The following is a 144179-nucleotide window of genomic DNA, read 5'->3' on the forward strand; positions in this document are numbered from 1 at the left end:
TGGGCTACCCCTTACTATTAAGGATGTCTCCAACTCCTTTTGGGTGGCTATCCTGGAAAGAATGCAGAAGAACCTGGCAGAGTGGAAAGGAAGATTCCTCTGTAGTGTTGGAAAGTTTCAGTTGTTGGCCTCATCTTTGCAAGGTATTATGGTCTACATCCTTTCCCTTTTTAAAATTTATGCCACCATGGCTGACAAACTGGAGAACATCCAAAGAACTTTCCTTTGGACTAGGATGGAAGAAAAGAAAAGGCTTGCCCTTGTTAGATGAGATAAAGCCTGCTACCTGAAATTGAAGGGGGGCTTGGGAATCTACAAAATCACCCACTTTAACAGGGCTCTCATGACTAAAATGGCCTAGAAGCTTCTCCATTAGGACTTAGACTGGGGTCACATTATGAGGGAAAAATACCTTGGCAATGGTAGTTTTCTCTTCGCTCTAAATGAAGAGGGACTCCCTAGTGGGTCCAAAATATGGACCAATATTATTAGTTGCAGGGATACCATTTCCCAGGGAATGAAGTGGCTCATTGGGAATGGCAGAAATATTCTTTTCCGGGAAGATTGATGGCTTGGGGTAAAACCTCTAATCGCTTCCCCCTCCCTCAAAAGGATCAAATATGTGACTAAAAGTTTCTTTGGTGAGAGGGTCTCAGATTACTTCTTCAATAGCACTTCGAAGGCTATTTCAGATAGATGTTTTGATTAGCCGCTCCTCCTGCCAATTGCTAGGGATCTTCAGAATCTACTTGTTGGGACATTTCTCCCACACTTTCCTAGGGAGGACAAATTTATTTTGAAATGGAACCCCACTGGGGATTTCTCTATTAAGACTGCTTACTATAGCCTTCTCTGGGACCATTTCTCTCTCGTCAAATGGAGTGAAGTTTGGAATCCTTAACTCATCCCTAAGATGAATTTCTTCTAGTGGACTACCATGCATAACAAAATCCTCACTTAGGATAATTTGGCTAAGCGAGGATTCCAGTTCCCTAATAGATGTGTCCTCTACAAAATGGATATGGAAAGCTCCTCCCATTTGTTCCTCCATTGTGTCTTTCCCAAATCCCTTTGGGGGATGGTCTATCATAAGCTTAACCTCAGTTGGACCATGAATGAGAATATGATACATTTGTTGCATGAGTGGAGGAGCCCCACCTCCAACCCTCTTATCTACCAACTTTGGAGACAAATTCCTCCTCACCTCTACTGGAGCATTTGGAAGGAGAGGAATAACAGGATCTTCAAAGATAAGGAGACCTATTTGGAAACTGTCTTTTCAAGCTTCCTTAAGCTCATTGTGGAAAACATATATGTGACTTCTGTTAGGAAGCCTCCTAACCCTCCCTCCAACAGGGATTGGGAGATTGTCCGCCCTCCTAATCCTCCCTCCAACAGGGATTGGGAGATTGCAAGCCACTGGAACCTACCTAGTTCCTTTGCTTACACTGATAACTCCAAGGATCTTCAAAGGCAAAATACTTTTTGGTCCCCCCCAACTTCTGATTGATACAAACTTAACTTTGATGGGGCTGCTAGACTTGGCCCTGGTTGATGCCTCTGTGGGGAACCTGAATGGTCACTCCAGCAATCAAGCTGAAGTTATGGCCTTGGCTTGGGGGGGGTCGTTTCGCTCTCTCCATGGGCATAAGGGTTATGGACATTGAAGGGGACTCCAAACTCATAATTTTTATGGTCAAAGGGCATAACAGACTCAACTGGACAATTGAAGTTATCAGCAGAGATATTCTCAGGCTCATCTTGGGGCTTGACTCCTTTCGCATCATGCATGTCTATAGAGAAGAAAATAGGTTTGTTGAAGCTCTTGCATCCCTTGGATTAACTAACACTGGCCTATTATGTTGGCGGAACCTCAACTATTTGCCTCCTCATATTAATTCCCTCCTGTAGGGAGAGGGTACTAAGCTTACTCCTCATGATTAAACTCTTATTTGGTCCCTTCTAGTTTTTCCTCTTGGCTTTTTGGGGTCTAGAGAAATTATTCTTCTTATTTGATTATGTGGAATCTGCTGATGACTAGCGCCAATGGTCCGATGAGATGGAGTGTCAGCATGGCTACCAAAGGTGAAGTGTATGCTACAATCATTCTTGGGTACACTTTTTTGGGATATTTCCTAATAATTAACTTAAAGTGTGATGGCATGCCTATTAACTGGCCTTGTTGGATAGTTTTCACTATTCATTGCATGCAAATTGAGCCACGTGCTCCTGGCATTATTGATAATCATTTTTGCTTCAATTTCATGATGATTTTCTACGTGCCCAAGGTCATATTGCAAGGGTTGATTTATCGCTTGCACAAACTTCCTACTTCTAAGGACATTGACAGAGTTTGGTTCACCGCTTTATGTTCAAATTATTTGTCCCTTGCGAAATAGTTGTTTCTATTTTCATTAAGGGCGGTACTCTTGTCATTCTCTGTGTTTTATTGCTTATGTCCACCATTGAACAAGTTCTCTCTGTCACAACTATGGGGGGCGATAGAGTGAGGTGTGAACTAGATAAACCGGATGACTTCAAAAAATATGCAGTGGTGTGGAATTACTGTGTGGAAGAGGGGGTTGTGGATTTCATGGAAATCCTTCGCGGCCATGACGAGCAGCTTTTGGCTCAATTCGCGGCCTCTTGGGCTAGTAAAAGGGTCATTGTTGGGGGCGTCTCATTTGAATTCTTTGAGAATACTATCACTCAGGCAACGGGCCTCTCTTTGGATGGAAGACGTTGGAAGAGGACCAGCCATGTGGCCAACAGGGAAGGGTTAAAAAGGTTATTCAAAGCAAAAGAGGAACCTATAAAATGCAAGGTGGGTTCGCCCGTGAAGAGTTGAAGCACCCCTGGAATCAAATGATTATAATGATAATAAGGTTTTTCACACTAGAAGGTTGGTTTAATGTATTTTATTACTACCACCTACCTTTGCTTAATCACTTTCACAACCATGATCTTTTGTGCTTGTCATTTTTCTTGCTTCATTCTTTGGAAGTTTTTATTAAGGAAGCCCTTAACCCCAAAAATGGGGATAGGCTACCCATCCCGCTTCACTAGGGCCTCATTTACAGACTTTACAGTTTCTATTTGTCCCCTTTACCCTTCGAGGAACCTTATTCTTTTTCAACCCCCTCTGACAGCCTCACACCCTATCACAACCTTCTCTTTTGGCATGGCTATCCCCAGATTTTTTCAAGTTTCTAATGAAGCCTTTGCGGCCTCTCAGTTTCCCTCCTATGTTTCCATCATGGAGATTATCCCTTACTCTATGCCCTCATCCTTGACTGGTAAAGAGAAATTTCATACTCCCCCCAAGGGCAAAGGGAAAACCCCTAGTAAATGCAAAACAATTGTTATTAATGACAATTCTTCCTCTGAGGATATGGAGGAGGAGAACCCGTCCCCGAACACTTAAGGTAGGAGGAGGTCTCACAGGCTCATGCCTAAGGGCCCCTCAGAGAAGAAAACTAAAACCCAATGTGTTCCCGATTCTGAGGAGGAACGTGCTTATGGCAAGGATGGGGAAGATTTTAAAGGTGCTATGCATGGGACTAATTTGGGCATTTTTGGGCCCCCTATTGATACTGTGACTGGTAAGTCGGAGGAGGAACCTGTGGATGAAATTAATTTGGTGGACCTGATGAGGTCATGAATATGGTGGACCCGGATGCTATGAGAGCCCAGACTGTCACTATCCCTGGTGATGATGTGGCAAAGGCGATGGCGACTACAAAGGATAAAAAAGTGAACCTAGATGATGATATTGTTAACAATCAGGTGTAGAACAAGGAGGACAACAGGGAGGGGGATGATATCCCCAAGGGGATCCCCACTTTGGAGCAACATCAGAGTATTAGCAATGAGGTCACGGAGATTCTGAAGCATATTGAAAGCTTGGGCCTGCTTCTGGATGTGTTCTCGATGTGAAAGCTATCAATGATGAGGTCAAGGTGATTAAACATAGGATGGATGTTCGGGACAACCAGCTTTTTAGTATTAACAAGTTTTGTCTGCAAGTCCTTCATAGTTACGTGTTGACTCTCTCCCTCCTGAGAGAGTGCACTAATGTTGATGATGCTAACAAGGAGGAGGCTAGGGAGTTGTATAAATTTATGTTTAATGACTGGAAAAGACTCATTGAAATGATAGGGGTTCGCAAGTCAACCCCTTATTTTCTTGATGGTCTTTGTTTTGGTTGGGTTTCCTTGTTTTGTTGTTCTGAACTTTGCATATGTTTTTGGGTTTTGAATGATTGTTTTATCTAGTGTTGTTAAAGTGATGTTCTAGTGTTGTTATGGTGCTTCTTATAGTTCTTTCTATGTAAAGGGTCAGCGCCCTAGTTCTCATTACTTTCTAAATCAAAAACATCATATCACATTCTACTGACTCCTTACTTGACTTCTACACTCACTAGCTTGGTGTCCATATTTATTGCAAGTGAAACAATTAGCCTTAAAGGTGAACTTGTTAGAAACTAGAGGAGACTTCCGGACATTCAGAACTAGAGGATCATTGATCTTCTCTTTCCCTTTAGAACGTTCTCCTTCTTCATATCTCAAGCCTTCTTTGTCTTTGCTTTGTTTTTAGCGTTAATCATAGCATCAAGAGCTTTCCTTCCTCCTTTTAGCTTTATCCCTTTTTCAATGTGTTCCTTTTCTTCTTTCAACTCTTTTCTCAGCTGATGCACCTCTTTCTCAAGCTCAGTACAAACCTCTATTTTACTATTCATCTTAGTGTCAAGATGATCCATATGCTTTCTTCCCTCATCCAGTAGCTTTCTCAAGTGAGCAACCTTATCTTTAGCTTTCTTCATCTTAAATTTCATTTTATCTAGATTTGCAAGAGCGAATCTTAATTCTCCTTCCGTGTCAATTATCCCTTCCCTTTCATAGTCGCTATGATCCATGGCATCCATATCATTCAGTTCATCTTCAAACGTAGTGTTCAATACTTTGAATCTACCTCAAGTGATTAATCTTACTAAAGAGGAACTAACTTTGATACCAATTGTTGAACACACACTAGATGCTGAGAGGGGGGTGAATCAACATAAATTAGAATTCTAGAGAGCAAACTTATATTAATTAGATTCACAAAATAAGAACACATTTCAACCACACAAGTACACCAGAATTTTATACGTGGAAAACCTAAATTGGGAAAAAGTGTGGTGGGTGTCTAACCCACAATATAGTCCACTATATGAAAATGATTACAAAAAGTAGAGCTAACTGCTTCGGTCTTGCACACCAAGGCTAACTACTCATGGGGCAAGATATAAAAAGGGACTTGCAAACCTAAAACTAATTGTACTTAGGGCAAGATACAGAATTACAATATCAAAGAAAACTATATGAACAAAAGCATCTCTATATGCATATTACAGTTACTATTTAAAGCACAAACTATGCTCTCACTGAAATATCCAGACCACCAAATCTTCACTCTTACTTCTGCACTAAAATATCTCTATTCCTTGCATCAAGTCACACTCACATTCATATTCACATCTTCATCATATATTTATTGCACACAACTATTATTTTCAACAAAACATCATATATATATATATATATATATATATATATATATATAGACACACACACACACACACACACACACACACACACACACACACACATGTATGTATATAACATACATACATATGTGCACACACATATATATGCATACGCATGTATATATACCAAGCCAGAACAATCATCTTCTCACAGTCGGTCATAAGAAGACTATAACGTTTATATATGCTTTTGGCCCAAAATATACAACGAGACCCAAAAATATGAAACGTATTGCACTTAACCCAAACCCAAAAAGCTCTTAACCAAAAGTAAATAGTTAGACGGATGGCCGGTACATGAAAAAGTCTTCCAGTAAACTCTGATGTTGAATCAAAACATAAAAATACTTTTGGAACAACACACGAACATTTTGGTCACAGCTTCCGGACCCACAATACTGCTTCACTCAAAACACTGCTTCTAGTAAACTTCCAGATTCTAGACTACTTCCAAAACAAAGGGATTAGCATCAATGAGAAGACAAAGATATATGTGCAACGCTACTCTATCCCAATATGAATCTTACTTGGGCATTCCACCAAACTAACCCTCCTACTATCAACCATCCCCACAACAAACTTTCTTCCAACCTCAACAATACAACTACCAACAACCCCGACACAATTCCTATGTGTCATTTTCAAGCTCCAATGTGACGGGAATATAAATACCACAACCTCCAATTAACCAAGAATGGGAAAACATGAAAAATTCACTCAAGGACTTACAAGTAGGCAATAAAAAAAATAGTTTAAGTTTGAAGAAATTTGTCCCTAACCATTTGATAAGTCGATAAAAATGGTCCCCTTTCCACAACACTTTGAGAGGCCAAATTTGACAAATACAAAGAAATGGTTGTTGGAAGTATGTGTTGTTGTGGTTGTCATTGATGTCAAACTTGTCGTTCTAAATTGGTCTAAAATGTCTATGGTACAGAGTTATCTTGTTATGTTGATGTTGCAGTTGTTCTATTTGATGTTTTGAAAGTGTTTGGGTTCGAAAAGTGTTGTTGATGTTGTTTATTATGGTTATCTTTGTTGGATAGTTTTGGTATCATGGATATGATAGTTTTGTGCTCCAGAAATATCTGTGTTCTCCAAGTGTTGTGGCATTGTTTCTTGTTGGATACTTTCTATGTTAGACTTATCCTTTGGTGCGGATATGATTTGTGGGAGATTGTTTGATGTATTATGGGTCTCACTGTAGCGTGTGGAGATCCGGATTTAAGTTATTTGCATTGGAGAGTATGTTTTGATCGTTAATTTCTTTATGGATACATAGCATGTGGATATTTTGTTGGTTATGTTCTGGTGATTGTGGATCGGTGTTCATGTGTTGAATGTGTGTTGTTGTTTAATTGTTTGTGTTGTATTAATTTTTGTTTTGGACTGATTCACCACCCCCCCCCCCTCTCAGTCATGCCTTGGGTTCAAAAATTGGTATCAAAGCAAGGTTCCTCTTGAGTAGGCTTAACTGCTTGACGTAGATCCGGTATGGTGTAGGATGTGCATTACAAAGTGTCAATCTTTGATGGTATTTTTTGTACTAGAAGGTGAGAATGGAGTTGCATTTGGAGACACTGCAAAATGGAATTTGGAAAATCATTTAAACCAGATATACACCTTCGCAGGGTGGTGCTCAGACTTCAGATGAGATAAAGTTGAAGGAGACTAATGCAAAGACTGAAGCTATAATATTCAATTGTATAAGTGATTCATTGTTTGGAAGGGTAAAAGGATTGAAGGAAGCTAAAGCTATGTGAAACAAGTTGTTTTTGGCATATGAAGGAAATCCAAAGACAAAGCATGCGAGGTTGGTAAATTTAAAGAAAAGGTATAAGTATCTAAGAATGTTGGAAGATGAAAGTGTTGAGAACTGTATTCATAGAGTGACTGATCTTGTTGATGGCATTATAGTTGTCAACGGACGTTTGGAAGAATGTGATATTGTGCATAAGATCTTACTAACTTTGCCTAGATCCTACAAACCACAAAGATGTGTTATACAAGAGTAATGATATTGGGTAATTATACCATTGATCGGCTTATTTGTACTTTAGCAGCTTTTGAGATTTCAAAAATGGAGGAAGAGAAAAGAGAAAAGAGAAAACAAAGAAGCAGCATTTAATGTTTCAAGATATGATGATCCGAAATGCAATGGAGATCTAAATGAAGTTGAAGCAAATTTTGTGAGAAGATTACAGAAAAGCACTAGAAAATACAAAGGTATGTTGCCTCTAAAATATTTTTCTTGTGGTAGAATTGGGCATTATGGTCCTAATTGGACTTACAAAGAAGAATATAAGAGACCCGATGATGATGAGAGGAACAATAAGTTTATTATGTTGAAGGATTAAGACATAGTTTGTTAAGTTTTAGTCAAATGTGTAGAAAAGACTGAAATTTTGTTTAGTAGCACTAAATGTGTGGTCAGAAAAGAGAAGATCAGTAAAAAAGTTGCAGGAGTTAGAATAGGTGGAAATGTATATTACATTAAGGATAAAAAGGAGAGTAAATGTTTTTAAATATAGAGTAATGAATGTTGGTTGTGGCACAAAAGAATGGGATATGTCAATTTTGATAATACGAGCAAGATTTGCATATATGAAGCAATTAGAGATTTACCAATTGTGTATGAAGATGGGCTCTAAACACGAGCTCTAATGCCATATGTAAAAACCACCAAAAATATATGCAACTTCAAGAAGTGACTCAAAACTCGGACAAGCTTTGAAAGACAACTTAGATGAATTTTACTTAATTTGAAAAAGATAAGGCGAGACTAAAATTGAATAGTGGTTGAAATTTAGGTAACCCTGAGGCAATATAACACAACTTCATTTCTTAAGCAAGCTATGAATCTTGGAAAATAGTTTGTATGATCATTTTTTTCCAAGGTACTAATTTTGCATGATCTATGAATAGGTTCAAATAAGTTTAAAATAGGACCTTTGGGCCTTTTATAATTATCCTCACTTGTATACATTTAATAAATCATTTAATTTCTTGATCCTCAAACAATTGCTCTACATTTACCCACCTTTATGAGAATGTGGATCAAAACAAAAATGACTCCCATATTAGAACCTACTTGAGTTTATTACTTTCAAAAACACATTAAACTCAAGCAACACATATTATGTCTTATTTTAAGGTGGGAGGAACAATGTCCATAAATTGATGCAATTGGCAAAACATAATATATCTTAATTTTAGGTGGGAGGAAGAATGTCCATGAATTGATGTAATTTGTTTAAATCAAAGAACTAACAAATAAAATGGTATGTTTAAACCTATTAGATGGGGAAATCAATGAACAAAGAAACCAAAGGTCATGGAACAAAAGGCAAAGGGATCTAATCAGCTATACAATTTTCTAATTAATAATGAAATCTTAGACAAACAAAATTATACTTCAAAATTTTCTATTTTTACGAATGTTGAAGATAAAAAATTACGTTGTGTTGAAGATGAAGATGAAAATTATGTGTTGAAGACAATATTGTTGCATTTGTACCATAGAATTGTATAATAGGCTTATCAAAGATTTCTTCAAAACAAAAAATAAAAATAATGTATATCATGAATACCTTCAAGCATCCTCTACTTTCAAGTCCGTAACCATTTTTTTGGAAATCTTAATCTCCAGTTCTTTTCTTAAGACTTGTAACTTTTAATTTTGAACGAAATGTTATCTTATTTGCAATACATTTAGAAAGAAAGTAAACTAAATGCTAACTTAAAAAATGTACGCATTTAACAATCATTGAATTATAAAGACCATCCGTTATTTATACCTACATAAGGGTCTTATATTTGTTAATCAAATGATATCCACATACGCCTTCAAAAATGTATATGCATATAACAATTAATGTATTATAAAGACCATTTATCATTTTTTACAATACCTACATAAAGGTATTATATTTGTAAATCAAATACTATCGAGAAGTATGTGGATGACAAATTTATGCATCTTTGATTGCAATTGCTTGGTTGCCCTTTGTCATCATGCTATAGAAAGTTTGTATTTTCTTATAACATAATATCTTAAATTAACCTCACGCATTATTATTAATGATAATTCATGTCGCACAAACACAAATTAGTGTCTTATGCGACACTTGTAATTTTCTTAATCGCCATGGAATCTGTATGACACCCTTCCTTCGTGGTTTTCTTAGATGCAATTCTTCACGTCCATGTTTCATTTCTAAGAATATACCTGACTAGAAGTTGTTTAACGAATGAGCTCAAACTCCCTTACTCTTATAAGAAATCTGTTTACCGTGAAAAAGTTGGGCTTTCATCTCAATACAAAGATATATAGATAATATATATGCAATGACCATTATTTCCACATTGACTGAAAGTAGATAATTTATATGCAATGATCATTATTTCCACATTGACTGAAAGTAGGTCCTGGTGTATGTAATTAAACTTGTTCTATCAAGAATTGACATAATTTAAATTTTAATCAAAGTCAACATTTATGGCGAACGTTTCCCTGTTTTAAACTCTAAACCCTCATTATTTTCTATAATATTTTGTTCATATGTTTTTTGTTCGGATATTTTATCAATATATTAAGACATTGATAATAAAGTACATTTTTATTTGCTTGAGCTACCGTGTAAAGACACACACACACAGTTCACTACCATACCTAAGAGTGGATTTGCATTATTGGCGTAATGGTCACCCACCTTTAGCTACTCACGGAACAACATTGCAGAAGCAGTATGGTTCATTACTATCCAAGTACCTATAGAACAATTTAGTTTTCATTATATGCCACCCAATTTTTCTCACGTGGCTCTGGTTACAATCAAAGTACATATGAAATGCTTCTGTATACAATTAGTATTAATCACAGGTGACAACCAAGGTAAAAGCCTCCTCTGCATGAGTATTTCATAATAGCGAATCATCAAAATTTCAATGCACACACTAGCATGCAAAGATTCTTGTCTTTTGACAAACTTCAGGGCTCTCAATGTCTCTACTAATTTCTCCATCTTCAACAATTGTCACAAGGATCGTCACGATTCCACATCTGTATCCATGCCCTAGATCACAAAACCAAAGGATAAGTGTAGTGCGCATAAATCAAAAACAAATATATACAGACGAATAAAGTGAACAAAGATGAATTCTTATGACTATGTTTGATTCCTTACAATTCCAAGAATCAGTTCTCATGAAAATAAAAATAAAAATTCATGTTACTTTGTCTTTACTCTTTCCCAACCTCGTGAATCGTCAAGACATAAAAAGGGCTGGCTGGCTAGCATACAGAAATGTTAAATTTGGATTATGATCAATGCTTCTCTTAGTTATTCTTATGAGCCCAGTAAAGAGATGCTGATATGGATTATTATATATGTAGTGCAACAAACTTTAAATTACGATCGATGCTTCTCTTAGTTATCCTTATGAGCCCAGTAAAGAGCTGCTGATATGGATTATTATACATGTAATGCAACAAACTTTAAATTACGATCAATGCTTCTCTTAGTTATCCTTATGAGCCCAGTAAAAAGCTGCTGATATGGATTATTATACATGTAATGCAACAAACTTTCCATGCACGTTCATGCCTTCTATCATATTGGAATATATGTTTCGGATCAAGCTTAACCTGGGTTTAGAACTCAATGAATGGATATATGCTTTTGTCATTTAACAAAACAATTCCTTTACAGCGAAAGGTTGATGGTGACCTAAGTACTTTCAAGGAGAAGGTTCATGGAAGCCATTCTGATCCAAGGATGAACAAATATGGCTTTGTGGAAGGTCCTCTCGTACAACAGTTATTATTGAATACCATTCATACAATGACTTCCCTCAAATAATTTCCAGTCTATAAAATCAACTTGTACTAATCACGAATCATATGGTTTTGAATTTAGGTTTCAACCAAAACTTCCACTTATAAATTGTATCTTTTTGTATGCAAAAGTGTGCATTGCAGATGCAAGCTTCGAAGGGCAAAATGGAGTTTACAATATTTTGTCTTTGATCTGGAGAAACAGCAAGGTAGGAAATATAATGGAACTTCAAGACTAAACTTCCCGTTATGCTACGAAATAGTTATGGAACTTAAAACCAAGAAGAAAATTTTCAATGACAAAACAGGAAAGAAACAGAAGCCCCTTACCTTAGTGTTGGAGGAATTTTAGTCTTATTCTTTAGCCATCTACCATAAGAACAAATGTTATGCACTGATGGTCCAAGTGACCTCTCATCTTAGCCAAACATTAGAGACCCTATAGTACAGACCCCCCAGTAATGATTTTGTGGTTTAACAAAAAAAGCTATAGAAAACAGTTAATGCTCATTAATATATGTTTATAACAGCATTTTAATTTTACCTGAATTCCATACGAATTGACAAAAACAATAATTTGAGAATAGATTAAATGGGAAATAACCTTGATGGTGTGTTAATCTTGTTTTTGAGAGCAGGTCTTATATTTTGATGAGAAGATTGGAGGAAATTTGTAAAGAAACTTTTAATGTGGACCTATATGGGGAATATGTCCTCAGCCCTTCTATTAGGTTGCAGCATTCTGTTAATTTTGTAACGTCGGTCGTACTATTTCATGCTTCCGATATATATATATTAATTTGATTACATATACTAATATGTTAACGTTAACTAATGATAAATAAAACCAAAGTTAACTTATCGCATTTGACCAACGGTTACAACGTTCATGGTATCAGGTGGTAAAGCGATTCTCAAACAAGTCGCACTCCTTCTGATCGGGTTAAGTAAACAGTGACTAGTTTATATACTGTGGTGAGAGGTACGTAGGGAAGAGATGTGTCTTCCCACGTGGGAAGACATATCTCTTCACTACGTAACCCCTCATCCACTTATATAGCATGCTTACATTGAGGAGGATGTACACACCGAAATTGATTAGTGTGGTGCATCTTTAAAACACGCTATAGCAGATAAAATACAACTTTCAGATCATATCTCCATCTCTTCTATTTTCATCACAGAATTTTGAAAGAACTTAACATGGTGGTATCAGAGCGAAGTTAAGGAAGATCATATTAAAATTCTGTAACGATCTCATAAACTTTCACTAGGCTCTTACTAAGATCACATTCCCATAATCCTAATGGCAACCGGAGTTAGGTTTGAAGATAGATTAGATGGAGCATCAAATTTTGTATCTTGGAAATTCAGGATCATGCTTGTTTTGAAAGAAAAATAAAACTGACTCCCATGTCAAAAGTGAAATTCCTAAACCCTCTGATGATACAGAGAAAATTCAGTGGAGCAAGGGCAGTGAGAAGGCCCTTAAGATAATTGTGGATTCGGTAAGAGACCACATTGTACCAGTTATTTCTAAATATGAGACAGCCTTTCAGATGTTCAAAGCACTAGCTGACATTTATGAAATCAACAACACTAGCAAGGCTCTCACCCTAAAGAATCAACTACACCATATAAAGATGAATGAAGGAGAAACAGTTACATCCTATTTCTTGAGGATCACTGAGCTTAGGGATCAACTATCCACTATTGGACATCTAGTAGACAACAAAGAACTTGCTATGATGTCCCTAAATGGACTTCCTACCTCGTGGGAATCGTTCATTCAAGGAATCAATGCTCGTTCTAAATTTCCTAAGTTTGATAGATTGAAAACCGATTGCATTCAAGAGGAATCTCGGCTTGTCACAAGAGGAATAAAACAAAACAATGGTAATGAAGACATTCAAGTTCTAAACTCTAATTCCCACAAGAAAGAAAAGAAGAATATCTTTAAGAGAAAGAGGGACAACAGCTCAAATGGGAAGAGGTCTTCAAAGAAGAAGAGAGACATTTCTGAAGTACAATGTTTCAGATGTGACCAATATGGGCACTATGCGATGAAGTGTCCAGACAGGATCAAACAACAAGCTTCAATGGCAAAAATTAAGAAAGGGAGTAATTCCGAGAAGCTAGCCTTCTACTCAGCCCTCTCTAGTCAAGTCACATCCAATTTCAACACATGGGTGATTGACAGCAGAGCATCTCGACACATCACTGGATTTCGTGAGCACCTAGATACACTTGTGGAAAGTTCAAATGAAGAAGTGACAATTAGTGATGACTCAAATTATTCAATTATGGGAATAGGAACCTGCAATATCAACCTAAAGTCAAGCATATCCCTACAGCTGACTGGAGTTCTATTTGTACCTGGTATAAAGAGAAACCTTGTCTCAGTTTCTGCACTTGAAGATAAGGGTTACAGATTAACCTTTATGGAAGGAAAGGTACTTGCTTGGCCAAAGAACTCCACCATCAAGAAAGCCCACACCACTGGAGTAAGACAAGAGAGCCTCTACAGACTTTGCACCACTCCACCTCTAGCCTTGATTCATGAGACTCCAGATTTGAATGAACTTTGGCACAGAAGATTAGGGCACCTTCATTTCCATGCCCTACCTAAGATAGAGAAGATGGTGATTGGCTTACCCAAGCTAAGTCAAAAATCTGAAGGAGCCTGCAAAGGGTGTGCCTTGGGAAAGAATGCTAAAGGGTCTTTTAATTCTAGCAACAGTAAATCCAAAAATGTATTAGAATTAGTTCATTCTGATTTATGTGAACCCATGTTTGTACCCTCATTAGGGGGATTTTTATATTATGTAATTTTTGTAGATGATTATTCTAGGAAGACCTGGATATATTTTCTGAGGTACAAAGAGTTTGAAGAAATCCTTTCTAAATTTAAGGAATTCAAAGCTCTTGCAGAAAATATGACAGGTAAGAAAATCATAACCTTAAGAACAGAAAATGGGGGGAATACACTTCTGATATTTTTAAAGATTATTGTATAAATGTTGGGATTAAGAGGGAGTTAACAGTACCTTATAACCCACAACAAAATGAGGTAGCTGAAAGAAAGAATAGGACTATAGTAGAAGCTGCTAGGGCTATGTTGTTTGACCAAAATATAGAAACCTCATTTTGGGCTAAAGCACCTAGGACAGTTGTGTACATTCAAAATAGATGTCCTCATTCTCTTCTTGACAATAAAACCCCTGAAGAAGCCTTTACTGGCAACAAACCTGACATAAGTCATTTCCGGATCTTTGGGTGTCCAGTCTATATTCATGTCCCCAAAGAAAAGAGGTCAAAGTTAGAACCTTCTAGAAAGAAAGGAGTATTTGTTGGGTACAGTGAAACCTGTAAAGCCTACAAAATATACATACCTAGTCAAAGACAAATTGAACTAAGCAGAGATGTCATCTTTGAGGAAGACATAGCATTCAGGAGGTCCAAAAGCTCTAATGAATTAGAACACCAAGATCCTCCTACAAGCTTGGATGAGGATTCCACCCCTGAGATTCAGAGGGAGACCCCTGAAGATGTTGGGCATGAAGTTCAAGGCTTACCTTTAGAAGAAAATTATCCCGAAACTAGGAAGAGACCACTTTGGGCTAAAAAGATGCTTCAAGATGCTGAAAATTATGTTGCTCCAAAGGGGACCTTTAGAGAAAGTAAGAGACCTAACCTATTTTCCAGTTATATTGCCTTGATGAGTGGGATCATTGATGCAGAACCTTCCTGTGTTGGAGATGCGCTCAAGCATCAAGTTTGGAAAGATGCTATGTCAGAAGAGTATCAGTCAATTCTGAAAAATGATGTCTGGGATATTGTGCCTAGGCCTAAAGGCAAATTTGTGGTATCTTCTAAATGGCTCTTCAAAATCAAACATGCAGCAGATGGCAGCATTGAGAAGCACAAAGCAAGGTTTGTTGCCAGAGGTTTCTCACAGAAAGAAGGTATTGACTATGAAGAGACATTTGCTCATGTTGCCAGATACACTTCTATCCGAGCAGTTTTGGCTATTGCAACATCTAAAGGATGGAAAGTCCATCAAATGGATGTCAAGACTGCTTTTCTGAATGGTAAGATTGAAGAAGTTTATTTGGAGCAACCTGAAGGTTTTGTGATTCATAAGGCTGAATCACATGTCTGCAGGTTAAAGAAAGCTCTTTATGGACTGAAACAGGCCCCCAGAGCATGGTATGAAAGAATTGATCACTATCTCTTGGAATTAGGGTTTTTCAAGAATGAAGCAGATCCAAATCTCTACTACAAGGTAATAAATGGTGAATTATTAATTCTTATTCTTTATGTTGATGATCTACTAATCACAAGAGAGGATAATTGTATTTCTCGATGTAAGAAAGAATTAGCCTCTGAGTTTGATATGAAAGATTTAGGAATTCTTCACTACTTCCTTGGATTGGAAGTTTGGCAGCAGGCAGATGGTATAATCCTTAATCAAGGAAAATACACCATTGATATACTCAAGAGATTTAAAATGTTGGATTGTAGATCCATGACCACACTTATGGAGACAAATCTGCACAAGCTAAAGGAAACAGCTGCAGAATCAAAGTTTGCAGATCCTACACTCTACAGACAGATTATTGGATCTCAGATGTATTGGGTAAACACAAGACTTGATATATGTTATGCTGTAAATGCACTAAGTCAGTTCATGTGTGAACCCAAGGAAATACATCTTGTTGTTGCAAAGCATATTCTGAGATATCTTCGAGGAACTATTGGTTTTGGTTTGAAATATAAACATGTAGAACTTGACCTACATGGATTCACTGATTTTGATTGGGCTGGAAGCATAGTTGACAGGAAAAGCACATCAAGATGTTGCTTCAGTTTAGGATCAAGAATACGATCTCATGGATATGTAGAAAACAATCTTCAGTTGCTCAGAGTTCTACAGAAGTTGAATACATTGCAGCCTCCATGGGAGCAAGAGAAGTTGTATGGCTCCGGAAATTGCTTGTAGGACTGTTTGGTCAGCCCTTAAATCCTATTGTCATCTACTGTGACAATCAGAGTTGCATCAAGCTTTCAATGAATCCAGTATTTCATGACAGGTCTAAACACATTGAGATTCCTTATCACTATGTTCGAGATATGGTGGAAAGGAATGTGATCCGACTGAATTATATTAGTACAAGTGATCAGATTGCAGACATTCTTACAAAGCCTCTCTCCAGGATCAAGATTGAACACTTTAGAGATAAACTTGGTATGGTTGAAAATGTTATTTAATTTTGAGATAGAGTCTCATTTATTCTGATATACTAATATATTTAAAGATGTTTAGTGTGTAAACTCTTTTATTTGTCATGTGTGTGACTCCATGACTGCATGGGCCTTCTGTGAACATTATTGAAGGGTGACGACTTTTCAATAATGAACACTTGTTTCAAATTGATATTGTAAGGTGACGATTTTACAATTATCAATTTAACTATCTTGATGGATATCATGTGACTTGATATCTGTGGGCATGTCATGATAGCATATATATCTCTGAGACATTATGGTAGATATTTGTTGGTTGATATCATTAAATAAACCATAATTATGATAGAGATCTTCATGGTGAATATTATGAACATAATATTCGTGGACATGCCATGAAATCATTATCAGTATGGTAGGCATCATGTGACTTGATGTCAGTGCACATACCTTACTTGATAACTATGAGTTATGGTGAGTATCATGAGACTTGATATTCATTGTTGAACCATATCTCTGAATATCACTATGGTGTGATATCTCCTCTCTTCACAATCAATGGATGAATTGTGATGTTTTCTCTAACATGAAATGTGTCCTCCCTAGTTAAGAGGGAGTGTTAATTTTGTAACATCGGTCGTACTATTTCATGCTTCCGATATATATATATATATATATATATATATATATATATATATATATATATATTTGATTACATATACTAATATGTTAATGTTAACTAATGATAAATAAAACCAAAGTTAACTTATCGCGTTTGACCAACGATTACACAGTTCATGGTATCGGGTGGTAAAGTGATTCTCAAACAAGTTGCACTCCTTCCGATTGGGTAAGTAAACAGTGACTAGTTTATATACTATGGTGAGAGGTACGTAGGGAAGAGATGTCTTCCCACTAAGTAAACAGTGACTAGTTTATATACTGTGGTGAGAGGTACGTAGGGAAGAGATGTGTCTTCCCACGTGGGAAGACATATCTCTTCACTATGTAACCCCTCATCCACTTATATAGCATGCTTACATTGAGGAGGATGTACACACCGAAATTGATAAGTGTGGTGCATCTTTAAAACACGCTATAGCAGATAAAATACAACTTTCAGATCATATCTCCATCTCTTCTATTTTGATCACAGAATTTTGAAAGAACTTAACAATGTTGGTGTTGGAAATAAGCCACACCCGGACCGACGATGGACTGGTCCAAGAGGGGCCAATAGCTCAGTGGTAGATTCTGCTTGATTTTCCATCAAAAATCAGGGAGTGTTGTTTTACCACGTGATGTCTGCTATTTTGCCGCGTGAGGTTTGTTGTTTTACCAAGTGATGTCTGGTATTTTACCACGTGATGTTGTCTGGTGTTTTCCTGCATGCTGTTTGATGTTTTACCGCGTGATGTTTGGTGTCTTACCACGTGGTGTTTTGGGTCTTGCCATGCAAAGTTTCAAGGTTTTGTTCGATTTTTTCCACAAAAATCATTTCAAGGGTTTTTTACCATTTTTTTCCACAAAAAATGATGATTTGTATCTTCAGTTTTGGAGGGTTTGCCGATTTTTCCTCAAAATCATGGTTTCGGGTTTCTATTTGGTTACCCAACGTCAAGTTGGATAGATTTTGGTATTCTTGGTCAATAACACTTTTCAGATCCAGGGAGGGTCTCCACCAGAGCAGAGTGTTCTTTTCATTTGTGATCAAAAGACCTGCAGTGTCTTCTGTGTTGGTTGTAATTAGGGCCAACGGATTCCTATTGCCTTAGGCAACATTGGAATCCGCCCCCCCTTTATATAGGGCTAGGCCCATCACCACTCGGCACTTAAAGTTGCTCACCACACACTAATATAAAACGCCTGCTTGATGGGGCCGACCCCATTAAGGCAAATTAATGGAAAGCAATAAAATAGTTTAAAGGTTAAAGGAGGCCGACATGATTAGGGATCTATTTGTCACCTATAAATGCATCACCTTCCTCTCATTCAAATTAATCAAGTTTCATGCAAGTAAAACAATCCTTGGTGAACAGCGAACTTTATCAAAGTCTTTTATAAAGGCAACGAACTTCCATAGAGGCAGCGAACTTCCATATAGAGGCAGCGAACTTCATAAGGATTGAAACCAGCAAATAGCGAACCTCACATGTTGTAGCAGATCCAAATAGGAGGGTGCGAACTTGATCTAACAGCAGCAGATCTTACCTTGAAGCCAGCGAACTCTCTTAGAGACAGCAGATCATCATACAAAATTGAAGACTCCAATAAAAGGGTTGTAATCATATAAGGAGGACTATAACCTAATTATTCCTCCCTCATGGTGACTGTAAAAGCAGATAAGTGTATAACTTCCTATTGAATTCTAAATCATAAATCAGATCTGAAGATCCTTTGGCTGGGTTTTTCCTCCTAGGAGGTTTTCCCAGGGTAACTGTGCATTGTCTTTAGTTTTTCATTTCCTTTATTATGCCTAAAGTCTGAAAACTAATTAGTTAATTAATCTAAATCTAATTTTCTGAGTTTTATGCAATCTGAAAGTACTAAAATTAACATGGTATCAGAGCTAATTGGTTAGATTAATCTTCAGATTTAAAATTCAATTCACCTTTATTTCAGTTTGCTGTAGTTTTTGCAAATCAGGTCAATGGGGCTGAAAGTTGAAGATAGGCTTGATGGGAATCTAAATTTTACTGCATGGAAGGTTCGAATCAAGTTGGCTCTCGAGGAAGAAGACCTCCTCCAATTCATAGAAGAAAAAGAGCTAATTGTGCCATCGGATGCTGCTGAGTTAAAACAATTCAAAAAGGATGCTATCAAGGCCAGGAAGATCCTCATTGATTCAGTCAAAGATCACCTCGTCACCTCTATTGCCTCATTCACCACTGCAAGGGAAATGTTCAGCCATCTTCAAGGTACATATGAAGTTAACAATTTTAGTAGGGCAATTACGTTAAGACAACAACTACTTAATATCAAAATGGCTAAAAAAGACTCTATTATTTCCTACTTCATGAGAATTTCTGAACTTAAGAATCAGCTAGGATTAATTGGTCATATCATGGAAGACAAAGACCTTGTCATGATTGCTCTTAATGGCCTACCCTTCTCTTGGGAATCATTTATCCAAACCATAAGTGGCCGGTCTGAGCTACCTTTCCTTGATCGTCTTAAGAATAACTGCATCCAAGAAGAGTCTCGCCTCTTCACTAGAGGTCAATCCAAGAGCCCTAATGTAGATGAGCATCACATGCTCACTGCCCAATGCAAGAAAAAGGGTAATTGGAAGCAACCTTATCCTAAAAGAAATATTGAATCAAGACCTTTTAGTTCCCAACACCCTTGGAAGAAACCAAGAGATACTTCGCATGTGCGATGCTTTAGATGTGACAAATTCGGTCACTATTCTAAGGAATGCCAGTTTAACCCTAACCAAAGTGAAGCTAATCTAAATGAAGTTTTTGAACACAATGATGACTTCCTATTCATTTTTGCCCTATCTAGGAGTATTCCCTCAGATAGCAATACATGGTTGATTGACAGTGGTGCCTCTAGACACATCATAGGTTACTGTGACCACCTTTCAGGTCTTGTAGAAAAGGATACCAGCCTTCACGTGGTAATTGGTGATGACGCTCGTTATTCGGTAAGAGGTTCTGGTTCTACTTCTCTAAATTTAGATTCTGGTATTTCATTACATCTAAGTGATATACTGTTTGTTCCTGGAATTAAAAGAAATCTAATTTCCATTTCTGCCTTAGAAGATAAAGGTTATCAAATTGCATTTTCTGAAGGAAAAGTTCTTGCTTGGTCTAAGAAAGCTAGTTTCAAATCTGCTCGTATAATTGGTCATAGATATGATAGTCTTTATAAGCTCTCTACTAACCCTATTCAAGCCCTCATTAATGAGGTCCCGGAATCCTGTGAGTTATGGCATAGAAGACTTGGACATCTACATTATCAAGCCCTTCCATCTCTTGAAAGGATAGTTAAAGGTATGCCTAAACTCAGTCAAATTCATGATAACACTTGTAAAGGTTGTGCTACTGGTAAGAATGTTAAAAGTCCATTTCATAAAAGTGAAAATAGAGCTAAAGATAAACTAGAACTTGTTCACTCTGATTTATGTGGTCCTATGTCTGTAGCATCTCCTAGTGGATTCCTTTATTATGTTATCTTCATAGATGATTTCTCTAGGAAAACTTGGATCTACTTCTTGAAATCTAAAGAATCTGATGAAGTCTTAAGTAAATTTAAGGAGTTTAAAGCATTAACTGAAAACTTCTCTGGTAAAAGAATCAAATGTTTAAGATCTGACAATGGAGGTGAGTACACCTCCGGTAGCTTTCATGATTTTTGTGTTGAGTCAGGAATTAAGAGAGAGTTTTGTGTTCCATACAATCCTCAACAAAATGGTGTTGCTGAAAGAAAGAATAGGACCATTGTGGAGGCTGCAAAGGCTATGATCCACGATCAAGACTTGCAGACCTTCCTATGGGCTGAGGCTTATAGAACAGCAGTATACATCCAGAACGGATGTCCTCATCGTGCTCTAAAGAACATGACCCCGGAAGAAGCCTTCACAGGATCCAAACCAGACATTAGTCACCTCAGAATCTTTGGAAGTCCCGTCTATGTTCATGTGCCCAAGGAAAAACGATCAAAGTTGGAACCCTTCGGAAAGAAAGGCATGCTAGTCGGATACAGTGAATCCTCCAAGGCATTCAGGATTTACATCCCAGGTCAAAGGTACGTTGAGGTAAGTAGGGATGTTAAATTTGAAGAAGACATTGCTTTTAAGAAATCGAAAGGTTCTTGTGTTATTGATGAATCTAATGATAATCAAAATATAGACGTTGATACTAACCCTGAGATTCAGAGGGAGCAAGTTGAACCTCCACCTCAAGACAATCATGATGATCCTCCAGAACCCATGAATCCCACTAATATTCCTAGTGACATTGTCGTTACCAAAAAGAGGCCTCTCTGGGTAAGAAACACCATTCAAGAAGCTGAGAGATTTGCTGCTCCAAGTGGCACCTTCCGTGAAACTAAGAGACCTCAGGTATTTTCCAACTACGTTTCTTTAATGTGTGATCTCATTGAAACTGAACCTTGCAATGTTGAAGAAGCCTTAAGTCATCATGCCTGAAAACTTGCTATGGATGAAGAATATCAGTCAATCATCAAGAATGATGTGTGGGACCTTGTGCCCAGACCCAAAGGTAAATCTGTTGTTTCATCTAAATGGTTATTTAAAATTAAACATAATGTTGATGGTAGTATTGAAAAATATAAGGCTAGATTTGTAGCGCATGGCTTTTCCCAAAAGGAAGGCATAGACTATGAAGAAACATTTGCTCCTGTTGCTAGATATACTTCCATTAGAACAATAATTGCTATTGCTGCCTCTAAGGGTTGGAAACTACATCAGATGGATGTTAAGACTGTCTTTCTCAATGGTGTCATTGAGGAAGAAGTCTATATTGAGCAACCTGAGGGATATGAGATTCAGGATAAATTAACCCATGTGTGCAGGTTAAAGAAAGCGTTGTATGGTCTTAAACAAGCTCCTCGTGCTTGGTATGAAAGAATTGATAAATACTTGCTAAGTCTAGGTTTTTGTAAAAATGATGTTGACCCTAACATTTACTTTAAAGTAGGCAATGATGAAATGCTAATTCTAGTTCTTTATGTGGATGACTTATTTCTTACTGGTAAAGATGGACTTATTATTAAATGCAAGAAAGAACTAGCTTCAGAATTTGAAATGAAAGATTTAGGTCTAATGCATTATTTCCTAGGTCTAGAAGTATGGCAAAGATCTAACGAAATCTTTCTAAGTCAAGGGAAGTATACTATTGACATTTTGAAAAGATTTAGAATGATGGATTGTAAACCAATGTCTACTCCTATGGAATCTAACTTAAAGAAGTTAAGTATTTCTGCAGCTAACTCTAATTTTGCAGATCCATCCGAGTACCGACAGTTGATTGGATCTCTGATGTATCTAGTCAAGACTAGACCAGACATATGTTTTGTTGTGAATGCTCTCAGTCAGTTCATGAGCCTACCCAAGCATGTTCACCTGGTTGCTGCCAAGCATATCCTAAGATATTTGCGAGGCACTATTGGTTTTGGGCTGAAGTACCCACTTAACACTCCAATAACCTTGGAAGGTTATTCTGATGCAGACTGGGCTGGAAGCGTCAAAGACAAGAAAAGTACCTCTGGTATTTGCTTTAGCTTGGGTTCTGCTGTGATCTCTTGGGCTTGCAGAAAACAATCCTCAGTGGCATTGAGCACTGCTGAAGCTGAGTATATTGCTGCAAGTGTAGCTTCCAGAGAAGCAGTATGGCTTCGTAAGCTTCTTGCTGGACTGTTTGGTCAGCCATGGGATCCCACGGTCATTCGCTGTGATAACCAGAGTTGTATTAAAATGTCTAACAATCTAGTGTTTCATGACAGGTCAAAACATGTGGAAACTCATTTTCATTATATTCGGGACATGGTACAAAGAGGTGCCATTCAGCTAAAGTATGTCAGCACTGATGAGCAAGTTGCGGATATTCTTACCAAGCCTCTAGCAAAAGTGAAGTTTGTGTACTTCAGGGATAGACTTGGTATTGTGGAAAATGAATCTCCAATTGAGAGGGAGTCTCTAGTGCAGTGATACCTTGTATTGTATAAATCCACCCTCTGCGGGAAATGTAAGGTGGTAATGTAAACTTCTCACGGAGAAGCATAAACCATCCTCTGCGGGCAATGTAAGATGGTGTTGTAAATGTTAACCACCCTCTGCGGGCAATGTAAGGTGGTATTGTAAACTTCTCAGGGAGAAGTGTGATTATTAACCATCCTCTGCGGGCAATGTAAGATGGTATTGTAAATGTTAACCACCCTCTGCGAGCAATGTAAGGTGGTATTGTAAACTTCTCAAGGAGAAGTATAAACTTAAAAACCATCCTCTGCGAGCAATGTAAGATGGTATTGTAACCTATGACCATCCTCTGCAGGCAATGTAAGATGGTAAGCAAAGGATCCTCTCCACCCTCTGTGAGCAATGCAAGGTGGATCCAGTCTATGCTTGTGTGCAAGCTGGAAGATTATGATTATGATTCTATTCCCTAATTAAGAGGGAGTGTTGGTTGTAATTAGGGCCAGCGGATTCCTATTGCCTTAGGCAACATTGGAATCCGCCCCCCCTTTATATAGGGCTAGGCCCATCACCACTCGGCACTTAAAGTTGCTCACCACACACTAATATAAAACGCCTCCTTGATAGGGCCGACCCCATTAAGGCAAATTAATGGAAAGCAATAAAATAGTTTAAAGGTTAAAGGAGGCCGACATGATTAGGGATCTATTTGTCACCTATAAATGCATCACCTTCCTCTCATTCAAATTAATCAAGTTTCATGCAAGTAAAACAATCCTTGGTGAACAGCGAACTTTATCAAAGTCTTTTATAGAGGCAGCGAACTTCATAAGGATTGAAACCAGCAAATAGCGAACCTCACATGTTGTAGAAGATCCAAATAGGAGGGTGCGAACTTGATCTAACAGCAGCAGATCTTACCTTGAAGCCAGCGAACTCTCTTAGAGACAGCAGATCATCATACAAAATTGAAGACTCCAATAAAAGGGCTGTAATCATATAAGGAGGACTATAACCTAATTATTCCTCCCTCATGGTGACTGTAAAAGCAGATAAGTGTATAACTTCCTATTGAATTCTAAATCATAAATCAGATCTGAGGATCCTTTGGCTGGGTTTTTCCTCCTAGGAGGTTTTCCCAAGGTAACTGTGCATTGTCTTTAGTTTTTCATTTCCTTTATTATGCCTAAAGTCTGAAAACTAATTAGTTAATTAATCTAAATCTAATTTTCTGAGTTTTATGCAATCTGAAAGTACTAAAATTAACATTCTGTAGGGTAGTTGGTAGATAGAATGACCATTAAGGGAGGGTATGAATATTTAATTATATTTTAGTCACCTATATTTAGTTCCTTGTTTAATGGTCATTTAGTTTTTTAGTTAATTAGCTTTTAAGCTTTATTTAGCATTTAGCTTTTTCTTTCTAGTTAATTAGCTTTTAAGCTTTATTTAGCGTTTAGCTTTTTGGTAGTTCACTTTCAACGACTTGTTCTTAATTTAGAACGTCGTCTTGTAATCTCTATATATACGCTTGTATATTGTTGAATAGATCATCCGATTATTGAATCATTCATTCAATTTATTTTTCAGTATCACCATTGCAAGAAAACTGTCTCAACAAAAATAAATACTATAAGAAAGGATTTAGATGTCAACAAAATAAACAAATACCTAGAATCTTGTATTTGCAAAGAAGTTTCAAACATGAATTATCAAACAGAATGGTATTTTCTCCCAGTCGATAATATGAGGACTATTATTATGCTACACAGTTCAAAAACTCAAACATCACAAGAACTTGACAGGTCTCAAAATTAACTTGGACACAGGACTCGAGAAAAACTTGACAAAGTTTCCGAACATCAAAAAACATAGAAATCTGTATAAATTAATAATAAAAAAAATATGCAATATTTAAATAAGGGACCTCTCCCTTTTTCACCCATCTGAAATGCCTGTTGTGAAACTTCCAACCCTTCAACAGCAACTTTTTGAGGAGTAAGATCAGCAAAGGTCGGTTTAACACCTGCTAACTTAGAAGCAATAATGGGAGTCCAAGAGCCACAACTTGGAATTCCATATATATATATATATATATAGTTAATTTTAAATATTTTTAATCTCTAATTGTATTATATCAAAGTTTTAAAACTCGGACTCAGCAGCTCAAAATAGGACTCGGACTTGAGACTTAGCAAAAAAATCTGCAGTTTTACCAAAAAAAAAAAAAAAAAAAAAAAATGAATGCATTTAGAGAACGTAAAAGTCTAATTTGATTTTCAATTTGTCATAATTCAAACATTGCACGTGTCATACGATCTTCAAACACTCTATTAGAAATTTCATAATTCATACTCCATAACTAGTGGAGGTTTGGGAGTGACTATAAAATTCCCTACTAGGTTTATCCAAGTTTTCACATTTTTCTCTATCCCCTCTCTCTACCTATTGTTGAAAAATTGTCATTGATGTAAAAAGGATTTGTTCTTGTCATTAATGTCAAAAAGTATGGACAAGATTGTTAGAGCAAATTGTCATTGATATCAAAGATGTTTAATTGAGATTATTGGATTACATGTCATCAATGTCAAAGGAAAAATGAGGTATATCTGATTAAAAGACTACATACCATCAGGAGAAGATACTTTAAAGAAAGCAATCAAGATAAGGAACCAAAACCATATAAGACGAAGTAGCACACGAGAATAAGACAAAACAAAACAAAAAAGAGAAAAGAGAAAAGAGAAATGTTAAAAAAAAAGATATGACAATATTTATAGGGCCCACCTCCTTATGCTAGAGCCCCCACTAAAAGACAAATGTCATCCTACGTAAAAGAATAATAAGGAAGTGACTTGTATGGTCACAAGAAGGCAATGATTTATATCTACAGCCCGGATTATTATATGCAGTGATTACTGTTGATGTGTTTTTATGGACATGTGAACGCAGAATAAAATACCCAAAAGTATCTTATCCTCTCTTGAACAAAGTTACTCAAATGCTGAAGATTAGCTTAAGGATCACTTGAGATAACTCCAAGGTTCTAGTATGTCGGGTCACAACGTATGGATAAGCTCAATGGTTTGATGTGATTATGCTGGAATCACGAGGGGACTTGCGTTAAATTGTTGAATGCTTGAATTGTTGGAACTTGATCATCTGATGTTGCAATCTTGTGATGCTTTTTTATCCTAAACTATGAAGAGTTGAGAGAGTCTATTCTAAGACCTAGAATGCAAGAAGATAGGTGAATGATTCAATGGAATCCTACTAAGCGAGGTCTCACCATCGAATTGAACAATTTGACACAAGCTCAGTGCAATCTTCTAAGGGCATTTCAATGATGTTCAAATCATTATCATCAAACATTGATCACCATTCAAGTCAAAGAATAAACAATGGACGCATAATAATTTGAAGTTAAGCTCATATCACTCAAGTTGTCCACGCAAGGCGCACTTACAATCAGCAAGAGGCTAGTGGTATGGACTAAACGGATTCCACATAAACGCATTCAACAATTTCCTCCAACCAATCTAATCAACATGAAAATAAATTGAGGTCCATGGGGTTGAGCTTAACTGCTTAAAACACTGGGTTCTCACTGTGGAGGCCCAAGATCAATTCCCAATAGGGACATCTAAAGTGGAATTCTAAGTTGTGACTCTTGGCCTTCCATAATGGGGAAGGTCTTGGGTCAATCTAATCAAAAACATAATAATAATAATAAAAATAATAATTCAAAATATTGCGGCTACGCCTATTACCTACCAAAAAAAAAAAAAAAAAAATGAAAATAAATTGAGTAGTAAAGACTATGCAAGTTGTTGAAGCAACAAATCAAATTCACCATAACTTCAATGAAATCAATTGTTCTTTACAACAAGATTTGGCTACAATCTTTGCCTTCTCCTAATCTAACTTCAACTCTAATCTAGCTACCATCTTAGCTCTATTCACTATTCACTACTCTATTTGCTAATTCACCTGCTACTAACTATTAACCTTTACAAATGAAGAGCTTGAGCCTTTTATAATGCTCCCAATACAATTCAATGGCTCAAATCAGTTTGGGATCAATGGCCAAGATTTTACAAAGAAAACCCTAATTAGGGTTTGTTACAACAAAATCAATTTAGGGTTTGTTACAACAAAATCAATTTAGGGTTTGTTACAACAAAATCAATTTTGGCCAATGAAATAATTACAACATTTTGACATGACCAATAGATAATAAGAATAGGTGCCTCGAAGTTTGCGCCTTCATATGATGACCATGGTTCATTGAATCAAGACATGCTGATGTGGAACTTCTTTGATTGGAGTGGCGACTGGGATGACAACTACGACACCACTTCAACTTGCACTTGTAAACTTAGTTCATCAAGATGAAGGGATGTTGAGAAATGTCTCTTGATATTCAACCGTTCAAGCTTGCTCAAAGTAGTGGTGATGGGAAACATTGAGGTAGATGAGTCCTTCCTTCATCCTCGCTCGCTTGCCTTGTGCTAACTGTATAACTTCTCCTTCGCACTCCTTTGATCTCTTCATGTCTCCATAGCGTGGTGAGAGTTGAGATTCTACCTTCCTTGATACCCTTGTGCTTGCTAATGAAGTTTTCTTCTTGAACTTACATGGCGACGAAGTCTTGCAATCTTCCCTGTCTAATTTTTTCAAGGTGCTTCTTTGCAATTTGCATCATCTTCCTTTCATATCTGCAAAACAAAACAAGTATGGCATCAAATACACATAATATATCATTGATAGTTCTTTTAACTTGATATATTCTTTGATTTTATGTGTTGTGCAGGTTTGGTAAGAGGATTTAGAGAAAATCCGCTCTCATGAAAAAAAACTTGAAGTTGTTTTTCGCTCCTAGAGAGGAGCACTTGAAGTTCGCTCCAACCCTGATGCTCATGAAGTTACCCTTAAACTTGTCTTTGAACTCGCTTTCATTCATTTCTCTTCACTCTATGGGTTCTAACATTGAGTCTTTCACCATTTATTGATGCAATCATGATAAACTGTCCTTAGGGAAGGCCTCTAGAGGAAATTCGCTCCAAATGGTGTGCATATAAAGTTTACTCCAATCACCTTGCTCATGAAGTAACCTTCTATCTTGCCTATTCATCTTTTTAACTCAAACTCACTCCTTCCAAGCATAAAATTGGTTGAAAGCAATGTTCTCATAAACAATCTTGCAAATTCACTCCCCTTGGCCTGAACATGAAGTTCGCTCTCCCTGTCTCGAACATGAAGTTTGCTCTCCCTCCCTTGAACATGAAGTTTTCTCCTCTATGTTGGAAGATGAAGTTCGCTCCTCTATGCTTAAACATGAAGTTCGCTTTCAACTCACAATTATATCAGCTCAAGGTAAATATTCTCACATCATCTCTTGGGCAAATGAAGGAAATTCGCTCTCATTTAGGAATGCATGAAGTAAAAATTCGCTCCATTACCTTTGCATATGAAGTTCGTTCTTGGAGGTCGCCACATGAAATTTGCTCCCAAACTCATTCTCATGAAGTTCACTCTCCATCCACAAGACATGAAGTTCGCTCTCCTAGGCTTGAACCTAAAGTCCGCTCCCCTATGTTGGAAGATGAAGTTCGCTCCTGTAGGCTTGAACATGAAGTTCGCTCCCCTACCTCAATTCCTGAAGTTCCCTCCTCCAGCTCAATTCATGAAGTTCGCTCCAATATGGGAGCACATGAAGTAACCTTCAAAATCACTCCTTCCAAGCATTAAATCGGTTGAAAGTTGTGTTCTCATAAACAATCTTGCAATTTCGCTCTTGATCACATGCACATGAAGTTCGCTTACTTAGCTTCCACATGAAGTTTGCTCCCCTATGGTTAAACATGAAGTTAAAACCAGAATGAACTCTCCCTTCATTACTTCATTGTTTCATCAATTCAATCCTTAGGTTTCTCAAACTTTCATACAAAAACATTTCAAATTTACCTCATGAAGGCCTAAAAGGGAAATTTGCTCCTATTAAAGAGCACATGAAGTGGAGTTCGCTCCAAACAAGGAGCACTTGAAGTGAATTTCAATTTCATTTTCCCAACTTCACTATGTCATAGCATGCTCAACATGAGGTTTTAGGCTGAATATTTGCTTTGTGAGAGAGACTCATGAAGTTAATTGAAATTTGACACTTAGTGTTTGCTCATTCTCCTTCATTCCATTCATTCAAGCTTGTTGAAACTAGGCTCATGGTACGTTCTAGGAACAATTTTGCTCTCAATTAGGGGCGTTTGAAGTGAATTTCACTCCTCAAGAGGGGCACTCAAAGTGGCCCTTACTAGCAATCTTTCTTCACTCCTTAGTTGAACTCATGATGGGCTTTACTTCTCATGTGATCTAGATGTTGCTGAAGGTTAACAAACTCGCTCACTTCACCTCTCACACAAGGCTATCCACCTGACTCCTGGCTTCTTGACCATCTATACCTCTTCAATGCAAAGGTTAATAGCTAAGGACTCTAACACTACCCTAAAAAGCAGGAAAAAAAGGGGGTCCCCATTTGCGATGGGGCAATGTGTGAATACCTCACAACATTTATAGGGCCCACCTCCTTGTGCTAGAGCCCCCACTAAAAGACAAATGTCATCCTACATAAAAGAATAACAAGGAAGTGACTTGTATGGTCACAAGAAGGCAGCGATTTATTTCTACAGCCTGGATTATTATATGCACCATTTACAATGATTTATATTGTTAATATATGTGCAGCAATCCTTGTATGAAATGCTGGGCATGATCGATCAAGGAATTCTTGCAGTGTGGTGATTTGTTTTGAACAAAAGTAGAGACTTAATAATCAATTCACATATATTAACATATGGCAGCTCCTCCTCATAAACAATTATGGTGCTTTAATAATTAGTTAGCCATTCATCAAGACAAATTATTGTCGAAGGCAATGAACTTCTAAAATGCAAGTCGGCGATTTAAAACAAGATAAAAATGGTATTAATTAATGTGTCAATGTGGCGATTTAAAAAAGGCAAGTGATTCAATAAAAGGAAAAGGTGTGTTTCAAACATAATAGCCAATCTGCAAGAGTTACCACCCAGCAATACATTAAGGAGTTAATACCTTATGCTTTAGTGGCAGCTTAGTTAATAAAAAGTTGCAGTTTACAGAAGAGTATATGAATTAAAGTGAAGGGGTGTAATTAATGTCCCCTCAAAGAAACATCTATTTCAAAATGTGTGACCTTTAGGAGTTAAAGTTATATAAAAAGATAGTATGAAGTGAATGTAGAGAAGAGTGGTGAGTGAAATGGTAATATCAATCAGACATATAGATTTGCATATGAAGACAGAAGAGAGATCAATGATGATAGAAGAGAAGTATATGCAGATATAGGAGGAGGACTATGCAGTGTTAATGCCAAGATAAAGAAGATTATCTTGCAGTCATAGATAAAGAGGTTGGGCAGATATGATAGAGTTATCTATTCTGATATTAAAAGGTCTTACAGATATAGAAGAAAAGATCGTACAGATAAGGAAGAAAGAATCATGACAGATTTTGAAAAGGAATATATGCAAATTTGTTATAGAAGGTATATGCAGTGGTGAAAAGAAATATATAGAGATTTGAAAGAAAGCATATGCAATTGTGAAAAGGGAGATATGCAGATTTGAGAAGATCGTAATGTCCATCGTCCGTTGAAGGAGCAACATTGAAGGTGATACTTTGTTGTGGAAGCTGGTGCTTCCTAAAGGAGAGGTTGGTGTCTCTTGCTAAGTTGGTGCTCAGTATTGGGGGTTGGTGCCTCTTGTAGATTGGTGTCTACATATTGTGGGAGTCGGTGCTTCCAGTGGGTTAGGGCCTACAAATTCAGAAGTGGGAGTTAGTGTTTCCAGTGGATTGGTGCTCACAAAGAAATTTAGGGGTTGGTGCCTACAAACATTGTAAAAGAAGAATTCTATAAAAATCATTAATTTATCGTGGTTTTTCCCATTAGGGTTTAAACATAAACATTGTGTTATTTTGTTCTTCTTATATGCATGATTGTTGAAAGTTAGTGAATAATGCTATTGTGATTGATAAGTTTAAATTGGTAAAATTTGTTGTTATTCTGATTCACCCCCATCCCCTCTCAGTATAACCTTGTGCTCTTCACCTCTTTCTATCTCAGTCTCTTCTCTCTCCCCCCAAATCCTATCTCTCTACATCTCTCTTCCTCAGCCCCTGACTCCCACAAGGGGTGCCACCCTCAACCTCGTTTTGGTGTTGCCCCCAAACCCCCATGAAACTACAAATCTAAGCAAGTAATAGGCCAATGGTGATTCATGATCATAAAAATCTACATAATACATATCCCTTTAGTTGCAAATATTTGCATGTTTCATTTACAGTGTTAGACGTGAGAAGCGAGATGTGGGGGTTTAGGGCTATGCCCCGGTTAAAAAAAAAAAAAAAAAATTGGATGATTGAAAATGGACGAGTTTGAACCAAAAGGAATTAGTTTTCTGTGTTTTAAGCTCCCAATCACACTCAGGTAGACCTGAGAGTCCTCCAAAAGTCTCCGAGTCCTTGCCCCAAACTCTCACAAGTACTTGCCAAAACTTGGATAACTCAACCACCTTTAGGACTCGCGAATCCCATGAAATTTTGCTGCAATATATGTACTATATGATTATTGATATATAATTTATCAAACAATACACACACATGCGTGTGTGTGCGTGTGTATATATATTAAAAAAATAAATGTAAATATATACCTCAAATATAGTTTTGGAATTTAAAATATTTTTAATTTAGAATTATATTATACAATTATTAATATAGTATATAACAGTTCAAATATTAAATTATATATTATATATATAATAAATACAAATGAAACTATATTCTTATTCCAACACACTTATTCTGATTCCTGTCAGAGTTTTTGATAAATATAAAATAAATATAAATGAAATGCTATGAGACAGTTAAAGTATTATTTTTCAATTCATAGTTTTCGTCTGAAACAAAGCAAGGTTCTTATTTGTAGTGCACACTGAGGTTACATTTAGGGTTTTTTATTTTCAGGAATAAAGAACGTTGTTTAGGGTTTTTCAAAGGGTCAAAAAGTCAGTGAAAATTGGGGACAATATTTCCAACCCTCATCAATTCTGCACCAGTTCTATGGAGACTGATAAAAATGACTCTTGTTGAAGAACAATCATCCAATGAAATCCTTATTGATGCTTCACCTTTTGCCTCCACATGTACTACTACATCTGTTGCTCATTCTGTTGCTTCTCTCTCAAAATCATCCAATTAAGGCCTTATTGATGCCTCACCTTTTGCCTCTGCATGTACCACTACATCTGTTGCTCATTATATTGCTTCCCTCTCAAATCTGCAATCTCATCTGCAGAAAACATAGATAGCAGTAACCGCAGCAGGGTTGAAGGGCAGTGCCCCACCTTATGCATCTCCTGTTGTAATATAGGATGGGGTCAAGGGGTAAAGCACCTACCACCAAGGCCAAATTAAGTCATAAATGAGACATTCAAAAAATTTGCATGTTTTCTGCCTGCTGCCTTTTTCTGCCAGCACGCATGTTTTCTGCATAAAGTCACCAGAGCTCATGACTTTTGCAGTAGGTTACTCAGCTGCAACTCACCCACAAGTTTTTAAGTGAGTGACTAGCTCACCAGTTTTCCCTCATAAGCTCTCATGAGTAAGTAACTTGCCAAGTTTTAGAATTATTATATCATGGAACGTATCTCAAAATAAATAATGTTTACTTAGCAAAATTGTATAGCAAATGCTCAGTCTACATGTTTGACTTTGAATTTGTAATATATAAATAGTTGTACATTCTTAACTCTTAAGGAGAATGATATAAATTCAGATTACCACAACCAACAAATATATGTTTAGGAAATCCCAGGAGAATCTGTTCAAGCAAATATATGCATGCCTGATTGATGCCAACCTTAGAAAATCCTTCAAAACAATTTGATATTAAGGGGAAAAAACTGCCACTATACAAAATGGTATCTACTAACCTGCAACCAGCAGCTTGAACTTCAAACTAATGCATTTCCCTTCTGCTAAAAATCTCATGCTCCTTCATCTTCTGCTGAAACCTTGCAAGACAGGCTTGTAGGTTAACCAACCCAGTTGCTTTGCGTGAGAGAACTGAACTTAGTTGGGACACGTATCGATCTATACGGCTTCCAGGCTGATCCACTTCTGTGATAAGTTTCATTTCCTGATAAATGAACAAAGGAAAGGAACTCTTCAGTTCAACCAATACATTCAAAAATTCTTACAATCTCATTTGTCTTCTTGATGCAACTGTCTTCCAAAACAAGATGTAAATATATCATTGATCCTTGTATAAAGAAATATAGAGCACGTGTAAGCAAAATAGATCTAGAAAATACTGTTATGTAATGGTCAACAAGCAAGATTATTAAAATTAAGTGAATAATAGAAAACGAATATGATCAATAAAAAGCTTAAACAAAATTGCATCTACATCAATAAAGATCTTTCAAACAAAATGAAGAAAAAAAATGACGAGTAAATGAGTGGCAAGAGGAGAATTTTACAACAAAGTTACAAAGGAAAATGTTGACTAAACATTGTATTCATAAAGAGACATGTCTTATCTTTATTTACAATTAACAAAAGCATGATAATGAGCTCTCAAATTTCAGGCGAACAATACAGTATATCGATATTACATATGGATGCCAGAAGCTCACCTCCCGCACTAATTCCATTGTGTCTTCAATCTCCTTCCTGTGGGCAGCTACTAAAGCCTCCTCTTGCTTCAGTAAAATCATGATACAATATTAGTCTAGGCTTAGCGATGTCCAAATATTAATAATAGTCATCTTTCAATAGTATCATGCAGTATATCCATAATATTATCAAATATAGAATATTAAAACATAAAACAATAGACTAATGTCTCACAGTACAAGCACTGAAAGAAGATGCAATAAACTATCATATGTAAACATCAATTCTCATTACAAAAAATACCATAAGAGCAGATTTTGCATACCTCTAGTATTGCATTTATGTGCCCATCATATTCTGTTTCCTTTGGTCTTAGTGAAGCAGCATTTGATGCAGATTCATCAGTATATGATTGTTGTCGGCTATAAACCACATATGATGCATCAGGTTTGACATCCTCTTTTGATTGCCAGTACATCTGTTTCTCAGGTTTCTGTTCTCTAGATATCTTCCTACTAGTTGGAGAAAGCACATCATGCATATCATTGGATTTCACACCTACCAAGGATAATTTCTGACTGCCAGAAAACTTTTCTCTCAAGTTGGTTTTATCCTTTTCTAAAGAATTTGAAGTCATTCCAGTTTCAGTTCTGGTGTTAAGAGAGTAATTTGAAACTAAATTAGAGGAATGTGCATCAAGGTCTCCATTGTGACCATAAAATGATGGAATTTCAACTGTCTTTCTAATATTATATGCAGCTGATGACTCCTGATTATAATCAGAAGACTCCACAGAAGCCACAGGAGCAGACGGTGGTGAATCCTTTTGTGGAGGAGCTAAATTGCTTACAGTTTGATCTTTTTTATTGTTGCTCTTTGAAAGTCCTTTAACCCTGCAATACTCCAGACGGAGTCAGACATACAGAAGAACAAGAAATCTCAGCAAAGCGGCATAGAATCAAATTTCTATGAAATGACAGACTATGAACCTAGATGACAAGGTACCAAAAGACTGAACTCTCACCTGTCTGCATATCTTAGAGTATTGAGTGTATGTTCACAAGAACCTGCATTAGGAGAAATACATGAGATCATAACAGTCCGTGAGTCACCAACAAATGAATCGCGAAGAACCTCTGTTAGCTTGCTTCCACGAAAAGGAATGTGAATTTGATCATTATCAAGAGCCCGTATGCACTCTTTCAAAGCCAACAGGCTCTTATTAATCTCAGCTCCCTCCATCCTGCACAAACAAAAACAATTAATTGACAAATAATTGGTTTCAGAATTAAGTTATACCATGGAGATATATCAGACTAGGAAAGATAACTAAATAATGCTTGCCTTGTTTGCCTGTCATTGTCTGTAGTGTCAGCACCACGTTCACTTCCAGCAAGGTCAATAAAAGACATCTTCCCAACTGTTTTGGCCCCTTTCATCTCATTGCCACTACTGTGTTTTTTAATAACCAGTTGTAGTATGGCATGAGACCTAGAAGATTCCTCATTGGCACCAGTTGATCCAGTGCTTCGAGATGCATTTCCCTTTTCAATATAGTCCCTCACAACTTGTACATCTGAGACTTCAAATTCTTGCAAGCCAACAATACAGACTTGTTGCCGACCATCCTCCCTCATGCATAGTTTCCTTAAAAATTCAAACATTACATTAATTATCCCTCGTACTATTCCATAAAAATTTCAAAATATATACAGTTAAAATACAAATATTTCAATACTCTTAAAATAATTAAATTATTTAGGATAATACATTAAGTACTTGTTAAGTAAATAATAGAAAAGGTACATATTTATTCAATGCATTGTTACTTGAGTTACTAACTTTATTGGAACAAGAACCCCAAAAAAAATTGTTCTTATCGTCAAACATCTATGTGGGTGTTATTTGCTTGTATGTGAACAAACATCTATTTGGATGTTATTTGCTTGTATATCATAATTCATTTTACAATTAAAAAGGTGATGTAAAGAGGAAAAAAAAAATTCTTTCAAAGATTGTTGTCTTCTATTTGAATTCTTATCATTTGCCATCCAAAATGGATCGATTATAACTTAAAAACACTTCACATGTTCATATATGTCCATGTAAAATTTAAACCAGTTAAGTGGTTTATCTGACCCTTAAACCACTTAAATACGTGTACTGAACCTCTAACACAAGAAGACTATATATCCATATTGCAAGTAACCATACTGCATTGAAAAACTATGTTGCCAATTTGGGTTCGGGTTCGAGTTCGTGGATCTGGTTCACCAGTTCAGCTAAATTCTTTTGGGGAGTTTGGGTTCATTAGTACAAAAAACATGTAAAAATCATATATATCATATTAGAATATAAATATATTAAAAATTAATATAAATACTAAAATATATTCAATTTAGTAGAATCTAAATTAAATATTTTAAAATATTAGACTTTAGCATAATAAAATTAAAACCCGACTGCATACTCCACATTTCATCCACCCAACTCGTACTCCGCGACAGGCGATATTTTCTATCAATTTGTCTTTCCCATCTCAGTGAATACCTTGCAGAGATTTTCTATGAATATTTGCAAAACCTGCAGGCGAAGTTGACCCAGATCTTGATGAAATAGTAATACATGTATTTCAAATGGCTGCTACAATGCTACTTCTGAATTAATGACTTCCATTCCTTGATGGATTGCTGTTGAATGATTGATATTTGTATAATTGATCGATTCAATAAGTTCCTCTGACTGAATGATTTTAGGTATTGGTGAGTGATGATTAAGTGATTGTTGATTAGATGATGCAATGAATGATGATGCAATGAATGCTAGTTTGGTATACTGGCGAATGGTGATTGAATGAATACTGATTTGATAGAGTAACGATTTGCTGTTTGCTTGCTTGCTTGATTTGATAATTGACGATGATAGCTTGATGGATTCATTACTGATGACTTATAAGCAATCCCTGAATGCTTGGAATTATTTCTCCTTTATACTTCATTAGTGAAAGAGTCACCACCTTTCATAAAAATTGAGTCACCAGTCTTCACAGCTGCCCTTGAGAATAATAAATTATTTTCCAAATTGATCTCCATTGGATGTCCTCCTCAAATGAAACCTTCTTCCCTTCATATCTTCCAATGTGAGGGAGATGTCAGAACTCTTCGTCATGTCTGCCCTTTGCAAGGTCACAACCTTTCACAATTGCCACCCTTTGAAAGAGTACAACCTTTCATAATATCTGCCCTTTCAAATAGTCACTTCCTTATTTTCTTCTCATTCCTTTCTTCTTTCATTAATCCTTCCTTTATAAATATCCTCCATTCTTTCTTCCATGATTGCTCAATTTATGACTCAATGTTGATGATCCATAGATGTACTTCTCAAATTAAATAATATCCCTTTTACATCCCATGTTGGAGTGAGTCACAACTCTTCATTTATGCCTTTTGACCATTCATTAAACTTTAATAAATTTTAATTACATTATATTATTATCTGTTATTAAATCCCATTTCCGAAAAGGGGGCATTACAAAGAAAATAGCACATTTCCCTATCAGACAGTTTGAAGAGGCATAAGAACATTCACTTGATTATTTGTCCAAATTTCAGTCATTACTGCATCATTACTGCGCCATTCCTGCACCATATGAAAGATTTCCTAGCCCTTTGTTCATTAATTTTTAGGGGAGATTTGAAAGGAAGATGATGAAAGTCTGATTTCTTCACAAATAAATCATTCTTCCTTGTTACAAAAAATGCAATGGCCCAGGGCTGTTGCAGGTTTGAACAGCCTGCAAGCCATTCACAATACAAATGACCATATGATCAGCCACAGAGAGTTGTTTGACCTATTCCTACAATGTTTTCTGTGACTACATGTCACATTTTTTTCCAATCTCATTTTTTCACCCTTCCACAGAACTGCTACTATCGTACAACCATCCCATAGCATCACAGCAACTAAGCACCTATGATACCATTAGCCACATGTTGACAGGGGTGCTGCAATGCATGGAAAACCGACCATTTATTCTCCATCAACTAATGTGGAAAAGCTAACAGCAGCTCCAATATAGAGTGCCCTAGCGTCTCTTTTGAGTGCACAGTTTTCCATGTGGTATGTGGGCACAGTAGTTGTGGTCAAAGACCAAGTTGTAGCAATGATTGACGCTTCTGAAGCTCAATTTGTTTCGATTCTCCTACTCGCTCCATTCATTGGACTAGCTGTATTCACATTTTTTAGAACAAAATATATTTTTTGATTAAATTTTCAATTTTAAAACAGTTTTGGCAAAAACCTAACTTGCTGGTTCAGGTTTGGGTTTGGGTGCAGGTCTGGGTTTGAAGTTTGGGTTCACAATACAGCAGATTTTTTTCCCTGGTTTGGTCTCAGATATGGGTTCAAAGTTATAATACTAAGGATATATTATATCATGACATAAATATATAATATTAATAATAAATAAAAAGTTAAAACATAATATAATAAATAACATTAAAAAGTTAAAAATATACTAAAAAAATAATAGAGTACTTAAGTATAGATTCACTTTAAAGGGCAAATAAAAAGTTAAAACATAATATAGTAAATAGCATTATAAAGTTTAAAATATACTAAAAAAATAATAGAGTACTTAAGTAAAGATTCACTTCAAAGGGCTTCAAGGGCATTTACAGGCGCACAAATAAACTTAAAAAAGAATCATTCGATGGCTGCAAAGTTTTTCTATTTTTTCTATTTTATTTTAGTGGACCAAAGAACAAACCATAGGAGTGTTTAATTTTTTTGTTGACCAAACCCTATGTGTTTTTGTAAAAAAAAATTGTTTTATAATATCCATTTGTTATTTCTGGGTTTGATTGTGTATGAGATTTTTACATTAAATCCTCAAATAACAAATGAATATTTGCATGGATTGTGGAAGTCTACTAGCATTAATTGTTTTATAATTGCAAACCCTACATTTTTTTATATCAGTTTAATTACAGACTGTAAATACTAAATTTATAAATTGTCTTTATCACAATGTCTGGAACCCCAACTAGAAGGGACACTTGTTTTCATTGCAAACAAACTATGCTTGGGGATGGTATTATCAAATTAAAATACCATCTTAAACACTACCATGCTGAGATGCTATACCATGTCCATATGTGCATGATGATTTTATGAGTGAAGTACAAGTTCAATTTAAAACCATTGAGCAGCAAAAAGAACTAAAAAATAGGCAAAGAGAGGAGATGACAACCATTGGTGGAACTAGATAGTCTTCTTCCATTCCTCCATTTCATCCATCTTTCGGTACAAGTAGTTGTAGTGGCAATGTTAGCATTGGACCTAGAGCTCGTGCATCCAGATTAGATTCATACATTTTGCCACGCAGTACTTTGGGTTCTCAACTGTCACTTGAGAGCATGGGTCTGAACAAAGACAATCATGATACAACTAAAATTACAATTGGAAACATTCAGTTCTATAGCACCGTTGAAGTGTTCCACGGGGATGCATCCCTGCCCCCAAAAAAGCCCTGCATCCCCTATAGGGAGACGTTTCCGACCACTTCCGCCACCTCTGTCAGGGATGTCGCTAGGCCACTTCCTATATGGCATATCCCATTACATACTAATTGCAACCTTTAACTTCATGAAAGCTAGTTGGCCTTTCATGGGAGACTCACAGAGATGTTATATTGCAGATTTTGCCTTAAAAGATTTCAATTCCTTTGTGAAGCTTTGGAGGGAATCTTGTCTGAGGTGGGTGGGGAGACTGAGGTGCAAGTAGTTACAGATAAAGCAGCAAATTATGTTGCTGCAGGTAGAATACCCATGGATAGGCACCCATCATTATTATGAACTCTGTGCTACTCATTGCCTTGACCTCATATTGGAGGATCTTGGCAAGATTCCATAATCAAAAGCGTGTGTGGAGACAGCCAAAAATAGGCATCCATCATTATTTTGGACTCCTTGTGCTGCTCAGTCTTCTTGTAATGATATTTGTCAATTGCTCAATCTGTATTTTGCTCTTTGATTTTGAGCTGGTTCTTGGCTCCTATTCTTTCCTGAGATTTGTTTCAATGTTAATTGTTTTGAAATTTTAGATGGTATTTATGTTTTTTAAATATATAATTATTTTAATAGTATTGTAGGCCATGGCATGTTCTTTTTTTGGTTTGTAGACCAAGGGGTTTCTGTAAACACAAACCATTACAACCCCCTTGCTACTACTGTAGTTAAGCCTCCTAGCATAGCTATGATGTGGGCAAAAGAACAAGATATGATTCCGAGCAAGGACATTTTCCAAGAGAAGTTAATAACAGTTTAGCTACTTTATATATAGTGGCAAACAGGGCAGGCTTGTTGCCATATTTATTTTGGGAATCCAAATTGACTTGACCTGCTACCTACTGATTGTGTAGGTAGGTTGATGTGTGAACCATTTTCCTCATAGGGAGAGGATGAAAAGGGGGAACTCATAAGCACCACTTTTCCTATGGCACATAAGCACCCTGATTGATTTGCTTAGGTGCCAATTTCCTCAAACGGTGAAGAGGAAAAGGAGGGAGAACTTGTAAGCACCACTTTTCCCATGGCACATAAGAACCAACAACAATTGATCAACTTCAGATCAATTATGTGTGCTTCTAACAATAGTTGTGAGAGGATAGTGAGATATTTTCTTTCATACTAAGAAAGAAATCTGTTTCTCCTGTGGAATCTCACAAACAATGTATCTCGTCACATAAACATTGCAAGCTGTCCTTTCTCATTTCTGGTCACTACATATGTCCTCCAGGATTTCATGCTGCTTCACTACCAAGGACATCATCTTCATCAAGCCCTCCTTTCAGATTGACTGGTCAATAGATTCCATATAAGCTATCTAAGAGAATGGAAAATGAAGAGCATGAGCATCATTCTAATGGTGACCACACACATCATGTTATGTTATCTTCAAGTGAATGAAATCACTAAATCGTATTTGTGAATTCTCTTCTAGGGCCTCCTACCTTTATCTACAGTTTGAACAGAATTGTTCTCATAAACTAACATAAAGCCAATGATGTGTGCACCCAAAACTTATAGACCAAATATTTGGCTTATACATCAAACCTGTATTACAGCATTGATGTCATCTGACATCTTATAGTTTTTGTGATTATTTATAGTTTATACTCATTGCCCTCTTTAACCCCTCCATTATTTATACTTTTTGGAATGTACGAGAGTTTTTATTTCTTTACTCAGAATTGGTCATGTCCCCTACACTTCAGCGCTATGATGTCATTTGTTTTAAATAATAAAAGTGTATTTAAACACTATTATAATAATAATAATAATAATTTAAATATATTAATGAAGTAATAATATTAATAATTTTAAATAACAATAACGTTTGCTTTGGTGCCAAAGGAAATTCCATTTCACATAAGGTTGGCTCGTTTTGAATATATTCAAAAAAAGTATATAAGCAGCACTGAAGTTTCATTTTTTCTATCATGATATATTGCTCACATCTTGATGATTCATACCTGTCACACTTGGGACAAAACCCTCAAGAGGTGATCAACACCAGGTTGGATGAAAACCCAACTCTAGTGTTTGCTGTGAGCTATTTCCATGCAGGGGATAGCTTTGAATCTAATACTGAGTTTTGGCATATCTACACGTCTGGATAGCGGCATGGAGGAAGAAGGGAGAACACAATCATTTTCACCTCACCATCCAGGTCAAAATATTATATATTTTTCAGTAAGAGTTGTGATCTTAAGTGGTATACTCCTCTAGATGCTGAGAGGGGTCATATTAGGGCATCAACCTCCATCTGGTCTGAGCACAAGCTGCTGCCAGTACATATCCTTCACTAGGTGCTCAGGAGTCCACAACAGTGATAAGGGTTACTGGGTGTCTTTGACACCATCAATCACCCGCATAACCTGAGCCACCTGGGAGTACCATGTTTGCATTCAACACACAAGATACAAGGGACCTGGGCTGCCACATACAGATCAAACTAATTTCCAGGCCAAGAGCATTATCCACATCCATGCAAGTGTTCATTATTATCTTGTGATTGTCATTGTGTTTCAAGGGTTAACTAACAGACACCAGTCCTGAATCAAACAGCAAGAATTACTTGTGATCTGGGTAAAGATTAAGACTATCATACTGCAAATTCAATTTGAGCAATTGAGATCGTTGGGCAAACTGTAATGTACTGTTTTGGGATTACCCTAGAATTTGCCCTAAAATCACAAGTTCAATTAAAAAAGAGGGGCGATATAGTTAGAATTTTAACTTTACCAATGAATATGTCTTTAGCAATATAAAACCCTTTGAATAGGTCTTGCAATCATGATAGGTAACTTATAATTCTTTCTATATTTCAATAAGGATTTGGGTAACATATAAATGCATATATATTATTAATTATTTCAATCTATTTGAATGAATCATTTAAGAAGACAAAATCAATAGTTTCATTCCCATAATCCATATTAATAGGGGTTGGAGAAGAACCATGTTAGGGTGCCCTAACTTCACCATGACTAAGCCCAACAGCGCGGAGTATCCATACTCAACCCAATTGGCAGGATCTCTTGTCCATCCAGCATGAGGTGGGTTACTTTATAGGGGAAGATGCACCTGCTCCCCTAATCATTACTCCTCAATAAGACAGCCTAACTTCACCATGACTAAGCCCAAGAGCACAAATTATCCATACGCGACCTCTTGGCCCCAAGTGGCAGGAACTCTTGTCCATCCAGCATGAGGTGGGATACTGTTGACGTGTATTTTATACACAATCATACACAGAATAAAATACCAATAGGCATCTTATCCTCTCTTGAGAAAATAGTCTCTAACTGCTGAAGATCTGCAAAAAGGATCAGTTAGGTGGACTCCAAGGTTCTTTTAGTGGTATGATGTGATTTGCTGTTTCCTCCAAGGGGTCTTACGCATTCTAAAGCTCGAAGATTTTACTAAACTAAAGGAACTTTCAAAAAAAGCAAAAGGATAGGGTTTAAGAGGTCTAATCTAGCCTAACCCTATGAATGACTTAGCATGGACGAGATTTGGCAAGACTCAACCAACTTCAATTTTGCCATAAGATAACAACTCAATTGAAATTAGTGCGATCTTCTAAGGTAATATAATGATGTTCAATGCATCAAAGACCAAGGACACTACTACGAAGGTACATATCCAAGACACAATGATAATTGAAGATTAAGGACTCAAAGTGTTCTCCAGTCGACCACGCAAGGCGTTCCTACAATCAGCAAGAAGCTAGTGGTTTGGATTGCGAATCCTACCAAATATCAAATCTCACACTTAGTCTTTCAAATTAACAACTACCTCGATTGAGCACGATTCAAGTGTATCAAACAACCATGAAGATAACTCAAGAAATTTGCAACAAAACACCATAACTTCAATATTTTATTGATTTCCAAGTCATCATGTACAACAATTGCTTGAATTTCTCTCTTCAAGACTCAATCTTGCTACAAAATAAAATTGCTTCTAGCTTTTATCTCTCTTCTCTATTACATCAACTATTACTATTTTCTGACTATTACTCTATTATCTATTACCCAATGAAATGAAAAATGGGGGTATAAATAGCATCCCCAGTTACAATGAAAGGTCCAGATTGAAAGTAAATCAACAGACAAGATCATGACACCTAAACCCTAATTAGGGTTTGTTACAAATGACCTCCTTTTTACTAAACAATATTAAATGCATAGCCAAATATTAAATTCAGCACAAAAACCTAGGAGGTATCAACCAATGAGAAATAAGATGTCATGTCATCTGTAACAACCTTTCATCTAGAATCTTATTCCCTTTCCAATTCTCTTTCTTAGCATATGCAATGAATTTTGTCACGATTCCTTCGATTTCTGTGATTGGAATCTCGGGAAGATTCTTGATACTCTCTTCTAAGTGGATGACCTGATCGAATGCATCTAGAAGAGTTGCGTCCCAAGTAGATTCAAGTTCCTTCGTTCTATCAATCAGGGGCATGGTGGCATACATCTGATCATACTGCTCATCTATAACATCTGCGTCCTTGCGAAAGATGATCTTGATTCTATCCTCAAATTCCTGCATATCCACATCTGTCTTGACCTCGATCCTTCTACCAAGAATGGTACGAAGTACCTCAAATACTCTGTCCTGGATCGGATTGATCACCTCCTCAACTTGACCACATCTAACACTGATGTCCTCGAAGAGAACACTCTTTATATGGAGTAAGGTTGACCACTGGAACAAACTGTGAGAATCACCTTCCAAGATCCTCTCCTGCGCTAAAATTCTTTTGGATGTATGTCTTATTACTTTCAAGACAGGGATGACAACGTCCTTGGTATGGGCAAATGCAGCTACTGTTGCCATCAATCTATGGATTATCTCAAGAACTTGGATAGCCTGATGAATAATCTTCGTCATCCTTGTAACAAACTCTATGGCCACTGTATGAGATCTATCCATCCAACTACATGTACGCTGGACCAGGTTCCTGAATCTTTCTGCTTCATTGATCGATTGAAGGGGCAATGCCTGCACTGGTGATCTAACTGGATCCTGACGTCCCAAAGGTTCATTGATGTGACTGAAATATGTCCTCCATGCACCGACCTCTCTCTCAAGCTTTCTATTCTTTTCCACTTCTTCTCTAAGCTTGTCCTTCAATGCCTCAAATGTGTCGGTGGCATCATCTAAAGTCTGCTCTGTTGTGGATGGTCCTAACTCAATAGTCTGTATATCATAATCCTCTGCTAGGATCTCACCCTCATATTTATCTGCTGCCGGTGTAGCTATCTGCAATTTCCTAGATCCAGTCTCATCTCGAATCATCTTGGACATCTTTGTAGCCGCCTTCTTCTCTGTTATCACATGTGAACGTCCAACAAGGCTCTCTAAATCAATTGCATTGTCCTCGTCCTCAACTACGATCACCTTAGTCAATCTTTCCTTCAACCAATCTGGGATATTCGATCTTGTCTCTTGAACTTGAATTTCTTTATGTACTATTTCTTCTTGTCTGGGAGGAGATGTTATTTCATTATCTTCTTCTAAATCATAGTCTTGGAGAGATCCATCTGATGAAACATGCTGTGCCTGTCCTTCCTCCTGCCTGTCATTCTGTACCATCGACTCCATGGACTCTTCCACTCGAATTGTTCTATCCTCAGGTCTGGAAGAAGTATCTGGTGTTTGATCTTTGTTGGCACCTTGCTTTTTCTTGGAAGGCTCTTTCTTTTCTGATCTTTCCTTTCTCTTCGAACCTCTCGAATGGAGATTGCCCTCACTGGCACATCGAAGGTTACCTTCACCTGAATTCCTAGGATTAGGATTGCCTTCACTCACACTTGCTCCACCTTCGGCTGGTTTCTCTTCCAAAGTAAAAGACATAGCTATGCCTTGTTCTCTCAACTTCTGATGCTGAACGTCTACCCATCTGCGAGTACAAGACAAGACTGGTGCCATCAAATCATCTAAATCCACGACCTCGGGCTCATTCCAATCCAACCTTATTGTTTTGCTTTCTCTATCATAGGAAGACTGGATGTGCCTGCCATTGTCCTGAGCTTGGTCGGCCACTCTGTAAATCCTGCATTTCCTGATGAAATCCAAAGGCAATCTAGAATGTATCTTTCGTTTCACTTCAAGATCATCTAGGAGGTTCATCATAAAATCTTCAATTTGGTGCTCATGTTTAAATCTTCTACCGACTGTCTCCTCTAAATGTCCATGTGGATCAAAACTATTTCTCCAAGCAAAAGATGAAAAAGAATACAAGGCTAACTCCTTCTCTGCGTCATCCATGGCTAAGACATTAGGACATACCTCAACTGAATTACCCAAAATAATAGGTACCTGAACTCCATTCTGATGTCTGTGTCTGAATGCCTTCACATACGCTGCCAACTGCCTTGTTACTTCAAGTAACACAATTCTGTCTGTCGGATACCTCGGCAACATGTATGGAGGTAAAGGACATCCATGCACTCTAATGTAAGTGAACTTGGGAAACTGAATGAACCAAGCACCGTACCTCTTGATGAATTCCTGGGCATCCTAAGATAACCTGTTGTGAATCCCACCTTGCAACGTCCTTGTGATGTTCATCGTGAAAGTATCATCAACTAACTTGTAGTTTTTCCCTGGCGGATGATGCAAGTAGGCATAGGAATCACAAGCTCTGACCTCGCCGGGTCCTCTTCCAATCATTCCTCTGTGAGGTAGTCCTGCATACTCAACACTCCTGATCAAAGCATAGATGACGTATGAACTCATGTGGAAGGACTTAGTAGCCCTGAGTCTCCTCAACTGTACGTCTAAGCAATGGCTAATTATCCTAGCCCAATGTATCGTACCCTTTCCTTGAACAATCACCTGGATGAAGTAAAACATCCACTTCTCAAAATAGAAGGCATGAGGTGCTCCTGTAACTCGGTTGAGCATAGTAATCAAATCTCTGTACTCCTCCTGGAAATCAATCCGGTGCGGTGTGTTCGGTACATTGCTTAGACGGGGACGACTCTTGAGTAGCCAGTTCTTGTTGATTATGCTTAAGCAAGCATCTGGATCATCATCGTATACTGATCTGGCTCCTTCAATGCTCTTGTATATCATATCCCTGTGCTCTGGAAGATGGAAAGCTTCACTTATAGCTTCCTCTGAAAGGTACGCCAAAGTGTTTCCCTCATTGGACACAATTGTCCTGGACTGTGGATTGTAGTGACGGGCACACTCGATCATCAACTCGTGGCACTGAATAGCTGGAGAAAAACCGGCCGCCTTAATGATGCCACTCTCTATTATTCTCTGGGCGACAGGTGATGGCTTGCCAATGTAGGGGACCTCTCGAAACTTCTTCGTGCTAAAGTTCCCCAAGTTTGTATCTCCAATGTTGCTCCACTTCGACACGATCTTGGTCTCCACTTCTTCGGTCTTCTGATCTTCTTTCATGAGAGCTGAGCGGCTGGTGGATGCTCCCGCCTTCGAGGTCGCCATACCTACACAACATTTCAATATAAGGACTAGATTTTGCAATGAATAACGTTGATTAGAGAGAGAATTTTTTTAGGAAACGTCATGATAAGTCTCTAGAGTTATCATTTCCTAAAAAACAACGATTGAGCTTAGAAATTCAAAAATTCAAAATTCCAAAACTTAAAATATGACGATGAATGAATAAAACAATAAAATCAAATCGCCATACCTCAATAGAGAGCTAACTCTAGAATGCAAAAAGACAAAATATCGCCTAGGCAAAATTGGGGTATAAATGATCTTCAATGTTATCTCCTCAAGAAAATCCACTTCGCCACCCTTGGATTAAACGCGATCCTCAATTGCACCTCTGACAATTCGCTCGAATGGACCTTCAAGTTCGCCCAAACAAATCTTCCAAGTCTCGCCCCTTTGACGTGGTCTTCGATCCTTGGCAAATTCGCTCCAATGAAGTCTTCAAATATCACACCACCCTTTGATAGACTAGCGCCACCTTTGGATTAAATTCGCACCACACATGAAATACTTCGCACTATCTTCGCTTCTCCTTAATTCGCATGAAGGATAAAAATAATGATATGACAATAATAGTTCTCACCCTCCATATATAGCGCTTGCATTGCATTCATCCCTTAGGCCGACTTGAGGATATAAAACAATTTTTTAATGATTTTAAATGAAATAACAAGGCCGACCTCCCTTAAATGAGCGCTCCATGCGATTTTTATTAATTAATTAATTAATTATTAAATGCCTTACGTTTTTTAATTTGCAAATTTCGATTCTAATAAAGGCAAAAATAATTAATAAATGTTCAACGCCGTATTAAATGCCAAATTAAATAGGATTTTCAATTTTTTATCGATTTTAGCATTTAAGGAAATTCGAATTGTCTATTTGGCGCCAAAATTATGCAAATGAAAGGGACGTACCTCATCGCCCTGGTCCCTTGGAGAGGGACAAGAGCGATCCATGATTTGGTCGTGATTTTTGCATTTTTTACGTTCAACTCCTTCATCTCCACGTTCAATATCGATCATTTTAATGGGTCCTCCGAATTAGATCATCTTGCATGCGTTCATGGGTGCCTTTTGGATGTTTATCGCCCTGGTCCCTTGGAGAGGGACAGGAGCGATCTTCATATTTTCACGCTCACTATGCATCTTCGACCTTTGATCTTTCATTGTAGAGTGAATAACATCCTTGCTCGTTCCTTCTAAGCTTGTTCCATTTGTTTGCATGTGGTGTTTGGACATTTAGAGGGATCATCGCCCTTGTCCCTTGGAGAGGGACAGGAGCGATCCATGATTTCTCCTTGACCTTGGCAACTTCTAACTTCGATCTTCGTTGTGATGTCTTCCAAACGCCGTCCTTTGCCTTGCTTATCCTCGCCTTGCCTCGTTTTGAAGGAACATGAGTGTTTTTGATGGGATCGCCCTGGTCCTTGTCCAAAGGACAGGAGCGATGTGAGTCTTAACTTAGTTTGAACTTGAAGCAAAATAAAGAGTCCAAAGCAAATCGCCCTGGTCCCTTGGAGAGGGACAGGAGCGATATGGTCTCCATGTTCAAAATGATGATCATTTTACGTTCAAAATCTCCATATACCATCTTCAAAAGGCACCATGGACCTTCTAAGACCCTGCAAAATCTTGTCCTTACGTAAAACTTGCACGAAGTGGCCAATATATCCAACATCGCTCTGGTCCCTTCCTGAGGGACAGGAGCGATATAGGTCTTAGAGTGCAAATCTCTCCATTATAACGACCTTCGAGTGCCTGTGCTTGATGAAGACGCCTTGAAATGTCCTTTGCCACCTTGTCTTGACTTGGATCGGCTTCAAACTTGAGTGAAAAGCAATATATTCACTATATCGCCCTTGTCCCTTGGAGAGGGACAGGAGCGATCCTCCTTTTGTGGCTCTTATTTCACTTTGTCAGGTTCTAAATTTATATTCAACGGACTCGTCATACTCCACTCCATTCGTCCATGCCTTAACATTGCTTGTAACTTAGCCAGAAAATCATTTATACCAAAAATCGCTCTGGTCCCTTCCTGAGGGACAGGAGCGAACTAGGCCTTTTGGGACCCCTGTGGACGTTTCAAAATATTCAATTTGCATTCAATGAGTTCATCTCACGCTCTTCCTTGCCTTTGGACGTAAACTTGTCTTTATTTTTGCCTAGATTTTGCCCAATGAAGGACATCGCTCTGGTCCCTGGGAGAGGGACGGGAGCTATAAGGTACTTCGCTCTGGTCCCTTGGAGAGGGACAGGAGCGAACTTTGCATTCTGGACCATTCTCCTTCATTTTTTGCATCTCAAATTATATTCATTTGGTAAAGCATCTCCCTTTGGACGTCTTCAAATCATCAAATCGTCGAAATCTTGCAAGGACAAGGCAAAATTTGATTTGTAGCTCCGGTCCTTCACTGAGGGACAGGAGCGATTTTCCTCCTGGAGGCATTTCTGTGCTCATGAAAATCTTCAATTTATATTCAATGGAAAGATCTCGCCGTTCTCCATCACTTCCAATTTGAAATTCGTCTGGACCCTGCAGGAATAATGAGATATTTGAAAATGAGCTCCCGTCCTTCACTGAGGGACAGGAGCGATTTTGCTCCTACAGGCCAAAATAACATGATTTTTCACATTTTAACACTTCACAAGGCGAAAACAAAACATTTCCAATGCCCAGGATCAAAAATCAAAAAAGTCAAAATTTGGTCAAAATATTCAATCGGACAAAAATTCACATTTCACTTTAATACTTAGACAAATTTAAGCTCTGCATCAACATTCCAATTGAACATTAGACCATTCTGGCGAATTTATTGCATTCAAAATTTGCATCCTAGAAAAGGAGGCTCAAAAGCTCTCAAAAACGACTGGATTTTGGCCTGAAAAGACAAAAATAAAAACCCTAAGGCTTGACCCTAAATCCAGACAACTAACTAACAAACAAAATCCTAAAAACGAAGGCGAAAAACGAGGGAAAAATGAGCAAAAAGAGGGGGTCCCCATTTGCGATGGGGCGATGTGTGAAATGGTCACAACATCTGGCGACACCACTGAGAAATGTTGCAAAACATTTGGGAATCAATCCTTCTAAAAGAAGACTCAGAAAACTTCCCTCAACAAAACCAGGAGTTAAGAAACATTTACAAGAAGAGACCATCATATTGAGACAAAGTATCAAGTCCACAGTTACCTATGTGTGTGCAAATGCGTTAATTCCCCTCAACAAGACAATCATGGTCTTCAGGTTCCCCTGTGATAAGCTACGTAGTTCGTCTAAACTCCAAAAGCATCCTGGATAGAGCCTCGCTGCCAGTCGGACGTCCATAGTCCCGACGAGGTTATCGCCGCAAGCTCACGAACATTGCTCCATTGCCAGTCAGGCGTCTATAGCCCCGATGGAGTTACTCGTAAATTCCCTTTAGCCAATTTTGATATTTCTTTTAGCTCATCTCTTTTCTTTTGAATTTCTCATTTTTTCATCTTTTCTTTTGATACTGCTTTTCAGTTCCGTCAATTCTTTGGCTCGTGAGTATTGAAAACTCACTAGGGTTTGAGGATTGCGGTGGCGCTGAAGCTAGACTTTAGATTTTTCACTGATCACAGCTTCGCCTGTAAATCATAATGACTCGGAGATTATAAGTGTGTGAAAATATAATAACTGAAGGACAAAATACGTGAGTTCAATAAGCTAATCTACTTCAATGCAAATACGTCCCGACTCAAAGCTTCATTAAAAGAAACTCCCTTTGTTGTTCCAAAAGACCTCGTGATTTTCCAAATGCAACCAACAATCTAGCGGGAAGTCAGAGCGTTACATAACAAAATCACCCAATGTCAAATGGATACCCCTCAGGACAAAACAACTAACCTAAAAAAAAAAAAACCTAAACTAAGAACGAAAACAAAAGGCAAACCAAAGCGAGAAAAACAAACAAACGGAAAACAACGAAAGCAAACTAAACTAACTATGTACAAGGGAAGGCCTTGGCACTTTAGGATTGGAAATAATGTTTGAGATATCTCCCATTGACAGGCAGCGGGATGTCTTCTCCAGTTAAAGTCTACAATCTAAATGCGTTTTCTCCCAACATCTCTGAAATTTGATAAGGGCCTTTCCAAAGCTTATCAAACTTATCATGTTCTCCTCTTTTCTCATGTGCTTTGTCCCAATACAGGACGAGGTCTGAAATTCGGAACGCCTTGACTCTTGCTTGTCGATCAAACCATCTCTTCACCACTCCTTGGTGTTTAGCAAAGTTCTCTAGTGCTTGATCTCTCTTTTCTTCTAGGTTCATCAACTGTGTCAATCTGGCCTGCACTGCATCAGTGTCTTCCATGTACTCCTGAATGAATCTCAAGGTCGGAATCCTGAGTTGCATGGGGAAGACTGGGTCTTGGCCATAAACTAGAAAATAAGGCGAAATGCCTAATGCGTTCTTCATTCTGATTCTGTCTGCCCATAAAGCAAATCTTAACTGGGTATGCCATTCTCTTGTACTTCTCTCTAATAATTTCTTGATGACGCTGAGCAAATTTTTGTTTGTGGATTCTGCTAACCCATTACCCTGAGGATAATAATTTGATGAAAACTTGAGGGTTATTCCGTACTCAAAAGCCCAATTTGAGAATCTCAATGATGTGAACGCCGATCCATTGTCGCAAACCAACGCATAGGGACATCCGAACCTTGTGATTATGTTCTCCTCCAGAAACTTGATTACAACTTCAGTAGAACAAACCTTAAGTGCTTGTGCCTCTGACCATCTGGTACAATAATCTGTAGCTGTAATGATGTACTTGTGTTGTGCTGAGGATGCGGGGTTGATGACACCAATAAAGTCCATTCCCCATTTAGCAAATGGTCTGGCTTCAATTACTGGATTCAGTGGCATGGCAGGATTTCTTTCTCTAAAAGCTGCGACTTGACATGTGTGGCAAGTCCTGATGTGATTGAATGTATCTTTGAAAAGCGTAGGCCACTAATATCCTGCTCTTAGGATCTGGTGTGCTGTAGCAAGGTTGGCTCCATGTCCGGTTCCAAACTTGGAATGGAAATGTTCAATTATCTGCTTTGCTTCATCTCTGTCAACACATCTCAGGTATACTCCTTCATAGTTTTTGCGGTATAAAACAGATCCTTGAAGCATGTAATGTTGATACTTTAATCTTAATGCTCTTTTCTGTGTAGGTGTCATATGAGCAGGACATCTCTGATTAAGCAAATATGTCACAATATCTTTGTACCATTCATCATGAGTGACATCCTCTAATTCATAAACTTGTTGAACTAATCCTGGCCCATCTATTGCCAATGTCTGCGCCAAAGCTTGTCCTCGGACAAGTTTCATGGGCTGGATCTCAATATCAAATTCTTGGATAATGGCGACCCACTTTCCTCTTCTTTCTCCTAATTCATTTTGCATGAGAAGAGTCTTGACGGCTGCATCGGGCACTATTGCATAAATTTTGGCTCTCAGGAGGTAATGTCTGAATTTCTTCACTGCCTTTACTAATGCGTATGCTTGCTTTTCAACATTTGGATATCTCAGTTCTGCATCTTTCAATGGAGTGCTCATGAAAGCAATTGGGTTTTCGTCCCTCTCTTCATTTCTTTGAGTGAGAATGGCAGCACAAGTGTAATCGGAGGCGAAAGAATATAAATAGAATGGCTTCAGATAATCTGGACTGATCAAGACTGGTGCCTCTGAGATGGCGGTCTTTATCTCTTCAAATGCCCTTCTGGCTTGTGGAGTCCATTCAACCTTTGCATCTTTCTTTAACATCTCATTCAATGGTCTGACAATCTCGGCAAATCCGGTAATGAACTTTCGGACGAAGTTGATCTTGCCGAAAAATGACTTGAGCTCTTTCTTGCTTGCTGGCAAATTGATAGTAGATATGGCCTTCACTCTTTCAGGATCAATAGATATTCCTTTTTCTGAAATGACATGTCCTAAAAGCTTTCCTTCTGTGACTCCAAATATGCATTTCTTCGGATTGAGGGAGACACCGTATCTTCTGCATCTTTGGAAGACTGTTCTCAAGTCGTCCACATGATCTTCTCTCTGTCTGGAGAAAACTGTGATGTCATCCATATATATAATAATGCATTTACCAATTAAATCTCTGAAGGCGATATCCATAGCTCTCTGGAATGTGGCCCCGGCATTTATGAGTCCAAAAGGCATTCTTTTATAGGCAAATGTTCCCCATTTGGTGGTGAAAGCAGTCTTCAGTCGATCTTCAGGTTCGACTAGGACTTGATTGTATCCTGAATATCCATCCAGAAAGGACATCATCTGCGATCCATTGACGATCTGCAATACTTCATCTAATGATGGGAGCGGATAATTATCTTTCTCTGACGCTCTGTTGAGATTTCTGAAATCAACACACAATCTGATCTCTCCATTTTTCTTTCTAACAGGTACCAGGTTGGCGACCCACGTCGAATGTCTTACTGGGAAAATGATTTTAGCTGTGAGTAACTTCTTCACTTCTTGGTATATCAGTGGTTCCAACAAAGGATTAACTGGTCTTTGTCTTTGCCTGAATGGCTTGCTTCCTGGCTTCAACGGGATTGTGTGAGTGATAATTGCAGTGTCGTAGGTCTTGAGATCTTCATAGCTCCATGCGATGACATCTGGGAAGTCCCTCATGTTTTTCAGGATTCCATCTCTTTCAGTCGCTGTGCAGGACTTTCCAATGAAGACATTTTTAACGTGTGTCTCATCACCTAGATTAACTGTATCACACATATTGCCTCCTATGCTGTGATTTTTCTTTTCTTTTAACTTGTCAGGATCAAAAATCCTTTCCAATTCTACCATTCCTTTTGGAATAGTGTTTGTCTTTAAGTTCAGGACTCCTTCAGCATCGAACTCAGCTTCACCCACTTCATCTTCAACTATGATCTGTGTTAAGAAGACGTCCGTGTTGGTTAGGAAGTCTAGAATGTGCTTGTCGTCTTCGAACACTTGGAAATTGGTAATGTTATCTGGGACTGAAGGAACTGATACTAATTCGACTGTAAACTTCTTCAATCCTTCCATTGCTAATGGAATCAATGAGCTTGCGGCCTGTGCAAGTGAATTGGCCACTTGATTCTGATGTCTATAAATTGAATTGATATTGAAAGCATCAAAACTTTCAATTAGATCCCAGACTCGATTCCTGTACTTGGTTAATCTTTTGTCATGGCAAACATATTGCTTTCTAATTTGCCTTATTGCGATTTTTGAGTCTCCATATACTTGCAGTATCTTCGCCCCCTTTTGGATGGCTAACAATAATCCATGAACCAAAGATTCATATTCTGCTACGTTGTTGGTACAAGGGAACTGCAATCTGTGAGCGGCAAGGTATGTTTCTCCTTTTGGACTAATCAATTCATAACCAGCTCCAGATCCTTGTTTGGATTTAGATCCGTCGAACCTTAATGTCCATATTTGATTTTCTTGATTTTCTATTTCTGGACTTTCTTGACTTTCAGATGATGTATCGGATAAGACTTCATTTTCTGTAGAGATCTCATCTTCTGAATCTCGAATTTCTTCCATAAGTAGTGTCTGTGGGACTCTTTTGTTTACTTGCTCTAATGCGGTCTGGCATAAAGCACAAGATAATTCTGAGTGGACGGCATTGTGAATTCTACACCAATTCGGAAGAAGCAAATCTCGGACGGATGCTAGGTTGCCCAGTTGCACACTTTGCTGGATGTTTCTTTGTACGAACCTTCTGAAGTTTTCAAACATGCCTTCGTCCTCTTGATCGGATCCTTGATCACTTTCAATGACGATCTCTGTTGATTCCATGACTTCTTGCTGGGTATCTTTATCTTGCATATCTTGTATCATCAAGATTTCCTCCACTTTGGGCTTGTACATTCCTAGATCGGACTCTAAAAATAGGACTTCATTGTCTTCCCCATATTCAGTTATCATCAACCTCAACCTTGGGGTGCTATCAATCTTAATCTGGTTCGGGACTCCTCTCCATGGTAGCCACATGTGTGCGAAATCGGTCGATACATATCCATTCAATTTTCGTGACCAATCTCGACTTAGGAGCATCCCATATGAATCTGGAATATCCACTACTGATATATCTATGAAATTCTGGACTCTTGGATCTGCGGCCAATTGCATGTGAATGTTGTTCAATTCTCCCATGACTGGAACTTCTGTCTTGTCAAGCTGAGTGACCTTCCTCTTGGTGGGTGCGGGAGTTATTCCCAGTCTTTGACAAACGGCTAGGGGCATGACGTTGCTTGAGGCTCCGGAATCATAAAGGCAATTGTGTAATAATTTTCCAAATATCCTAACTGATAACAGGAATGGTGCCGGTTCGTCCTTTCCTTGAGAAGGGACTGAAGTTTCCTCACTTAATTCTTGATGTTTGACTTGATTAATCTTTGAATGATCATCCTTTGCTGGGCTCTCCTCTTTCGAGTGACTGGCTTTGCTTGTAGATTTTCCTTTTTTAACCACATCTTTCTTGATTGCGACTTCCTTTTCGGGAAGAACCAAGTTAGTAGTGAGGTTCTCTTTGACTGTAGGCTGAGCTTTCCTGGTCTCACCCCTTTTGAGTAATACTTTTCCTTCCAACATATCTTCCTTTTTAGCTGGGAAGGTTATAGTTTGAACCATGCACTCATTTTGTTCGGATTGTTCTTGGGAGTCGGCTTCCTCTTGAGTCACATTGATAGTGGCTTGGACATTTGACCTTGTTGTACTAGGTTCACTCAAACTATTAATCACTGCATCTTTGATTTCTGACACTTTGAGCAACTCGTAGAGTGGTAGACTTACTTTGACTTTCTTGAGTTCATCCAATACCAAGGCGGCCAATCTTTTCATTTCATTTCCTGCGGGAGGTGTAATATTTCTTTGTCTGTATTCTTGAGTGTTTTGCGGATACTCAGGAACGTTACTAGCTTGGGGATCCGACAGAGTTGAGAAATTGTTTGGAGGGATCGACGTTGTTAAAGGTTCAGGATTCCTCTGATTCCTGTGATAAACTCTTTGGTTCACTCCTCCTGATGATTGGTGAAACACTTCCTTTATTCCTTCTACTAGGACACTGTCGTTCAATGGTGGGAAGTAGTATTCTGAATCCTCTACAGGTCCATTTGCAGATGCTGGCGGAAACTGAGATCCTGGTGGTACCATCGGTCCATTGGCTGACTCTGGAGGAAATCTCCCATTTTGCACTTGACTAATTTCTTCTTGTGAATATCTGCAGGTTTCAACGATCATGGCTTGACCATATTGCGTGGTTGGAACAATTTCATATCCTGTGGTGGGAGGATTTTCAGGTGGATTAGTGGTACGCATCTCCTGTTGAAAAATGTCGGCTGCAATTTTGAATTCAGGACACTGCAACTCAGAATGTTGGTTTGTGTTGTGGAGTCTGCACCAACTGGACAAGGCTGCTTCGGCTAAAAACACTTTGCTTGAAGAGGGGTTCTCTTGACTTTGCACATTTGGTGGATTGTCCAAAGGCGTCACCACATTTCCATTGTTCGGAGCTGTGTTCCAAGGTCTTCTCTGGAAGCCTTGGCTGTTATTTCCTTGATAATTGTTTCTAAATCCTTGATTATTATTCCCTTGGAAATTTTGGTTGTGATTGATTCTTTGCATGCTTTGGAGTTGATCATTCTGGTTCCTTAGGTGAGTGACCTCAGTTGATAGCTTCTTGACTTGTTCGATCAACTCTTTCATTTCATCTTTTTCTTCTTGTGTCCTTGACGAATTTGTGGCATTTTGCAGGTACACAGGTTGAGCAGGTGGGGCTTGAGAAATTGGAGCTCCTGGGTGAAGGACCAATCTATTCTTCGATTGCTCGATGCCTTCCTCAAATGATGTCTCCTCAATTTTATACCCTTCTTGGTAAAGGGGTCGTAACTTTTGGTTATTAAAAGATACAACTGCTTTTATTGAAATGATACACCCCTTTTTGGAAAGTGCTGCCCTTTCATTTTACAACTGCTGCCTCTTCATGATTGTGACTATTTAAGGGAAGATAAAAGATAGTTTATGTTAGTCCAGGTGAATAGCCATCCAGCAACTATTTATATATTTTGATTTTCATATTCTTTGGATTGGCCTCTCCTAGGATTTGGTATCCTATAACTATTTTATATTTAACTAGGTCGGCCTTTTTCTGAATTAGAATCTTAGCAATATTTTAATGGTGACTCTAGTTGGCCTCCTATGCTTTGTTGCCTCAGCTTGCTGAGATATGATCCCAGGCAGGGGTATGACACCTGGTTGGCCCTTCCTTGTGCCCTAGTTGACCCTTTTCTTTGCAAATCACTGCCATCAATATTTATAGAGGCTATGATCTAAGTTAGGGACGTGAAATGCGTAGGATTAGTGCCAGTGCAGAAGGACACAGTTCTATGCCTCAGGCTTTGCCACAGAACTTAACCAAATTCTCCTAAAATCTGCTCCGGTTCACTAAAATTTCCAGTAAGGCAGACTTCATTTGTATTTGTCTAAAGACCGGGCCACAAAATTGAATTCTAATTTGAATTTCATCGCAACTTAAATCTGTTAATATATTCAAGGATTTCTGAACTTGCTTATCTGAGTAGGGTTTGTGTGCTGGACAGTAAGTTGTTTACAGAGATTATTCAGTGTTATTTTTAATTATTACAATCTGATGCAGTTGTTTCTTTTACACTAAGTTGTGGGGTTCGGCTATGCAAGGGCCTAGTACCAGTCCAGATCTGGATCCTGGTACGGTTCACCTGCGGGTCACACCAGTGTCCATGGTCGGGCGGTCCAGTTCAGCCTAGGCGAACCTTGACAGTTGGGCGCCCCAAAAGTGAATTTTTTTTGCAAAATTTAATAAATTTTTGAAATCTGTCTCTTGCAAATGAAAAGTAAAACCCTAAAAGTGACATTCGAAACACACACTTGGTTCATTTTCCTCATTTGTTTTGCAAACATCAGTTTTTTCATTTCACATTGAGCAAAGTTTGGGTTCCAACATCAAATAGGAGTTGAAAATCGATTTTTGAAGCTTGAAAGAGGTAGCCTTTTGTACATTTTTTTCAACCATTTTTGTTTCACAAATATGAAACATTATTTGTTTGGTTTACCTTTTTTTTTCATTCTTTTGTTTTTGTTTTTGAATGTGTTCATATAATTTCTTGCCATAGAAACAAGAACGGCATCTACCTATTCCTCCATAGACACAAATGAACAACAAAAACAGAAATCAGATCAAAATTCTCCCCTATGGAAATATATTGACATTATACAACTGCTTCTAGGAGGTGGGGGATACCATTGGAAATGCCAAGGATGTGATAAAGAATGTAATAGTTCATATTATCAGGTGGTAGGCCATTTGTGTGGAATACCGGGAAGAGGCATCAAAAAATGCCCTGGAAAAAATGGTCTGCCTATACCACAACAAACAGTGTTAAAATATTAATGAGCATGAAGAAGCAAAAGAGAGAGAAGCTCGTAGATTAAATCAAACCGTTTCAAAAAAAACAAAGGGAATAGAACCCCCATCTAATCCCAATATTGTAGTAGAAAACCACCCATTTTTTTCCACAACTAAGCCTGAAAATGAAGCACCCATTGCACACAAAAGATCAAAGGGGCCTTTAGAATCTGCATTTCAAAATGAGAGTTGAGACATTGCCAACTAAGATGTGGCACGATGCATATATGCAAATGGGTTGGCTTTCAATGTTGTTCACTCCCCATATTGGAAAAACAAGAGGGTATAAGGGCCCAAGTTATGAAAAGGTACCCCTTGTTGGAAGGAGAGGTGAAGAGAGTTGAAGATGCATTGAAGCCCCTGAGATACATGTATCCTTTGTTTCAAATGGGTGGAAACATTCCAAAAATCGTCCCTTGATCAATGTCATAGCGCTGTCCCCTAAAGGGGCAATGTTTTTGAAAGTTGTGGATTATGAGGGCCAAGTAAAAGATGGGCAATTTATTGCAGATATTTTCATCTCTACCATTGAGACAGTGGAACCCCATAATGTTGTTCAAGTCATAATGGACAACACAAAGAATTGTAGAGCTACTAGGTTGTTGGTTGAGGAACGCTATCACCATATCTTTTGGACACCTTGTGTTGTCCATTCACCCAAACTAATGCTACAAAATATTGGGAATAAAATTGATTGGATCAAACAAGTGTATGCAGAGGTCGAGGACATCTAGATGTTCATCACAAACCATCACATGTCTCAAGGGATTTTTAGATCTTTTTCAAGTTTTGAGCTATCGAACGTAAGTGAAATAGTAATTTAATTTTACATTTTCAATTTTTTTTATTTTCAATGTTCATAATTTGATTGTGTAAACTATAATGTGTATTCTTCTTTAAAGTGTGTCTTTATTTTTTAATCCAATGGCTTTAATTTCTGTTATATGTTGCTGAAACCGGTTTTGCATCTAACTTGAGGCGACTTGTGAAAGTTTTGGTGGCACTTTGTAATATGGTGATCAGCCAAAATTGAGCTATGTGGAAGCAAACGTAACACTGAGAAGGCAACAAGAATTAGGCAAATGATATTAGACGACTCATTCTGGGATCTTGTGAAATATCTCCTTAGTTTCACAGAGCCCATTATGAGCATGATTCACTACACTAACATGGATAGGCCTTGCATTGGAGAGGTTTATGATGGCATTGACTCAATGCTTGAGTAGATGAACTGCATCATAAATGCAAAAGAGCAAGACCTCGAGGAGACTTTCTTCAAACAATTGCAAGCAATTTTTGTAGAAAGGTGGAATAAGATGACCACTCCTTTACATTTTATTGCCTATGCCTTGACACCAAAGTACCATAGCAATCAATAACTTGATGAACCCGGAAGGCTTGCACCATGGAGAGATTTAGAAGTGTCTGATGAGTACAAGGCAGCATTCCTTAAACTCTACCTTGAAGATGATGGGCAAAATGTGATTACAAATGAGTTCACAGATATTGTGAATGCAAATGATCTAAGTGTTGACGCTCTTCGTCATAGATTCAAGAAAGTTGCTCAAAGTTGGCGGTACTCCCATGGCACATGCTTTCAAAACCTACAACCCTTCGCAATCAAAATATTATCACAAGTTTTATTTACAGTTTATTTTGTCTTCATAGGTTGCTAGTAATTTTATAAACTTATAACTTCAATTGTTTACATTAATTTTATTTACAGTTCAGCTGCATCAGAAAGAAATCGGAGCACATATTTTTTCATCCACTTAGTAAATCGCAATAGATTGCAATCAAAAAGAGTGCAAAGAAGTTAGTATATGTGCATTCCAACTTGCATCTTTTTTCACACAAGCAACATGACTACAAGCAAGGGGAGTCGAAGATGTGGGCTATAGAGATAGAGCATACTGACTTGGATGCTTCCACTTCTCAGCTTGTTGCATTTGATGACTCAGAAAGCGAGCACACTAATAGTGCAAGGGGAAGTGGCATTGGCATTGGTTCATCTAATGTCGATGTCAATGATGAGGAGGATGAGAATGATGAGAATAATGATGTTGATGATTTAGAGAATCGATTTGATGATTAAACTTTAAAAATTAAAACTATAGTTCCAATTATTGAAACAATGATACTTGAACAAGATAAAATCATTTTGTCATTTTGATATTGAACTTGATGTATATGATGCTATGATTCCAAGTTTGTGTTGGTTTTGTTGTTTACATGATGCTATGTAACATTATAATTTTTACATTGTTTTTGTACTAACGAACCCAAACCCGTTTTCAAAATTTTGTCGTACCAGCATACCGGGTTCTCGAACCCAAACCGGTGCCCGAACCCAAATCAACAACTTAGCTTTTACACAGACATTTTCTGTGAAATCTAACAAATAACTGGCAGAAAGTGGAGGTGTAAGCAACCTTAGGGTTTGACAACCAAACCAGGGGAATTTCAGAATTGGCTAATATCCTCCAACTCCTTTTTGTCCCTCCTATCTCATTTATCTTACTTTTTACATATTCAAAATAACTTAGTTTACCAAATTTTTTTTATCAATTCTCTATTTTGATTGTTTAATCCCCCAACCTACTTGAATTAATTCAAATCTCTCTTACTGATTTTGTTTTAACAACTGACAGCTTAAGCATACCTATAAGAAATCTTCCCATTTCCAACAATCGAAAACAAGTAATCTGCAGGAAACCAAAAATAAAAAATACAATTTTCAATTTGAGAAACCTACAATTATCTTAGCATTCAAACAATATACTCCTGATTACAATACCGATGTGATGATCTTAACTGAAAAGTGGCTAGCCCAATGTAATCATCAACCTACTTGAATTAATTTAAATCTCTCTTACTGATTTTGTTTTAACGACTAGCAGCTTAAGCATGCCTATAAGAAATCTTCCCATTTCCAATAATCGAAAACAAGTATTCTGGAGGAAACTAAAAATAAAAAATACAATTTTCAATTTGAGCAGCCTACAATTATGTTAGACTTCAAAAAAAAATGCTCCTGATTATAATACCAATATGATGATCTTAACTGACCAAGTGGCTAGCCCAGTGTAATCATCAAGCTCAAATTCATGTCATTCTCGATCACACAAGAAGTGGACACAAATGCTTTTGAGGATGCTTTGCCCATATAGTTTTCAATATTTGAAACTGTCAAACAGATCTCAAATAATATTAATTTTTAAATCATACTTGTAGAAAACTTGCCATAGGAAACAAACTGTAAAAAGTGGCATTAATGACCAACCTAAAACCGGTACCATAATGTTAGACTTAAGCATCCATTCATAGAAGCTTAACTTAAAATGAAGTTTGCAAGATGAAAGCAAATTTTCTGATAAATTTTACAAACATTTGAATATTTCAGGAGAAACTGACCCTGTTTTCATTTTTCAAACTTAATGCCAAATTTTGATGAGACATTTTTGTGTTACCAAATTTCTTTCACAAATTTTGTGGTCGATAAATTTAAAGCTGAATTTAAATCAGACAACATAGATTGCTACATGTGAGAAATTTTAAAATTTGTTCACTATTGGCAGTATAGTTCTTAACTAATGTGCCATCACCTTCTATGAAATATTTAAGGAGGGCTGGAAGTGCATCATACCTCCTATCACTGAGAAGATCGAAGAGTTTGCCCCCATAAATTTCAAAAAAGCTAAGCCACAGGTGGAATCCTTGATTTCGGTATACAGGTTGATTCATACGACCTAGTATATCCTCTGATGCCTTAAGAGGTAATGGCTGCATTGTGTAGGTTTTTCCACTACCTGGTTACAAAAAGAAATTGAAGAAAGAAGTGACAGAGGATCAAGATAAACAAGCATTTCTAATCTCTATATTTCAGTATTACAGACAAGTGATAAATGATGCTCAGCAGTGAAAACTCAAGCTACTGCACAACAAGACAATAAATTCATATGAAAGACAATATCTCAATGTTTCCATCTAAACAACCAGCCTATTCAATATGGCAGGGGACAGAGATCAAACAATGATACTTGTCCACCAAAACTGAACTGGCTGCACAATTACACATTTACTCGAGTACCAACTACCACCAGCAAGTTCATTTTGTCACAGGAGAACAAAACTAATGAAAGCTGCGGACTAACCTGTCTGACCATATGCAAAACATGTTGCTTTTGTGCGATGAAAGAGAATGGGAATAATGGGTTCCACAGTACATCGATAAACCTGCAAATTCAATTAATATTTAAGCCTAAAATAAATTTGAACAATGTAAGATAACTATATAAAAACCACAGTGCCTGCCCAGAACATCCTAGAATCCTTACATCAATGAATGGTACAGATTTGCACATATAACACTGGAGAAGTATATAGAAATAAAAGCTTTTTACCCTTCTTTGTCTATTCAAGCGACTTGTTTCTGGAGATATATATTCAAACAATGTATATTCAAAGTCCACAGTAGCAAAAATCGTTTGGGGAAAAAATCGGCAAACAAAAAGTAAAAGATTTTTTGAAAAAAATCAGGGAAAAAAAATCGGCAAAAAATCGTGAAAAAATAGGATATAAAAAAAAAACATAAAAAATTGTAGAAAAAGAGACAACTATTTTTTAAAATAACTTAAGGGCATTTCCATAGCATAGAGATATAAAGAGCAAATAAAATAGAGTTTAACCCATGAATTATAGAAAATAATTTTTTGTTGTTTATATTCATATTACTAATTACATAGGCAAATATTCAGTTAACTTTTTACGAGGGCGGTCACCAAATACACCAAATAGTTGTTTAAGTCTGAGATCAAATATCAACTAAGTCTATGAAGTAACTGAGATCAAAAGTTAATAGACAAATAGTCAAAGTGGAAGCCATCTTGAAGTGATCCAAGAATTTCATTGTGATTGAGGCAAGGAGTTTTGTAGGGTTAAGTCGATATTTTAGAAAGCTTATCAAATCATATTCCACAATTGCAATGTTTTATATCATAGTAACAAAAATCGTTTGGGGAAAAAATCAGCAAACCAAAAATATAATGTTTTTTGAAAAAAAAGGGTAAAAACTTTGATTTTAAAAAATCGTAAAAATTTGTAGAAAAATAGACACAAACTACTTTTTTTTTAAAGTTAAGGGCATTTCCATTGCATAGAGATATAGAGAGTAAATAAAATAGAGTTTAAACTTTAACCCATGAATTGTAGAAAATATATTTTTGTTGTTTATATTCATATTGCTGATTACATAGGCAAATAATCATTTAACTTTTTAAAAGGGCAGCCACCAATTACACCAATTAGGTTGTCTAAGTCTGAGATAAAAGATTAGCTAAGTCTATGAAGTAGCTGAGATAAAAATTTATCAGACAGAGATCCAGCTATTGTTAGCAATTTAGTAAAAGTGGAAGCCATTTTGAAGTGATCCAAGACTTTCATTGTGATTGAGGCGAGGAGTTTTCTAGGAGTAGTTTAATATTTGGGAAAGCTTGTCAAATCATATTCCACAGTTGCAATACTTTATATTCCCTGATGGCAATTGGTAAGTCTTTTATATGGGGTAGAATTCAACAAAAGGCATTTATTTAGCTGAAGTAAAAGATTAGCAAGCCACTATCAATCAACAAAAAAGATTAGCAAACCACTGGTTTTGGCAATATCTAGCTTGCAACTACTATTTTAGATAGAGACCAATTTTAATGATTGTGTATTGGAGGCCCTTTTATTACAACTATGTAAGCTTGTTTATTGTCATCCATATTTATTTCGTGGAGCACTTTAGATATATTGCTCACATAATGAATTGTATGTCTTTGTTTGTGCAAATATTAACTATATCAATTATAAATTATAAATCATATATCTATATCTATATATATATTAAATGTCTTCGGACATTTAGTGTTGTGGTGGAAACACTCCATTGGTGAGGCAGCCACCAAGGTTCAAAGCCTTGATGGGCCATTGAGCTTGCAGGCTTTCTGCCTTTGTTGGGTCGTTGAGCTTGTGGGTTTGAACAAGTGAAGTGTGGGGAATGATGAACCCCCCGAAAGTGGACAAAATAACAAACTTTTTCAACGTTGATTCCACATTGACTCTGATTTCGTATCAGATCAACCCTAATTCTAAGCAATTCAATAATTTCATGTGTTTTCCTAGGGTTTTGCAATTTTTTTCAATGAATTTTTTCACTTTTTTTGCCATTTTTGGGGATTTTTAACATGATTTAATGTGATTTAAATACAAAAAATCATTGAAATTGGGTCAACGATTTTTTCATGAATTGGGATTTTTTGGGGGAATAAATCAGCTAGCTCCAGGAATCAGGATTAACCGGGTATAATCGCATTTTTTTGCAGCTTCTATGATTCAAACTATATCTTCATATTCCAACAATGTATATTCAAATTTGAAATAAACGTCTACACAAAAATTGAAGACAAAGAAAATCTCTTTGTGACTAAAGCAAAGCTATAGTCAGCATTCTGAAGGCTAGTAAATTATATTGTAACTTCCTCTAAATTCCTAGCTAATGACAAGTATGTCTATCATTACAGTAAAAGTATAGGCATAGGCATAGATAGACTTTACATTCTTTTTGATGCAAAAGCAGTGATACACCAAGCATATAGTAATAACTAATAAACTATCATTGATAGAATAATAAGATTGTAATAAACTAGCACTGATAGTAATAAACTATCAGTAATAGAATAATAAGATTGTAATAAACTATGTTCCACCAAATTTCCAAGATGGGGGGGACATCGAGACGGGGGGACACGTTTTCAGGACGGAATTTCTTGAAGCCATTCTTGGGGACTGCAAGGAATGGCTATATTAAAAATCGGGAGAGTTTCTAAAATATAGGTAAATTTCAAATATTCATATTCTCGATCATTTCCATTATGGAAAGATCATCTTGTAATTTTTTATAGGAGTATTCCTCTCCTGAATTAATTTCAACATCGAATTATCATTTCATTGTATCAAATGCTTAGGTTCTATTTTGGCGAATTTTAGTAAAAAAATTTGTGGGTTTTCTGATTTTTTTCCACAAAAAAACATCGAAGGATTTTGCTTGATTTTTCCACAAAAAAACATGGAAGGGTTTTGCTTACTTTTTCAAAAAAATCAGGGAGTTTTTATTTTTGATTACTACGCGTGATGGCCAAGAGTAAAATTTTTGAACAAATTGGGGGTTTTGTATGATTTTCTTCTCAAAAATCATGGATGGGTTTTCTAATTTTCCTCCACAAAAAATCATGGAGGGTTTTGCACAGTTTACTCTTCAAAAATCACAGCTTCTCTGTTCATTTTTTGCAAAAAAAAATTCACACAAAAATCATGGGTTCTTTCTCTACTAGAGGGTTTTCTGATTTTTTCCACAAAAAAAATAATTAAAGATGTTGTCGTCATCTGGGTTTTCTGATTTTTTTCCAAAAAAAATCATGTGAGTTTTTTGCACGATTTTTAAGAAGCTAATCTCAGTGTCTCTAAATAAAGAGAGGGATGGCTTTGCTACCCAACATCATGTTGGAAGAATTGTGGTACAAGGATTATGGTAAAGTTGGTCATATGCAAAAGTTTTGTAGAACTAGGAATGGTCTCAACAATAGGCTCATGTCACAGAGCATTCTAAGGAGACAAGGGCATCCTTCTATGCATTTCCGGCCAAATGACCTACAGATTATGTCACATCTTATGTAGGGTAGTTAGTGGAATGACCATTACAAGAGGGTATTAAAATAATATACTAGTATTGATATAATGGTCATCTTAGTCCTTTAGTTAGTATTTAGAAACTTTCATTTATGTCTTTCATCTTTAGTTAATTTTAGGAAGTTTCCTTTCTATCTTTCGTGTTTCTATTCTCGATCATTTCCATTATGGAAAGATCATCTTGTAATTTTCTATATAAGGAGTATTCCGCTCCTTAGTTAATTATTGTAGCGTCATAAATTGTATTCACATACAATTTCATCCTCACTTAGACCTCACCTTGGCACTTCGGCTTTCGATGCCCAATGCCTATTTTGATTCTGCTCACACCACCTGGAATCCTACATTTTCACCTTCTTCCTCGTCTTCCCTCCAAGTCTGACAACTAATTGTTAGGACCAAGGAGCTAGCGCCCAGCACCCTGGTCCTCTCAATTAGCACCCATTTTTGGTCCTCATAACGATTATCTTAGATGAGCAAAAAATTTGATCCAGTGTCAACCTACTCCAGAAATTCAATTAATTTTCAAGCAATCAAGTATGAAAGGAGGTCAACCCCTCTCATTTGAAACCTAGTTTCTAACAAGCAATCTCCTAAGTGAAATCAAGATCCTAATTCAATTCAAGTGAGCAAGCAATCAAGCATTCATCAAGCATTCGAGAAGTAAAGTCAAGTTCAAGCATTCAATATGGCATACATGATCAACCTTTTATAAAGACATTCTATAAGACATCCTAAACCCTTGCATGAGGACCCAAACAAATCTTCATCAAGGTATACATTTTAATTACAAGCATTTTACTTCAAATTTGGCCTTTCCCTCAAAAGGAAAGCATCTTGCAATAAATTACTATCTCAATTTCAAAGTTAATTCCTAAACTGGAGTTTGACCTAAAGCAAACCCCTATCCACAACATTTTCCCTCTCTTTCTGTGTGCAGGAATTAGCTCGAGAGTTGTACTCAGGGATGCCAACAAAGTTGACAACAACGAACAGGTTCAGCTTTCGATGAAGCGAAATTAGGAGGATCAGGGCAAATTTGTACTACTTGATCCCAAAAATCAGCCCAAACTTCTAGGAATGGGTTTTGACTATATAATTTTGCCCAAATCTTTGATTGTGGCTCTATTGGATATTTGTAGCAAACTATTTTCATTAGTTTGCTTCAAATTCTCAACTTTTTGCCCTAAACTAAAACAATACAATTACAATTACATTTTCAACTCAAACAAAAGGAGAATAAGGACTACAATAAGCATTCAATGCTCTTCCTAACAAAATTGAGGTTGGGTCTATTATCTTTACCCCTCCCCCCCCCTTTAATGTAATGAAGGTGAAAGATAGGTTATTTCCTAGTTTACAAAGCATAACTTGTGAAACCCTAATCTAATTTTCCCACTATAGCAATTACAACATCAAATTATCATTTCAGTTACTTGGGCACAACCTTGGGCAAACCCAAGATACTCTCATTGCAAGACATGTTTCTGCACCCATTTGTTCTGGTATCAAGAGCCCAGGGGGCATATTGGAAACTTAGATTTTTGGTCATTCATGGGCATTACTATAACTTCTTTCTTTCTTAAGGAACAAAGAATATAAGATGACAAAAGCAAATGAAAATTCAACAACAATGGTTACAATGGTTGTGTGCATTAGCTAATCACAAAAATCTTATGTCCAAAACAAAAAGAAAATCATAAGCATGCTTACTAAATTCTCCAATTGTAACTGAATCATATGAAATTACAGACAATAAGTACAACTTACCATGACTCATTTTCCCCAAATTATTGTATGGTACTAGAAAATAAAGAATAGTCAACATCATAGTTGAAAGAATTGTCTATAACACACTAGACGCACAAGTACTCGTGCACCATAACTCATGATGAGTTACTCGCACAAATACTCCATGTCGCATTTTCTTCTAGACTCGCCATAATTCATATGAAAAACTCATCAAAAATCAAAAAAATAGGTCTCAAAACTCGTCATTTTTTATATGAATAGGGCAATTTGTGAAAATATTAACCTTTTAAAAAAGATTAACAGTATTTTTGGATAAAATAGAAATGATTTTCGCAACTCACAACTTAGGGCACGACATAGCAATGCACGAGGAAGTAACATGTTTTCATGTTTTATAATATGCAATTTAGATAATACAATATAGTTAAATAACATAATTATACATTTAGAATAATATATTATATACAACAGTATATATTTATTTATTATTCTTAATTCAATAATATATTTAGGATAATAAATAATATACAACAATATACATTTTTAATAATATATAAAATACAAAAGTACTTATTTATAATATACAACAATATATAATATGCATTTAGAAATTAGAATAATACGATATAATTATATAATATACATTTAGAATATATAATGTAATTATATTAATGTTAATATTTTCTAATTTTTTTTAAATGTAGATTTAGTTTGATATGTATGTATTTATGATTTATAATTTTCATTGATACCTGTTGTGATGTATTCACACATCGCCCCATTGCAAATGGGGACCCCTACTTTTTTTTGCTTTCTAGGGTTTGTTTTCTAGGTCTTTTAGGGTTTTGTCTATTAGCCTTTGCATGATGAGTGTTGTCAAGGGGATCGCTGGATAGCAGGCTCTGCTTGAGCTAGGTTGAGTCAATAGATGCTCCAGGTTAGGGTTTCTTTGAAAGTTTTCCTTAGGGCCTGGTTTTGCTCTTGTTGCTAATTGTGTCTTGCTTGGTGAGTTTGTATCATCCTTGAAGGTCCGAGCTAGGTCAAGTTGGTGAGTGATGAAGTCTGGAATGTCATCCTGATCTTCAAATGCCCTGAAATTTGGCTACATCTGGAATGTCCTAATCCTGAAATTTGACTAAGTCTGGAAAACTAAAGAATCCTCCAAAAACTAGAATTTGCATTATAACTCCTGGAGGTCCGAAACCACTCTCAAACATCCTAACAGTATATATGGAATATAACTTAAAGTATAAGAATACTTAAATGTTATATTCCATAAAATGATCCTAACGGAGAGGCTAAAATGTCAAATTTCGCTCCTGACCCTTCCAAAGGGTCCAGAGCGAAAATTCACCAAGGACTCAAGATCTCACCTAAGTCAAAGAGTGGTTGAGCGAACGGGCAAGGATATAGAAGGAAATGGATCTAGGATCAAGTCTAAGACAGGGCAGTTTGAAGGTGAATTGAGCCTAGAATAGGAATTTCGCTCCTAACCCTTCCAAAGGGTGCAGAGTGAATTCCTCTACAAGACACTCCACCTTGACCCAAACTATAAGCTAACCCATTCCTAGGTTTGAATGAAGGAAAAGGCACTTGTTTGAATGAAGAAATGTGAAAATGAAGCCAGGACTTGAGCTCAAAGAGGAATTTCACTCCTGACCCTTCCAGAGGGTCCAAAGCGAAATTCTTAGAAGAACCCTTTTTCTTCCTTGTTTGCACTGAAAATCTTGTTCCTTGATCATAGTGGGGGTAGACGGGTATGTTCTTGCCTTAGGGAGTGACTAAAAGAGATGAAGTTAAGGATTTTGGCCTAAAATAGGAATTTCGCTCCTAACCCTTCCAAAGGGTCCAAAGCGAAATTCTTCATAAGCCTCATTTGCGTCCTTGCTTAGACTACCAACCTAGGTCCTTGGGCATAGTTGGAAGGAGAATGATATGTCTTTACCTTTTGAGGTGATAGAATGTGGAAGAATGGAGGATTTTGACCAAAACATGAATTTCGCTCCTGACCCTTCCAAAGGGTCCAGAGCGAAATTCACCTTTTCCTCTATTTTGCTCTTTCATATGGCCAAGTTTTAGATTTTTGAGGCATAGTTGAGGAGACTTGGATACATGTTTGCCTTGGAGAGAAGGTTTAAGACTACAAAATGATGGAAATTAGCCTAAATCAAGATTTTCACTCCTGCCCCTTCCAAAGGGTCCAGAGTGAAAATCCTTATAAACCTCAAATTCTCACTTGTCAAGACTAATTTCCTAGTTTCTAAGGCATGTATGGAAGTTTTAGACATATTTTTGCCTAAGGAAATGACTAGAGGTAGAGGAAATGGAGGATTTTAGCCTAAAACAAGATTTTCGCTCCTGACCCTTCCAAAAGGTCCAGAGCGAAATTCTTGAAAACACTCATTTTCCCTTTAGCTAAAGTCAGGACCAAGATGGAGATGCAAGGAGAATGGTCTATGTTTGCCTCCTAGAAGAAATTGGAGTTGAAAAGATGAGCAATCAAGCCTAAAACAAGATTTTCACTCCTGACCCTTCCAAAGGGTCCAGAGCGAAAATCTACCTAGACCTCATTTCCTTCCTTGTTTGATCAAATTTTTAGTATCCAAAGCATGCTAGCAGGAAGATGGACATGTTTTTTGCCTTTGGGAATGTTTGAAACCAATGAAAGGTGGAGATTTTATCCTAGAAACTTGAATTTCGCTCCTGACCCTTCCAAAGGGTCCAGAGCGAAAAACACTAAAACCATCCTTTTCTCCAAATTTTGAGTGAAGTCAGGCATAGACTAGGGTGAGATAAGCTATTTGGAATGCCTTGGAAAGATTTTTGACCATCTTAATGCAAATTTTGAGCTAAAAGGTGAATTTCGCTCCTAACCCTTCCAAAGGGTCCAGAGCGAAATTCTTCAATCTACCTATTTCCTCCTTGTGTCAAGTCAAGGCTTTGAGTCCTAAGGCGTGGTTGAGTTTGAAATGATGTTGCTTTGCCCTGCAAGATAAATTGAAGTGAAGGAAATGAAGAGTTGAGACCTAAAACTTGAATTTCGCTCCTGACCCTTCCAAAGGGTCCAAAGCAAAATTCTAAATTTCACCTAAATTGCTCATAATGAAGATCAAGAGATGGATTCCTAGGCCTTAGTGGAGAGAAGGCTAGTGTATGCTTGCCTTGGAAGGCATTTTGGAGTAGAGGCATGATAGATTTTGTCCTAAAATGTAAATTTCGCTCCTGACCCTTCCAAAGGGTCCAGAGCGAAATCCTTAAAACCTCTCTATTGCCCCAAATTTACATCAAACTTGGTATTGGTTGAGAATATAGGGATCCTTAGGCATGCATCTAAGCAAGCGTAGTCGCAAAGTGAGGTCTAAAGGAGCCAAGAATGCAAAATTCGCTCTTGACCCTTCCAAAGGGTCCAGGGCGAAATTCTTATGGAGCCTATCCCTGGAAAGAATCTTGAGCAAACTTCATATTGATGTCTTCTTGTTGATGATTTAAGGTAGAAAATGCTATGTTAGAATAAATATATTATGTGTCCTTAATCATCTTATGGTTTGTTTTGCAGATAAAAGAAGACCAGGCTAGGGCAAGGACGACCTCTTCCAGTCCAACATCATCAAGGACGACCTCTTCCAATCCAACATTTCAAGGAAAGGTACACCATCCATCCTACACATCAAAGACAAAGGAGGTTAAAGCAAGGGTCTGTTAAGGAAGCAGATAGTTTCAAAAGAGTTAATTAAAATTATCTTCTCAGCATCATCAAATTGAACATCTACCAAGTTACAAATGTCAGACAAGGTGGCATCCCAATCATCACTCCTCCAGTCAGATTGGTCCACCTCAACATGTCCAGATTCATTGTACCTGACTCATCAAAGATGACACAAACTTCGATGTACCTGCCCCGGTTATCCATTGGTCGAATATTCCGGAGAAGACGTGTCCAAATAATGCAATTATTTCATTGGCTAGAATTGAGTTTGTTGTAACAAACCCTAATTAGGGTTTTCATTGTAAAATCTTGGCCATTGATCTCAAATTGATCTGAGCCATTGAATTGTATTGAGAGTATTATAAAAGGCTCAAGCTCTTCATTTTGTAGGGGTTAATAGAGAATAGCAAGCTAATAGCTAGGGGTTAATAGTTAGTTCATAGAGGTTAGAATAGCTAATGATCGATAGCAAATAAAATAGAAATTAGAGTAAAGTAGGAAGAGAAGGCAAGAAATTGTTGCCTTGATTGTAAATGAACCCTTTTTTCATTGAAGATATGGTGAAATGTGTCGTTTCTTTACAATACGCATGGTCTCTTGTTGAATCTTCATTGTAGATAGTAAATGATTAGATTGAATGAAGAAAATTGTTGAATGCGCCTGTGTGGAATCCGTCTAGTCCATACCACTAGCCTCTTACTAGTTGTAAGTGTGCCCTGCGTGGTCAACTGGCATAAAATGAGCTTAATCTTAAGTCGTTACACTTCTATTGTTCATGCATTATCTTGAATGGTGATCATTGTCTGATGATGTACGATTTAAATGTATTGGAAGCATCCCTTAGAAGATCGCACTGAGTTGGTGTCGGATTGTTCAAGCCTGATGGTGAGACCCAGCCTAGTAGGGCTCCAACTAGTCATTCATCCATCTTCTCGCATTCTAGGTAGTAGAGTAGACTTCCTGGACCCTGCATCTTTTACCATTTGTTTGTCTTCCGGTTAGTAAATAGGACTTGTGATTCCAGCAAATCAAACGTTCAGGTCATCGAGTGTAAGTCCCCTTGTGATTCCAGCAAAATCACATCGTAACACGAAGAGCTTATCCACGAGTAGAAATCCTACATAACAGAACCTTGAAGCTTCTCCGATTGATCCTTTTGCGATATCTTCAACATTCGGGAGCTTTATTCAAGAGAGGATAAGGTACCTTTAGGTATTTTATTCTATGTTTGGTCGTGTACAAAAGACACATCAACAATACCAAAACTTGAAATTAATATGTATTTAGAGGTTGTTTTTGTTTTGTGGTTTATATGTATTAAACTTATATTTTTTAATTATAATAATGGAAATCAATAATGTGTTCTACAAATTCAATATATGTGTGTTTTTAAAGAATATTTTAAGAAATTACAAATTTTCATATGTTGATAAATTTGATGAGTTTATTCTCAAGTCCAAAATTTAAAAAATTGGGGCTTGTCGAGCCATTGCCGAGTCCATGTTTTTTAACTATTGTTAACATTACCTATATATACAATCCATGGAATAAAATGGCCCAAGCCAAAAATCATTGATCACCATTACAAGAGAAATCCCCAAAGCCTAAAAATTTGCTTACAAGAAGTCAAACAACTAGGAATAGAAGTTGTAAATGATGTCAATCAAAAAAAATTAGGATTAAAATACAACGCATCACCCAAAATGCCATGAAGACATATCATAATATGTTGGATTTGGCTATATAAAGCAAAAGAAACACTAGCTGAATTTGGCTATATTTTAAGCAAGCATCAAACATGTTCCATAGCACAAATTTTCTAAGAAAATACTGTGCATCAAAGATTTCACATTCCTGACAGAGCATGGCTACAATTCTATCAAAATGTATATAAATTTCTAACAATAAGTTGACATAGGGAAAAGCAATTATAAATTTCTAAAGCACACAACGTTCACTAAAAATATGAGCAGTTATCACTTCAGACAACAAGAAAGATTTCTCATTCAAAAGACATGCCCAAGTTATGATGAATTTTTTTAAAAAGATTGCTTTTAGTAAGTCTTTGATGCTCAAAACTCGAAATTATGGGTGATTTTAAAAGGAAACGTTATTGGCTGTGGCATTATAGGCATGTACCTCCTCGTTGGTGACATACGAGTCTAAAACAGAGTCAAAAGTAAATTCACTTTTCTCCACATATGCTGTCAAATCCACCTACAAGACAAGAATAGTTGGTAAACACTGTATTTCAAAATATTTAGCATTTATAAACTCATTATGGGCCATGCCAATTTAAAAACTCTTTATTTTTCTTCCTGACAATAAGATTCACATCCTGAAATTTGCTTATTGAATTGAGACCTAACTAGCCATAAAATAAAATTAAAGTCTAAAAAAGTGAATGCCAGATAATCTTGCCAGCAACTGCTTAGAAATAAGAAAACCCTTACTTAGAACACATCTAAATCCATCTATTTCATAATAAACCAAGTGTCCTCTGCACAAAAAACGTGCAAGTTCCAATCATAATCTATGCATGAGATAATCCCAACTTGAGGGTTCTTTGGTCAGTTGTAGCCTGTAGGTATCATTCACTGACCATCACCAGTATGAGATGTTTGACTGTTCACTTTAACATTGTCCTAAAAGCACTTTAACTTATAAAATGATATCAAAAACAAATAGACAAATAACAAATTCCAATAATTTTAAAACAATCCTTTTTGAGTAAGAAAACCATACCTTTAACTTAGTCTCATGAACAGTTAATGAACATGCCTTTGAATCAATTGTCACTATGTCATCTTCCTTTCGAGCCAACTCCTTTTTGTTTAAAGGCCTTTTTCGTACCTGAATACATGTCAAAGAAATTGAGTCATGATCCCAGTAATTTAAAAGCATAAAAAATACCTCACAGAGTAAAACACCTTAAACTGTGACTCGGCAGACTTTGGTATCAAATTTATGTGTGGTAGGGCAACGCAGCAAAGCAGACACTAGATGACCAAACCTTGAAATAAACCCACTTTAGATTTGACCATTTGACATATTCAACATTACATCTCCCATTTTACATGCAATGGTACTGTTTGGCAATAGAAACCCAAATCCATAAGTTCATAGTCCTTCAGTCACATTATGTTTCTTCAAATTCATAATTAGTTTCTTTACAACAAAATCACATCTTCAGTTCATAACACTCCTATTTTATCAATATGTGCCAGTAATATAACCCCCTCTTGTGTAGACAACATTAGCAGTCAGTCTCTTTGTCAAATTATAATGTAACTCTTGTCCTGATAAAAAACAAAACAATATGCAATATCTTCCTTCATTACTGTCAATTCTGTTTAAAAAACACAGGAAATGAGCGGATTCGCATTAACATTATCTACACATCAAAGTGAATAATTATTTTCCACACATTTATACATAGGAATGATCAAAAAATCAGAGAATGTGATTTACCCTCTAAAGTTCTTAGTATGATTTTGTCCAAACCTCAACAATATTCTTGACATGACATTGAAAGTTCAATTCACAATTAGTGGGGCATGGAAGCAACTATCACTTATAAAAGAGATACAACCCTATGATTGGTAATAAAATGAGAGTTCAAAATTGATAAGGTGATATATTAAAGTGCCCAAAATGACAAGATAATTTGTTTAAAAGCAGAACTGAAATGCAAGCTTAATAACTGTATAATTTACATTTCATGTATTTGTGGCATAGCTACCAGGTTTAGAAAATTTAATTTGTTCAGGTAATAACAAAAAATTCAAAACTGTGAAATCACAAATATAAAGCTATGACAAGAAAATGTCAAGAAAATCCATTTACTATAATATACAAATTTCAAAAAAAAAGGCAGTCTGGCGAAAATCCATGACTGGTTAACTCTTCCTTGAAAATGTCTAGTTAAATAGGGCTTTGTTATATGTTTTTGTGCAAATTCCTGGTAACCTATAGAACCCCACTAAATAGGGATGCCCTGCTCAAGGGTGGTCTATGAATCTGGGATTAGGGCCTTCATGGCGATCAAACCATAGTCTCCAAATTTCAATCCTCTATCTAAATCTTTCCATATTCCTCCAGTTTGGGTGAGAATCTTTAGTTTGGATCTGTTGAATGTCTCTCCTCCATTGCTGATTTCCTGGGGAGACTAATATTTACCTAACATCAATCAGATGTTGAAACATTTTACTTTTGCTATAATCTTGGTCAGCAATGGGATTGTGTTTGTGCACAAGGACCTTAAAATCCTGCCATACCAAAACAATTTGTGCAAGTGAGGAGCAAGACTGCGCCTAAGTGTGAATTGGGAAACAAAGATGACAATTAGCAAAGTTGTGCGCATGAATCTTAGAATGCCGACTTGGCAATTAATTTGTGCATGTAAAGCCTAAAATGCCGACATAATGAAGACTTTGTACATGCAAGCCTAAAAATGCCAATTTGCCGACATGTTTGTGCATGGAGGAGGCAAAATGCCAACATGCTTGTGCATGAAGGAGCTAGAATGCCAACATACTAAGTTGTGCAATCCTACCTAAAAATGTTGCCAAGAGGATGAACCACTCAAGGGAAAGTTGGCCAATAAGAACATAATGATCATGTACATCAAGTAAGAGATAAAATGTTTCATTGCAAGGGTCAAGTCGACTATCCATGAAGAGACACACTTCCACACATTAGTGCCTATAAGAGATAGTATCCTATGTCAATCAAACATCATTCAATGCAAGTTGCTAAGCAAATCTGATTGAGAACCTACAGCAGTGTGGAGTCCATTAAGGAAGAAGATTTTTTATCATTTCATTGATCACATTCCACATCAAAGAGGTGCGATCTTGATTAAGAAGGTTTGAGCTTGAGAAAGAGGTTTGTTTCATCCATTTGTTGAGGGCAACAGCAGCAGGTTTGAGCAGATTTCCACAATCAGACCTATCGCAAACATAAAAACAGACATGAAGTATGCAGAATCAGACCTTCAGACATCATTTAATCAGACCTTCAGACATCATTTAATCAGACAAAATCAGAGCACAGAGAGATGCAAGGTAAGTAAAATAAAGTGTATGTTATATGTGTTTGATGCCCTCTTGTTTGTTTTGAAGGTGACAAAGGAGGAAATCGAAGGGCCAGGCCTAATTGTAGGGAGATCAGATTGGCACTCCAATGATGGTGTTTCAACATCGACACCTTTGAGCCAAGTCAACAAGGAGATCCACACAAGGGTTGCAATGAGTTCGCTAGGGAATCGAATCATAATCAAGAACTCCAATGATCCACCAAGTTGATAAGGCAAGAAAGGAAGTTATAACTTCAATATCACAAGAGGATGATAGGTCAAGGCTACATCAAGAGAGAGATTTCACAACCCAAAGGATAGGTTCAAGGGAGCATCACATGGTCTACATCGATATATCATCAAGAAGACAACTAGCAGCAAGGCGAGGTTAATCAAGTCAAGTTAATCAAGGCAAGATAAGCAAGCAAAGATAAAGGATCAACTTGATCATGATGAGACCGATCATCATCACACCAAGTTAGGTAATGTTGAGTATCAACTATCAAGAGATATTGCCCGAGGCATCAACACTTGCTAGTGATGAGGTATCAAGTCTACCAAGCAAACTGAGGTGGCATCCTTGTCATCACTGACCAATCAAAGGGCTCTGCATCGGCATGTGACTCACCCATGGAGACACAAAGTTCGAGATACCTAACCTCATTTTTTGTTGGTTCACACTCAATGTGTAACATGTGCCAAATTAAATGTAATTTTCTCATTGGCCAAAGGGAGTTATTGTAACAAACCCTAATTAGGGTTTCTATCATGTAATCTCAGCCATTGATTGTGAATCAATCTAAGCCATTCATTGTAAGAGCTATCTATATAAGGCTCAGATTTCTCATTTGTAAAGGGTTAATAGCAAGCGAATAGAGAATAGATAACAGTTAGATCATTAGAGTAGAGTAGCAAAAAAGGATATCGTTGCCAAGATCTTGTTGTAAGAGACATTTTGTTTTCATTGTAGTTATGGTGATTTCTATATGTTAATTCAACATGTTGCATGGTCTCTACTTCTCATTTGAAGATATCATTGTTGATGAATGGTGTACTTAATGTTCATACTATTTGTAATTTGTTGATTGAAATTGCAATGCGTAGTCAACTGAACTTGTGTGAAATTTTAACTTCTATTGCTTCAAGCTCATTGTTCGTGTGTGCATTGGTGATATGAAAATCATTCGTTTATTCTTACGAGATTGCACCAGTTTTGTGTAGTTGTTCCTTGATGGCGAATAAAAGCTTGCTTTGGTTGCACCTAATCAACAACTAGATCCAACATTCTTAGAATTAGATTAGTTTCCCAACCCTTAATTCCTTTTGCTATTTGTTTTCCAAGTTAAGGAAGTCTTCATGTTTCAACATTCAAGCATTCAAGTTTCAATGTGAGTCCACCTTGTGATTCCAGCAATATCACATCAAACATTGAGCTATCTACACATCAAGACCTGACAATAGAAACCATGGAGTCATCTTGGTTGATCATATAATTTAGCATCCGAGGAGATTTTGATAAAGAGAGAATAGAATGCCTTAAGTATTTTATTTTGTGTTGAATAGTTCATAACAACACCATCAACATACCCCTTTTCAGGATCTGGTGCAAAATTCTTCCTCAGAAATTCCCCTTCTGGTATCTCTGATGATCCCCCTCTTTTGTAAACTCGCCTGCAAAAAATTCTAAAACTCAAGCCACGATGGAAATAAAAAGGAAGAGGATTCCCTTGGCCACAAGCATCAAAGTTGAAATCAAAATGATCCTTCATTCTCATTCTAAATAGAGTTCATCATAGTTCTGAAAATATCACTTCCATCCCATGTGTTTACAAAAAGAGTTTCTGAACAGTTTTCTCGTGAATGGACTTTTACACAAAGGGCAAGGGTCCCATGGCCCTCAATTCATACAACCAAAACAAATGGCCAATAGGTAACTGCTTTTCAATAATACTTCACAAAGAATAATGACAGGCAACAGCAAAAATTCTTACTCAATGTATCAATATACAAGGATTCACCACTGTGAAGCACGGTACACTTAATGAGACAATGTGTCTTGATATAGTAAACTCAACAGAGTGTTTTAGTAAAACTACTTATACTGACACAATTGACTGCAAATTTCCTAGATATTAATAATTGTTTAGAAAGGGATGGTCCATGGAAATATTATACAAAATGAGAAAACTCAACTATTTACTTTTGAAAAGATCTCAAAAAGATCAGTAGCAACAAAGAAATGTTCAAAAGATATTGACCACACCAAGGCATAATAATAGTTTGCCTTATCAAAACCTTCTATCTAATCACAGGCATATAGAACAAAAGGCCTTTTCCTTACCATCAACATTTTAGATGACAATAATCACCATTCATACAAATTTCACAACAGATGATAAGGTAGCAAATACACGGTTCAAATGAAAGGAATATCAATACACAATGAATGAACCAATAAAAATGCACATCACATAAGAAATTTAAATTGTTATGAGAAATGATTGCATTAAAGTTGATTAGACAGATCAAAAATAAACATCTACTATCATTGCCCTACAGCACCTCTACTATATGGCTAAGAAATGTGGCATACCACAACTCTAATTTTTGCCAGGTTGCCTTCTTTCCCATTGACTTCTCTATCCGTTGCAGATGATCTTAAAGAGTTTATGTCCATCTGACCCATTAGCTGTTTTCCTGAACTGCTGCCAGCATCAAAACTGTTCTCAAAACCTCTTTCATTGATAGGCATGAACGGTGATGTTTCAAAAGATTCTGCCAATGTATGCTGCCAAAGCAAAGAAACGTAAAAGCTGTCACTTGTTAACTCCTTTAAAAAAGTTACACAAGACAGTTGAAAGATGAACTTGCATGGAAAAGATAAAATATGCAGAAAACCTATTGCAAAATATATTTAGTTGAGGGTTAGGTCAACTTGAAGTGTACCAAAATGGAGAAGTCATACTAATTGTCTTCCAACCAAATTTAATAATATAATATCAAATCTTGAGACAGAGTATAGATCAGTGCTATTAAATACACAAAAACTCAGTCTTTGAAAATAACAACTTGTACTTTGCAGCTGTTGAAAGTATCCCATATACAAGACAATCAGTTTCTAACAACAGATCAAACACAAGATCCTTCGTAGACTGCATAATAGCCCTTGCAGGCTGTGTGAAAACTACAAAGACACAAAACCTTATGACCAAAATTAAAGAGTGAAACATCAACTTCATGATTTTAAAGATCGCTTACATGCTTGCAGAAATTGGACTAATAGTCACCAACTAAAGCAATACAACAGTTTCCAAACAAGAATCATTAAGAACAAAGTCGACTTCCTGTCAAACTTTGTAAGAATACTAAGAAAGGCATTGCTTATTTCTTATTACAAGGAACATGTTGCCATCCAGATGACCAATTTCAGGGATCCTCATTGTGTTTTTGGCTCAAAGCACGTTCTTTTTATGAAATATGTTAAGTCGCAGTGTCCCAATGCACAAACTCAATAGATTACAAACAAACTACAAAATGCCCATATTCTCTCATTCGTCATAACATACATTTTCACTACTATTTCTGATCCTAAGTACAGCAAGCGACTGCATTTTTTTTTTTGAACTGGTGAAGCTTGGTGAATGAAATGCTAGTCCCTGCTTATAATGTCATAAGTTGGCTTTCTTTATATTGTTGTAGTTTGTGGAAGCCTCCAAAGACAAGAATGCGCTTATGATATGCCGGCTTCGATTGGCAAACAGATAATATTCTTCAGTTGAAGAGGAAAGAACAGTTCTTTATTCTTTAATTTTTCTTTTAAGCCGTGAGGCTCAAACCTCAAATGCAACCCACACTTATCAGCCACCCAAGTTCAAGATTGACTATTGCATAAGCTCACACACAGGACAACACACTAGTCACCATCAGCAGGAAATGAAATGACCCTGGAGTACAGTTCAGGAATGAATTACCTATCATGATCGGATGATAATCTTTTGTTAAATGCAGTAACCTTGTAGTTTGTATATAACAACAAACAATGAGCTTCTACAATATTTTCCTCAACATTCTTTGTGATTTAAGTTTATCACATTCACAAACTAAATCAATCTATTAGCAAAACATCAGAAACAGATCATAGCTTCCTAACATAGGCCATGAACTCTGTAGAATAATAGTTACTGTGTTACACTGTACTGGTCACAGAACTTCAGATTAATAGCTACAGTACTGGTAATAGCAAGTAGCATCAAGTACCACTAACAAACATTGAGCTCTCAAAAATTTAAAATACCTCAATATCTAGCATCTAAACAATGAGGAACTCAAGCTATCATTACTCACCTCAGAAAGCAGTTCATTGTCATCTACGGCATGCAAATCCAAAAGCCCAGCTCCAAAGTCACCTCTCATTTCAGGGGACAAGAACCCGTCCGTGTTAGCCAATGGTGGAGTTAGAGTGTCCAGCCCATTTTCATTACCCATGTTCATGCTCCTTAACATCCTAAACACCTTCTGCTTCTCCTCCAAGGATTGTGCACCATATCCCTATCCAGATGCCCAATTAAGATTAACAACAATTTCCAACTCTCAAAATATGCCGAGTCCTAGAAATGTCTCTAAATCACTCAACTAATAGATTACTCCTGAAATAAATCCATTTAAAACTAGCTATAAAACAAAAAGCTTTTTCGTGATGAAATTTTGTATTTTTAGCAAACAAACTCTCAAACAAAGTTCCCTACTAGGTTATATGGTATCAGGGCAAGTTTTTTACTGCTTACATCTATGGCAGCATAGCTACAATTTCAATATATCAATTTTATAAAGATTCACGGCTGAAAGCTATCACAACATGACTTAATTTTCATATTATCCAACCCTAGGACATGGGTTCACTGCTGAAAATTGTGGCAGCAGAATCATATTCAATATAAACCAAATCTACTACTGAAATATATGGCAACATACACAACTGCATTCCCAATAAACCAAGTATGAGGCAGTAGTGGCTAGCAAGTTACTGCTAAAGTTTGGGACAAAATAACCGCATTTCTTCAAATCATTTCTAAAACAAGAACTTACTGCCGAAATTTATGCCAAAACAATAGCATTATCTACAAATAAACAATATAGAGAGGGTTTACTTCTCAAACTTATGTAAACACAACTGCAATTTATATCAAATGATTCTAAATAAAGGCTTTACCAAAAAAATTAATACTGTGACATGACTAAAATTATGTTAACCTCAATTGCACAAAGGTTAACCTCAACCTAAAGGTTGTCCTCTAGAGAATCATCTGGACAAATGTACATTTTTAACAAATTAACTCCACAATGAAGTTATATCAATGAAGTTATAGCAACATAAACACCTGCCTATAAACCAGCTGCAAAAGAGGGCTTTTCTATTTAAAGTTATGGCAACATAACTACATTATCTACATCAACACTAAGGTAAGGATTTACTGCTAAAGTTTATAGTTATAGAAGTGTCATGAATTCAATTTTGGAACTGACCCTAGCATTGCTCAAATTTACCGCTCCTTGCAAAATCATACATTGGCACAGAAATATAAATAATATCAATCTAACATACTGACTGCCGACTACTTACAAGCTAACTAGAAAAATTAAATCAAAAGATGACAATTAAAACTTACAGAATAACTGCATTTTCTAGAAATTCATACCCCACACATTGTCCACAAGCATTTAACACTGGAATTTACAGAACCAAAAAAATAATGCATTTTCTGTAAAGCATCTCTTGTACAATCATCTAATGTAGAAATGTATTTGAATACAACTAATTTTGTTAAAAATCAACTCTTAGAGTGACAGAACCTTCACATCCTAACACAAAGGTTTGCCACTAAAATTTGCCCTTAAACTGCTGAAAATTAACTTCTCCCAAAATTAAACATAAAGTTTTCATCCTTCCAGTCATCCAGATTCCAGACATAACTATGCTTTCTATAAATTAACTTCAGTTACTTCACAACAGCAATTTACTGCTGATATTTCTAGCCAAATAGCTACATTATCTCTATTCAACTTCAAGGCAAATGTTTACTGATGAAATTTATGGCAGCATTAGTGTATGCTCTATTACTTGACTCAAACTGATTTTTTCCTGAAATTTATTGCAGACTAACTGTCTTTCGTATAAACCAAAGTAATACCAAAACACTACCCAAAAAAACTGCACTCTCTTTAAATAACCTCTGAAACAAGAATTAATTGCTAAATTTCATGGTAATAAAACTGCATTTTCTACAAACAAGGTTTTGTAGAATTTACACATGACTACATCACATAGTAAATAACTCCAAGAGATAGTTTATTGCCAAAAAAAAGATCTAATTTGTTGCTGAAAATAAAATAACAGGAATGCAAATGAATTCTAAAACAAATGTTGGCGGATGAAATTTTTGACTACCTAATGACATTTTTAAACAAAACTATAAAGGTCACTGTTTAATGCTGCAGTTCTCGTAAAATAATTGTCATAGCAGTTAACGTAACGAAGAAATTTTCTAAATCATGGATAATGGTGATTGTGATGTGAATAGAGTATTTTTGGTATAGGTTCATATTTTCCTTCTATTCGGGTTTATTTATTTTTCCTGAACATGTATTACCTTGCTTAGGTTATTATAAATGATATTTATGAGCGTAGATGTTATCTTCTACTAGAGACATGAAATACTCCAAACTATTATTCGCTGTTGGAGTTAATTGTTCTCTTGAACGTATGTGCCACCTCTCCTAACAGTATGCTTGTCTTTTACCAAGTAGGTGTAACAGTTTGTTTGGCAAATTCCTAGTAGGTGTAACTCCTATATATTTATAACAATTGGAAGCACTCCTATTGGTTGAATTTGCCTCAGTTCTATCTCGATATACTCCACTCATCACTTATTTCCTATGTTACTGGTTTTTTGTACTTGTCCATTCGAGTGTGGTTCAGACTAGATACCAATCCAAGTTTGGTCTGCCTTGGGGGCTGTCCAAGGCCTGGCTCCAGACCAGTGAGTCTATCTAGGACACACTTGGGTGAAACTACAATATATTAAATGAGTTTCACACCCAAGCGATGAATTTGCAATTTAAAACAAATATTATAAATATATTTTGACTTCCCATTTTGACTAAAAATCCCCCAAACCCTAAAATGTGGATTCGAATGCATTTTAAAGACAGACAAATTTATTTCTCTGATTGTGAGTGAATGCAAAATGATGTGCATTGCCCCTCAACACTGCAAGGGGCACTGCCCTTGACCCTGTCCGGTTTGAGTCCACCTTGGGGGCTGTCCAAGGTCCTGCTCTCGACCTATGAGTTGATCTAGGACACACTTGGGTAAAACTACGACGTATTAAATGAGTTCGATTTCTCTGATTGTGAGTGAATGCTAAATAATGTGCATTGCCCCTCAACCTTGCAAGGGGCACTACCCCTAGACTGCATTCAAGTTTGATCCGCCTTGGGGGTTGTCCAAGGTCCTGCTCCAAACCTGCGAGTCCGTCTAGGACGCACTTGGGTGAAACAAATTCATTTCACTAATTGTGAGTGAATGCAAAATGATGTGCATTGCCCCTCAACATCGCACTGCTTCTAGACCTCGTCCAAGTTTGGCCCATTGTCGAGGCTGTCCAAGGTCTTGCTCCAGACCTGTGAGTTCATCTAGGACACACTTGGGTGAAACTGCACATATTAAATAAGTTTCATGCCCAAGCGACGAATTTGCAATTGTAAATATATTTTGATTTCCCAATTTGCCTAAAAATCCCCCAAACCCTAAAATATGCATTCCAATGCACTTTAAAGACAAAAAAATTCATTTCTTTAATTGTGAGTGAAAGCAAAATGACATGCATTTCCCCTCAACCTCATAGGGGGTACTGCCTCTAGACTCCGTGAAGGGTATAGCACTTGACCTCATTGGAGGCACTACCGCTCGATACATTGCCCCTATTCCCCCACCGAACTTATTTGATTTACCGAGTACTCTCCAAGTCCATGTTTAGGAATTATGCTTCCAAGTTTGCCTATGTGTCCTCACCTACAAAATCATCATCAAATTGAACAATCTTCCCTAACGTTACTTGATGCTTAATTGTTTTCCTTGTTGTCTAGAAGAAGACTTTTTCATTTGGGGGGACGATGTAGTTAGTGTACAATGACTATTATTTAGTTCTAATAGTATGGTTTATCTAACTATCTCTATTTGCTAGGGCTAGTACCAATGGCACTGTTTGTGGTTCTTCTAATTTACCAGTAACAACATCATCTAACATGGATGGTGATTATATTTTTGAAAACCCATATGATGATGCTTGGTCAATGATGGCTGATCGTTGATGCTTGACATTGTTATTTTTTAATTATAATATATATCATGACATTCAAGTTTGACTAATTGACATTATAATATTTATCTTTATATTGGTTTTGTTTTGTACCCCAACTTTAGTAGCCCATAACTTGTTCCTTCAAATTTTTTTTTTCAAGTATTTTTTTCTGAAATAGGGTAGAATATCACCCTTTTCACAATGATGTAATTGCTTCTCAGATTTGACGACTTAATTTTCCAAAATTTAAATTTTCTTAGGTATATTGTTGTCCAGTTGTGCTTTTAGAACTTAAAAACACCCGCAACTTTCATAATTAATTTCAACATTAGAGGTGGAGTTTTTTTGTTCCTACTCTGCAAACACATATTAATTTCAACATTTTGGCCAATTTTGGGCCCCTATATAAGTTGTATTAATCTACTATTTTGCATTGTAACACACATTAAAATAAAGTTTTGAACATTGTAATCTTCGTGGAGCTCATTTTACATTTAGTGCCATGGGTGTTGTATGTGTGCCTTGTCTTGATGCCAATCTTTTACTTTTCCACATTATTGATTATTCAACTTCAATTTTAATTCCAATTCTTACATTATACAACTATTTTGAATGGACGTCTAAAATATTGATTTTTCTAAAAAGTAAAGGATATCAAATATGCAATCAGAACAGCTCTTGAACCTAATTATGCAACAAAAACTACTGAGATAAAACATGATGAGGTTGTTAGATTTTTTATGTCTTGTTGTGTCTCTGAATTTACTATTTCATGTTGTTTCCTAAACAAGATGTTATGTGAGGTCATCTCTTAGAGAATGAACTCAGAAGTTCTTAATCCTACCATTCCAACACAATTAAAGATTTCTTTACTAAGCTCCAAATCCTCAAGACCCAATTGAAGCAATATCGGTAGAGAAGGAAGAGAGACAAATGATTATTGTCATTCAACTAAATTGGAATCTGATTGTTATATCTTCATCTCTACTTATCACACTACAATAAGTGCTCTAAGAGCATCATTTCGCATGCCTACCTTTGATGAGTTTTGTCTCTCATGATGGAGCAAGAGAAGCTCATTCAAATCAAAGCCTAGAAATCTTCCAAGTCACATGTCTCGGTGAATCATGAAAGCACAAGAGAACAAAAGACAATTTGTAGTAAGAAGAAGAAACAGAAGAACAAGGGCAAGAAAGATGGTACTACGGATTAGAAACAAAAATCTTCCTGATGCAAGAACATCCTGGTGAATCTTACTGCATTCTACTACAACAGCAAATTTCTCTTTGTGAATTGGAACGGAGACAGAATGGTGACTCTACTACAACATATCCAAATGGCAGCAGCTATGGATTTATTTTCCATAAGTTCTCTTCATGAGAAATTTGCCCCATCAAGCAACCTAAACCCAGGCCTATGAAAGGTAGCATGAAAAACTCCTCTATACCATGTGGAATCTTCACAGCTCATCACACAATAGCTATGGGTCACGTCAACCCCCAGACAGATTTGCACCCCTCTGCATCAACCGTTGGCGCTTCATCTACTTTAGGCCAACATACATGTTTCGCTAGGGCTTGGGCTTAGGGCCTAACTAAGGCTGACATAGATCACTTCTAAGGCTTGGAGCCAATATATAATTATTCTCTAAATTCAGGGGAAGGTAGGTAGAGTATTAGTGAGTTAGGAGTTAGGGAATCTCCGAAACTGATTCCGCATGTGAGTTGGTAATAAGCCTATGGCAGCCTATGAGCTTGCAAATGTGGCCAATGGGGGCTATTGTAACTTGCATATGAGAGGGCCTGCAGGCATGTATTATTTTTGTTTTGGATTAATAAAGTTGCATATTTCTTTCAACTGCTTGCATTGTGTTGGATTCTGCTCAAGGCTAGATAATCCATTCTGAACCCTCCATCCTTGACTGCATCACTTCCAATAGTCCTAAAACGGATACATATCTTCTTGAAAAGAACATTGGGGTGCTTGATTTGATCAAATAGAGTTCATCAAAGAAAGATTCCTCTAAGAAGAAAAACAATAAGGGGAAAGAAAATGGCAAGGCCCTTGTTTCTATCACATCTCCACCTTCCACATAGATTGTTGACTTAGGTGCTTCACTCCATATGGCTTCAAAACAGGTTGAGTTCACTTCCTTGGAGCCAAATCCCATGCCACATATTCCAATGGGTGATGGCATTATAGTTGAGGTTAACAAGAGAGGGTTTGTTAACATATCTACATTTCAAGCTTTTCAATTTGTGCCTTCTTTGTCAACTAATCTCTTGTCAATCTACTAGGTCACATACACAAGTTCAAACAAACAAGTTGAGTTAACTCTAGACAATGTCATTAGCGCATGCAAAATGGATGTAGAGAACCACTTGGGAGGACAAATAATCAATCTCAACTATATGCTTTTTAACACTTTATTGGCAATTCTCCTTCCAAAAAACTACTTACTCATTCTAATGAAGTTAGTAAGTTGTGGCATGAATTATTTGGTCTTTGAACTACACTGCTTACAATAACTCAGCTAGAAAGGCATAGTTATAGTTTGCCTCTTGTTCACTATTTCTAATGGGGTCTACCAAGCTTGTGTTCTTGGTAAACCTCTAGAAGAGAAGTTTTGCAAAGGCAAAGCATGGAGGGCTACTCAAACCCTAGGGCTAGTTCCCAATAATTTGCATGGTCCATTATGGAAGCCTTCTTTTAGTAGGGCCAAATATGTTCTTACCTTCATTGATGACTTCTTTTGATTTACTTGTGTATAATTTCTTCAACACAAAGCACAGGTATTTAAACACCTTCAAAGCACTCCTAAAGAAATAACATGAGAAAGCAAATTACTTCAAAGAGGGTTGACTTGCAATATACAATTCCATACGATTCTCAATAGAACAAAGTCATCAAAAAAATCTTGATTCTACGTCCCTTGCACAACAATTCTAAATAGCAAACCATGCAAACTATATCCAAAACCAAGTTCCACATAAAGTCTTGAAATGAGTTGCAAAAAAACAAAAGGATGTGGATCCTTGAACTAGGCCTAGTATTTTGTGAGTTCTCTAGATACAGTAAAGGTAGACAGTAAAGGTAGTTACCCATGAGTCATTCATAGAAAGGAGCATTCTCTTTGAGAAGGGCCCTTATGTCCAACTTTTGACACTTCTCCTTCTTCATCCACTTGGGGTACATTTGAGACAAATGATAACTCCTTATATGAGGCAAATCCACTTGGACACATTTTTAATCACAAAGATTCTTCTACTACTATTTCAAAAGACAAGAGAGATGATGAAGATCATTCTTCCTCCTCTCCTAGACATCATTTTGAGGCTGCACAATCTCTTCTTGACTCTCCTATCTCTAGTCCAAAGTGGACTAGACAAACTTTGCATTTTGCTAGTGACTGGATAAAGGGTCCTTAGACACCAAACAAACTTAGTCATAGTTCTAGGCACCACCGCATGTTTTCATCACCTCCATTTCCAATCCATAATCTTTTATGAAGATATACGAAATTTCTAAAAGGGATGCAGATATGCAGGGGTATGGTTCTTTGATTAGGAACACTTGGGATTTAATCCCCTTTCCTAAATTAAGAAAACTTGTTTGATGTAATTAGATCAATGGTACTAAATTTGCTACAAATGGGTCAATTTATAAGTTCAAAGCTCACCTAGTTGTTAAGGGACTTTCAAAAGTTCCCACTATCAATAAGACTAAGACCTTTGCACCTATTGCAAAGATGAACTCCATCTAACTCGCACTTGGTATTACAATTGGTTGTTACAAGCATCTTTCTACACAAGTATTTTGAGGAAGAAATATACATGATAAGGTTTTCAAGAAGACTCTTCATTGGTTTGCAAACTTAAGAAATCCATCAATAAGCTCAAAAAGACCCCTAGGGCTTGCTATGCCAAGGTGAATTCCTTTCTTCTCTTCTTTGGATTCACTTGATGCCACTCTAATCCAAATATTTACAACTTGTGGCACAACAAGTCTCTCTTCTAGCTTTGTATATTGATGACTCACTAATCACAAGGAGTTCCTCATCATAAATTGCAAAAATGAGAACTGCCCAACATGAAAGATTTTTGATGATTGACTTGAGTTTGCTACACTAATTTCTTAGGGTTGAACTCCATTAATTTGCTTTCAAGATTAGCATTGCAAAATCCAGGTTTGCCCATGATTTGCTCTCATAGATCCATATGACTGACCACAAACCTGCTCCAACTCCATTTCTTTCTAAAGTCAAACTTACGGCAACATGTTCTTCCCCATTTGTTGATGCTACCCTATATCAACAACGCGTTGATAGCCTCACTTATTTGCTCACACTAGGCCCAACATTTCATGTTTTGTTGGTATGGTCTCTAGGTTCATGCAAGAACCTCCAGAACTTCATTGGAAGGTAGCTAAGTGGATCCTCCACTACATTCAAGGCACTCATAATTCCAGGATTCACTATGAATTAGACATTGATATTGACTTGGTAGGGTATTGTTGTGACGTATTCACACATCGCCCCATTGCAAATGGGGACCCCTACTTTTTGCTTTCTGGGGTTTTTCTAGGGTTTTTAGAGGTTTGTCTGTTAGCCTTTGCTTTTTTGAGTGTCGCCAGGGGGATCACTGGATAGCAGGCTTTGCTTGAGCCAGGGTTAGTCCACGGGGCCCCAGAATTAGGGTTTCTTTGAGAGTCTTCCTTAGGGCCTGGTTATGCTCTTGTTGCTAATTGTGTCTTGCTTGGTGAGTGAGTGTCATTCTTGAAGGTTCGAGCTAGGTCAAGTTGGTGAGTGATGAAGTCTGGAATGTCATCCTGATCTTCAAATGCCCTGAAATTTGGCTAAGTCTGGAATGTCCTGATCCTGAAATTTGACTAAGTCTGGAAAACAGAAGAATCCTCCAAAAATTAGATTTTGCAATATAACTCTTGGAGGTCCGAAACCACTCTCAAACATCCTGGAAGTATATATGGAATATAACTTAAAGTATAAGTCTCTTATACTTAAATGTTATATTCCATAAAATGATCCTGACGGAGAGACCAAAATGTCAAATTTCGCTCCTGACCCTTCCAAAGGGTCCAGAGCGAAATTCTCCATAAGACATTCTACTTTGACCAAAACCTAGAACTAACGCATTCCCAGGCTTGAATGAAGGTAAAAACGCTTGTTTGAATGAGGAAATGTGAAAATGTGAAGGATTTTGGCCAAGATTATGAATTTCGCTCCTGACCCTTCCAAAGGGTCCAAAGCGAAAATTCTTATACACCTAAATTTCTCACTTGTCAAGACCAATTTCCTAGTTTCTAAGGCATGTTTGGGGGTGTCTTGACATGTTCTAACCTTAGGAGGTGAGTAAAGGTGGCTGAGGTGAAGATTTTAGCCAAGAATGTGAAATTCACTCCTGACCCTTCCAAAGGGTCCAAAGCGAAATTCTTGAAAACACTAATTTCTCCCTTAGCCAAAGTCAGGATCAAGATGGAGATGCATGAGGAAGTATCTATGTTTGCCTCCCAAGGAAGATTAGAGTTTGAAAAATCAAGAATCAAGGTCAAAACATGATTTTCGCTCCTGACCCTTCCAAAGGGTCCAGAGCGAAAATCCTTATAACCCTTGTTTTCTTCGTTATTTTGGCTAGGCGTTGGCTTGATGGAGGATGAATGGGTATGTTTTTGCCTTGAGAGGGAGTTAGAAGCTTTGAAAAATCAAGATTTTAGTTCAAAAGGAGAATTTCACTCCTAACCCTTCCAAAGGGTCCAGAGCGAAATTCCCTATAAACTTCATTTGCTCCCTTGTTTTAGCTTGAAACCTTGCTCCTTAGATGGAAAACGATCTATATTTGCCTCCAGGAGAAAATTGAAGTTTGGAAAAGTGAGCAATCAAGCATAAACTAAGATTTTCGCTCCTGACCCTTCCAAAGGGTCCAGAGCGAAAATCTACCTAAGACTCATTTCCTCCCTTGTTCGACCAAATTTTGATGTCCAAGGCATGTTGAAAGGGAAAATGGATATGATCTTGCCTTTGAGAGTGTTTGATAGCATTGAGGAATGAGGGTTTTAGCCAAGAAAGGAAATTTCGCGCCTGACCCTTCCAAAGGGTCCAAGGCGAAATTCCTTCCAAACCTATATTTTCAACCTTGCTAGGGCTTAAAACCTTGTTCCTTAGGCGAAAAGAGATGAAATTTTACCTTGCAAAGAAGATTGGGATTGAAAGAATGATGATTTTGGGCTAGAAAAGGAAAATCGCTCCTGACCCTTCCAAAGGGTCCAGAGCAAATTTTCTCAAAACCACCTTTTTTCCCAATTTTGTGCCAAGCCTAGTGCTGACTAAGTTGAGTTTTGATGGGAGAGGTCCTTAGAAATGACTTTGGCTTATCAATGATTATCAAATGTGAAGGAATTGAGCCAAAAAGTGAATTTCGCTCCTGACCCTTCCAAAGGGTCCAGAGCGAAATTCCTAAAATCACTTATCTTCCTTGCAAATCAAGTCAAGCTTTTGATTTTTATGGCTTAGGGAAGGATGGAGCAAAGTTTCCTTGACCTTGGAGGTGAGTTGAATGGGAGAATTTGTCCTAAAAAGTGATTTTCGCTCTTGACCCTTCCAAAGGGTCCAGAGTGAAAATCCGAAAAACCATCTTTTCTTCCAAAATTTGAGCAAAGTCAAACCTGGACAAGCGTGAGAGAAGTCATTTGGATTGCCTTAGAATGGATTCTGGTCACCAAGAATGCAAATTTTGAGCCAAATCAGGAATTTCGCTCCTAAGAGCGAAATTCTTAGGATCACCCTTTTTCCCTTGCAAAATCAAGTCAAACTTGGGTTGGATGTTAGAGGGGAAGTGTTTTCTAGCCTTTTGAGGTGAATTCAACTTGAAATGATGGAAGAATAAGCCTAAATTAAGAAATTCGCTCCTGACCCTTCCAGAGGATCCAGAGCGAAATTCTAAAATCCACCTATTCCTCTCACATTTGTGCCAAGCCAAGCCTAGACAAAGATGATAGAAGCCCTTGAGATTGCCCTTGAATGGATTTTTGTCTCCGAAAATGATGATTTTGGGCTAGAGGAAGAAATTCGCTCCTGACCCTTCCAGAGGGTCCACAGTGAAAATCTTAAAATCACCTATTTTCCTTGCAAGTCTAGTCAAACATTAGGTTTTCATGGCTTGGATGGGTGCAAGGCGACATGTTCTTGCCTTTTGAAGTTAATTGATGTTGAAAAATGATGGAAATTAGCCCAAACCAAGGATTTCGCTCCTGACCCTTCCAAAGGGTCCAAAGCGAAAACCCTAGGATCACCTACTTTCTTTGCAAGACAAGTTAAAATTTTGATTTTTATGGCCTAGATAGGAGTGAGGCAATGTGTCCTTAGTCTTGGAGGTGAATTCAAGTTGAAATGATGGAGGAGTGAGCCTAAAACAAGATTTTCGCTCCTGACCCTTCCAAAGGGTCCAGAGCGAAAATCCTAAAACCCATCATTTTCTCCAAAATTTGTGCCAAGCTAAGCCTAGACCTAGGTAAGATAAGCCTTTAAGATTGCCCTTGAATGGATTTTGGCCACCAGAAATGTATATTTTGAGCTAAGACAAGGATTTCGCTCCTGACGCTTCCAAAGGGTCCAGAGCGAAATCCTAGAGAGGTCATGTCCCTGGCCATGATTTTGAGCGAATTTTTCCTTTTAGGCCTTCCAGGGATCAAGCAAATGTTGTCAAGTTGAGAGATAGATCCAATTGAGGGTGTCAAGGAGAGACAAAGTGAAAAGAAAGGAATTGAGTGAGGGAAGACAAGCTAGGAATGAATTTCGCTCCTGACCCTTCCAAAGGGTCTAGAGCGAAATTCTTCAAATCAACTATTTTTCCCTTGTATGAGGCCAAGACTTTGATTCTTAGGGCGTGGTTGAGGATGGAAGGATGTTATTTAGCCTTGCAAGATAGATTGGAATGAAGAAGATGAAGGATCAAGCTTAAAACTTGAATTTCACTCCTGACCCTTCCAAAGGGTCCAGGGCGAAATTCACAAAATGTCCTTTTTCCTTCAAGATTGAGCTAAGCCAAGACGGTGATCAAGGCAAATTGGACCTAAAGATGGCCATAGGCATGTGTTTCAAAAGGTTTTGAGTCCAAGAGGTAAGGATTTTGAGCTAAAGAGTGGATTTCGCTCCTGACCCTTCCAAAGGGTCTAGAGCGAAATTCCCAAAATCACCTAGTTTGCCCATGAGGAAGGTCAAGTTGTGGATTCCTAGCCTTTGGTGAGGAGAAGGATAGCGTATTCTTGCCTTGGAAGGCATTTTGGAGTAGAGACATGGTGGAATTTGTCCAAAAATGCAAAATTCGCTCCTAAACCCTTCAAGAGGGTCCAGAGCGAAATTCTGGATAGGGCCTGTTCCTGGAAAGAGTCTTGAACAAACTTCATTTTGATGTCTTCTTGTTGATGATTTAAGGTATAAAATGCTATGTTAGAATAAATATATTATGTGTCCTTAATCATCTTATGGTTTGTCTTGCAGATGAAAGAAGACCAGGCCAGATCAAGGACGACCTCCACAAGACCAGACCAAGACAAGGACAACCTTCTCCAGTCCAACATCAACAAGGACGACCTTCTCCAATCCAGCATCAACAAGGACAACCTTCTCAAATCTAGCATCATCAGGGACGACATCTTCCAGTCCAGCATTCCAAGGAAAGGTACACCATCCATCCTGCACATCAAAGACAAAGGAGGTCATAGCAAGGATCCGTTGGAGAAGCAGACAGTTCCAGAAGAGTTAACTAAAGTTAGCCTCTCAGCATCATCAAATTGAATATCTACCAAGTTGCAAGTGTTAGACAAGGTGGCATCCTAGTCATCACTCCTCCAGTCGGATTGGTCCACCTCAGCGTGTCCAGATTCAATGTTCCTGACTCATTGGAGATGGCACAAACTTCGATGTACCTACCCCGATTCTCTATTGGTCGAATATTCCAGAGAAGACATGTGTCCAAATAATGCAATTATTTCATTGGCTAGAATTGAGTTGTTGTAACAAACCCTAATTAGAGTTTTCATTGTAAAATCTCGGCCATTGATCTCAAGTTGATCTGAGCCATTGAATTGTATTGAGGGCACTATATAAGCCCTAGCTCCTCATTTGTAAAGGTGAATAGATAATAGTTAGTCATTAATAGTTAGAAATAGTGAATAAGTCAGTTAATAGTATAGCAATTAAAGTAGAATAGAAAGAGAAGGCAAAGATTGTTGCCAAGATGTTGTTGTAAAAGGCTTGTAAGACTTCATTGAAGAAATGGTGAAATCTATGGGTCGATTCAACAATTTGCATGGTCTCTATACTTCTCAGATTTGATTTTATGTTATTAGATGAGTGGAAGAAATGTGTTTGATTGATGGTGAAATTTGTATATCCATACTACTAGCAGTTTGTTGATTGCAGACTTGCCTTGTGTAGTCAACTGGAATCATCCAGCTTGAGCTTAACTTCAATTGTCGCTTCTTCATTGACATGCATCAGCCTGATGGTGTCTATGCCTGTAGTGATGATCTAAACATCATAAAGCTTTCCTCCGAAGATCGCACTAACCTTGTGGAGATGGTCCTGGGATGTCAAAACAAAACTTAGTTAGAATTTCATCAAAGGTCATTCATTGCTCTTACATTCTTACTATCAGAATTAGATCCTTTCCTCACCCTCTTCCCTTTTTCTTTTTTTTCGAAATCAAGGCTAGTGAAATCCCGTGTTCCAGCAATATTCAAAGCAAATCAGTCATTTAGTCATCAAGTGTAAGTCCCCTTGTAATTCCAGCAAAATCACATCATATCACAAAGCGCTTATCCACGAGTAGAGAACCTACATACAAGAACCTTGGAGATGCCTCGACTGATCCTTTGGCGAGATTTTCAACATTCAGGAAACTTTGCTCAAGAGAGGATAAGGTACCTTTAGGTATTTTATTCTGTGTTCGCATGTGCATGAAAAACACATCAACAGGTACATTGATTTTGATTGCGCAAGCAATTCTCAATATCACAAGTTCACTTCTAGTTATAGCTTCTCGCTTGGTTTTGGTCCTATGTGTTCATTGGGCAAGAAGAGGAATGCTATTGTCCTTTCTTCCACATAGGTTGAGCATTGAGGTGTCTCGCAAATGTCACCAATGAAGCCCTTTGGCTAGAACATATTCTCATCAACTTCGTACTCCAATTTCACCAGCCATCTATCATATTTTGTGACAACCAAAGTGTTATTTTAGTCTCTCAAAATTTGGACCATCATCAATGAACCAAACGTATTGAGGTCCACATTCACTACTTTTGGGAACTCATTCATGGACAAGTTATCAATCTCCATTATTGCGTAGCTACTAAGCAAGTAGCCAGCATATTCACTAATTAAACCCTCACTAATTAATCAAAACAACAAATATCTTCAACCTAAATATGTTTTCCTTAAAATGAATTCAAAGTGGCTGCACTTTACACAAGTTAACTCAAAAATTAACACTTACTGCTCAAATTTATTAAACACGCTATGTAACTCTAGCATCTGTAAGTCAACCAAGGAAGATGTTTATCTCTGTTATTCATGGGAGCATGACTGTGGCTCCTACAAAGGATATCTAAACAAATGTTTACTATTCAAATTCACTGCAAACTAATGCACCTTTTCTTAATTAACTCTGAGCAGGAAGCCATTACATGTCACTGTCATAACAGACACAAGACTTTGTTGCTAAAATTTACACTTGTAAAAGTTACCTGTCCCCTGCTAGAATTCAACTTGCCCTACAATTTACCCCACAAAATAAACAAAATGCAAGTTAAAAGAAAAGAAAATGGAGGAGGCAAGGATTCCAGACTTCTGCTCAAAATATATCATGACAGAACAGCATTAATTATAATTCAACTCAAAAACAAGGTTCCTGTAATAGTTTACAACAATATAGCTGTTTGATTTTCTATAAATCAACTCTAAAGCAAGAATAAACTAAAGTTTTTTCTGTGAGTTTTACTCCTAATTTGCTCCTATTGCTCCCCTTCAAACCCTGTTCCATGGCATCAAAACATTAATATCTTTACAACTTTGGATTCATCTTGAAAAAGCATGCACATTCAAAATGGCATATCTGAGATCTTGAATCCTCATGGAAAGATGGAAGGCACCATGTTTGTCTTTCCACTGAAAATAATGTTGATAATGTAACTCTTAGTCCACGCGATTTCTCATCACATCATCCAGACTCATGGAGAGAGAGTTGTAACAAGTTCTGGTTTGCTTTCCTATTGAAGTGAAAGATGAGATGGCATATGTGTCATCAATTGAGGGCCTCTTCCACCCTTACTCATTGAGTTCCAAGCTTTTAGGGACCTAGGGACAAAAAGCTGCCTAATTGAGGAAGTGTGATCCAAAAATGGATCTGATTTTCATACTTCATGGTTAAAACCTCAATATATTTGCATATTTGTAATCCTCTCGAAAAATTATGCAAGTTCAAAATATTAGAATGTCATTTTGAGTCAATATGCAAAATTTATGGCTTTTGAAATATGGAGAGCAAAAGAAGTATCTGAAAGAAGTGGACACCCCAATATCATTTCTTATTTTGTATTTATTTCACCTTTAAAAAGGAGAATGTTGAGACATGGACCAGCTAGGACTCGAACCTAGGACCTTCCATACGCTGTTGGAGTGCTCTACCACTGAGCTACTGGCCCCTCTTGGACCAGTCCATCGTCGGTTCGGGTGTGGCTTATTTCCAACACCAACACCCCCCCTTAAGCCACACCTCTCGTGTGCTTGGGGCTCCTAGCCTGGACCTGGCTCTGATACCATGTTGAGACATGGACCAGCTAGGACTCGAACCTAGGACCTTCCATACGCTGTTGGAGTGCTCTACCACTGAGCTACTAGCCCCTCTTGGACCAGTCCATCGTCGGTTCGGGTGTGGCTTATTTCCAACACCAACAGAGAAGAACAAACCACTTTGTCTTTTTCATAAGAGGATATGAAAAATCACAAAAGGAAGATGGAAGTTACACTATGTCTCTTCCATTTCCAAAGGGGGATGAATAGTCGCACACATCTTTGCATTTCCTAAGGCTTTGAAACTCTATATATATGCAATGTAAGCTTGAATTAAGCATAGATGGAGCATGTAGAGTCTTGAACCTCTTGTATTGAAAGCTATTTGTGAGCATTGTTCTCATATTTTGACCTACGAAACCTGGGGACGCGTCCCTGGCCTGAAATCCCCCGTCCCGGTCTCGAGAATGTTTTGGGGACTTGCAGACGGCCAAGGAACGTCCCCCCTCCCCTCCCCAAATATATGGGTATTTGTGGGGGACATCCCAAAAACGAGGGGGCGTTTTTCCCAGTCGTTGGGAACGTTCGTACATCCTGGGGACAGCTGGGAAGTCCCCAATCCGTCCCGGGGACGGCTGGACGTCCCCCATGACTGGTGCTAATTTAATACATTTAAATATTAATTTTTCAATTTTTTTTGTTCCGAAATATTTAAAAATTAAATTAAAAGTTAAAACATGACCGAATGCCTTAAAAATTTAAAATTGTTTTTAAATTTTCGCCCTAAATGGTTTGAAGTATTAAAAAATTGAAATTTTAAAAAAGGAACGATATTAATAATTAGATTAATGTCGTTCCCTTTTTAATTTTTCATTTATAATACTTTGAACTATCATATTAAATAATTTAAATTTAAATAATTAAATATAATAATACTTAATAGTCAGGAGTACCAATTTATTTGAATTTATTTTATGGGAGTGATAAAGGTTAAGAGTCTTAAGACTGGAAGTGTAAATCGCTGCAGATTGCATCAGTATCCTCGCCAACTTTGACTGGTTATTGGGGTTCGAATTCATGGTTTTTTTTCCATTGCATTCAGTCTACCTTTGCCTACTGTTTGTCGTGGGTAGTGGTTGGCTTCATCGGCTAGGGCACTAGTAGCCATTGTTTGGTTCCTTCAGCGGATGCAGATTAGGGGCAGCATTATACTTTGCTTTTTTTGTATTTACTTAGTAAAATTTTGATTTTCATATTATAATTGACATTGAAACTATATGGCAGCAGTGTAGCCTTTGGGCATTTTGTATGTTATTTCTTGAATATCTATTATGATATGCATATTGACAACATGAATGAATTGAAATCCTGAATTATGAATGCATATTGAGTATAAATTTACATGCTATATCCATGTTTTCGTATGAATATAATGTATATATGCATGCTTTATCCATGTTTTCGTATGAATATAATGTATATATGCATGCTTTATCCATGTTTTCGTATGAAGATTTAGAATTTTCCTATATATTTTAAATTTTACCTATATTTTATATAGCCATCCCCCCCCCTCCCCAGATTTGGCAAAAAAATCTGCCATCTCGGAAACTCATCCAGCCGTCCCCGTCCCGGAAACTCGGGGTAACATAGATTTTGACTATATTCAGCCAAGGGAGTTCATTGAAAGTTAACAAATTGGTCTTTGGAGATTTTTCAATTGTTTAAGAGAGCTCTTACATGACCTATGGGTTGTGATCTTTTGTATTGAAGCCATTTGGAATACTTAAGTCAGTGTGACTGACTATTTCAGTGGAGCTTTTACCGAAAGGGTTTCTCCACGTCATTTCTTGTGTCTACATTGTTCATGGTGAGTGTTCTCTCCTTTTCTTGTTCTTAATTGCAATTTAATCTTGTGTGTGTAATAGTTGATTTTTGTTGTTTCCATGATTCACTCCATCTATTTTACATAAGTTGTTGACTACATGAGAGGAATATCCTCCCTAGTTTATTGATCACTAATATACTTTATGTGTTCACTGCCTGCATGAAGGATTCTGGTGTGGGTTCATCCATTTCAAGGCCAAAGGCTGTGTCAATGGCAAAAGCAGCAGTTGGGAGTATTTATCCTTCCATCTTAATGCTGCTAGGCACTCAAACTTTGATTTCTCTATTATTAGCAGTTCCTCTTTTGATGTTTTGAGTGTGGGACAAAAGCCTTGGGTTGTTGTTCCTTTCAATTTTTCTAGCGAGGGTTTGGAGGCCTCCTCTGCCTTAAGTACAAATAATATTTCTGCATGTGATCTGTGGTAGGAAATGCAGACTTCAGGAGACGAACAGAAAGGTACCCAGTGATTGGAGAGCATAGGAATCAATAACAATAATCACCAATGCCCTAACCCTAATCATTCAATTCGAGAATCAAAATGGGATGTTACAAAGAATGGCAAGTAAAGAATCTAGAAAAGTTATTTGATTCCTAAAAGAGCAGATTGCATGCCAGAAGTGATCTTTTATCAAAAAAGGAAGTAAATATGTGGGAATAAACCTTGATGATCAGTTCCCTAATAAGCAAATTAATAGGTTTTAGCCAAATACGAACAGTTTGCATAAGTGGACTTCAGAAATTTGAAAACCATTGTTAAAGAAAGAAATAGATATTTTTCCATGTGCACAGGATTTCTTTAATGTGGACTGTATGTCTCCCGAAGATAGATAGACTATTCTTAGTTCAAGACAACAGTTCTAGGAGGATTATATTTTAATTATGAAACCATGATATCCTTCATTTGAAATCCTTCTTGACTTCTTTTCCTCAGTACCTCTCTAGGTGTACCTTCCTTATTTGTCACTTCTATATTGTTGTAATTGTAGCTTTGAGGCTATTGGGAATTCCTTGAGAATTTTCTTGGATGTCGCTCAAGAAACTTAGGAGAATTCTCACACCACTTACAGTCAGATCTGTGTAGATATGAATTTTCAATTAGATAAGTGGCTGTCTGAATAAATTATATGGAAAAACGATGGTAGCTCTTGAGCACAAAAGTTGGATTATGTGAATATCCCCTTTAAATGACACTATTGTTTTGGTTATGGAAATTTATCTTCTTAAATCTTAAAGAAGAGCACTATCCCTTCCCTGGTCAGCAGGAGTAAAATCTCTTCTCAAGCTATTTGATGGAAAAGTGTTGAAATGCATCATTTCAAAATTTATTGAAGAGAGGAGAATGAGATTTTTAAGGCTATAGAGAAAATCTTAGTTCAACTGTAGGATTTGAGTGCACATATAGATAAGGAAGAGGATGGTTTGGATAAAGTTTCTGCAAATTCAGATGGTCAAGCAATGCATGTTCATATTAAAAAGGATGAATTGGATCATGATCCTTCCCAAACTTTGCAGGAATCTCCTTCAACTATTCCAGCCGTTAATGCATCAACACTTTCAGTGTTGGGAGCAACAAGCAACCGTTCAGAGAAACTGAAGGATACAGTTCTTGATTTAAATACACAAGCTTTGCACCTCCTAAAAAGCAATGTATGGAGGTGAAAAAGAAGGAACGCTCACAGAGGAAGACTAATCATCAGATGACTCTCAAATCTTCCAAGAATGTGAGGAAGTGCTTTCATGTGAGTTAAGAAATTTGAGTTTATTTGGTTTTTAGTGTGATAATACGCATTTTGTTAAGATTCAAATGGGCTGTATGGCTGTTTGAATCTGTCAATATATGTCATTTGATGCAGATCTGATGTTCCTTACCGCAGATATTATAAGCAAAAAAAAACTAAGGTTTTTAATATTAAAACCTAAGGGTTTACGGCTAATCCAGAAATTTAATGAATCCCTTGCCAAAATACATCTTGCCATGATAACTGGATTATCCATGACTAACTTCCAAGGTAAATCTTGACTGCTGAAGTTTATGGTAAGGGAGCTAGATTTTCTATAAATCAACTCAAACTTAGGCATTTATTAATGAAATTCAGTGTAGAATAACTTCATTTTCTATAAACTAAGTCTAAAACAAAGACTTTCTACAGAAATTTACAGCAATGTGGCTTCATATTCTATAAAAAGACTCTAAAAAAGACTTGCTACAGAAACTGGTGCACGCAGAATTGCATTTTCTCCAAATAAAATAGACTACAGCATCATTTTCCATCATCAGAGGGTTCCTTCAATACTGCTTCAACACTAATATCTACTTGTCTAAAACAAGAGTTTGCTGTTGAAATTTATAAAAAAACTGCATTTCCCGTAACCAACTCTAAATGTTGTTTACTTCTGACATCTATGTTAAAAGAGCATCTTCAATGGTAAAATTTCAGGCAAAAAAGAATTAAAACCTGAAGTTTCTGGCAATATTGAGTTTAACCATAAAATTTCTGGCAACATAATTCACCCTGGTAGTGCTGAAATTTAACTGTTACCAGCCTTATCTCCTTACAATCATTCTAATATAACTTCATTTCCAGTGAGTTAAATTTAAAACCAAAAACTATAACAAGATTTACAATAACATAACGACATTGTCTATAAATCAATTGTAAGGCAAAGAGTTTCAGTTTACGACAAATATTCATGGTAACATAAACTCATTCTGGACAAATTAACTCTAAAATAAACACTGACTTCTAAAATCTCTACCAACATTATTGTATATTCTAATCGATAAGCGAGACATTATTGCTAAAATACAGTTATACAAAATACAACAGCATTTTCTACAAACTAAATCTAAAGCAAGGCTTTCCTGCTGAAATTTACTGCAACAAAACTCTATTTCATACCAATTGCTTTTTCAATCCGATACAGAGGACTTAATTAATTTGTTTCTGTCGTTACCTAACACGGGAGTTTGCCACTTTAAATTTGTAACGGGATAATCCCAGCAGCACAGAAGAATGTAAGCAATCTACTGCATATTCTCTAAAAAACAACTCTAAGTAGAGGGTTTAATGACAAACATTGAGATGCCGCGGCTGCATTTTCTACAAATCAACTCTAAAGAGAGGTTTTCCTGCCAAAATGTTTAGCAGTATAACTGCATTTTCCATAAATTAACTTTAAATCGACTACTGACTAAATTTGTTCCCTCATAACCAAGTATGGAGGGTTTCCTGCCAAATGTACCTTTGTATTTCGAAAATTCCGCCATCCAAAACTTGCCACATTGTGCCAAGAAAATGTAGGTAGAATAGAAGGCAAATAAGGAAACAAAATGAAAGAAAAAGAACAATAAAACTAACCTGCGCAAGTAAATTTGGAAGAAACCTCTGATCGAGTCCGTTGGATGCCAAATGCTGCAGGCCAGCAGACTGCAACCATCGCGACATGGCGGCATCGCCGGCTTCCCCAAAACCTCCCGTGTGATCATATACCGCTGCACTACTCTGCTGCATATGGCCCCCCATCCTGCTAATAGGCAAAAGTTGAAATCCTGTTTTTCATACAATGGCCGATCCTTGTGGCGCTAATAACGAGGAGTTATGCAGAAAGGCCTGCGGGATGGATGAATGAGTAATTGAAGATCGCAGACTGAAAAGAATAAAATAATGTCGCCTGCAAATACGGAAGGAGCTTGGCTTTTGCCTTGTATCCGCCTGTGGCAAAAGCCAAATCCGTGTTTTATGCAAACAGATATAGGTATAGCTTATACAGCATTAATCCATTCTGCTTGCATTAATGTCTTTGTTTTTTCCTTTTGAATTTAATTTTAAATTTGGTGGACGGCGGGGGTTTGTGGGGACATACGTACAATTTACAAACTATAAGAGTCGGGCATACCCTAAGAAAGTTGGGCATGATTTACATGTCACTTTGTTGCTTGGCTCCATCGTATTGGGCCCCTCTACACTTGTCATGAAAAGTGTCCACTTTCTTCGTGTTAAAGTGTGGCACAATTGATGGGTTATGGCCCCAGTTTTAGGTGTGATCTTTTTATCCTTGGTGAAAGGTGGCTTTTCTAAGGCCATGGTAAAGCTACATGTGAACTAGCTGTATGGGAGGAGCTTTAACAAGTGTGTTTTTTTTATTTTACATTTTGCATTCGTGAGTTTTGACTTGGGTAAGCTAAGCTTTCTTATTATTTCATTCCATATTCCAAATATTAATAAAAAGGAATGAAAGTGACATTGATTGGGTAGTTTACTAGAAGGTGGTTAGTTTCATTAACATTGATTGGGTGGTTTACTAGAAGGTAGTTGGGGCTTGTCCAGCAAGTTATGACTCAATGACAATTTATCTTATGAAAGGGAATAAGAAACACTTTTTAATATAAATAAACATTTTAAGATTATAATTTAAAATAGTAATCATTTTAAATAATAAAAAAGATAGGATTTAATTTTACGTATATTTTTCGAAAAAAATTATTACAGATGGAGTCATGCAATTTAAAATCATTTATATTATTGATAAGTATTGATTGATAGAGTGATGATTATTCTTTATTCTTGTTATGTGTCAAATCTACAATTGTGGAACCAATATTTATATTGTAGAAAAGAACATGTCTGGTAGATTCAAATTGTATTAGTAGAATTACATGGGCATTTTTTTATTCATCTCCCATTGTGGTCCATAAAAGAAAATCTACAATTGTGGAACCAGTATTTATATTATAGAAAAGAACATGTCTCATGGATTCAAATTGAGTTTGTAGAATTAAATGGGCATTTCCAAATATCTAAGATATGCTCAACTTGATGTTTAGAACCTATGTCTAAGAGTATTTAGTGTTGATAAACTCTTACATGAGGATGTTGTCCTTATTACACATGAATGCATTTAAATTTAATTCACAATATTTAATTGTGTGAGATATTTTATCCTCAATATTTTGGATTACAATCCATGATCCATCATTGAGATGAAGAAAGCGAGAAAATTGATTAATAGTTGTAACAGTAATTAGAGACACACCAAGTAGTCATGTAGCATGTCTAGTATGTTGTCAATGATACAAATGCTAATGTAAATTGGCAATGCAATGTGATATGATGCTCTCTTGAATATCTTCTAAATTTAGCAAATATCTAAAACTGAATTAAGATTTATTCTTTTGTATAATATTGTAGCACACAAATTAGCAGATTTCATGTTTGAGTTGGCAAGTAATGACTAGTAAAAAGAGAGGGAGGTTGGATCCATAATGAAATTTAAATTTAAGAAATCGAGAGTTGTTTATGTGGTTATGGATTTGACTTAGGAAAAGCGAGTATTAAATTAAACATCAATATCAGTCCCCAAAAATGTGTGAATGTATAATCAAGCAAGGATCAAATTAGTTACTATTTTAAATTAAAACATCTCACTTTATGATATTCATTACATTAAGGACAACCTTGTGAGAATGAGCTAAAAATGAAAGAGAAAGGTGTAAGATATGTAATTTTCACCCTTAAATATTTTTTAAATTGTATAGCATTAGTACTCTTTAGCTTTAATTTTAAAACCAGTTCCTCATTAATTAACGAAACCTTGTTGATTCATTTTGTCTAAAGGTGTAAATTAAATACGAGAATGGGTGGGAATTCATGTCAACTATGTGATACTAACATAAGGTATTTTATTGGTTGATACAATGTTATAATCACGTAATGAGTTAGGAGCTTGTGAGGTAATTCCTATAATTCTAACTTATATGATTAAAATGCACGAGTTTAGAGCTTAATAAAAAAATGAAAGAGAAAGATGTAAGATGTGATTTTCACTCTTAAATATTTTTAAAATTGTGTAGTGTCCAATACTCTTTAACTTGAACTATGACATGATTTGGGGTGAAACGATGGCGAGAGGTGGGTTCGTGGGTGTTGGCTAGGGCTTGTGCCCTAGTCGTGTGCTTATGTTCCTATGTGGTGTTTTTGTTCCTTTCTACTAGTTCTAGCAAATGGTGTTGTGTTTTTGACGGGGTGGTTTGTTGTTTGGGGCTAAGTTTTGTCGTTGTAGGGGTGTGTGTGTGTGGTGGCTTGGGTTTGGTGCTACTTGCTCTTTGTAGTTTGGGAGGTTTGTTTTTTGTTGTATGCTTCTATTTGATGGTGTTTGGGGGCTTGGTTTTTAGGTGGCAAGTTTATCTTGTTTGTGTCCTTGTTTAGTTGGATTTGGGTTCGTGGTTTTGTCTGGCTATGGAGGAGAGTGGAGTTTCTCTAAAGCCATTGGTTTTTGGAAGTGTAGGTTCAACAGAGCCTACTTTGTCTATGCATGGAGATGCCATGGGGCAATCGAGTAAAATCTCGTCAAGGGTTGGAACTTCATTGGAGACGGGGATCTCCAAGATTAAGAAAGTAAACAGGTGTTTGCAGAGGAGTTGGGATTGACTTGTCCTAGTTATCCAACCTGAAATAATTTCAAATGATGTTTCCTACCTGAGAAATCATGCCCTTATTTGCAATTTTATGGGACTAAGACTCTCCAAGTTGATTATGGAGTCTTGAGCGTAACGAGTTTGGAACCCTGAAGGGGACATCCAGAAATTATGTTGGTTGCCAACAACTATTTTATAGTGGTTTTTATATGCATGGCAGATAAAAACAAGGACCTTGAGGGAGGTCCTTGTTTTTTTAATCAGGTTGGGCTCTTCATCAAACCGTGGCATGTAGGGTTTAATTTTATTGAGGAGCTTCCTTTGAAAGTTCCTATGTGGATTTGTCTTCCTAGACTCCTGCTTTAATTCTGAAGGGATGATATTCTTCATTTGATTGCTCTCCTAAGAAAACCTATGGGCTTTGCTAGTCAAACTCAAGTTAAAAAGACAATGTATTATGCCTACATCTATGTTGAGATTGATTTAAATAATCCATTACCAAATTCTATGGAAATTTGTCTTGGATGCCTTTCTTGGGTTCAACAATCTGATTATGAGACGCTTCCATTTAGATGTTGTATTTGACATGAATATGGTCATCTACAAAGGAAATGTCCTCAGTTCTGTAAAGTGGAAAATTGGATCCTAGTGGTTCCCCACCTAGGAGAGAGAAAGGAAACCACTAGGATGATTTTCACTTGGGAGATACTTTACATTCAAAAGAGAGGTTGAATCCACTAGATCCAAATCCAAGGAAAATAAGGATGTGAATGCCAAGTGGATTGCAAGGGGTTGGAATTTAATTCGCCCTCTTTTGTAAATAGATATGTTGACTTGTTGACTATGTAGAAAAGGAAGACAAAATGGATGAAATAAGGAGCTACTGATTTGGGATCGCGTTGTAACTTCAGATCTAATATATTTAAACTGATACAAATCTGCCTTGCAAATTTGGAGAAAAGTTATCGGGATCGTGTTGAAGTTGCACACGGTCCTCCAAAAAATCTGCAAGCCGAAAAGGGTTTTTCCATCTCTGAAAATGAAGCCTAAACCTGCAATTACAATTGTGCACCTACAACCTACACACGGAAAAAGAAGGGAAGAAGGGTTGTGGATAGGGGTTCGCCTTAGCCAAACCCCGATTAAGGAATCAACCTTTAAAGAAAGTAATTGCAAATACTTAAATGTGAATAATGGAAGTGTATACCTTGTAGATCTGCAATTTGTTGATGATGGTTCCTTTGCTTCTTGAATGTAATCACAAGTATTGCATGAAATGGTATGTAACATGATAAAACCCTGACACACATACATGCTTGCAAATGAATGTTGTAATGTTTCTCCAATGGATGAATGAAGAAGGCGCGTGAAGAAGGAGATGTTTGAAGACTTGAACACTTGATGGCGGTAATGGAGACCTTCCACTTGTTTACCCAGTTTCTCTTATCTTCACTTCCTCCTTTTTTCATTCTTTCCAAATGAGTAAATTAAGTCTCCTTTTATACTTGCTTGGGAGGGTTAATTTTCATCTCACCAAAGGCCAACATAGGGGAAATTAAATCTCGAAAAGAAAATTAGGGCAAAGGGTCAGATGGACCCATTTTAGGACCACCTAAAGAGGGAGGATAGGGATGCCAAGCCCTTGTCCAAGGAGGACAAGGGTGGCAAGCCCCTGTCCTAAGGGGGACAGAGATGCCATGCCCCTGTCCTGCCTTATTTTGGGGCTTGGAAAGGGTCACAAGGTGATGCGAGGGCTGACACAGGAGGAGATCCGAAAGAATGATGTAGAGAGGGGTCCCAATTGAGTAGGGAAATGCAATTGCTAGGGTGAGGACCTAAAATACGGTCAAAATTGCAAGGGTCTCAATTTTATGACGCTACATTTAACCCCCACTTTAGTGAGAGTATGGCTTACGCCAATACTGTCGGTAAAGTAGAAGAAAGAGAGAGATGAAGATGAGAAATGCAAAGCAATACCACAAGGAGTATAAGACAACACTAATCTTGAGGAACAAAACCCCCAATCTTAGAATCTTAACTCACTCACACATATGCAAGAGAACACAAGACAAAAGGAACAAGACAAACAAAAACAAGACCAAGCACAAAAGACACATGACAAAAACAAAATATGAGACCACAAATCAACTAGTCAAAGAGACCTCAATACTCAAATGTCTCAACAACTAATTGAAACACAAAGACAAATGCCATCACATAACCACCAATAATTACATAAAAGAGCAAAGTTGACATCACTTATGAACCATTAATAGTAAAACTATGAGTTCATGAGAGAAAGAAGAGAGAGGACATGAATACACACTTTGGTGATCCATGAGAAGAAAGGCGAACAAAAGGAACCATGGACATCTCACCCCTAGAATTAGGCGATCCGTGGAGAAAAAAAGGACATGGAAAACTAGCCCCTAGATTCTGTCCAGGTGATCCATGTAAGGGAGGAAAGTGAGAACACCGTCAATTCTACACAACCTCGTGCACATGTGTGCAGGTGAGGTTCGAAGCACCTCATAGGAGTTTATGCCCAAGTATGCTACAACCTGTATAAGATGTATAGTACAAATGTCAAGAAAAGCATGACATCTCACTCTAAGAGACTATGCTCTGGTTCTGAGAATAATCACTCTGCATAAGAGAAAAGTGGCGACATCTTGCTCTAAGAGGCTACCCTCTGGTTTCTAGAATATCCCATTGTATAAGATAATTTAGTGGTGACATCTTGCTCTAAGAGGATACCCTCTAGTTCCGATAATGACCCACTGTATAAGAAAAAAGTGGCGACATCTCGCTTTAAGAGGTTACCCTCTGGTTTCGAGAATGACCCACTATACAAGGGGGAAGTGGCAACATCTTTCTCTAAGAGGTTGCCCTCTGGTTCTGAGAATTACCCATTGTATAAGAGATACAATGCGTGAGAGAAATATAATACAAAAGGAGCAATGTGGGTGCCCCCCTTAAGATGTCAACGTAGTTTAATGTTGATGTCTTAGGGAAAGTAGAACAAGGATACCTTCCTTTGACATCAAGAAGATATCCACCATGCAACAACATCGTAAATCCAAGCAAGAGAGGGAATACTCTTCAAGCAAGGATAAGACAGTTGAAAAGAGATATCTTGCTATAAGTGTAAAGGAGATCCTTGGAGGAGAAGAGATCTTTGCTAAAAAGACATCTACTTCCAAGAGGAGTTGTCTTAGACAAAAATAACATCTTCTAGAACGAAGCGCATAAGAGAACAAGAATTCAATCCTTCCTACTATTGCTAAGTGAAAGGTATTCTCGATGAAGTATGACTCACTTTTAGCCCAATGTGGATGGGTGAATTTATTATAGATGTACATTACCAAGTGTGAAAGAGGTTATAGTCAAGGACTTATACCTCTTGTATAAGAGAGAACCCTTGAGCAAACAACAACAATTTCATGCAAGGAATGACATCAAGCAATAAAACTCACACCATCCACAAAATAAGAAAAAGTGGATCTTTAGAGGAAGAGGGAGAGAGAAATCATTTCCCCCCAAGTGTAGGGACAATGAGAAGAGCTTACATGATCCTCTAGAGAGAAATTAAACATGACAAAATGCACAATGAACACATGTAAGAAAAGACATTAGTATATGCAAAATACACGTCTCAAGAAGTGGTAATCCTCTAAGAGAAGAGAGAAAGAGCAACACATATTCCCCGAGGGGGATTAGTCATTGTAAGAAATGATAATCACATATGAAAAATACAACCCCTAAAGGAAATAATGATAAGTGAGATAGAAAGAAAGAGAAAGAAGCGAAATCCTTGCCCCCCAAGTGAGAAGAACAAGGGGAAGTGTTACGCATCTTTGTAAGGTGATTATTTTCAAGCAATATGCCTTCTAATGGAAAAAATTCTCTCAAGAAAGAGACATTTATTTCATGAGAGATCATTCCATGTGAGGGGGCATATCATACTTGTGAATAACCGAAACCATAGAAGAGGTAAGGTTTCCAAGAGAATAAAGGCAAGAGAAGAAGTGGATTACACATTAAAGATACTCCTCTCCGAGCAAAGAGGAAAACCAAAGAACAGTTATATGCTCACATAAGAATAACTACATGCAAGAAAGGAGATCTAATAATGAATAATGTACAAAGATAGAGATAAATCCATAGAAAGAAGAAGGAAAGTGAACTTCATGTTACTACCCCAAGGTATTTTAAATTTGAAATAATACCACCACAAATGATAAAGAGCCCCCAATTAAGTTGGCTACTTATGTCATAGGGTGAAGAGCAACATGAAGAGAAAAGAAGTGCTAAGGTACTATGTTTTTGCCAAAAAATACAACTAGATCTATTGTAAGACAAATTCGTGCAAGATCATATTACTTTTGAACAAATTTCTTAAATGCGTGACATTTTCCAAGAGAATGTGAATATGAATCATGAAAAATGCAATATTTGTCACCTTTCACTTGCACAAGGTTGTTGCTCTACTTTTTAGGAGGAAAGAAAATGTTCTTATTATATTTCAATCTCCAATAGATTCTTGTAGCTAGTCTTTCGGGATGATAAATATATTTTAATTCATCTTCTTGACATGGAGGAGAAAAATGGTTAGAAGAAGAAGGATCGCTATCCATGATTCTAATTTTTCCATTGTATATGCCTTCTTGAACAGATTTCTGAAAATCAAGGCAATCATCGGCGTTGTGATCGTGAGTTTGATTAAATGAGCAAAAAGGACGTTTTGAAGAAGAAGCATTCTTGCAGGCTCTTATAATTTGTTGTCTTTGGAGATGGTTTTTTAAATTTTTAGAGCCTAAGGAGTTCATACATAGGGAGAGGAGTCTCGTTTCCTAGGCCTTTTGTAGAAGGTTGTGTGGGAAGGTTTACAGGGACACAAATTCCTTGTTCAAACTTTCCAAGTCCCTATCCTCTAAAACCTTGTTTTGTTATTATATGAAAGCCACGACTATAAGAATGTTGCAAATGACTAGGTGGTGGAATAGGATCATGAATTTCTTTGAAATCTGATGTATAAGGGGGAATAAAAGGATTTGTAGATGAAGAAGGAATATCATGTGAAGGGATACTCTCCTTTCTTTTATCATTCTTATCCATTTTGGGAGATTGAGGATGAACATCTTCATCATCTAAAGGCTCATTTTTACTTATTTCTATGTGAGGGGAAAGATCATGAATAAAATGCATAACATCATCCTCTCTACATATATTTTAACGTTGAAGATAGGTTCTAATAGAATAAGGAGGTTCTAAAGATGTAAGAAAGTTAATAGTTTGATGTTGCCTCCCTTGCTCAAGGGTATGTGTGTGAGAAGAAGATGGGCCCATGTTGCTTTCCAATGCTTGCTCTCTTTTAAAAAGATCATTAGATCACATCTCATTCACACAAGATACCCTAGGTGAGGTACAAAGATTAGGATCTCTAAGATTGGGATCTACAAAAGCCTTAAGGTGATTAACATATGAAATGCATTTTGTTAATAACATCACCATAATACAACATAAATGATACATGAAAGATTTGAGATCAAATTGAAAAGGAAATGACTTTAAAATCCTAACAACACAATATGACCAAGTGCTATGAATGAAAAGAAGCAACATGAATGAAAGAAGCCATTATCCAACACATGATTGTAATAAATATATGTTCAAACAATGTAAACATATGTGAAATAGCAAATAAATCTAATCCATTGATTTCCATTGAAAATGTCTAAATTAAAATCTTAATTTGCTGAAAAAGAAGATCTAAAATTAGGAGCCTTCTATGATAATTAAGTTGAGAGTGTTGAAATTTTGAATTTGTTTTCGACCTTAAGAGGTGTAAAAATTGAAAAAGTACAACAATTTCCTGTATTTAAGCAGAAAAATACCATCAATTTTGAGTCATAAAATTTTGGAAAAAAGCTAGGGACTGTGTGCAAGTTGTACACGGACCGACCAACTTTTTCCAAAATTTTCAAGGATGATAAAAATTATGATTTTATTGCATAATCCAAAAAAATAGTCGATTTGGAGATGTCTAGATGGTCAAATTAGCAGTCAAAGGTCGAAATTGGAGATTCATAAAAATTAGGGTTTTGTTGTTTAACCACTTAATTTTCAGAATGAAAAGATAGATTTTAATTACAATTTTAAAAAATAAATCAGATCTGAAACAAGCAACTAAAATTCTATATTTCACAAGCTTAATGTTATCAAAAATGAAAAATTAGGGTTTTTATGCAATTAACCTCTAAAATTTGCAAAAAGATCAAACTTGGAAATGAAAATTTGAAATTCAAATTGTAATTATTCAGATCTAACCATAAGAAATTAGAATTAAGATGTAAGAGGTCGGGTTCACCAAAATTTAAAGTGGAAAATTAGATCCTAATGGTTCCCCACCTAGGAGAGAGAAAGGAAACCACTAGGATGATTTTCACTTGGGAGATACCTTACATTCAAAGAGGGGTTGAATCCACTAGATCCAAATCCAAGGGAAATAAGGATGTGAGTGCCAGTTTGATTGCAAGGGGTTGGAATGTAATTTGCCCTCTTTTGCAAATAGATATGTTGACTTGTTGACTATGCAGAAAAGGAAGACAAAATGGATGAAATAAGGAGCCACTGATTTGGGATCGTGTTGTAACTTCGTATCTGAGATATTTAGACTGATATAGATCTGCCCTGCAAATTTGGAGAAAAGTTGTCAGGACCGTGTTGAAGTTGCACACGGTCCTCCGAAAAATCTACGAGCCAAAAAGGGTTTTTTCCGTCTCTAAAAATGAAGCCTAAACCTGCAATTACAACAGCGCACCTACAACCTACACACAGAAAAGAAGGGAAGAAGGGTTGTGGATAGGGGTTTACCTTAGTCAAACCCCGGTTGAGGAATCAACCTTGAAAGAAAGTAATTGCAAATACTTAAATGTGAATAATGGAAGTGTATACCTTGTAGATCTGCAATTTGTTGATGGTGGTTGTTTTGCTTCTTGAATGTAATCACAAGTATTGCATGAAATGGCATGTAACATGAAAAAACCCTAACACACATACATGCTTGCAAATGAATGTTGTAATGTTTCTCCAATGGATGAATGAAGAAGACACATGAAGAAGACACATGAAGAAGGAGATGTTTGAACACTTGAACACTTGAACGTTTGATGGCGATAATGGAGACCTTCCACTTGTTTACCCAATTTTGCTTCCTCCTTTTTTCTTCCTTGCCAAATGAGGGAATTAAGTCTCCCTTTATACTTGCCTAGGAGGGTTAGTTTTCATCTCACCAAAGGCCGAAATAGGGGAAATTAAATCCCAAAGAGCAAATTAGGGCAAAGGGTTAGATGGACCCATTTTAGGACCACCCAAAGAGGGAGGACAGGGGCTGACACAAGAGGAGATCTAGAAGAGTGATGCAGAGAGGGGTCATAACTGAGTAGGGAAATGCAGTCGCTAGGGTGAGGACCTAAAACACGGTCAAAATTGCAAGGGTCACAATTTTATGACACTACAGGTTCATTCTACCTACAGTTGCTCCCAGTGCTTTGTTAGGCTCTATCTCTAAGAATTGATAAGGGGAATGATCCTTTGGGGGAAGGGGATATAGACAAAGAAGTTTTTCTTCTGTTAGACCTTAGAATAAAGGGAGAGGGCAAAATAGAGCATTGAAGGATAGGCAATATGAGGATAATTTTAATCAGTTCGAGGCTTTGGAACATTTGGAAGAGGGAATTCATGTTGAGGTGTCCTCTGGTGTTGAAACTTTGGGAATGTCTATATCTAAAGATGGCGAGAATAATAATAAGAATATGGTTTTGTTTGTATCGCAAGAGGGGCAAATGGATATAGACTTACCCTCTCAAACTCTTGATGTTCCTATTCAAAGTGAGACCCTTGTCAAGAAAAGTGTTAGTATTGTACAGGATCCACTCTTATCTCCTGTGAAAGAGATTTTGGATCCGAATAAAAGCAATGGGTCTTATTAGGCCTTGGCTTTGCATCAAAAACCCCTCAAGAAGGGTTCTTTGGAGAAGACCTCAAAAGTTGGTTGTAAGTCAGATCAGGTGAAAGTGAAGTTAATTGGTGAGACTCTAGTAGAATCTAGGTCAATGAAGACTATTGACTCTCACATCACCCACTCCCATAAATGATTTTTATATCTTGAAATGTTAGGGGTATGAATAGCATCCCTATAAAAAAGGCTATTCAAGAGTTAATTGATTCTCACTCTCCAAATATTGTTTTTATTCAAGAAACTAAGTTGACAGTGGATGGTTTGATCAACAAAGCTCCCAGAGTTTGGTCTTGTGGTATGTTCCAGTGTGTGGGTGCTCAAGGCAATTCGGGGGGTAATTCTTGTTTTTGGAACCCAAACAAGACTACTCCTTTGTGGTGGATCTCAATCCACTCATCCATTTCTTTGATTGCTACTAGTTTAGATTTTGGGAAGACTTGCCTATTCACTAATGTCTATGCTCCTACTGATCTCTTGGGCAAGGCAGGAATCATATTAGATATGTGTGCTCCGTAATGTCTCTTCTTCCATGGGTTGTGGCTAGTGACTTTAATGTGGTTTCTAGTTTGGAGGAGAAAACAGGTGGATTAGCTTTTCTGGACCAATATGTTGGTCTCTTTTAAGAGATATTGCTTTCTTGAACTTAATTGATGTGAAATCAAACAATGGTATTTTTACCTGGAACAATAGGAGAAGTGGAGAGGATGTTATTTTTGAGAGGCTTCATAGGTTTCTTGTTTCTTTCTATCGGATGGGGTATATGTGGTCTACCAACTTTGATATCCTGGATTGGAGAGGCTCTTATCACTAGCCAATTAAATTCTTAGTTGTCTCTTTTAGAGTCTCAAAAAATCCCTCTTTCAAATTTTAGCTTATGTGGTTGAGAGATCTCTCTCTCCAAAACCTAGTGACTGATTGGTGGTGGGAAGGGAAACCTACTTATGAAAGGTTTACATGTATTTCTTTGTTAAAATATTGCAGTATGAGAAGTACAAACTCAAAAGGTGGAATAGGCAATGTTTTGGAAATCTCCATTACAACAAGATAGCAGCACAATCCCCATTGGATACTATTACTTGGTTGATTTGAAACCAAGGAATAATCATGGATTTGAGCAGAGAAGAGTCTAGAGCTATTAAGGAGTTGAAGGAATGGGATTTGCAAGAGGATTTTTTTTGGAAATAGAAGTATCATATTGATTGGATTCAAGAGGGAGACAGGAACACTGCCTTTTTCCACAACTTTGTAAAGGCTAGAAATAATGGTAATCTAATTTCATCTCTTATGTCTTTAGAAGGTGTCCAAATGTATTCTCCAGGGGAGATTTCTAGGGAGGCTTCTAAGTATTTTTCTACTTTGCTCATTGAAGACTATCCCCCAACAAGAGATGAAGAAATATCCATTTTGGATTGCATTCATGCATTGGTTTCTAATGAGATGAATGGAGTTCTCATTTGGTTAGAGGAAGTTGTGTTTCACATGAGAAAAGGTAAAGCCCAAGGCCCTAATGACTTTCCTATTGAATTTTATCAAGAATTCTTGGAGATTATCAAATTTGACCTTCTAGAGATGGTTCGATAATTCCATAGAAATAAATAAATGTTGAAAGCCTTGAATTCCATATTTTTTACTCGTATCCCTAAGAATGAAGATGTAAAGAGCCTAGACCAATTTAGACTAATTGCATTGTGTAATGTGGCATGCAAAATTATCACTAAATTAGTTGCAAAAAGACTCAATGTGTGCATAAAGACTCTATTTTTTTAGGAGTAGTGAGGTTTTGTTGAGGGTACACAGATTCTTGATGGGATTGTAATTGCTATGGAGGTTATTCATTTGATGGTGAATTTAAAAGAGAAGGCAATGTTCACGAAATTGGACATGGCCAAAGTTTATGACAGGGCCAATTGGGCTTTTTTGTAGAAGGTTTGTCTTGCCTTTGGTTTTGGAGGTGAGTGGGTTGATTGGATCTTGAGTTGTGTCACTTCATCATCCTTTTATGTTCGTATTAATGGGGAGTTGTGTGGTCTTTGACAAGGGGATCCATTTTCTCCCTACTTTTTTATTATCATGGATGAAGGGCTGAGCAGATATATTAAGTCTCATGTGAGGAAAGGTTTGATTTAGGCATGGATATGGAGTAATTTTATGCCTCCTTATTTGTATCTTCAGTTTGTAGATGATACTGCCCTGATGGGCATGGCTAGGATTAATGAAGCTATGAATTTTTAGATAGCCTTGGATACTTACTTGGTAGCTTAGAGGCAAAAACTGAATGAAGATAAATATTTTATCTTTTTCTTTAATACCCCTCAACTTATCCAGAATAGGATTGCTCAAATTCTTATATTTCAGATTAGATCTCTTCCCTTTGTGTATCTTGGGATTCTCATTGTTTTTGGAACTCAAAGAAGGGAGTTCTAGTTGGGGATATTGGATAAGTTTCATAGGAAGGTCAACCATTAGACTTGTAGATGGATTTCTTCTACTAGGCATGTGACTCTTCTAAATTTTATGGTCCAAGCTTTACTTATCACTAGGTGCTTTGTGCAGGTTGCTCTAGCTAGCTTTGTTAAGGATTTTGATGCATTTTCTTGCCAATTTTTATGGTCTAGTAATTTTCTTTCCTTGAAGTGGAGCATGGTTAAGTGGGATTCAGTGTGCAGGCCAAAGGAGGAGGGTGGTCTCAGTCTCCTACTGACTAGTATGATTGGTCAAGTGATAGCTACAAATCTATAGTGGTGGTGGTGTACTTGTTAGGATCAAGACTGGACTAAAATTCTTACTCATAAGTATCTTCATGGGGTTGTTGGCTCAGATGTGCCTAGGTATGGCTTGACTGGAAAGGGTTTTATGATTTGGAATACACTCAAGCAAGGAGCAAAGCTTATAAAGGAAGGTCTATTTTGGGCTTGTCATAAGGGCTCTGATGCTATTTTTTGGCTGGATTCTTGGGATGGTCATCCCCCTATTATATATGAGTTTCCTCATCTTCTGCCTCTTTGTAACATTTTGTTTGAAGTTGGTTGGAAAAAGGTTGAAGATTATAACACGGTTAAGACTATGGGTTAGTTGGAGGTGACTTGTTGGAAGGATAATCAGGAGTGGCTAGGTGAGAGTAGTGCAAAAGATCGTCAAGAACTTGCTAAGATTCTAGCAGGTAGGTTTTGCAGCTCTCTTAAAGGGATGGATACTCTATCCTGGGGTCCTGATCCTAAAGGAAAATTCTCTATTGCCTCGGGTTATATGGAGTTGGATAGGAAGCTTCATGGTCGAATCGATATTCCTTGGTGGAAGTAAGTTTGGAATAAATTCTCTTGGCCAAAATGTAATTTTTTCTCATGGTTATTAGCTCAAGATAAATGTCTCATTGGCAGAATCTGTGTAAGAAGGGTTTTCACGTTCCTTCTATTTGTGTCCTTTGTTATAATAATGAAGAATGCACTTCTCATATTTTTTTCCCAATGCCAATATTCTATTGTGATTTGGCATTGGTGGTGGGAGGCGTGGTGTCACACCTGTATTCATGCTACCTCTTTAGTGGAATTTTGGGAAAGTCTAGGAAGACCTCCAAATAAAACTTATTTTTTCCAAGTTGCCTAGGTAATTGGTCCTACTCTCATTCTTTGGAATCTTTGGTTGGAAAGGAGTCATAGAATATTTTAGGACAACAAATTGGGAGGGACTCGGATATGGAGGAAAATTGTTAGTAGACTTTAGGATACTATTTCTGCAAAGTGTGACCTTTTTGTGGTGATTGATCCTAGTGATCTTGATGTTATTAAGAATTTGAATTTGGGGGAAAGTAGTGGGGCCTTCAAGGCTGGCAAAAGATCTTGGCATGTCAAACAAAAGATCCATAGAGAAGGGAGATGGCTTCCTCCTCCTAGGGGAGTTTTAGATGTTAACACTAATGGGTCTTCTCGTGGGAATCCTGGGCATGCAAGGATTAGGGCCATTGGGAGGGAAATTGATAGTGGAATGGTGTTCTTTTTCTCTATTTACAAAGGGAAACACTCTAATAATTTGATGGAGGCTTTATCTATTTTACATGTTGTTGAGAGAGGATGCTCGCTTGGTTGGAGAAGAATTATTTGTGAGTTTGATTCTCATATTATTTTGGGTCTATTGAATAATCGAAGGATGGATGGAGTTAATTGGTAGCTTGCTTTGGTGGCTAATCAGATTTTGAATTTTCGCATCTTCTTGGATTATGTTTCTTTCTTTCATATTCCTAGGGAATGGAATAAAATGGTGGATTGTTTGACTAAATGGGCTTCTGAGCATATTGATGGTTGGGATGTTGAGGACTAGGGGTTACTACTTCCAAATTATTTTGAGACTTTAGAAAAGTTAATTATGGAGGATAAAAATATGTAACGTTCTACTCTGTAATGTACTTCTTGCTTTATATCGAATAAATTTTTACCCATTCTTTCAAAAAAAAAAGGTACTCTTTAACTTTAATATTAAAATCAACCTCATTAATGAATTAACCAATGTTAATTCATTTCATTTAAAGTTATAAATTAAATGTGAGAATGGATGGGAATCCATGTTAACTATGTAATACAATAGAATGCATTTTATTGTTTGATACAATGCTTATAATTCAATGACAAGTTTGAAGTTTTTCTAACATATTATGTGCATCTTTTATAGGAGGTGAAATAATTGGATAATAATTAAATTACAACTAATTGTAAAAATAATTGTTTTGACGTTTTAAATAATAAAATTTAATAGTCTCATCTTTAATTATATGAAAAGAAGATTCTCCTTCTTAATTAGTCATTCACCCACTTTTCTAAATATATAAATATTTTCAAATTAAGGAGTGCTCTATAACCATATATAACCATATATAAATATTTTTTTTTCATTTGAGAGCTTTCACCCTAAGTCACAAAGCCACCAAAAATGGGGGATCCATTCATACTACCTATACCAAGAAACTATAAGCATTTTTTTTTATGATAATAGGGATTAAGATTTGCCATATTAAAGGGAATAAGAAACACTTTTCTAAATTTCAATAAACATTTTAATATTATAAATAAAAGGGATTGGGATTCAGTTTCGTGTATGCTTTTGAAATTATTTATTATAGATGGTTTCATGTGATTTAAAATTATATATTTAATTGATTAATTTTGATAGATTGATTATTATTTAATTCTTTGTTTTGGGACAAATCTACAATTGTAAAACTAATACTTGTACTTGTAGAAAATAACATGTCACATAGATTCAAAATGTGTGTGTGGAAATAAAGCATACACTTATAAATGCTTGTTGAGCATATTCCAACAACTAATAGGAAATATCAAATTTGATTTCATGCTTGTAACCAAAATAGTAAATTTATTGGGATTTAAAATTACAACCATGTGAATTTTTTTTTTAATAGGCCACATGAATACAATTTAACCAACATGAAGACTGTGTTTACATCATTACAATAAAATGTAATCAAATATTCAAAGTATAAGATCATAGCTTTAGATACCTAGAGGTGAATATGAACTTGACTAGTTAGGATTAACATTACAGTTGTTTGAGTTTCCTTTTAGTGTTCTCATGGGTGAAACAAACCCAGCCAAGTGAGCCATTGCCTTGTCCATCTCAACTAAATGGACCTGGCAAGCTATCTTGGGAACAATCATGTAAAGGGCCAAGGTGATAGACTCCAACAATGAGTGGTTTTAATCAAGGCTTAAGTAATAAGATGATTCAATGTATGTCATACTACACTAGGAGTCCATCCTCAACCCAACAAGGCTAAGTACATCGTCAAATAACTAGGAAGAGGGTTTGATGTATCTAATACTACATCAAGGGTCCACCCCCCATGCCAAGGTTCATATGGGATCATGGGAGAACTCTAAAGTAGTGAACCTACCTAGCTTAGTGGATTCCAACTTCAATCACCCTTAGGTCATCAGTGACAAGTTTTTCCACCCAAGAATTAGTAGCTTCTAACATATACCACCATTTGAACTTAGTAATATTGTCAAATATCTTATTTATAATATGGGTAATACTTGACATTAATCAAGCCTGTGCTATAAGTGCTTTTATTTAACCTTGTCAATACAGTAGTTATCTTTTATTATTGTTACTTGCATGTTAGGTTAACTACCTGCATATCTATTATTGTATTATAACAAAGGCAACCCATAACAATTGTTCACCTCCGTGAACCAAGTGAATGCCAACTAATTACTAGTAGTAGCCCAAGCATCAAACATTGGCATGATTAAATGACTGCCTATCATTTCTTCAGTATCCTAAAGGTTCGCACTTGGGTCCTCTACAGTCCAAAAATTATTAAAAATCATAGCTACGATTGGTTCAACCTAACAAGCATTCAAGGTGAATCAGATGTAGTCTTACAACATGTCAATACAATATTTATTCAACAGTAGATTCATTGTGGAAGATAATGAAATAGATTTGTTGTGGAGGATTATGCAATAGATCCTTGTTATATAGTTTTTAAATAATTAGGGTAGTTTAGTGTTGATTATTTATTGGTCACATAACCCACAAGATGGAAGTAAAAACATCATGTAAATATTAATGTGGGGTGTCCTCCTTTCCAAGGAAAAAGGCTTGAGGAAAATAACTACAATTACTACCCAAGTCAGATTCTTATTTATTACAAACCCATTGTATCACCAAAGTCTTCCACCAATTTTGACATATAACATGTTGTGACAATAACTCCATTCATATTGGATGTTTCTTAATATTTCAGGCACATTTTAGGACCTAATACTTAAATCATGTTTCCTTGATTAGAATAGAATAATATGGATAATTGTTAGTGTATCCAATTAGATGATAAATTATAGTGGTTTTTCCATCTATAAATACAAACTTACATGAAATATTTTGAATAAGTGATGTTGAATTCGAGTCATATACATATAAAGTTATAAGACAGAATAAGACCAACTTTTTTTTCCTTCCTCCTCTTTTTGTTAGACTCTTTTAGGGAGATTACATACAAGTAAGGGGGTGGTTATGTGTTACAATTAGAATAATAAAATGTTTTTTGTTGTACACATAAAGAAGATTGATGTTATTCTTATCATACTATTGTCCAAACCCCCAACATATTGTCAGAGTGTTTGGTTTAATGAGTTATACCTGTAGCATGGTATAATATATGATTATAATTTATTAAATGAGAAAAGATATTTCTAATTGAAAGATACACATGCTCATTTTTTGACAGCCCAATCCAGTGGCTTCCTAAAAGTGTTTTGCATTTAGTGCTCCTTGAGATGGTGTATGGGTGTACGGGGTTACTAAACACCTTCTCAAAATGCGAGCAAAATATGGTAGTTTCATAGATAAAGATGTTATTAAACTTTTCAAAAGGCTACAACAAACTTATCTCCTCTAAACAACATTTACAAATAAGTTAAGTTAGCCTTATAAGAGGACTTAGCCATCAAATATCCAATTTTGAGCAATACTTATGTGAAGACTAGATTATATAACAATTTGTTATTGCATTAAGGAAATTTAAAGCCTTGTGGATACAAATTTATGATTATTATAATCCAAAGAATAATATTCAAAAGGAAATAAATTATATATATAATAGTTATAGGATAATAAAAGGGCACCCTTAGACTATAAGATTATAAGTCTTCTAAATTTCTTTATTGTATGTCTAAGAGCCATAATTTATTTTTAAGGGATATCATGGCATTGATCCATATTGTGTGGTTGGGATGACAAATATTTGTTTTGTAAATTTTGTTGGGTTGATAAAAATAATATATACAAACTTGGAAAACATACACAATTGGTTTCTTTTTTTTACAATGAGAATAAAAATTATAGTCAATGAACTAAAGCTATAAGAAGGAATATGACTACCAAATATTAAAACCTATCTTTCATAGTTGAACATAAACAACATCTACTTATGTTGGACAAAGTCTTTGAAACACATTGGACGATAATATTTACAAAGATGATAAAACTTGAACCAAAAATAACAAAACCTAGTTTTTGGGTGGCTACAATTTTGAGGTTATTTTACACAATTATTACCCTCTAAATCTCCGTGTTTAATCTCCAACTACCTTCTCAACTCACTCACACACCTTTGTTCTTCACAATTTTTCCCTCTATTTTCTTTCTAAAACAAATGTGTGTATGTGGCAAGGGAGGGATTTTTGTAAGAAAGTTAAGTAGCGGAACAACTTCCTACACTAACCTTGAGAGGAGGGTAATGCAAAAATTTTTACAGTTCCTAACATCAGTTACAAAAAATAGAAATAGACATGATAACATTCAAACCATAACACAATGATTTACACGAGGAAAACTCTTTCAGGAGAAAAACCCCACAATCCAATAGCTGCCCAATATATTATTCAACAATCAAAAATAGATTACAATATAGTTGCAGAGAAAGCTCTTCGCAGGAGTACCACTAATCAAAGATTCAGAGGTAACTCAATATCCATAAGACTCTTACATAACCTCCATCTCACGCACCTCATATATAGAAGATACAATACAAGAAACCATCAAATGGTATTACAAAACCATGGGCTAAAACCACCCAATAAGGTGTAACCGACCTTATCTCCCTTCTAGATGCCCTATGATGTGTTAAAACACACATAAACATGTGTCTCTCCCTTTTACAGCTCATTTGTGTGTCAGATACATTTTATATTTTCTATTTCAGGAGTACAAACTTTCGGAGGCCATAACTTACAAACTGTTTGAAGTACCAGAAAGCTCGCGAAGTGCTCTATCAACTCGTAAAATGCTATGCAGTTTGCACCTACTTTTTAGGGCATTTTAGAGGGTCTAAAGTCCTCAAAATTAAGTTTAACCTTTATTTACACCCTCTAAAATGAAAACTTTAATATCTTCAAAACTAGATGTGATCTGTGACGAAACTTTACTAGCATGCTTATCTAGCCAACCAAAAGCTTTAGGGAGAATTTCACACCATTTCGTGCTGAAATGAAAAGTTACTATAAATAGTAACCTCATGTAAATGCAAGGTTGAGACACCATTTTCCCAACAAATATCCCACTTGTCGAACACCTTGCAAGAGCCAAGGGAGTATCGACATAATGAATCAATTGCTAGGGGCCATAAGGCCCATAGACTCTAAACACCATTTGAACTTCTCTGTGCTTATAGTCTTAGTTAAATAATTTGCAACATTCATCAAAGTTTATACCTTAACCAGCTTCACCCTGCCATCTTTGACCATATCTTTGACAAAATGATACTGAACATCAATGTGCTTGGTCTGGGCATGGAATGTTGGGTTCTTAGCTAGGCAGATCACACTCTGATTGTCACAATAAAGTGTCACGGCTCTTTGTTTTATTCGAATGTTTGAACACAATCTCTTAAGCCAAATGGCTTCTTTACAAGCATGAGTAGCTACCATATACTTTGGTTCAGTAGTGGACAAAGAAACCACAACCTGTCGCTTACTCACCCCTAATTGCACCACCAAATAAAGTAAATGCATAAGCACTGGTGGATCTTCTGCTATCAATATCACCTGCCCAGTCAGAATCCACATAACCATTAATATCAAGGGAAATCATGTCTCCAACCAAATTACCATGATAACACAAAGAATACTCTGAGGTACCCTTCAAATATCTAAAGACTCTTTTGACTACATCCCAATAAACTCTACCAGGATTAGACATATATTTGGACAAAACTCCCATTGCTTGGGCAATGTCTGGTCTAGTACAGACCATAGCATACATCAAACTTCCAAATGCACTTTGGTAAGGCACTCTGCTCATGTCTTCCATCTCCGATGGGGATGTAGGAAAATCTGCAACAGATAATTTTATTCCAACTACAAAAGGAACACGTAATGGTCTACAATCCTGCATGTTGAACCTTTGTAACATTGAAATCGCATACTTACTCTAGCCCAGCCATAGCTTTCTGTTCACTCTATCTCTTTTAATTTCCATCCCAAGAATGTGATTTGCTACACCGAGATCTTTCATTTTAAATTTAGCAGTGAGCTGAGACTTTAGTTTTGAAATCATACATTTCCCTTTACCAATAAATAACATATCATCAACATACAATGCAATATACAAGAAATGATCAATGTCAGATTTATAATAAACACAATGATTTGATTTAGAACACTCAAATCCCAAACTCAACACATATGTATCAAATTTGTGGTACCACATCCTAGGACTTTGTTTGAGGACATACATGGTTTTCTTTAATTTATAGACCAAATTACTTTTACCTTATACCACATAGTTCTTTGGTTGTGTCATATAAATATCCTCCTCCAAATCACCATGAAGGAAAGCAATTTTCACATCCATTTGATCAACCTCTAAATCTTAAGCAACAACAATATAAAGTAAAAATCTAATGGATGTCATTTTTGCAACAGGAGAAAACATCTCACCATAATCAACACTCTCAACCTGAGAGTAGCCTTTTGCAACCAACCTTGCTTTATACTTCTCAATGCTTCCATCTGAAGCATTCTTTTTCTTGAACACCCATTTACAATCAATAGGTTTTTGTCCTTCAGGCAATGGTACAAGATCCCATGTGTCATTCTTTCTCAAAGCTGTCATTTCTTCTTCCATAGCAATATTCTAGGATTCTTCATCATTCATACCTAATGCCTCTTCTACAGATTTTGGTTCATCCATATTAGTATTCAAAGCAAAAATACATCTCCAATCATCAAGTGAATACCTTTCAGGTGGTTGTCTATGTCTTGTAGACCTTTGAACAAGCTAAGTTGGAGGTTCTTCCTCCTCTTCTGAAGATTCAGAGCTAGACGAGCTCTCCTCAACTTCTTGCCTATCTAGGGGTCTCGATTCAACTCTTTCAAGTGTAGAAGGGAATTGAATCATATCTTCCTTTTTACTCTATTCTGGCTAGAATGTAACAGAAGGAGACTTAATTTCTCTAAAAACAACACTTCTACTATGAATTACCTTTTGTGCAAAAGGGTCCCAAAGCTCATACCCTTTCACACCATAACTGTACCCGATGAAGATACATTTCACAACCTTTTTCTCCAACTTTGTTCACTTCTCCTTTGGCAAATGTGCATATGCCTCACAACCAAAAACTCTAAGATGTCTCAATGAAGTCTTGTGACTCGACCATGCTTCCATAGGTGTTTTATCGACAAGAGCTAATGTAGGATACTTGTTAATCAGGTAGCAAGTAGTGGCAACAACTTCAACCCAAAAATTTTGATCTAGACCAACACCACTTAGCATACTCCTAGACTTCTCCATCAGTGTCTTGCTACACTTTTTTACCAACTTTGACACTTCAATTTTCATTTTCAGAAAAAACCTCACATTCAAACACGAATTTGCAGATGATGTGAACTAGTGATTTGTGACATTTTGTGTGTAGATTCTAAATATATTTTTTTGAATCAATTTATTTTCATTTTTCTCTCCCTCGAAAACTAGTTTTTTTACAAAAAACAACATTTTTAAAGAGTGATACTCATTTGGTATGGCATAACTTTTTTTCTAAAATAGACATGAATGTGATTCTTTCAAATTTAGTTTTGTGACATCCATATCTAATGTTTCCAATTGGTTTCATAACATTATCTTCAATATTTCATATTTTATTAAGTTTTGAAGTCGAGTTAACAGTAATTTTGACATATGTTTATTTGATTGATCATAACTTCTTGTGTATGTATCCAAATTCAATTTTTTTTTTGTTGTTGGAAAGAGGACTTCAATACCTAGTGCACAAATATTTTTCAGATTTTTTTTTCACTTGTTTACTATTTTTCCATAACCATTGAACTCGGAAGTTGATGTTCGGTATGAAACCTATGTTTAGTTAATCTTTAAAAAAAGCATAATAAACTCTTTATATATTAAAATAATAGTCATTAGAAAGCTTTCTTCGAGTACTACTATCATGCAATTGGGTTTGTCAAAATTTGTCCAGTTGGGTCCCCAATTTGAGCTTCGAAGGCCAAAAATATGCAGAAACCATGAGAGGTTTGGGAGGAGTCCAAAACCAAGCACGTTCGATAGAACATATATTCTATTGAAGGGGGTTCGATCAAACCCCCTAATGAAAATTTTGTGTTTTATGCCTTTTTGGGTTCGAACGGAAATGGGTTTCGATAGAACATGGCTAAAATTGTGTTTTAGACAAAAGAGACAATTTTTTTCATCTGAAAAAGTGTAACCCACTATTGTGGGTTCACCCCTCAATGAAGGCTTGTGACCCGACCATGCTTCCATAGGCATTTTATCAACATGAGCTGATGTAGGAGACCTATTAATTAGGTAGCCAACAATGGCAACAACTTCAGCCCAAAACTTTTGTTCTAGACTAGCACCACTCAACATACTCCAAGCCTTCTCCATCAGTGTCCTGTTCATTCTTTCTGCAACTCCATTTTGTTGTGGGGAATACAGAGTTTTCTTCTATCAGTTAATGCCACAGTCTTTATAGAAGCTATCAAAATTGTTAGAACAAAATTCACCGTCATTATCAGTCCCTAAACATTTAATTTTCTTTCCAGTCTGCAACTCAACCATTGCTTTAAATTATTTAAATCGACTACTTCAAATTTACTCTTTAGAAAATATACCCGTCCTTCTACTAAAATCATCAATAAATGAAACATAATATATGGATTTTCCAATTGAAGGAACATCTAGGACCAAACACATCAGAATGAATAAGATCCAAAACACCACAAGATTTATGAGAACTCAAGTAAAACTAAACGCGGTTTTGTTTTCCATAAATGCAATGCTCACAGAAATCAAAGTCAAGATTACAATCATTCAAACCTTCAACAAGGTTTCTATTTTTTAGGGTCCTTAGACCCTTTTCTCCAATGTGGTCAAGCCTTTGGTGCCATAACATAGTCTAGGTGCCAAGCAACCTAACTCACATGACCCCGATCATCACAAGGAAGACCACTCCCCCTAATAATATGCCAAGCCATAGGGTAACACATAGAATTCCATCATAACACATGAAAGAATGCTCACAAAAGGCCTTCAAGAACACATAACATCACTGAGCACATACTGCACATAGAGCATACATATGAACCATTACAAGCATAGGGCCTTCACCAATGCCTCATAGGCATAGTACTAAAGAAAGAACATGAAACATAAGCACATCATAAACTATGCAAATCCTCAATAGTGAGGTACAAAACATCCCACTGGAGTCAAAGAAACAATCCTTAAACAACAAGGCAAGAACCTCTTGTTGGAGCAAACTTTTGCATAAGGAAACTCCTCAACGGTAGGGCATGATCCCACTTATCGGAGCACAAAATACATCATGAAACATCATAAAAAATCATGAACCAATTATAATTTCTCAAAACAAACTTCACATGCCTCTGGGAACATCACACAATCCATACTAGTACTTTACACCATTAAAATTGACCTTTTTGGGCATTCCGGACCAGTTCAGCTCTCTTGGTATGCATAGTGGCATTCCTGGTTTGTAGGGTGGCATTTATGGGACATTTCTAGTGTTTTTGGTTCATTGGTCAATATTTTTGGTCCATTGGTCAATGTTTTGGGTCCATAGGTCAACTTTCTCAGTCTGAAGGTTAACTCTCGTGGTCAGTTTGTCAGCTCTCTGGGTCTGAACTATAGCATTCTTGGTATACATAGTGGCATTATTGGTTGATATGATAGCATTCTTGGTTATTATGGTGGCATTTTCTGGTAGTTTTGGTGGTGTTTCTGGTAAAGTGTGAAATATCTCAAGTTTGAAGGATCTTGAAGGTAGGGTGACTAGCCAGATTGACTCAGGAGACAAAAACGACCTCAAGGGCATGACCAAGAGGTTGGATAATAATTAGAAAGGGTGTGCACATGGTTTACTCATCAAATGCAACTCATGGGAATGAGTTTGCAACTCAATAGATAAGCGTTTTGGCTAAAACTGTATTTTGGATCTAAAGAGCAAAGGAGAGAATCCTATCTCTGCATAGGCCAAAAGAACCGAACCAAAACATTACCAAACATTCCAATATTAAAACAACAAGACTAAAAATGTTTGAAGCATGACATGGACACTCACTGTGAGCTTTAGGAGCTCTTACAATGCTACTGACACATTCAGACCAAGGAAAACAACTCCTATCTCAACAAGGAGTTCATAAGGAGTATAATACCCGAATAAACAATTATATACCAATTAAGAACATTCTACCAACACACGGACAATCTAAATACATATATGCATTTATCCACTATCCACTACACAGACAAATCAACTCAAGAATCTCACTCAAACATAAGGAGCAATCTACAGTTTCCCATTTCATTCATTTAATTCCAAAGGATTTAAACTATAATGTCTTTCTTTTCCCCATCCAATCAACAATCACAAATAAATCATTCTCATGGGAAGACACATAGAAGACATGAATTTTAGAAAAAACTAAAAATGAAAGAAGAACTCCAACCTGGAGATCGCAAATCCAAGGATGAAAACTGAAGAAGAGCTTCCACAATCCAAGCTTCCAAAGTCCAAATGTAAACCAAGATCTAAGCCAAAATATCAAAGCTTCAATCAAAATCCCATCGACTGGTAACCCGACAGCCATCCAGAAATTTTAAATAAATAGAAAATACACAGCAAACTATGCAAAAATCCTAGCCAATCAAAATAATCCAAAAATCAATATTTCTTACCTATCGTGTATAGTTCCAAGGTAAGAATATTTTATTATATTTATTACCTATTATTCCAAATTCACCTAATCAATTAGAAGGGTAGGTAAGATTAAATTTTATTTTATTTTACACCTCCCATGCATAGTGAAGCAATATAATAATATTATTACTTTTTAGAAGTGCAAAAATAGAAGTAGGCTTTATACTTTTATAATTATCAATTAATCAAAATCAACTTAACAACTATATCTAAAATAAATTAAAATAAATCAAACAACAATAAATAAAATCAAAAGGATAAAATTAATTAAATAAAACAATAGTCAATAAATCAATTAAATTTAAAATAAAACCAATTAATTAATAAATCAAACATTAATAAATTCAATAACAATAAATTAAATAGCCATTAATTAATTGATTAATTATAAATTTAATAACTATTACTCAAAATTAATTAATTAATTAAATAAACATTATCCAACCATAGGATAATTAATCCAATCCATGATAAATCATACACATACACCTAACCAACCACACAAAGATAGGACGAGATACCGACTCAAGACTGGACAACACTTACACCTGACACGACTGACAAGGTGAACATACTAGACCATGAGTAGATGAGGGAAAACCAAGTCATCTCCAACAACTGTCATTGGGATTAGGACACGCTCAGACCTGTGAGACCAGGTGGAGTTGATGTCTGGTACCTGCAATCCTACATCTACCGATAAACACAAAAGAACATATATATACAACATCATAGTATCAGGCAAGTGGAAGAGAATCTCAACACCTTATCATGCTCACGATGAGTGATAAGGCATCATCCCTTTCACGAAGACAGTCACCCAATACAAACATATCTTATAAAATCATCATCATGAAGTAGGGTTAGTATCATCATTATATATCATGAAATCATATAAATCACATAAGAATCTCAAATACATATAAGTCCATCAAGAAATACCATCCATCGAATAATCACAACCATCATCATAAGTCTAGATAACTCTATTGAATCATGAATCAAAATGTAAGTCTAGGAGGGACACTACAATCCATCCATACCCCTTTACCTACTCTAACATAACTACATCGTACCCATCAAATACCATTATAACTTATGTCAAAAATTCAAATAATAACACTCATTGATAGACATAAAACTATAAAGTTGTAGGTTGAACTACACATTTTATTTTTCAACATGCATAAACTTAGTCATGACAATGTCAAATGAGGAAAAAACACATATTACCAGCCATGAACTAAGCTTGTGTAGGTTGAAAAAACATAGTGTGTAATACACCTTTTTGTATAACACAATGAGTAAACCATATATCAAATGATTGGTTTGATATCACAACCTTCCTCTTCAAGTAATAGAGGTATGCACACTCCAAATAAAGTGTATTCCTCGTTTTATATTGTTGTAGGATTGTGATAGGGTTTCTTTTAGTTTTAGCCGAGGACTGTAAAGGTTTAAGATGAAAAGACACATGCTTCTTCTCTTCCTTTAAAGAAGGATGGATAGGAGAAGGTCTACTAGGTAAAAAGAAGGGAAATAAGGCTCCCAATCCTCAACCTTGATATCCAAACCTAAGTACAAGGAAAAAGGCGTACGAGGTTTTATTTATTTTTAAATAACACAAACAAGTTTTTATTTTCTACATAATGCTAATGGGTTTTTATTTTTAAAATAACACATATGGGTTATGTTCTTTAATATTCAAATATGCTAACATAGATATAGTTTTATATAGTTTCATATAATTAGACATACATATATTCATATATGTAGACATACATATATATATTTATATATGTAGATGTATATATATTCATATATATAGACATACATATATTCATCTCTCTCTCTCTCTCTCTCTCTCTCTCTCTCTCCTCAACCCCCCCCTCTCCCTGTCTCTCTCTCTCTCTCCCTCCCTCCCTTTCTTTGCTTCTCTCCCTCTCTCCCTCTCTCCTACTCTTCCATATATAGTTCACCTTTTTAGTTAAGAGTAATAATCTCTAGCCTGAACTAATAGAATTAGATTGTCAATAAAATTCTCTTGAGAATTTCATGGAAAAAGACTTCCTTAATCTTTGGTTTGAACTAAAAGGATTATATTATCAACAAAAGCGTCCCTTGAGAATTTCATGACAAAAGACTTGCTTAATACCTAGCCTACAAACAAGTTTCATGCACCAAATGAATTATCAAATTTAAATAATCACTTCTCTTTACATGTTTTAAATCTTCTAAGGAGAAGAGGTTGTAATTGCCTATAAGGCAAGGAAAACATGTTTGTTTTACTAGGTATTTTACTTTTTGTTTATAATTATGCTCCAACATGTTACATATTAATACTCTATTACACATGTTAAGATATTAATTTGGACATATACCTTATTTCTTCCGTCTATTGTTGTACAAATCAAGTTTTAGTGAAATTCTTAAGAACTTGTAACAACTTGTTAGGAAACGTGATCTAAAATATTAATGGATTTTTTTTTAAAAATTATTATTATATAATTAGTTTTTTTTTTAATAAAAGATATTTAAATTAGTTTTTTTTAAATATTTAATTACTAATACAAAAAAAAGAGTAAAAATTACCATTTTTGTCTCTTCAAATTGATACTTATCAAATATAATCATTTTAGTAAGATTTTAATAATTGTTATATTGAGAATTGTTAAATGATGAAGATCACGATTTAGATTTGATTGTTGATCATGTTTTTTCAAGCAAATTTTATGATAGTTATCTATTCAAAGTTGTCCTTCAAATATTAAAACATATCTTATTCTATTATACATATTTTAAACTAAATGAAAAATTCAACTATGATTCTATGACAATTAATGCAAAATCTCTCTTTATGAATTATAATTCTCTTAAAGTTTTGATTGTATTTTATTATAAAAATCTCTAAATATAATCATATAGCCATCAAATTTTAGCATTGGTGATGATTTCATGTTTACAATTTTTATATTTGTAAATATTAAATAATGGTGATTTTTCATATTTGAAAAATAAATCACTAAATTTTAATAAAATAATAATAAAAATGATTCAAATCTATGGACATTTCCTTAGAAAAAATTTGATTTCAAAGCTAGTTTGGTGAAAAACATACAAGGTGACATTGCTTTCGAGAATACTCTCCAGTTCAGGCTTCCATGAATAACCACCACCCCCACTTCTAGCCTTAGCAAGGGAAGAAAAATAAGAAGCCTTTGGTGGGTTGCCTGCTTCCATTTCTGTCAAAAGTGGGGTGACGATACTCTCCACTATAGTCATGGCACCTGTTCTTTCAGACATAAGAGTAGCAAGCTCTTTCTTAGATATCATTAGCTTCAATCTCACCACTCCATCTTGTGATGGAGAAGGAATGATCTCTATGGAGGGCTTCTTATCTCTGAAACCAAATAGAGATCAAGGAAGGCATCTCTTATGGTGGGTCTGATTTGGAGTCTCAGAGGAGCTACTCTCCAAAAACTCATGGGACTTTACATGACGATGAGGAATCAAATAATATAACTCCTTTGCCCTTTAACTTTGTATTAAACCCCAAAGGCCTGCAACGCCCTCCAAAATGATGGAATGAATCAAAATGGAAGATGGCATCATTTGGGTAGTTGCATAAAATCTCGTCTACATATATTGAGCCTTCATACTTCAAAATATGCCCATCCATTTTCATCGCTTTTATTGCTAGATCTCCATGACTATACAGATTGTAGAAAAGTATTCTCCATCTTCTCTGCAAAAACCCAAAAGCCCAAAATCAAACCTTATGATCTAAACACAGAAAAAATATGTACACTCTTTTAAAAATGAGATCCACATCAATTTTATTCAAACCTACTTACTAAAACACAACTTAAGATAAACTAGTAAGCTCAGAGGCTATTTGAAGCATTACAGGACTCCAAACACATTTAACTTAATCAAAGTCATTGAAGCTTGTGCTATCTACCTCAAAAATTAGAGATTCTTACAACACCAATGATGAATTTGATAGAGGAGTATTGGTCTGAGTATACCTGAGAGATGATGTATGTTCAATGTGATATAATGAATGAACAAAAAAATAGAATCACTTAAAAGAATAGAATTCCCAACAAATTTCTAGAGCTCTATCTTTTTGGGCCAGTGAGTAGAAAGCATTTAAATAAAAATTACCAATTTGAAAAAAACATAGTTGTATCACTATCAACCCCATCACAACACTTGTCAAATTGTTACACCAATCCTCTATAACAACACTTGCAACACAAAACGAAGCATGCGTATATTTTCCACTTTTCATCATAAGAACCACCTTATTGTTGATGCTCTCATGAGCCTTTTTTTGCAACAAACCATTACCATTAATCCTCGATTAATCCCCATAGAAATAACTCATTGCAAGCCAAAAATAAGAAAACAAAAAATATCACCAGTCCTCTATTAAGCTCCATAAAAACACAAATGACAACCCCCAAAAAAACTCAGGAATCCTATGAAGATCAACAACAAATGAGTATACATACAAGATTCTTAGTGGCCACCATTTTGCAATCCCTCCTTTACTTAGCTTACAAAGCTACTTCCATGCTATTTTTTATGGAGAATCAACAACATCCACCTCTTGGATCATTAACAACAATGATCAACTGCTCCATTTCGCTACATTTTGGATTGTTGTTCCAGAAAATCAGAACCAACAGTAATAGAAATTAAAAAATATGGTGGGTGGGATAGAGATTTAAAATCAGGGCGGGAGAGTATGTCGGGCAGGAAAGTGGTTTTTAAAATTAACGAAACAAGCTAAAACATGAGTTGAAACATTCATTGTTGTCCAATTAATCCTCTATTTGATTCTTTGTCATCATGCTATGGCATGAGGGATGGGGTATGCCATGTTATTGTGCATAGGGCATGCCTTTTTATGTGGAGAATAGCCAGATCCTTGAACCCCCACCCCCCAAAATAATTAACTAAATTAAAAATAAAATAAAATGGTAGATCATTGACTACAAGAACCTCATTAATCATTTACAAAACCCTCTTAAAAAAAGTAAAAGTGGGACACTTTGTAGTTAGCATATTTATAAACATATTTACAATTTATCAAGGGTTTATAGTTCTATAGCATCATAAATTGTAACCGGACCAATTTACACCTCATGTTTGTGCTCCTACTGTAGTGTGCCTATCTCCATCCCCTCTCTAGGTCTGTTTTGACCCTATTCTCCAACTTTGATGTCATGAACACCCTTTGGTGGGTCCTATCATGGGATACCCTCCCCTTGGCTATTTATTTTGGTAATGTTTGTAGAAGGACTAGGGCACCCCAAAACACCTTGGTCCCTCTCAGATGAGCCCCAATTTAAAATGGGGCAGGTTCTATATCTCCTCGATAGCAGTTGATTCTCGACGCTACACATGATCGTTGGAGGTTAGCCTAATCGATAATTTATCTAGGGAACCTATATAGATACATGTCCTATCAATTTATTTTGATATCAATCACATACCCTATTATTCATGCATCTATGAAGCATTCATCATTAAGCATCTTCAAAGATTCAAGACTTCATATTCATCCTTCAAGCATTGTGAAGCAAAGTTACATTAATATTCATGTAAGCATGTGTGTGTGATTACATGTCCATGTGTTTGTCATGCCATTACATTCAACATTTGTGATTGCATTCAAAGAGCATTGCATAATCATCAACAATTGTAGATCCGAGGTATATCTCATTAATAGTTATTTCAGTATTTGCATTATTTCATTCATGGTTAATTCCTAAACCAGGGTTTGACTTAGGCAAACCCCTATCGCCAACATCTCTCCCTTTCTATATGTGTGTAGGAAATAGGTGCAAGAGCTTTACTCAGGAATTCTAGCAATTTTGATAGTGATGAATAGGTTTAGCTTTCAACAATGGAAAATTCAGAGGACCAGGGCAAATCTGTGCTACTCGGTCCCGAAAAATCAAGTCTAACTTCTGGGAACGGGTTCTAAACATTTGTAGCTTACTGTTTTTGTCAGTTTACCTCAATTATCACCTATTTTGCCTTAATTTCATAACTCCATTCTAAATTCAACTAAGAAAGAAGGAGACTCCCACTGCACACACAAAATTGGTAAACTTGATCAATATTCTCAACCCCTTTTCTAATCAAATTATGGCTAGATCTATTAGATTTACCCCCTACTTTTAATGTATGGTTAATTTGGTTAGTTAATGGTTTTATTTGTTGAAAGCCTAATTCCAAATTTACACCATTACATTTTGGTGAATTCGACTTCTTGCATGTTTATTTCTGATTTGTGGTCTCAGATTTGATTTGTAAGCATTTGAAAAAAAATAAAATTCACTCATACATCATAAAAACACCAATTTATTTTTCTAATTTTGGCTTGTGGGTTGCATGACTTTTCACTTACCTTTTCAGATCTGATTTTAGGCACTCATAATGAAATTTAATAAATTTGTTTCATTTGTTATTTCACACATGCTTACATTGCTTTTTATTTACATTTATCACAATCATGTGTTGGATAATAGCTTCTTTCATTTTACATTGCTTCTTTTCATTCATAGTACTCTTGCATATTGCATTTTTAGGGTTTTCAAGATATTTCCTACTTGCAAATTATATCTCAAAGATTTTACCCATGTTATATGTTGTTTCATGATGACATTTTTAAGAACATGCATTACATGTTTAGATCACATAAAGGCTTTTGTAGACCATGAAAATCTTAGAGATGACATTAACAAAGTTAATACTTGTACCTTTCCTAGAGTATCTAATGTAAATAAAGAAAGAGTCGATACTCCTAGCAATGATATTTCTAATGGAGAGAAAGCGTTTAAGAGTAACATGACACCATATTCTTCTCATAGGCATACTCTAGTGCAAGGGAGACAAGATCAAAATATTGGTTTATCAATCCCCTTAGATCCTCCTTACTCTCCTAGAGCTTATATTCGTCATCAAAATATTTGTAGGGAAGATAATGTTATGCATTTTATTCATGACCTATCTCCTCATATAACATTAAGACAAGATGAAGCCTTAGATGATAAGGACCTTCCTTCATAACCTATTAAAGAGGATGTGAATAATGGTGATAGAAAGGAGAAATTCCCTACCATGGAAATTCCTTCTTCATATCCTCCCTTTGATCCTTCCATGTGTCCTTACACTACAAATTTTAAAGAGATTCATGAAAATGACCCATCTTCTTCACAATTAAAAATATCTTATAGGAGTGGTTATAACATAATTTCAAAACAAGGTTATAGTGGACAAGGACTTGGAAAATACGAATAAGGAATCAAAGTCCATATAAACCCTCCTTAACAAGCTAGTACAGAAGGTCTAGGACATCCTCATTATTCACCCATGGATGATCTCCTTTGGGTGCAAAGGATTAAGGAGTATCTTGCAAGACATAGAAATTATCGTCCATCTAAAGGTGCTTCTTCCTCAAATAATCCTTTTTGCTCATATCATCAAAACCATGATCATCATACCGATGATTGTCCTGATTTTTAAAGGGGAATATGAGAAATAATTGATAATGAAACTATCAAAATCATACAAGACAACCCTCCTCTTTCTAGTGACCCTTGTCCTGCATCTCGAGAAACAATACTTACTCCTATTAATAATCAAGAGAAATTGGCTACACAAATATTTTTGAGATTGAAGTATCATAAGAACATTATTTTTCTTTTATTAAACTTAAGTATAATTATAAAAATAAGCAAGGTGATGAACTTTGTCTTTTAAATCATAGTTATTCTCATTCTCATGGAAATTCTAAAGCCTTTAAAGCATTTATTCAAGACCAATATGGTCGAGCTTGTATAGATCTTAGAACTAATCTTGCACTTTTCCTTGGTGGAGAGGTAGTGCCTTAGTGCTCCATTCACCCAATAATGTTGCTCCTCACCCTATGAAACTAGTAGTTAACTTCATTGGGGGCTCTTTGTCATGAGTGGTGATGTTTATTTAATAACAATCACACTGGAGGTAGAAACATAGTTCTTCCTTGTCTCCTCACTCGGGGGGAAAGGACAATATAAATTCAATTCTCTCTTCCTCTTTGAAGATTACCTCTTCTTTTGTGTTGCATTTTTCATAGCATTATGTTCTTTCTTGCATAGAATTATCCTTCATGTGAGTACATGTGTGTTCCTTGGGTAGGACCCACTCCTTTCTTGAAACAATATGTCTCTTATGAATAAATCTCTCCTTGGAGTTTGTGTAATCGTTCTCATTGTCTCCATATTTGGAGGGCATTTATCTTTCTGTTATCCTTTCTAAGGATCCACTTTTCCTTTGTTGAGTAGTGTTTACTTATGATATGATGCTATTCCTTGTATGAATTTGTTTGTTTTCTCAAGGATTCTCTCTTATGCAAGAGGTATGTATCCTTGACTATAACCTCTTCATCACTTGGAAATGTATATCTATTTTAAATAAACCCTTCACTTTGGGTAAAAAGTGTGTCATCCTTCATCAAGAATCCCTTTCACTTAGCAATAGGGGGAAGGTATGCTTTTTTGTTTTCCTTCCTCTCTTTTGGTTGATGATGATATTTTTGTTCAAAAAATCCTCTTGGAGGTAGATGTATTTTGAGCAAAGATCTCTCCCCCTCAAAGGATTCCCTTTACACTTGTTGTAAGACATCTCCTTTTCAACTATCTTGTCCTTGCTTGTAAGAGTAATGTATCTTTAGCTTGGATTTATGAACATTGTTGCCTAAAAGAATACCTCCTTGGTGTTGAAGGTGCGTATCCTTGTTTCTAGTTTTCTTAAGAAATCAACATACGATTATATTGACATCTTAAGGGGGAGCATTTCATATCACCCTCTTTGTACTATTTTTTGTACTATTATTTTGCATGTCTAATACGGGGTGTTTAGACTTGAAACCAAACAAAACAAAGTCCTATACAAGATGATTCATGCCTAAATCCATACACAACATTTTTTATATGTCTTATATGAGGTATACATTCTCAAAACTAGACACAACAAAGTATTATACGAGATGTTCCATAAACTAGGCATATATTTGTGTTAGACAAGGTATACATGCTCGAAACCAGACAAAACAAAGTCTTATATGAGATGTTCTCAAAACCAGACATTTGCATTTTTATTTCTTGTCTTACACAGTTTGTTTCATGCTCGAAACCATACAAAACAAAGTCCTATACGAGATGCTTAACTCCTAAAACTAGACAACAACATATGCAATAGGATGAGTGGAACTAGTAAAACATAGCTAGACTATTCTAACTCTCCTCCCCAACATGGATCACCTAGCATAACACAACTTGCTAGCTTATGGTGTCCATATCATCTCTCTTCTCTCTTCCCCATGAGATCATGGCTTTTCTATTTGTGGATCATGGTTCTTCCTTTGATGCATGCTCTTGCTCTTTTTATATGATTGCTTGTGTTCTTGTGATAACATTCCAAGAATGGTATTAGTGGTTGAGGCATTTGATTATCGAGGTCTCTTCAATTGGTTGACTTGGAGCCTTTTTGTGTTGTGTGTCTTTTGTCTTTTTTTGCCTTTTTGTCTTTGTCTTGTTTTGTGTGTCCTTGCATGATATTGTTGTTGCAAGTATGTGTTGTTGTGATTGTCATCAATGTTAAACTTGTTGTTCCAGATAGATGTTGGTCCAAATGTCTTTGTTGTTGTTAAGAAAGTGTTTAGGTCAAGAAATTGTTATTGATGTTGTTTAGTGTTGTTATCTTCATTGGCTATGTTTTGGCATTGTGGATATGTGAGTTTTGCAGTTCGAAAATATCTATGTGTTCTTTGGATGTTGTGGTATGTTACATAGCCATATGTGATATTCTGTGTTAATCCTACTTTTGGGCCAAATATGATTTATGAAAGGTAACTCGATGTGTTATGGGTCTCACTGTAGCATGTGGCGATCCGAACACGAGTAATTTGCATTAGAGAATATGTTTTGGCTCATTGTCTATATGGACGCATTATGTTGTGGGTAACGTTTCAGTGTTTGTAAAGATGGATTGGACTTAGGAAGATGTGTCTTGGTTCCCTCTTCTCCTAGAGTGGATCATCATTTGTGTTTTTGGTCTGGAAGGTTTATTTTTACTTTTGGCCGACTTGGTTCAAGCCTTGATGATCTACCTTGTATATAAAAAATGCATGTGATTGAGTTGTGAGAATGAATAATTGTGTGATGTGGATATAGACAACAAAATTCAGTGAAGAATAGAGAGGAAGAGTTGTGTTTGAATGATATGCAATCTATTTAAGCCGTGGCAGAAATATGAGATAGTGTGTTGATAGATGAGGTTTGAATTGTGTGCGTTGATTTTGATTGCTTGATGCAGAGTTCAAGGACAACTTCATGATCAGAAGATCCTTCTTTTCAAATGAATTTGTTGTATCTTGTCTTGTTGTATTTAGCATCAAGTTTGCCAGTCATTTTTGTATCTTGCCCCAAGCATAGTTAACTTTGGTCAGCAAATCTAGAGAAATGAGATCTTTCATTGTAATATGATATACATAGTGGATATATTTGGTAAGCAGGTGCTCATCGTGGTTTTTCCCTATTTGGATTTTCTACATACAAAATTTTGGTGTCGATGTGTTGATTTTGTGTTGTTGTTTAATTGATTAAGTGTTGTGAGTTACTGCATTAATTTTGATTTAGACTAATTCACCCCTCTCTCAGTCTTGCCTTGGGTTCAACAAATGTGTGAGTTAAGATCCTAAGACTGGGGATTGGTTCCTCAAAATTAGTGATGTCTTATATCCTTGTGATCTTGCTCTGAATTTCTCCTCTCCCTCATCTTTCTACTTTAATACGATTATTTGCACAAGCTCATACTCCCATTAAAGTGGGGGGCTAGATGTAGCATCATAAATTGTAACCGGTCCAATTTACACCTCATGTTTGTGCTCCTACTTTAGCGTGTTCTATCTCTATCCCCTTTCTAGGTCCGATTTGACCCTATTCTCCAACTTTGATGTTATGATCACCCTTTGGTGGGTCCTATCATAGGGTACCCTCCCCCTGGCTATTTATTTGGTCCTATTTTTAGGAGCAGGGCACCCTAAAATGCCCTAGTCCCTCTCAAATGGACCCCGATTTGAAATGGGGCAAGTTTTATATCTCTTTGATAGTATTTGATTCCTAGGGCTACACATGACCATTGGAGGTCAGCCTAATCAGTAATTTACCTTGGTAACCCTATATAAAAAGATCCTATCAATTCATTTTGATATCAATCACTTACCCTATTATCCGTGCATCCATGAAGCATTGATCATTAACCATCTTCAGAGATTCAAAGCTACATATTCATCCTTTAATAATTATGGATAAAAGTTACACCAATCTTCATGCAAGCATGTGTGTGTGTGTGATTAGGGTTTTTCATGTCCACGTGTTTGTCATGCCATTACATTTAACATTTGTGATTACATTCAAAGAGCATTGCATCATCATCAACAATTGCGGATCTGAGGTATATCTTCTTAACAATTATTTCAATATTTGCATTATTTCATTCATGGTTAATTCATAAATTGGGGTTTGAATTAGGCAAACTCCTATCCCCAATATCTCTCCCTTTCTTTCTATGTGTAAGAAACAGGTGCAGGAGTTGTACTCGAGAATTTTGACAGTGATGAACAGGTTTAGTTTTTGATGGTGGAAAATTCAAAGGAACGAGGCAGATTTATGCTACTTGGTCCCAAAAAATCAGGTTGAACTTTTTTAATAGGGTCTAAACATCTTAATTTTCCCATATCTCAATTGGCGACTCCATGGGACATATATAGCTTACTGTTTATGTCAATTTACCTCAATTATCACCTATTTTGCACTAATTTCATAACTACATTCCAAATTCAACTAAGAAAGAACGAGACTCCCACTACACACACAAAATTGGTAAATCTAATAAGTATTATTATCCCCTAAGTTTCTAATCAGATTGTGGCTATATCTATTGGATTCTTGCCCTTCTTTCAAAATATGGTCAATTTGGTTAGTTGGTGGTTTCATTTGTTGAATCCCTAATTCCTAATTTACACCATTACAAGTCTATAAAAGGAAAGGTAACAAAAGTACAATAAGATGATAGAATGAAAGTAATGAAGTGTACAACTACATAGTACACAAACAATATCACATAACAAAAGATTGTACTTAAAAGGATTTGTGTGAAATTTATGGGTGACAAAGTTCAAAAAACTATTATTGGATAGAACTTTTTTTACGAAATTATATTTTCTTAAAAAATAAAGAAATTTATTGCATACAAGGAGATCATCGTTGCACAATTGGTGAAAAATAACTAAGTTTACAAATATTGACCCCAATCAAACACCAAAAAAGGAGGTTATGAGATCTAAAATTTGGGTCATGAAATCAAATAATGATTTGGAAAGGGGTAGGGTTCCCACCAAGGGGTATGCTAACATTAATATGTTCTCATTTAAACTATGTAGGAACAAGTTGCTCCAAAATGATGTGGCAATACTTGGTTAGTTGGTCACTTTATTTATATGGTGGTCATACATGATTGTAAGGCTCATGACCATAGACTCTAGTCACAGTCCATATTTATATGGATATGACCAATTTAGTCAATTTTTTAGAATAATTGTGTGTAATCTTTTAAATTTTTATTAATGGGTATTACAATGATTGTCTTGTAATATTATATCATGGTTATAACTATTCAACTTAGTAGTTAAAGTTAATTAGTCTTCCTTTTATTAATTTTTTATTAAGGTAAAACATGATTTGAAGGGGCCCCAAAACCCTTTATATCAAAATGTTGCCCAAAAGCATAAGATAGAAGAGACCTGACAACCATTTATCAATAAAACAATGACAACCAAAATAGAGACATAGACCTAGACCTACTTACTATAATTGCTGCTTCTTAATGTCATTCAACTACTCATTGAAAATCCAACATTATATCCTTGAAGATCATGTTGTCACCATCTTGAGGTTGACTGCTAGATTAACTATGTTGGTTGAAAATAAAAAAAACCTTATTGGGGTTAATTAAGATCATATGCAAGTTGATAGGAGGTTTGAGCATGAATGGGTGGGTGGTAAGCATGTCGAGGATGTTGATGGCTTGTTGTTAATGGGATACTTTGGATTGGAGCAGTAGCTTGTTGAGTTTGTTATTGCAAATAAGAAGGTATACGTACAACATTTTCATTATATGGGGGGGAATAAAAAATCTCTCCATGAAATTTTGATATACTGAAGCAGATCTATATAAGCTAAAAATTCATTGAAACTTCTTTCGAAATGAGAGTAAACAAGTCCTTTTTTTAAACACAAATACATATGAACACTTGTCCACTTGAAACCAGTAGACATTCTTCCAGAGTCACCAAGTGTGTGAAGAAATATCCTCCAAAGGAAATAATTACTAATATACACACCGAATATCAACAATTTATGAATTTTTTTTGAACTAAAATAGTTCAAATTATCCCACTAGCCATGCCAAAAACTGTTAAATCACTAAAATTTGCACCCTTGTTGAACCCAATTCAACCATCTAGTGAAACATGAGATGACCTCTAAGGCTGTGGGTAACCTGTAAATAGAGGCCAACCTCTAGAGAAGGTTGGTTTCTTATTATGTGTCACCTAAAAACCTACTCTAAACTATGCACCAAACTAGTATTTAGACCCTATACTTGTTTCTTTAACACACAATATATCTAAAAAAACAAGATCTCTCACACAACTCAAGCTCCCCATGTTTCTAAACTACTCTTTACCTCTTCCAACCATATAAACTTCCTTCCATGTTTATAGGACATGTAAGAAAACAATCCTTGAAGATAAAAATAGCCTAGGTTGGATGGATTTGAAAAAGGACATTTAAGACCCTTAGATATTCTCAAAAGTGCTTCATGAATGCTCAATTCTCCCCCTTGACTGATAGTATACCCATTGGGCAACCTTTGTACATGCTCAAAGGCAGTTATGAAACCCAATTTGCTCCAAAATGAATGCACTTAATCACCTTGTCACAACCGTCTTTTCTCAACACCACTATCAATTCCTCTTGCAAATCTTTTAAAGATTGTCCTTTGTGTGAAGACTATCCTCTTTATCATTTAAGGCTCCTATACTTGCATTTTGGTTTCTTGTTGTGCTACTATACCATATTGTGGACTCCAATAATCCTTTTAGAGCTTGACATTGACTTTCATGATAGTAGTATTGCATAATTTCTATTTACTGTCCTACAAAACACTTTATAGGACTGTTCACTCATGCCACTATGTATGACTTCTAACTATTAATAACGACTGTCCTCTAACGAGTTGTAACTGAAGTAAAAAATTTCTCTCCAAGAATTTAATGTGATTTAGGGAAACTTAGGGCTGAATGTGGAAGTCATTTTGAAAAACTAAATCCGAACTCAAGACAAAAATAATAGAACATAAGAAATCATTTGAGACTTATTAAATTGCAACTTTTTCTTTTAATGTAATTAACCTTATGCCACATAAGACTAAACAACTCTACAACACATGAATTAGATATGTTGGGAACTCTAAGTTCAAATGATAGGAGGAATATAAAATCCTTAATAGTAACATGAGATCATTTAAAAGTTGTGAGTGACCTATAATGGAAATGAACCTCTAGAGAGGGCTATTTCCCTTGGAGCTTCACCTAAACTAACTTAAACTAATGAAACTAATGAAGAAAAAGGGGAATAAATGCTTAAAATATATGCTATATGCTATTGAGGTGATGCAACAAATTGATATTTGGACTTGTATTACTATTGTTTTCACACACAACTAGTCAACAATCAACTATTTCTTGCACAATTAAAGTGTTTTACCTACATAGGGAGGCCCTAGATTTTATAGTTTTAAGAAGGAAAACTAGTTGTTTATCACATCTAATTCATATTTGAATAAGGACACAACCTAAAACCTGCACTAAATATTGTAGATGTTAAAAGATGAGACATATTATAGAGGATTCACATTCAAATCTCAGAAAAATACATCAATCATCTGCTCACAAACAACAAAACAAAATATAAAGAAGTTAAAATGATGATTTCATTGATTTAGAAGGTGTTACCAAGTATTACAAGCCTAAGAATATATTTATTATTACTTAAAAATGAAGAGTTACATCAAATTTTTCAATCTTCAAAGATTGATTATGAGTTATAATGATGTTTTTTGGAAGAACTTAAAAAGTTACAACACTTTTAAAAAATTGCAAGAACCGATTTCCTACTACCATAAGTGTCCATTATCAATCCCCACATGCGAGAGAATATTGGAATCACTAGAAGTAGAAAATAAATGTTGAAAAGTTGAGTCAACCTACTTTGGGTTATCAGGAGGAGTGCTTGTTGTTGTGTGTCTAGTGCCTTCAAATTCTCCAACTTCTTCCACTTGGCATGTTGTTCATTTGACTCCTATATTTTTGCAATGTGTTGGAACTACTCCTAAAAACTTGAATGATCTTCAAATTGATTCAAAATCTCCCAAACTACCCCTACATTTCTCACTCAATCCCTATATTCCTCCTCCATGCACTCAGCTTTCTCAACTAAATCTCCAAGCTTTTAAGACATGTGTTCTTCATGATTTTGGAGTTGAAAAAAGACATGGGGAAATGGGTAATTTAATACCTCTCAAACAACTTCAAATTGAATCATAATGAGATATAGGCAACCCCTAATGAATTTATCCTCCATAGAGCGTACTTGTGCTTGATAAGCTATCAAGAAAAGTGTAAAAACTTGGAGTTGGAGATTTTGGATTCAGCTCTCTCGGTATGCCCTCTTGTCATAGGTTTGGTGCATTCATATTGTGCCTTAAGTGGTTAGTGATCTTGTTTGAGAAAGAACCCTACTACATTCTGTCTACATCTATGCCAGTCTTGATACCATTGTCCCTACTACCAAATGTCTCCATACTCGCTCTGTGGTTCTCATCTTAAAAGAAATGTAATAGATTATCTTCACCATGTACTAAACTATGAACTCACTACTCTTGTAGGTTTTTCACATCTTTTGAAGTGTCCATTATGCCTCTCATCTTAGTCATAGGA

General features: G+C 36.4%; 1 protein-coding gene across 1 annotated transcript; it reads right to left on the reverse strand.

Annotated features, from left to right (window-relative positions):
• Positions 1-10191: 10191 nt before the first annotated feature.
• On the reverse strand, positions 10192-102714 carry LOC131026893 (kinesin-like protein KIN-13A). The gene is made up of 13 exons (XM_057956896.2): positions 102229-102714; positions 81163-81366; positions 79412-79606; positions 74487-74594; positions 73881-73958; positions 62713-62794; positions 62205-62367; positions 35389-35691; positions 35069-35287; positions 34370-34937; positions 34065-34130; positions 33360-33565; positions 10192-10662 (listed from the first exon to the last, which is right to left on the reverse strand). The coding sequence occupies exons 1-12, from the start codon at positions 102391-102393 to the stop codon at positions 33386-33388; spliced, it is 2331 nt and encodes a 776-aa protein (XP_057812879.2). The 5' UTR covers positions 102394-102714; the 3' UTR covers positions 10192-10662; positions 33360-33385.
• Positions 102715-144179: the final 41465 nt, after the last annotated feature.

This window comes from Cryptomeria japonica, chromosome 1 (genome assembly GCF_030272615.1).
Source record: "Cryptomeria japonica chromosome 1, Sugi_1.0, whole genome shotgun sequence".
Classification (NCBI taxonomy): domain Eukaryota; kingdom Viridiplantae; phylum Streptophyta; class Pinopsida; order Cupressales; family Cupressaceae; genus Cryptomeria; species Cryptomeria japonica.

Excerpts from the sequence above, each read along its gene's own strand:
- LOC131026893 (XM_057956896.2), bottom strand. The coding sequence starts at position 102,393 with ATGGGGGGCCATATGCAGCAGAGTAGTGCAGCGGTATATGATCACACG. Across the intron at positions 79,607-81,162 it reads ACAATGAACTGCTTTCTGAG|CATACATTGGCAGAATCTTT; the intron begins GTGAGTAATGAT and ends TTGCTTTGGCAG. Across the intron at positions 62,368-62,712 it reads TTTTGCATATGGTCAGACAG|GTAGTGGAAAAACCTACACA; the intron begins GTTAGTCCGCAG and ends TTTTGTAACCAG.